The sequence below is a fragment of the Theropithecus gelada genome, chromosome 17 (assembly GCF_003255815.1).
Source record: "Theropithecus gelada isolate Dixy chromosome 17, Tgel_1.0, whole genome shotgun sequence".
In the NCBI taxonomy this organism is placed as follows: Eukaryota; Metazoa; Chordata; class Mammalia; order Primates; family Cercopithecidae; genus Theropithecus; species Theropithecus gelada.
The window spans coordinates 7,521,345-7,665,523 of NC_037685.1; positions in this window are offsets into that span (position 1 = coordinate 7,521,345).

The following is a 144,179-nucleotide window of genomic DNA, read 5'->3' on the forward strand; positions in this document are numbered from 1 at the left end:
AAAAGAAATGAAGACCTCTTTGATTTAAATAGACTAGAGACATGCCAGTATATGATGTTTTAAACTCTAGATGTTAATACAGAGAAGTAAATAGAGGTTATGTTACTTTAAGAAAACAAAACAAAAACACACAAAAAGCAATAGGGATTAGACCACAAAATATTTCTATGGAAAAACCAGTGATAGTTTCAGCTTCTATTTTAGCTGTTTCCTATAACCCTTAGAAGATACATTGCTGTTGTGTTAAAGACTCATTCTTATTCTAAATACCTTTATAGAGTAAGTATGGGTTGCCAGGCCTACGAGAAAATATACTGTCAGTCTGTTCTTTACATTAGTTGAGACAATGTAAAAAAAAAGTTCTAGAGAATAATTTGCCTCACACCAAGTTGTGTGTGATATTCTCTTGATCATCTCCATGGCTGTTTGATGTCACCATCTTTTTGGCATTATATATCTTAGTTCAAGATGGCTCTAGGCCTTTAAAAATAAGAAACTCACAGTCAGCAAGCCACACAGCAAAACTATTCAACTAAACAAGATGCACTTGAATACCGTAAATAGGTGTCATAGTTTTCATGCAGTACATGGCGAGACATGTGTACATTTCTAGACATTTATCCTGCATGATCTAAACTTTGGCTCTTTGACTTCCATCTCTTTCTTTCTTCAACCCCACTCCACCTTCTTTTGATTACCACTTGAATACTGTAAATAGGTACCATCTAGAATCCTGAAATGCAGGAAACTAATACATTTTACCTTCCTGTAGCAGTTTTAACTTAATTGCAAAGAGGGACCACTCTGTGGAATTTATGACTGTGAAGACCAGAACAGAGTCAGGAAAAACAGTGCAGAAATGGAGAACAAATAACCTCAGAAAAATGATAAGCACTGAATCCACTGATCTTATGACAAGAGGACTACTTATGCTATAGTTTGCTGTGGCCCAAAAGGAAGTTCTTCTTTCATTAAATATCTCTAACAGAGATATTGAATAACTATATTACCTGGAAAATATATAATTCAATAAATATAAAGGTAAAAATGTATACACAGCGTGAAAGGGTATAATAGAAAGAGACAATTCCTTGCATGTAACTAGGAAATCAGTAGTGTATGAAATATATTGATAATATATGAAATATAGATACAACCTCTTAAAATCAATAAGACAAATTATAATGAATTGACTAAAACAGGGGCAAAGAATATAAATTTAAAAATAACAGGATAGAAAACATGAATAACAAATGAACATATAACGAGATTCTCAATTTTCCTAGCAATAAGACAGTTAATATTTAAATGATCATCTGTATAGTTTGGACATCCCCTCCCAATCTCATGTTGAGGTGTAATCTCCAATATTGGAGGTAGGGCTGGTAGAATCATGGTGGCTGATTTTTCATGAATGTTTTAGTGCCATCTCCTTGATACTGTCCTCATGATAGTGAGGGTGTTAATGTGAGATCTGGCTGTTTAAAATTGAGTGGCATCTCCCTCTCGCTCTCTCCTGCCCCCACTCTTGTCATCCCTGCTTCACCTTCCACCATGAGTAAAAGCTCCCTGAGGCCTCCCCAGAAACCAAGCAAATACCAGTGCTATGACTCCTGTACAACCTGCAGAACTGTGAGCCAATTAAATGTCTTTTCTTTATAAATTACCCAGTCTTAGGTACTTCTTTACAGCAATGCAACAAGAGCCGAACACAAAAAATTGGTACCAGAAGTGTGGTATTGTTGTAAAGAAACCTGAATGTGGAAGCAACTTTGGAACTGAGTAATGGGCAGAGAGACTTTGAAACAGTTTGGAGGGATCAGAAGACGGAAGATGAAAGAAAGCTTGTAACTTCTTAGACACTAGTTAAGTGGCTCTTACCAAAATGCTGATAAAAATGTGGACAGTGAACTCCAGGCTGACCAGGTCTCAGATGGAAATGAAGACTCTATTGGAAACTGGAGTAAATGTCATCCTTGTTATGCCTTAGCAAAGAACGTGGCTGCATTATGTTCATGCCCTGGGGGGATCTGTGGAAGTCTGAATATGAAAGTGATGACTTAGGGTATCTGGTAGAAAAAAATTTCTGTTCAACAAAGCCTTCAAAAAATGACCTACCTGCTTCTAACAGCTTCTATATATACACATACACACATACACACACACACACACACACACATACATACACACACACACACACACACACACATATATGTTTTTGTTTTTGAGACAGAGTCTCACTCTATCACCTAGACTGGAGTGCAGTGGCATAACCTCGATTCATTTCAACCTCTGCCTCCCAGGTTCAAGCAATTCTCCTGTCTCAGCCCTCAAGTAGTTGGGACCACAGGTGCATGCCACTATGCCCACTAAATTTTTTTTTTTTTTTCATTTTTAGTAGAGATAGGGTTTCACCCTATTGGTCAGGCTGGTCTTGAACGCCTGACCTTGGGTGATCCACTCACCTCAGCCTTCCAAAGTGCTGGGATTATAGGTGTGAGCCACCGTGCCTGGCCGGAAGTTATATTTAAAGGGAAAGCAGAGTGTAATAGTTTGGAAAGTTTGCAGCCTTACCATGTGGAAAAAAAAAAAAAAAAAAAAAAACTTTTGGGGAGAGGATTCCAAGCAGACTTTGGAGTAATCCCTTGTTACAGAGATTATAATTACTAAAAAGGATCCAAGTGCAAATAGCCAAGACAATGGGAGAAAGACCTTGAAGGCATTTTAGAGATCTTCAAGGCAGCCCTTTTCATCACAGGGCCAGAGGCCTAAGAGGAAAAACTGGTTTCCTGGGCCAGTCCCACAGTCCGGCTGCCCTGTTCAGGCGTGGGACACTGCTCCCTGCATCCAGGGCACTATAGCTCCATCACTGGCTCAAAGGGCCCCAGATATAGCTGGGGCCACTGCTTCAGGGTATAAACCATAAACCTTGGCAGCCTCTACATGGTGTTAAGCCTGCAGGTACACAGAAAACAAGGGTGACGGAGACTTGGCAGCTAATACCTAGATTTCAGAGAATGGATAAGAAAACCTGAATGCCCAGGCAGAAGTCTGCTGCAGGGACAGAGACATAACAGAGATACTCTACTAGGGTAGTGCCGAGATGGAATGTGAGGTAGGAGGCCCCACACAGTGTCCCCACTGGGGCACTTCCTAGTGCACCTGTAGAAAGGAGGACCCTGTTCTTCAGATCCCAGAATGGCAGCTTGCACCCTTCACCTGGAAAAGCTACAGGCACTAAACTTCAATTCATTAGAGCAGCCAAGGGGACCATACTTTGCAAAGCCACAGGTCATGAGAGACCACCTCATGGAGCAGAGTGCTTGAATGTGGGACGTGGAGTCAAAGATTATTTTAGAGCTTTGAGATTTAGTGACTGTCCTGCTAGATTTCAGACTCTGTGGGGCCTGTACTGCCTTTCTGTTGGCTGATTTCTCCCTTGGAATGGAAATGTTTAACCAATGACTGTACTCCCATTTTACCTTGTAGGTAAATAATTTGTTTTGATTTTACAAGCTTATCGTGGAAGGAACAAATCTCTAGATGAGATTCGAGGCTTGGAGTTGGAAATTGGGGCTTTTGAGCTAATGCTAGAATCAGTTAAGACTCTGAGGCACTGTTAGGAAGAGATGATTGTATTTTTCAATGGAATAATAACATGAAATTTAGGAGGCTGGGGTGGAATGATATAGTTTGTACATCCCCTCCAAATATCATGTTGAGATGTAATCTTGTGGTGGAGGTGAGGCCCAGTGTGAGGTGATTGGATCATGGGGGCAAATTTCTCAGGAATGATTTAGTGCCATTCTCTTGGTGCTGTCCTCCTGATAGTAAGTGAGTTTTTGAGAGATATGGCTGTTTAAAAGTGTATGATATCTTCCCCTACACTCTCTCTTGCTCCCACTCTTGCCACCTGACATGCCTAGTCTTGTTTTGTCTTCCACTATGGGTGAAAGCTTCCCGAGGCCTCCCCAGAAACCAAGTAGATACTGGCACCATGCTTCCTGTATAGCCTACAGAACCATGAGCTAATTAAATCTCTTTTCTTTATAATTTACCCAGAGACATGTACTTCTTTATAGCAATGCAGAAATGGCCTAACACACCACCTCACAAATTTTGTCAAAAAACAATAAATTTGAAGATAACAGATGCTAAAATTGTAGCTAGGATATGGGACAACAGAAACTTTGTAAGTATGTAGTAGGTTTCAAATTGGTACAATATGCAAACTCATATATTTGGACATGTTTTTTCCATGTGCCTAATAATTACATTCTTAGATATATGCCCTTGAGAAACTCCTGCAGATATGCACATAAAAATATTTCATATAATTATAAATATTAATTGTAGTTTTATTTATAATGCTAAATATGAGAAGCAAGCTAGATATTAATAGGCTAAAGAATAGATATATTAATTATAACACAATGCAATAGCAAATGGTAACATAAATGAGCAACATAGAGAACATATGCCTACATGAATGACTCTCAAAAAACATATATGTACATTACATTACAAAATAATAAGAACATTACAGCCTATTATACATACTAAAACTTATAAAGCAATATGTTATACTTCTTTAATGCATAAATATTTAGTAGATTTATATGGTATGCATGGAAAAGATTTTGAAAAGCAGAGATACTAGTTATAATTTTCGGGAATGGAAGAGCAAGGAGAGGAAAAGTAAAAAGGATAGCTCTTAAAGTATATCTAAGATTGTACCTTAAAATAGCTTCCAAAACAAACATGGTAAAATGTTAAAATTGGCTAAAATAACAAATCCAGGTATTTGTTATTTTATTCACATTTTCCTATTATTTCATTAATATAAAAATGCTTATTTTTATATTATATTTAGAAAAATATCAAAATTATGTTTGTTTCATAAATAATCTGATATTTATTTATATTTCATTTCTTTTTTTTTTTTTTTTTTTTTTTGAGACAGAGTCTCGCTCTGTCGCCCAGGCTGGAGTGCAGTGGCGCAATCTCGGCTCACTGCAAGCTCCGCCTCCCGGGTTCACGCCATTCTCCTGCCTCAGCCTCCCGAGTAGCTGGGACTACAGGCGCCCACAACCGCGCCCGGCTAATTTTTTGTATTTTTAGTAGAGACGGGGTTTCACCGTGGTCTCGATCTCCTGACCTTGTGATCCGCCCGCCTCGGCCTCCCAAAGTGCTGGGATTACAGGCGTGAGCCACCGCGCCCGGCCTTATTTATATTTCATTTCTTATTACCATTTATTGATTACCTTCAAGGATTCTTGCTAATGGGTCACATTGGTCTTCTTTCTGTCCCTGTTATATTCTGAGGGTAAGCCTCAAGGCTCTAGCACTGGCCATTCCCTCTGTCTGATAACTTCTTCTCCAAGATTTCTTACAGATCAGGTCTTTTTTCACTTTTGGGTGTCAGGATAACATATCCCCATGTTGTAAGCTTCTGTTAAGCACCATTTCTTTAATTACATTACATAGAAACAGAGGGTCTTCTAAATCCTTGTGCACTCTTCACCAATGTGAGATTAAGCTGAACCCAATGTCTACTGAGCTGCTGTAGCTGTTAGGGCTCAGAGACAACTACATAGAAACAAAAATGGGCATAGTTGCTACACTTAGTGTACAGGACTCAATTTCCTGGGCTTTTTGAATAGATTGTTTGGTCTGCCAATTTGAACACTGTAGATGGGTAGGTTAAAGCCACCCTTTCTAAGGCTCTGAATTATGGAAACAAATCACCATTGGTGACTGATTTGTCTGAGCCACTCCTGTAGATGCCCACAGGAAGCGCTTTTTATTTAATGTGACCACCTGAAACTAAATTGATGTATGTGCCTGACGTTATGTTTCTGATGAGATGCTACTACAACACACCATACTTGTAACTCATGCTAAAGTTGGACTGCATATCTAGACCTAGATATGATCTTCTAGAAAAAGGAAGATCATATCACAAAGAGGCATTGTTTTATATGGAACCTGAAAGAATGACTAGATTAGACCTTTAACCTCCTCTTGAGGCTATTGATAATAGCTCCTTAATGTTGACACTTTTTCAGGTGACAGATCAGTGATTCCAGCTGCATCATTGTGAGTCTTGAATCCAATTTGTGTCATTTATTTGGCTTTCTGGAACATTTGAAGTCAGATGATGATATTACTTCTGTCACAAAACCTACCCAACAATGGCTGATAGTTGACCCTCCCTCCCTCTCTAATATCTTCCCTGTCCATGACAATTTGGTCATTATTCATTAAATATAGCATTTCCATAAAGAATCATACCTTCTCAACTTTTTATGAGTAATTATCAGGATTAAAGATTGAGAGGTTAAGTGTGTGTGTGTGTGTGTGTGTGTGTACTTTTATTCATTTTTTTGTTTTTTCTTAACTTACAATTTCAGAGGAACAACTGCAGTTTATTACATAGGTAAACTTGTGTCACGGGGTTTGTTGTACACTGATACTGTGATAATGTTGCATAAATAATTTTATAACCAACAAAGAGACAAAAGAAAAGGAGTAGAATATGCAAGAAAATGTGGTATATTAATGTAACTTTCTCCATAGTTCAGACTAAAAAGTTAATAGAAAAAATACATAGGAGTTGTTGGTGCTTTAAAATTTGGTGCAAGTATGTTTGATTGTATTTATGCTTCACATAGTATCAGTGTTAAAGTTTACAACATTTTATTCCCCTTGGTAGTCACTATTTTAATAGTTGATAAATCTTAATGATGTATTTAAGTGGACTAAACATTCACCAAATATTTATTTTTATTTTTTGATTCATAAATCTGTTTATCACATTTTATGAACCATTTTTTTCAAGACTGTCTCAGAATTTCTGTATTTCTAAATATTGTGAAGCATAAGATAACAATTTCACTAATCACAAATAACGAATTTAAAAAAAAAATCTTGAGATGATCTTATTATGCTAATGGGACTGCTCCTTAAAGAGTGAACATAATTATGGACCACAGTAAAGGAGCTGGAGATGCCAGAAAGGCCATAGCAGAAAATTAAAGAAGGAGATGGGAAGCTTAAGAGTTAGGCATCTTGGAAATAATTGATTATATGAGATCAGAAAATCTACCCTCTACCTACGTTCCCCAGGAGGATCCTAAAGACACTTCCTTCATTAATGCAATAAAGAATGTCATTATATTTTAAAAATATCACCTTTGAGAAACTCAGTAGTTCCCATGCTGTGTAAGTCATACTTGATAATACGAGAGACCACCATTGAGTTAAACTAAAATAGTAAGGCACTTTCCAAAAAGACATGAAAAGATATTTACCATATGATCCAGAAATTTTATGTCTGGGCATGTAATCCAAAACCTGAAAGCAGGGATTAACAGATATTTTTACATCCACGTATATAGCAGTATTATTCACAATAACTAAAACATGGAAGCAACCTGTGTTTATTGATGGATGAATGAACAAAATGTGGTGTATTCATTGATATGATTGGCTGTGTCCCCACCCAGATCTCATCTTGAATTGCAGCTCCCATAATTCCCACGTGTTGTTGGAAGGAGCTGGTGGGAGGTAATTGAATCACGTAGGTGAGTTTTTCCCTTGCTGCTGTCGTAATAGTGAATAAGTCTCACGAGATCTGATGGTTTTACATAGAGGAGTTCCCCTGCACAAGTTCATTCTCTTTGCCTGCTGCCATCTATGTAAGACATAACTTGCTCTTCCTTGCCTTCTGCCATGATTTTGAGGCCTCCCCAATCATGTGGAACTGTAAGTCCATTAAACCCCTTTCTTTTGTAAATTGCCCAGTCTTGGGTGTCTTTGTTAGCAGCATGAAAACATACCAATACATTCATAAAATGGTATACTGTTCAACTTTTTAAAAGGAAGAAAATTCTGATATATGCTACAGGACAGATGAAGCTTGAGAATGTTAGGCTAGTTAAAATAAGTCATTCACAGAAACACAGATACTGTCTTATTTTACTTACATGCAGTACCTAAAGTAGTCACATTTATATTAACAGAAGGTAGAATTGTGCTTGTCAGGTGCTGGAGGGAGTGGGGAAAAAGAATTATTGTTTAATGAGTACAGAGCTTTAGTTGCACAAGATGGAATGTGTTTTGGAGATGAATGGTGGTGATGATGGCACAACAATATGAATGTATTTAATATTACTGAGCTGTAGAGTTAATATAGTTAAGATAATAAATTTTATGCTATATTCATTTCACAACTATTAAACAGATGAAAATAAAAAAGTTGAAAATGTATTATTTGTTCATTATTTTACTATTTTAGTTGGTAACCGTTAAAAGAAATTGGGAGACAAGGATGATAATGACAAAATTCTCTTTGCATTGTAATTTCTTATATGGATAGCAAAAACAAGAAATAGGACTAGACCTTTTTTATTTTTAAAATTAAATTATAGAATGAGGTTCCAATTTCAATGTTTAGAATAAATTGTATTTTGTTTAACTAACAAAGCAAAAAATATATAGTTGAACTGAAATACAGTGTCAAAATAATGGATTTGAGTTTCTATAAGATTATTAAAAATATATGCAATTTCTGAAATATACATATATCTCTATTTGATGTATGCATGATGGTGTCTAGGAATAATAAAGCTAATTTTACTTCTTCATTGTGTAATGCATCACAATGCATTATTATTGGAATTAATTTTTCAAAACCGTAGGTGACAGCAAGTAATATTCTAAGTATTTTGGACATTTTGCTGCTGTGTACAAAGTTAAGGAAGATAACGTGAAAGAACAAACGGTTTGAGTAGTTTTGGCAACAAATGTGTGAGGATAAAGTAGCATAAAGTGATGAATAAACTATAATATTATAGCTTATAATTCGGCCTGAAAGAGAGAAAATAAACATTAAATTGCTATTCAGCTGGTTGTCAATCTGATTTCGCTCCTGCTATGGCTTTATCAGGTATATATTTCATATGAGATAAAATTTTTAAATTTCTTTCACAAGGTTTTTAAATTAAAATATATTTAGATATTGAACAATCTAATTTAAAAATATCATTAAAATAAAAATAATATAATACATATTGTTGTTTGAAGCATATATAACTACAATTAATCAAGAACTATTTAGCTAAAATTGATTTTATTTGGGTAAACATACAATTGCAGAAAACAAATAGTAATTTTTTTCTCTTTTGTAACATCTAGGTGCATTTAGACAAACAATCTTATTTAAGGAAATTGTTGGTTAAAATTAAGCTTATCATCTGGATGTCGTCTTTAAAAGTTTTCAATTCTTTTAACTTACAGTATGTTTTAAAATAAATGTAATAATTTGAAACAAGAACTTAATAAACACATGATTACTTTAATGATGTATTAGTTTTGTATAAATTTAGTATTTCTGAAAGGACTCATCTCAAAGACGGTAGGTTTAGAAATTTCATATTTTTGTGCTCTACAGTAATAAACTCTTTAACACATTTCTCACCAATGCCCTTGTTTGTGAACTCATTTCTAGAGGAAGATGGACCTTCACCTTTCCTGTAGGGCTGTTAATACTGTCATGAAGAACAAAGAACTTTTACCCTTTCAGACCTCAGGAGACCACTGCTCTCTCTTTGTTTCATCAAAGGTGAGAACTGTCGGAAGGCACATTTAATCACAGGCCATATCAGGAATATGTTCTGGGACCACAGTGAAACTAAAGCCTTACTCCAAGCTCTTAAGTAGGTTACTGGACTTTACTGGTTGGTAAAGAATTATGACATCTGTTCTTATCAGTTCTCATTGTGGGAGTATTGAGACATAATACAATATAGTTTTAAAATAGAATAGTATAGTTTTTAAAAAGCTACACCTTCAAAACTGAATATAACCACAAATCAATTACCTCACAGTTTAGAAACAATACTGCATTATTACTATAGTAAAATATTTACATATGTGAATTCATTTATTTATCACGATAGTCAATAAAGAACATTTTTTTTTACAAATGAGATCAAAGAAAAATTAAAGTCAGTTTTTAAAGATGATGAACAACCTAGAACTTAAAGTCAGGTAAGCTTAACTAGAAAATTGTTCCCTTTTTACTCTGTAGCATGGCATTCCTTATTTTCAGGATTTGGTAATAAACATAAATGTCATTCAGAAGTTCAATTGAACACAATTAATTTAAAATATTACTTAAAATTTTCAATTTTGGTGTATTAAAGAAGTTACAAATAGGAAGTCTAATTGTCTGAGTGTGATCTTGTTGTCACTTTGTGTTACAATTAATGTAAAGTATTTGCCCTTCAGGCTAATTTTGGTCCAAAATACTTTTCAGACTCACCCACCTCAGCTCTGTCAGAACTTTTTTTTTTTTCCCGTTATTTTGTTTTAATGGTGGCACCAGCACAGCGGCATTTAATTTCAACTAATGAAAATACTGCGATATTTGAATTATAAGTGTATTAGAACAAATAATGTGATGTGGGCATCACTACTAAATGAAAAGCTTTGTCTTACATTAAAGTGAATGAACCTGAGACATTTTGAAAACGAAAGTACAAATTAATCTTCAAGAGAGTCAATGTCTGGTTCTTGTTTTCCTAGAAGAGAGGCAGTCAATAGTGCTTTTGTGGTTAGGCGAGACATCTCACGATCATACCAATAAATGCTTCTTATTTATCTTGTTTGATTTGAGTTCAGTTTCTGTTATTTTTGACAGATATGTGTCTTAGTAACATAAGCTGGATACCAAAGTCCTGGTCTAAGTCCTCAAGCACAAATATCTGTTCTCTTTTACAGTATACACATATTATAATATTTAATATGCTGCAATAATAATATTTCAGACTTAATGAGCAGAAATAGTGCTTCAGCAAACAACTATTTGAACACATTACCAGTGATTTCAGGAATGCTGAAAATGACAAGTGACCATCAATATAATTATCTGCATTTATAAACTTTTGTGTTATAATAAAAGAAAAACATAAGCAACAAATTATGAATTAAAATAATTGGAATACTGAAGTTAAAAAAGTAATATCATTTTAGACAGAAAGAACACCTACTTAAATTAAAAATAATAATTAATGGGAAAAATCAAGGGTCTTATTTGGTAAGAACTGGGAACTTAAAGGCAGTAGATAAAAACACTGAGAGAAAATTTGACAGTGGGACTGTAGAAAACAATTACGTGTATATTAAATTATTTTATGTATAATAAACAGAAGAATAGAGAAAGAAGTAAAAGTATCATGTAAGTCACATCTCATCAGATGTGGCTCATATGAGTCACATCTCATCTCAGCAAAGTCCTTTGTCTCTAAAAATATAGGGCTTTCTAAATAAAAAGAAAAATAGTAAAAAATAGAATGAACTGATATTTGATCAAACTAACCAGGAGGAAAAATGTTTTATTAAAAAGCCCATACTATGAAATGAGACAAATGTATAATATACAGAAACAAAAAATCTCTGTAGATAGAATACTCAATTTTAAATACTTTGAATGAAGATGTGTTATAAAAGTGAGGTGGCTGGGAGCCAGGGACGGTGGCTCACACCTGTAATCCCAGCATTTTGGGAGGCCAGGGTGGGCAGTTTACCTGAGTTTGGGAGTTCGAGACTAGCCAGATCAACATGCAGAAAATCCGTCTCTAGTAAAAATACAAAATTATCTGGGCGTGGTGGTGCATGCCTGTAGTCCCAGCTACTTGGGAGGCTGGGGAAGGAGAATCGCTTGAACCTGGGAGGCAGAGATTGCAGTGAACCAAGATCGTGCCATTGCACTTCAGCCTGGGCAACGAGAGAGAAACTCCATCTCAAAAAAAAAAAAAAAAAAAAAAAAGTAAAAAAAGTGAGTGAGGCGGTTGGATTTATATAGGAGCTGCGATAGGAAATCCATTAAGATGGCCCCCAATTATCTGACAATATCCTGATATTGGCAACATTTAATACTTTTCTCTTGTTGAATGTAACTTTGCTTCTGACTAATGCGATATGCCCTTTGCTTCTGACTAATGCGATACTGCCAAAGTGATGAGATATCATCTTCCTGATTGCATTACATGTAACTTCTATCTCGCTAGCAACAGGCTGTCTCCATTGACTGTGTCCTTTGCAGGTTTGATGAAACAAGCCAAAATATGGGAAAGCCCACTTAGTAGGGATTAGGGAATAGACTCTGACAACTAGGCAGCAAAACCTGAGGCACTCAGCCTGTTATCATGCAAAGAATTGAAACTTAACATTTATGTGAGTTGGCAGTGGATCCTTCCCCAGTCAATATTCTGATAAAATGCATCCCACTTTGTGAAATGCAAAAGAACAGCAGATACAGAGAGATAATGCCTGGACTTATAACTCAGAGAAAAATGTGAGTTGATAATGCATGCATTTTTAGTTATTACATTTGTGTAATATTGTCACAAAAATGTCTTGGTAGAGAGAATGTATGAAAATTCTCTTGGGAAAACTTCAGAATTTTAAATGAAACAAAAAGCAAGATCATCAGATGAATCTGAAAAAAGAAACAAATTAATAATAACAAAATATTAACAACTTTTTAAAGCAGAGGTTTTATATGTCATATTATCTTATAACACCATTAAATCCAAATTTTAAGAATAATATAAATACTACACAGAAATAAAGAAATGTACTCAGAAAATCATTAGATAAAAATAGAAAATAAAATAGAGATAAAAATACATAAAATATAAAGTAAAAAACAAAACTGATTATAAAACTGACAGGAGAACATGGTCACTGGACATAGAAAAACTATGGTATTAAACACCTTGATTGAAAAGCAAAACATATCTAGCAAAAGAAAAATCAGAATGCACAAAATTGAAGATTTAATTAGTACATTTGAAAATAATAATTATGCAAAAATAAAATGATAGATAAATCTATTCTTTGAAATGACCACCAATATATATAAAACTCTCACAAGCTTGTTTAAGAAAATACAGAAATAGATAAAAATTGGATTTTAGCAATTGGAACAGAAACATGCTCACAGGTACGAGACAGTTTACTTAAAAATATAGCTATATACAGCAGTATACAAGAAATATTGTATGTAAATTTATAGATAAAATTGGAAAAATAAAAACATAATGCTTTTCAGAAAACTGTAAATAATCAAAATGACCTAAAAAAAAAAAACTAGGAAATATGAACACATGAAATCTATAACAAAATTCATTACATAAATATGTTAAAACAGAAAACAAAGCAAAAATGAAAGAAAAATGTTGGATATGGCTGCTGATAAAATTCTCAACTACACATGAAAGATGAAAAGTATAAAACTTAAGTTAGAACCAAAAAAATATATTGAAATTAACAATTTTTGCAGCTTCAATTTTTGTAAACAGAGTAACTTTATGGCTAGGTTCACATAAGACCATACATAAGCATAGATATTAATTAGTTCATACACACACAAACAATTCTACAATAATAGTTGGAGTTGGCAATAGCCATACACAATAACGGATAGAACAACCAAATGGAAAATCAACAAAGATATAGGAAACTTGAACAGCACTATTAACCAACTTTCTTTAACTCAAATCTGATGAATACATCACATATCAAGAGTAGAATGAACAATTTTCTAAAGAAAACATGGAAGACTCTTCATGATATACACTAAATAAAAAGCTTAATAAATTTAAAAGAATTTAAATAATACAAAGTATATTGTCTGACCATTAGGGTATTAGAATAAGAAAGCAGAGGGATATTAGTAATTCCTAAATATTTTTAAGTTACAAATATCACTATACATAGCCAGTGAGAGTAAGGAAAAATCCAAGATAAATTAGAAAATATGTTGAGATGAATGAAATAAAAGGACAATATCAGAATTTATGAGATGTGGCTAAAATCGTGTTTAGAAAGGCATTTATGTCTGTAAATTTCTATTTTAAAAGAGACAAAATCAAGGTATTAATCTGAGCTTCTACGTTAAACAACTAAATAAAGAGCAACCTAATCATAAAACAAACATGAAGAAAATAAAAATTCGATCAAAAATAAATTAAGCAGACAGCAGAACTTTTTTTTTTTTTTTTTTTTTGAGATGGAATCTCGCTCTGTCACCCAGGCTGGAGTGCAGTGGCGCGATCTCGGCTCACTGCAGTGTCCCTGTCCCGGGTTCACGTCATTCTCCTGCCTCAGCCTTCTGAGTAGCTGGGACTACAGGTGCCCGCCACCACGCCCAGCTCATTTTTTTTTGTATTTTTAGTAGAGACAGGGTTTCACCGTGTTAGCCAGGATGGTCTTGATCTCCTGACTTCGTGATCTGCCCACCTCAGCTTCCCAAGGTACTGGGATTACAGGCGTGAGCCACCGGGCCCGGCCACAGCAGAAAAGTTAAAAAGACATTAATAGAAGTTAAAGCTGGTTTTTGAATACATTTTTGAAAAGACAAACTTCTAGCTAGATTGGCCATATTGAAAAAGACAAAAGACTATAAGATAGAACATAATGAATGATCTTACAAAAATTAAAAATATTATTAAGGAAGACTATAAATAACTTTATTCAAACAAATTAGACCATGAAACATAACATTTTGAATTTAATATCATTTACAATCATACCAAAATAATAAAATACTTAGGAATACATTTAACAAAAGAAAAATAAATTTATACTGAAAACTACAATAAGTTGCTAAAAATATTAAAAAGGATCTAAATAAATGGTGAGACATTCCACATAATTCTACCGTAAGACCCAAAATTCTTAAAATCTATCCTGAGTTGATAGCAATTCTTATCATAATCTTGGAAGGGATAATTTCTTCATAAAAAAACTAAGCTCATTCTAAAATGTATATGGAAATGCAACACTTAGAATGCAAAAATTATTTTTTTAAAAAATGAAATAGGTTGAAGCACTTATTCTTTCTGATTTCAAACTTACTGTAATACTACAGTAAGATTTTGTTTAGCTGAATAAACATTAGGTAAGTGGAGCAGAATTCTGAGTGATAACTAAAGATGAGGAATCATCACGGCTTCAGTGTCTACTTATGCTGTTTTTGCTTTCATATTTTTTTTTTTTTTTTTTTTTGAGTCGGAGTCTCGCTCTGTTGCCCACGCTGGAGTGCAGTGGCGCAATCTCGGCTCACTGCAAGCTCCGCCTCCCGGGTTCACGCCATTCTCCTGCCTCAGCCTCCTGAGTAGCTGGGACTACAGGCGCCCGCCACCGCGCCCGGCTAATTTTTTTGTATTTTTAGTAGAAACGGGGTTTCACCGTGGTCTCGATCTCCTGACCTTGTGATCCGCCCACCTCGGCCTCCCAAAGTGCTGGGATTACAGGCGTGAGCCACCGCGCCCGGCCTGCTTTCATATTGTTAATGTACAGCACTTCAGTCTTTTTTTTTTTGTTTAACTTTTTGGAGGTTCTCTTCAGGTGTGTGGTCTAGTATTCGGCAAAGATATAAATAGTCCCTATGTAGACTTATGAAGCTCTTAATGTGAGATCATTTGTTTCCAGTATTCTTTCCTAGAACTTCCAGCTTCACCCATCTCTCTAAACTTGAAATATGATCTACTAAACTTAATTTGCCCATTAGCCTGTGTTGCAGGGAAGTCCAATTCTTTGGCTCCCCTGTGCCACATTAGAAGAAGAATTGTCTTGGGCCACATATATAATGGACTAATGCGAATAATAGTTGATGAACTAAAAAATAAAATCACAAAAAAACTCATAATATTTTAAGAAAGTATATAATTCGTGTGGAGGCTGCACTCAAAGCCGTTCGGGACCGCATGTGGCCCATGCGCCACAGGTTGGACAAGCTTGGTTGAAGATTCCATTTGTTACGTTCCCGTTGACAAAACATCCCTGGAGCGGAAGCCAGGACTCACTTCCAATTGCTTTGCTTGTCTCAAGTATCACACTGAATGTTGTCCAATATATGACCACAAACGCATTTTTTTCTTGTTTTCTACTTGCTTGAGTCAAGAGACTAATTTTGACACTTGTCACTTTCCTGATAGCCATATCTGGAAAACTGAGTAATATTTCCATATGCTCAGCATAACGCAGTCTTTCTATTCTGTAGTTACTACAAAGTAAACCAACTTCTGAAAAATATAGTGAAACAATATTACTTCGTGTTCAGCCTCATCACTTTATTTTTTGCAATGTAACTACAGCTATGAAGTTCTAATGGAGTACAGCCTGTATTGTTTCTTTTGTAGTAAAGAATAGCATGCTCAAAGGGCTAATACCCAGAACCTACAAAGAACTCAAACAAATTTACAAGAAAAAAACAAACAACCCCATCAAATAGTGGGCAAAGGATATGAACAGACATTTCTCAAAAGAAGACATTCATACAGCCAACAGACATATGAAAAAATGCTCATCATCACTGGCCATCAGAGAAATGCAAATCAAAACCACAATGAGATACCATCTCACACCAGTTAGAATGGCGATCATTCAAAAGTCAGGAAACAACAGGTGCTGGAGAGGATGTGGAGAAATAGGAACACTTTTACACTGTTGGTGGGATTGTAAACTAGCTCAACCATTATGGAAAACAGTATGGTGATTCCTCAAGGATCTAGAACTAGATGTACCATATGACCCAGCCATCCCATTACTGGGGATATACCCAAAGGATTATCAATCCTGCTGCTCTAAAGACACATGCACACGTATGTTTATTGCGGCACTATTCACAATAGCAAAGACTTGGAAGCAACCCAAATGTCCATGAGTGACAGACTGGATTAAGAAAATGTGGCACATATACACCATGGAATACTATGCAGCTATAAAAAAGGATGAGTTTGTGTCCTTTGTAGGGACATGGATGCAGCTGGAAACCATCATTCTTAGCAAACTATCACAAGAACAGAAAACCAAACACCGCATGTTCTCACTCATAGGTGGGAACTGAACAATGAGATCACTTGGATTCGGGAAGGGGAACATCACACACCGGGGCCTATCATGGGGAGGGGGGAGGGGGGAGGGATTGCATTGGGAGTTATACCTGATGTAAATGACGAGTTGATGGGTGCTGACGAGTTGATGGGTGCAGCACACCAACATGGCACAAGTATACATATGTAACAAACCTGCACGTTGTGCACATGTACCCTAGAACTTAAAGTATAATAATAATAATAATTAAAAAAAAAAAAGAAGTTAGCAGTCTCAGAACCTTTTGGCTAAATTACATGAGTCTCTTTCTCTTAGAAAGCTAACCAAGTCTCTATTAGCTTGGTCTAGTCCTGCTATAAAGAAAAGAGTAATGTCATATATCTGTCCTATCATTATAACAATGATATAGTGTTAACCTCTTATGGAAGGGGAAAGAGGCGTAGATGCCAGATCAAATCCCACTGGCCCTAAAATCTTGCTCTTTCTCTCATACACAATCCCTCCGCAAATGCAAACAGCATGGTTAACTTGCTGTGATCTTTCCCCACATTATTTCAAATGTCCAGAAAGACACTAAATAAAATCAGGAGTTGAACTATTAAAAAAAAAAAAAAAAAGAAAAGCATGCTCTTTTGGGTACGACCTTCTTTAAGTATTGTAATTTTCTGTCACCTTTTGATATTTGTAAGTGGTCATTCATTTGTCTCTTTCCACATAGACATTTTTTGCATAACTACTAAATTAATTTTTTTTTTTTTTAGGTTCGGGGGTACATGTGAAGATTTGTGATATAGGTAAACTCATGTCACAGGGGTTTGTTGTACAGATTATTTCATCATCCAGTACCCAATAGTTGTATTTTCTGATCCTCACCCTCCTCCCACATTCCACCCTCAAGTAGACCCCAATATCTGTTGTTTCCTTCGCTGTGTTCACAAGTTCTCATTATTGAGCTGCCACTTCTAAGTGAGAACATGAAGTGTTTGGTTTTCTGCTCCAGTATTAATTTGCTGAGGATAACAGCCTTTAGTTCCATCCATGTTCCCACCAAGCACATGCACAAAGCACATTTAGTCAAATAATCAGAACCTTCAGACTTAAGGTAGGTTACAAAAAATTTCAATGATTTTGTATTCTTTTATGTGTAAAGGCACAATAAAGATACGATCAAGGAACATAAAACCTCAGAAGGTTTACTACATTAAAATATTTGAAAATTCTGAGTAATATTAGTAAGAAGAAATATATATCATATTGGGAAAAATGTGTGTGCATATATAAAACAAACTTATTTTTTTCTTTTTTTTTCTTTTTCTTTTTTTTTTTTTTTTTGGTGAGATGAGTCTCGCTCTGTCGCCCAGGCTGGAGTGCAGTGGCGCGATCTCGGCTCACTGCAAGCTCCGCCTCCCGGATTCACGCCATTCTCCTGTCTCAGCTTCCTGACCAGCTGGGACTACAGGCGCTCACCACCACGCCCGACTAATTTTTTGTATTTTTAGTATAGTGTTAGCCAGGATGGTTTGGATCTCCTGACCTTGTGATCCGCCCGCCTTGGCCTCCCAAAGTGCTGGGATTACAGGCATGAGCCACCATGCCCGGACAAAGTCTACTTTTAATCTAAAATATTGATGAGTCTCCCTTCTCCAGTAAGGATATAAAAACATTATCAGAATCTAAATCTTTCACTATGAAAACCAAAACAAGCTATATAAGCTATGGAATCACATTGTTTTATTTATTTATTTTTACCCAGAAGAGATTTAGGCTTCAAAAGCTCATAAATCAACTAAATTGTAAAAGTGATAGTCCTTGATATGAGAGAACGTATCACAGTGTTCTTGTCCCTGGTGGAAAACCAGGTGGAGAAATCAGAAAAATCTAAATAGGAGAAAGTAAATGTAATCATGAGATGGCGTGAAAGAATAAAATTCTGATAAAATCTAACTGCAGAGCAAGTCACCACAAAATAAATTTTTCCCATGTGTTTTTACTGACGGTTTTTCTGTCCTCCTTAACATGAGAGCAGGATAATAGGACAGAGAGGGCCTCTCCCTCATAAAAATATCTTCAGGCTGAGGGGAATTATATCAAATATATCTTACATAAAGTATGCAGAATAGTTAAATGAAACCATAAATATGCACATATACTTATTTACATAAGTTTAAATTTAAAAGTAAAAATGAGGTTTTTTGTATTCAAAGCAAATATAAACATAATCAATTGCAGGGTGTATAACATATAAAATGCATATGTAGAAGCAAAATAAATAAAAGAACTCAACGGGTAGAAAATAATTTCTGAATTGTATTGAGTTGGCTAAATTTATTAGAGTTTTACAACTTTTTATTGTTTTTTCTCTTTTTTTTTTCTTTTTTTACTAAAAAAGTATGACCTATCCAAAAGAGGAAAAAAAAAAATAAGGTCAGAAGAACAAATGTCAAATAGGATAAAATGGCCAATGTGATAAACAAATACACTAGTCTAAAAATTACATTAATGCAAATAAGTAAAATCGATAAAAGCAAGAAACTGTCAAATGTAAAGAAATATAAGCACACATCTATCTGATCTTTACAATAAAAACACTTAAATTTAAAGACAGAGAAACTGAAAATAGTGGGTTGAGAAAAGATATTTCATGTAAATATTATGTACAAATATCTTGATGTGACATTAATGTCAGAAAGAAGGACTTCAAATAAAGAGCACTGTTAAAAAAATAAAAATCGGGCATTGTCCAATAGTGAATGATTTAATTCATCAAGGATATATAACAATCATAAATAGGCAGATAGATAGATATCCCTGATAATATAGCTTAAAAAGTCAGAAAAAATTGTTGACAGAAGTGAATGTAAGAAGTAGAGCCACAATCTTAATCTCTATGTATTTGCTGGAACAATTAGATAAAATAGTGAACATGCATATAAAACATGCAAACAACACTAATATCCATACCGACCTAACAATGACCTGATTGTGACAAAATAGAAATAAAACACCTACATACCCCACATCTATTAAAACTATTAAATAGTAAAACAAACAAACAAAACAACAAACACTTCAATCTTTGCCAGTGAACTTTTCAAACTTTTAAGGAAGAAATAAGACTAATAGTATGTAAAGTTTAAGAGAAGAAACAACTTCACAGTCACATTATGAGACAAGCATAAATGTGATTTCAACAACTGGCAAAGTAATTCCAAGACAAGAGACTTATGGAAGAATAAACCTCATAAACCATGACACAATAGTTTATTAGAAAATACTAGAAACTGGATTTGCCTATGTAAAAATAAATCATACATCATGAGAGGGCTTTACCTGAGAATTGCAAGTTCTCTTTACCATTTTTAAAACAATAAAAATAATTCCTGACATTTAAGCATGAAAACAAAACATACGATCATCTCTACTGATGCAAAAGGAAAATTACTAGGCAAAACATAGCGCCTGTTCATAAGAAAGAGAACTTCTTAAAAGAGCTTGTTTGAAAGAGTTACTGCTATTATGATACTCAAGTTTAGGAATTAAGGACTTTTTCACAAAGACTGAAAACAGAAAGATCTTACTTCAAAATTCCGCTCAATTACTTATTGGAAAACCTACCAACTGTGATAAGACAAGGAAAAAAAATTATGAAGATTGGAATGAAATAAATGAAACTATATTTTTCAAAGAAAATATGTTTATATAGAGATGTAATGAAATGTCTGCAGTATAGTAACATAAAACTCTTACAACAAATATATGCATAAATAATTACTGCTTTAACTAAGGAGCAAAAGTAAAATGTACAGAAATGTATTTAACAAAAGATTTCCAAGACCTGTAGCAATAAATACATTAATATTATAAGAAACTAAAAATCTAAACAATTGAAGAGTTATGTATTTCTTAATTAGTGGTTTAATAAATAGAAAAACTGTCTAAACACACAAAAAAGGAACTGCAAGATGAGTATACAAGATCCAACAAAATATCATATACAAAAATTATTAAAAATAAAGTTACACATAAGGAAGCAAAGAAATAAACTAGTATATCGTTTCACTAAAAAACAAGAATAATTTAATTTAAAAATAAAAAAATAAATTTTAGGACAAAATGCACAAGAAAATAATAACAGAATTTATACTAAGAAATAAACAATAGTTTAATGAAATGTAAAAACCAGAAGATGGCTGGCAAGATGGCCAAATAGGAACAGCCTGGTCTGCAGCTCCCAGCAAGATCAACACAGTAGGTGGGTGGTTTCTGCATTTTTCAACTGAGGTACCCAGCTCATCTCACTGGGACTGGTTAGACAATGGGTGCAGCCCACAGAGGGTGAGTCAAAGCAGGGTGGTTCATCGCCTCACCCAGGAAGCACAAGGGGTCAGGGAACTCCCTCCCCTAGCCAATAGACTGTGCCATGAGGAATGGTGCATTCTGGCCCAGATACTATGTTTTTTCCCCACGGTCTTCACAACCCACAGACCAGGAGATTCCCTCGGTTGCCTACACCGCCAGGGACCTGGGTTTCAAGCACAAAACTGGGCAACCATTTTGGAAGACACTGAGCTAGCTGCAGCAGATGTTTTTCATACCCTAGTGGCGCCTGGAACTCGAGTGAGACAGAACCTTTCACTCCTTTGGAAAGGGGGCTGAAGCTAGGGAACCAAGTGGTCTAGCTCAGCAGATCCCACTCCCACGGAGTCCAGCAAGCTAAGATCCACTGGCTTGAAATTCTGGCTGCCAGCACAACAGTCTGAAGTCGACCTGGGATGCTCCAGCTTAGTGAGGGAAGGGGTGTCTGCCATTAGTGAGACTTGAGAAGGCGGTTTTCCTCTTACAGTGTAAACAAAGCTGCCAGGAAGTTTGAATTGTAGCAAATTCACCACACTTCAGCAAGAAGAGAGTGAGGGCCAATATTCAACATTATTAAAGAAAAGAATTTTTGGCCGGGATCAGTGGCTCATGCCTGTAATCTCAGCACTTTGGGAGGCCAAGGCGGGTGGATCTTGAGGTCAAGAGATCGAGACTATCCTGGCCAACATGGTGAAATCCTGTCTCTACAAAAAATACAACAATTATCTGTGTGTGGTGGCACACACCTGTAGTCCCAGCTACTTAGGAGGCTGAGGCAGGAGAATCACTTGAACCCAGGAAGCAGAGGTTGCACTGAGCGAAGATCATGCCACTGCATTCCAGCCCGATGACAGAGTGAGACTCCATCTCAAAAAAATAAACAAAAAACAAACAAAAATTTTCAACTCATAATTTCATATCCAGCAAACTAAGCTTTATAAGTGAAGGATAAATAGAATCTTTTACAGACAAGCAAGTGCTGAGAGATTTTGTCACCACCAGGCCTGCCTTACAAGAGCTCTTGAAGGAAGCACTAAATATGTAAATGAAAAACCAGTACTAGCCTCTGCAAAAACACACCAAATTGTAAAATCCATTGACACTATGAAAAAACTGCATCAACTAATGGGCAAAATAATCAGTTAGCATCATAATAACAGAATCAAATGCACATATAACAATATTAACCTTAAATGTAAATGGGCTAAGTGCCCCAATTAAAAGATAGAGACTGGCAAATTGGATAAACAGTCAAGATCCATTGGTGTGCTGTATTCAGGAGACCTATCTCATGTGCAAAGACACACATAGGATCAAAAGAAAGGGATGAAGGAATATTTATCAAGCAAATGGAAAGCAAAAAACAAAACAAAACAAAACAAAACAAAACAAAGCAGGGATTGCATTCCTAGTCTCTGCTAAAGTAGACTTTAAACCAACGAAGATCAAAAAGGACAAAGAAGGGCATTACATAATGGTAAAGGGATCAAGGAAATAAGAAGAGCTAACTATCCTAAATATATATGCACCCAATACAGGAGCAAAGCATAAAGCAAGATTCATAAAGCAAGTTCTTAGAGACCTACAAAGAAGCTTAGACTCACACACAATAATGATGGCAGACTTTAACACCCCACTGTCAATATTACACAGATCAATGAGACAGAAAATTAACAAGGATATTTAGGACTTGATCTCAGCTCTGGACCAAGTGGATCTAGCAGACATCTAAGTAACTCTCCACCCCAAGTCAACAGAATATACATTCTTCTCAGCACCACATTACACTTATTCTAAAATTGACCACATAATTGGATGTAAAACACTACTCAGCAAATATAAAAGAATGGAAATCATAACAAACAGTCTCTCAGACCATAGTGCAATCAAATTAGAACTCAGGATTAAGAAACTCACTAAAAACCACACAACTACATGGAAACTGAACAACCTGCTCCTGAATGACAACTGGGTAAATAACAAAATTAAAGCAGAAATGGATAAGTTATTTGAAACCAATGGGAACAAAGACACAATGTACCAGGATCTTTAGCACACAGCTAAACAAGTGTTTAGGGGGAAATTTATGGCACTAAATGCCCACAGAAGAAAGTGGGAAAGATCTAAAATCAACACCACAGCATCACAATTAAAGAGCTAGAAAAGCAAGAGCAAACAAATTCAAAAGCTAGCAAAAGACAAGTAATAACTAAGATCAGAGCAGAATTTAAGGAGATAGAAACACGAAAAACCCTTCAAAAAATCAATGAATCCAGGAGCTGGTTTTCTGAAAAGATTAGCAAAATAGATAGACCACTAGCCAGACTATTAAAGAAGAAAAGAGAGAGGAATCAAATAAATACAATAAAAAATGATAAAAGAGAGATCACCACTGATTCCACAGAAATACAAACTACTATCAGAGAATACTATAAACACCTCTATGCATATAAATTAGACAATCTAGAAGAAATGGATAAATTCCTGGACACATACACCCCGCCCCCCAAGACCAAACCAGGAAGAAATCATATCCCTGAATAGATCAATTACGAGTTCTGAAACTGAGGCAGCAATTAATAGCCTTACAACCAAAAAAAGTCCAGGACCAGATAGATTCACAGCTGAATTCTACCAGAGGTACAAGGAGGAGCTGGTGCCATTCCTTCTGAAACTATTCCAATCAATAGAAAAATAGGGTATCCTCCCTAATTCATTTCATGAGGCCAGCATCATCCTGATACCAAAACCTGGCAGAGTCACAAAAAAAAAAAAAAAAGAAAAGAAAAGAAAAGAAAAGAAAAGAAAAGAAAAGAAAATTTCAAGCCAATATCCCTGATGAACATCGATGCAAAAATCCTCAATAAAATACTGGCAAACCAAATCCAGCAGCACATCAAAAAGCTTATCCACCACAATCAAGTTGGCTTCTGCCCTGGGATGCAAGGCTGTTTTAGCATATGCAAATCAATCAATGTAATCCATCACATCAACAGAACCAATGACAAAAACCACATGTTTAGCTCAATAGATGCACAAAAGGCCTTCGATATAATTCAACACCCCTTTATGCTAAAAACTCTCAATAAACTAGGTATTTATGGAACTTGTCTCAAAATAATAAGACCTACTTATGACAAACCCACAGTCAATATTATATTGAATGGGCAAAAGCTGGAAGCATTCCTTTTGAAAATCAGCACAAGAAAAAGATGCTCCCTCTCACCACTCCTATTCAATATAGTATTGGAAGTTCTGGCCAGGGCAATCAGGTAAGATAAAGAAATAAAGGTATTCAAATAGGAAGAGAGAAGTCAAATTGTTTCTGTTTGCAGATGACATGATTGTATATTTAGAAAACCACATGATCAAAATCTCTTTAAGCTGATAAGCAACTTCAGTAAAGTCTCAGGATACGAAATCAATGTGCAAAATTCACAAGCATTCCTATACAACAATAATAGACAAACAGAGAGCCAAATCATGAGTGAACTTGTGTTCACAATTGCTACAAAGAGAGTAAAATACCTAGGAATCCAACTTACAAGGGATGTGAAGAATCTCTTCAAGGAGAACTACAAACTACTGCTCAAGGAAATAAGAGAGGACACATACAAATGGAAAAACATTCCATGCTCATGGATAGGAAGAATCAATATTGTGAAAATGGCCATACTGCCCAAAGTAATTTATAGATTCAGTGCTCTACCCATCAAGCTACAACTGACTTTCTTCACAGAATTAGAAAAAAATACTTTAAATGTCACATGGAACAAAAAAAAAAGAGCCTGTATAGCCAAGACAATCCTAAGAAAAAAAAAAAAAAAAGCTCAAGGCATCATGCTACCTGACGTCAAACAATATTACAAGGCTACAGTAACCAAAACAGCATGATACTGGCACCAAAACAGATATACAGACCAAGGGAACAGAACAGAGGCCTCAGAAATAACACCACACATCTACAACCATCTGGTCTTTGACAAACTTAACAAAAACAAGCAATTGGGGAAAGGATTTATTATTTAATAAATGGTATTGGGAAAAATGGCTAGCCATATGCAGAAAACTGAAACTGGTCTCCTTCCTTACACCTTATACAAAAACTCAAGATGGATTATAGACTTAAATGTAAGACCTAAAACCAGGAAAACCCTAGAAGAAAACCTAGGCAATACCATTCAGGATATAGTCATGAGCAAAGACTTCATGAGTAAAACACCAAAAGCAATTGCAACAAAAGCCAAAATTGACAAATGGGATCTTATTAAACTAAAGAGCTTCTGCACAGCAAACAAACAAACAAACAAACAAACAAAAAAAACCCTACTATTAAAGTTAACAGGCAACCTACAGAATGGAAGAAACGTTTTACAATCTACACATCTGACAAAGGGCTAATATCCAGAATCTACAAGGAACCTAAACAAATTTACAAGAAAAAAACAAACAACCCCATCAAATAGTGGGCAAAGGATATGAACAGACACTTCTCAAAAGAAGACATTTATGCTGCCAGAAAACATATGAAAAAAACTCATCTTCACTGGTCACTAGAGAAATGCAAATCAAAACCACAATGAGATACCATTTCATGCCAGTTAGAATTGTGATCATTAAAAAGTCAGGAAACAACACATTCTGGAGAGGATGTGGAGAAATAGGAATGCTTTTATCCTGTTGGTGGGAGTGTAAATTAGTTCAACCATTTTGGAAGAGAGTGTGGTGATTCCTCAAAGATCTAGAACTAGAAATACCATCTGACCCAGCAATCCCATTACTGGGTATATAGTCAAAGGATTATAAATCATTCTACTATAAAGACACATGCACAAGTATATTTATCGCAGCACTATACATGATAGCAAAGACTTGGAACCAACCCAAATATCCATCAGTGATAGACTGGATGAAGAAAATGTGGCACATGTACACCATAGAATACTATGCAGCCATAAAAAAGAATGAGTTCATGTACTTTGCAGACACATCAATGAAACTGTAAACCATCATTCTCAGCATACTAACACAGGAACAGAAAACCAAACACCACATGTGCTCACTCATAAGTGGGAGATGAACAATGAGAACACATGGACACAGGGTGGGCAACATTGCACACTGGGGCCTGTTGAGCGTTGGGGGACTAGGGGAGGGATAGCATTAGGATAAATACCTAATGTAGATGACAGGTTGATGGGTGCAGTAAACCACCATAGCACATGTACAACCATGTAACAATCCTGCATGTTCTACAAGTGTCCCAGAACTGAAAGTATAATTTTAAAAAACCTGTAAAAAACATTTTTACATTTTATGATTCAAAACTATCTATTTGGAAATAGATTTTTTCTCTATTTTTTCCTCGGTTTTGTATTTAGTGTTTTGTGTACTTTAATTTTCTTCTCCTGCTTTGTTCCTTTTATTTCAATCATTTTTTAAAAATAACTAAGCAATTTTTTTCTTAGTTTCCACTAAACATCTTGATAGTAACACTTTTCAATCTTTGGATTTATTGCTGTGGACTCAGTAATGTTTGTGTTCCCCTACAATTCATATGCTGAATCTCTGATCCCCAATATAATGGTGTTTGGAGATAGAGTCTTTTATTAGTGCCCTTTTAGAGATCCCAGAGATTGCATTTCTTCCTCGGTGTCTCTCTGTTTACCACGGAGGTGGTTAACCAGTAAAATAAATTTTTAGATAAAATGCACAAGAAAATAAAAACAAATAATTTACACTGAGATGAACAAAAGTTTAATAACATATAAAAAGGAAAGTTTATACAATTTAGGAGATGGCTTTCTACAAACCAGAAAGAGAGCACTCACCAGGAACCAATTCCCCAGCACCCTCATCTTGGACTTCCCAGCCTCCAAAATTGTGAGTAATAAGTGTTTGTTTTCTAAGCCACCTAGTTTATGGTAATTTGTTATTGTAGCCCCAGATCACTAAAAAAATTATTAATATAACCAATTGCTTAATTTGTTTTGTTTATAAATAATTATTCAAATATCAACTCTAAAATTATTTATACATCTACAGATTTTCTTTTAACTTAATTCAGCACTTAAAAATATATATACACTTGACACCACTTTCTTCCTGGTTCACTTAATTTTATTGTATTGTATTTCTTTTCTAATCTATTTAAATATTTTTGTTTAAATGGCTCAAATGATCAACCAGTACAAGTTCCAAGTGCAAAACTATGTAGGGTTAAGTAAAAGCTAGTTCATGATGCATACAGGGTGTGAGTGAAAACAACATTTTGTTATTTTGAATTTAAAAATTTGGGAGTTATATTACTCCAAAGTTGAATACAGTTGAATATAGCTAATGATGGTGGAAATGTAGTTTCAATTGTAAATGCTTTTCTTCCTATTACTCTTACTCTTCTTTCTCTATCTCTTCATCATCTTTTTATTCTTTAATTTTTGCTATTTATATCTGTAGGCTTTTTTAATTTTATAGTCTGCATTTATTTCTTCTAATGATTTTACTCATATCCGTAAATTCTTATAATGTACTTCATCCTTGTTTTTGCTATGCATTATGTTTCACTGCCTCTCTCTCACACACACACACAAAATACAAAAGTTCTTTCTGAATTCTTTCTTCTTTTACATTTAATATATTTGAACCTCCACTCATGTCTGAATTTTCACTTATGGAAAATATACACTAACACACCAATATGAATAAGTAAGCAGCTCTTAGTTACTGCTGGTGGCAATGAAAACAGTATAGCCACTTAAGAATAGAGGTTGTCAGTTACAACACTAAATATATTCTTACGATATCCAGCAATAACTTTCCCTGGCATTTACTCAAATGAGTGGGAAACTTACATCTATGCAAAAAATGAACATGAATCCGTATAGTAGATTTATTCATAATGCCAAAACTCGGAAGTAATCAAAATGTCCTTCACTAACTGAATGGGCACATTAACTTAGATACATCCATAGTATAGGTTATTATACAGTAATTAGATAAAAATAAAATAAACCACAAAAAAGACGTGGAGGAACCTTAAATGCATACTGCTAAGTGGAGATGGTAAAAACATCAGTGGCTGCCCAGGGTTGGAGTGAGGGTATGAGAGAGAATGAGGAAGTGCTGGATAAGTGAAGCACGGGGAATTTTAAGGGCAATGAACTACTTTGTATAATTTGTAATGGTGGATACATGTCCTTAGAGTTTGTCAAACCCCATAAAATGTACAAAACAATGAACCATGGACTTTAGTTAACAATAATGTGTCAATATTGGCTCATCAATTGTAGCAAATTCACCACACTTCAGTAAGATCTAATAATAGAGGAAACCGAGGGAAGAGGTAAATGGTGTAAAGGAACATACTTTTGCTCATTGTCTTCTAAACATAAAATTGCTCAAAAAAATAAATTCTATTGATTACAAAAAATTCAGTGTCTTCTGTTGTTCCTTGTCTACCCACCCACTTTTAAAAATAAAAATGCATATGTATATGTTCATATATATATTATATGTATTTCTATATCATCATCGTTTAATTTGTTTCCATTAACATATTTCTTGAATTCTTTAAAGATGTTTAATTGCATTTTAAACTATTTGACAATTAACTTAGGATATGCTTCAATAGCTTCACAATCAATTATATATTTATACAAGGTTGTACTTACCTAAAGAGGTTGAAGTCATATTTATTAATAAAATAATTTTTAAAGAAAAAGAAATTTATGAAATATCTGGAATCTCCAGCATATGGTCTCTAGTACTTACATAGGTCAGACAACATCCAGGGGTTTTTCCAGCTATATGTGTATGGCCGTATCAAGGGCAAGACAATTATGTTTCCTTTAGATCCTTTTACTAAAATTTTAGAAATTAAGTTTTACGTATTTACCTTGCTTCCTGTTCTGTCTTCTTCTCAAAATACCTTTAGTTATATATGTATTGAATCTCGATTTTCCAATTTGTCTTTGTTCTATAATTTTCTTTTCAATCATTTATAATTCTTCATTGTTTTTCATTCATTTTTTTGTCCACATTCCCCAAGATTCTTTCACATGAATCTATGATTGCATTTTCAGATGTTCCTACCCTTCCTACTCCCTTTTTTCTGTGACTTCTAATAAGTTACTTTTTCTTATTCCCTGCTTTCCTTATAGATGCCAGTTGATGTTTTACCTAGTTCTGTAATTTACTTTCTTTCTTATATATTGTAAGTAAAATCAAAATTAAAATGCAATATTTATTTACTAGGCTTTTGATTTCAGAGAAATCCTTTGGTCATATTTTCACCAAATGTATGGTCATTTAAAAAATTATACTGTTTATTAACTTCTTGTTAATTTTCTTCTTTATTTTACACCTTCTTTTAAACTGTCCTACTTTTGTATTATTCATATTCCAAAGAGGATCTGTTTTCCTGAGTTATTTGTAAACTAATATATTCTGAGAGGAGCCAGCAGAATGCTCATGAATAGGCAGGTGATCTCCATAAACAAAAAGTGTGTTGATGGGTGTGTGTGTGTGCGCGTGTATGCGTGTGTGTGTGTGTGTTTTGATTTTGCCTCTACTATCTGCTGATGAAAAATATCAGCAAAATAGCTTCTCATACACTTGGATAACTCTTATTCCCCGTCTACAGATAGATCTGTTGTTTTTGTTCACTTTTTGTTTTTAGGGTGTGTCACCTACTTTGGAGAACTTACTACCCACACCCCCCTCCCGCCCAACATTTTATTATTTCTAAAACATAGGTGTCAACCCTTCATCACCTCTTATTACAAAGTGCATTTTTCTTCATTGAACTTGGCATTTTTCATTATATTCTAATGTTCAGAATAAGAGCGTGGCCTACTTTCCTTGAAGATGAAATTACTGTTCATATTCCTCTTATTTTTGATGAATTCAGAGAAAATGAGGCACTGCTATTGTTATGGCATTATTTTAAACTCAGAAATTTTATAACACTTAATTACATCTTGAAATGTTATTAGTTCTACACAGTTTTGGCCATATTTAAATACTCAAAATGTACTGGATCCCTTCGATACAAAAACTATTCTGTGTCATGAAAAATGAGTATGATACAATTCAATTCCTCAAGTTGCTAACAATTTTCTCAGTGAGAACACATATACATTTAATCACAATACGTGTCAGAGTGTGATAAGGTCTAAAATCATAATTGATTAAGACATAATGTGATTTAGTAAAATAAAAAGATGACTGTTAAAGCTATCATATTTCTTTTCTGAGTTATGAAATTATGACAGTCCACCATAAATATTCTTTTCAATTTTTCCACATCAGATCTTAAAACCTTTCACTGTAGATTTACAGTGGTCTGGAAAGACTTGCTTTGTATTACTCCGAATACTGTAAAATATACATGAATCAGCATTATTCATGTTAAACCAAAGTTTTAAAATTGTCTGAACTATGGCAATAATTAATATCTTACTACAAAAGCTATTTGTCTCTTTAAGTGTGATTACTTTGATGTTTCAGTCACATATTAGTAAGCAAAGATGGCATATCTTTCCAAGTAAAGGACCATAATCAGTATTCGTTAATATCTTTAGCTTGTCACATTATAGCTAAATGGGATTAACTTTAATGATTAAAATTTTAAGTAACTTTCTATTGTGTTAAAATGTTTACAAAAATACCCCACAATTCTATGTTCTCCTTCAGAGTCCTCATGAGCAAATGTCTAAGCATGAATTTTGTTTAGAGCCTTATTCTTTCATATAGTTACCTTACTGCCCAAAACATAGTGAACCATTTTTCTCTGAAGACATATACAAACGTTCATGTTTTCTTTTCTTAGCTAGTACACATTTTTCTCACATAGTTTTATATTTTTTCAAAGGTTTATAAGCATTGCAGAAGTATAGTTTATTGTTTTCTCAGTTCCCCCTACCCACATCAAGATATTGCGTACTTAATTTGCAAGATATTTTACATCATGTGTTTTAGGTTAAAGAACAGAGATAACTTTGTAAGTATATTTTTCTAGAAAACTAAGACTGATACATCTAAGTAATCTTAAATTAATGTAAAAAATGAGGTGACTATAAAGAACAATGAATTTAATTTAATAAATACAGTTGTCAAAGGTGAATAATTTAGAACTTCCAACTCACTTTTTCTCTTAATTAGTAACAAAAATATAAAAGACTGTTGAACATTTCCTACATACTGTACTTAATGCTGAGAATAGATTTTAAAAAGACAGAAACTTTCCATTTCTTATTAAACTGTAGAAAACAGACATAAAAACAAAAGTTTACATATAATTATTCACACATTTTCAATTGTGCAATGATGAACTGACTTTTTAATCTTAAACCAGAAGAATAAGCCGCGATTTAATGAAGAAAGATTTGGCATAAGTAGAAGGCAGATGCTTTCTAGAGAGAGGACATAACATACAGGAACATTGGGAAAGGATGAAACTATTGATTTCAAAGACCGCAAAGAGATTTTAAAATGGTGAATCATACAGAGAAAAAGGCAATAGTCAGAAAATGAGTTTATATAAGATAGGCAAGGACATACTACAAAAAGCATATATAATAATTTTGGACTGTATTTGAAGGGTTTTAAATTGGGAGGGTAACATTATTCACTGTTCATCATCCAAATTTAGAAACAAGGAGATATTGAAATTGTTACTTTTGAGTATTATCAACTTGGAGGAACTGCTACTCTTTACTGAACCAAAGAACACAAGCAGCAACAAATATATATGTGGGCATGAAGGAAAAGTTATTGCACTCAATTTTAGAACATGGCTATTCAAAGAAGCCAATGAAATACTTGAAAAGAGATTTAATAAATCAAATATTTAATGATTGGTTATTGAATTTTTGAGTTTTTTTTTTTTTTTTTTTTTTTTTTTTTTTTTTTTTTTTTTTTTTGAGACGGAGTCTCGCTCTGTCGCCCAGGCTGGAGTGCACTGGCCGGATCTCAGCTCACTGCACGCTCCGCCTCCTGGGTTTACGCCATTCTCCTGCCTCAGCCTCCCGAGTAGCTGGGACTACAGGTGCCCGCCACCTCGCCCGGCTAAGTTTTTGTATTTTTTAGTAGAGACGGGGTTTCACCGTGTCAGCCAGGATGGTCTCGATCTCCTGACCTCGTGATCCGCCCGTCTCGGCCTCCCAAAGTGCTGGGATTACAGGCTTGAGCCACCGCGCCCGGCCGAATTTTTGAGTTTTTAAGACAAAAATATATAAAATAGCTCTCATGAAGTTTATATTGAATTGAAGCTAATAAAACAATGGATAACAAACTGAATATGTAGAGTGAAATGGTTGACTTCAGAATAATGCTGATTTGACATTTATTGGCTCGTCTCTACAAGGTAAGGCCTGGGATCAGATAATATGATTCACTCAAGGATGAAGCTTTAAGACTGAGCTCTGTGCATTTTCCTATTTAATATCATAATCAGTCTCTTAAGATGTTAAAGTTCTTCAGGATAAAAATTTTAACCACTGCTTTATTTAGGGGCTTAGAAAGAAATGTTGACACAGTTTGGGGGCAAAAATAACTTTTTAGAATATTCCAAGGTAGATTTTAGAACCCACTTTTCCCAAGTCAGGTCATGCTAAGACTCAATGCTCATTATTGACTTCATTTTTGGCCGTGAGGGGAGGTGGTGTCTTGAGGCTGTTATATTTTAGTTTTAAGACCTGGGCTCAGTTTAAATTGGGCACATTCTTCAGGCATGAAAATGATCTTCCTACCCTCTACCAAGGTGAAGATGCCACCTCAATAGAGCCAAAGGATTCAATTGGTTCAGAGTTTAAATGTTTTTGAGCATATTCACTGGATACCACCATGTTAAGTCTTATAAACTCTATCTGGACATTACAGTGTAAAAGACTTTTCTAATGCTACTTTTTAAACTTTCTTTGAAATCTGGTTCTCGCATGTTTAGGTTCTGGTCTTGATTTCATTACGATCTGAATGTCCCATAGGCATTGTAATTATGTGACAGTCTTCCTGCTCCTTAACTCAGCTAGGTCCAAGTTCTTGTCTCATGACCAGGAAGAATTAGGCACACAGAAACTGGAGAGTCAGTGGAGTAGAATTTATTAAGCAAAAGGAAAACACTCAGTGGAAAGGGGGTGTGGGCAAGTGGTTCCCCTACCCAAAGGTGGGAAAGTCTCCTGTGTGGCTGGGTCCAGGGCCTCGTATGGGCTCAGAATGGGAAGTGTGTGCTTATTTGTTTGTGAGCATGCAAAAAAGATTAAAATAAAGATACCACTCAAAGGTGGGCACAACAGTGTAGAAAACCAATTAGGAAAGTGTAGATATACATAAAAATATGTGAAGGGTGGGGATCGATCAGAGGAAAGTGTGTGAAACAGGAAGACAAGTTCTCATTCTGGTCCCAGGACTTAACCTGTAGCTTGGCTTTTAAGCTTAAAACTGTCTTCAGCTTAGAGGTGGGGTTTCACCAGGGACCTGTCCCTATCTTCCTGGGCATTTGACTGGGCTGCCTCCTGCCACTCTCAATTACTATATCCTTTATATTCAGAGCTTGGGTTTTGTCTTTAGTCTTTTCATCCCTGAAATCCTAATAAATTTGACTCTTCTCCAAAACTGCCATTTACCAGGTTTCTCTGATTTTCCTATCTGAGAGTAAAACATTGGCAGGATTCTACCACCATCTCAAAATCCAGCTATAGGATTCAGGTCAGGGGACAGGACACAGATATAAACGTACTGTGTATGTGAATGCTCATTTCCTTTCAAAATCTGTGGCTCCTCCTGAGTAGTTTGGAAGGTATCATTTTGCGGGGCAGTAGGACTGTTGTGCAGGCAACAATTCAGATGATTTCATGTACTTTAAAATCTTAAATATTGGCTCCTGCTTTTAAAGTTTGTATTAAAACAAAAGAGAATATTATGGAATAATTACGTGACTTTTTTGCTCCCTCTTTATTATCTTCTTTAACTCTTCCCTAGAGTAAGTCAGTTATAAGTGTGGCATGTGGGATTGTAGTTTTTCCAAGATCGTTGTTGTCACAAAGTCCAGCAAGCAAAATGGTGCATATTTTAGATTCTAAGATCAAAAGTAACCATCTGTGTTTGAAACAGAAATGATTCAATGTGCATGTTAATATGCAGAATAAGATATTATGCCTAGTACTGTTAGTAAATAATACTCTCAAAGGTTAGAGAAATAGGCTAGGTGCAGGGGCTCATGCCTATGATCTTAGCACTTTGGGAGGCCAAGGTGGGTGGATCACCTGAGGTCAGAAGTTCGAGACCACCCTGGCCAACATGGTGGCAGGTGCCTGTAATCCCAGTTACTTAGGAGACTGAGGCAAGAGAATCGCTTGAACCCTGGTGGCAGAGACTGTAGTGAGCCAAGATCATGCCACTGCACTTTAGCCTGAGGGATAGAGCAAGACTCTTTCTCAAAAAAAAAAAAAAAAAAAAAAAGTTAGAGAAATAGAGTAAGGGTAAGAGACGAACATGAACATTTGCATACTATTTCCTGTTAATATTTCATCTGAGTATGAGAGTCAGAGACTACTAAGACCACTAATGAACTCTCCTACAGGCAATAAACTTGAGAATACATAGAGTTGGCACCCCAATTCCAGGTGAGGCCAGGATATGCAACAGGCATGTAGCAAATGCTCCCTAAATATGATGGTAGAGCAACCTATATTAAAATAGTAGTATGACATGAAAACATGGAGAACAGTAGAGGTCAGTTATGAGAAAACTCATCATTTTCAAGTTATTCTCTAGTTGTATCAGGCTTCAGAGTATCACAATAGAACATCCAGAATTTCCTGTGATTCGAACTGGAGTAAAAAAAAAAAAAAAAGGTCAGAATTTTAAAGGATGTCTTGTTAAGTATGCTGGGCGTCCTGAAGATAGGAGAAGATCCTGGGTGATTCAAATAAACTGTTCTCCTCAGGGGATCCATAGCATTACAAAGCTAAGAGGGACTGAGTTCCTGTCTGCAGGTAATCCATTCGTATTTATCCATTTTCTGTTGTCTATAACAGAATACTTGAGATAGGGAAATTTATAAAGAAAATGAATTTATTTCTTACAGTTATGGAGGATAGGAAGTCCAGGGTCAAGGGGCACTTCTTGTAGAGGCCTTCTTCTTGTTGGGGACTCTGAACAGAGTTCCAAAGTTGGCAAAGAGTATCACACGGCAAGGAATCTGAATATGCTAGCCCAGGTTTCTCTGCCTCTTGTTACACAGCTCCAAGTTCTACTCCCATAATAACCCATTAATCCATTAATCCAAGAATAAATTAAATCATTCATGAGGGCAGATGCCACATGATCCAATCATCTTTTGAAGTTCCCACTTTTCAATACTGCCACATTGGGAATTAAGTTTCCAACACTTGAAGTTTGGCAGACACATTTAAACTATAAGACTATTTTATTTATTTTAAATATAATAATTCATACTTATCTATACTAGGTTAGAAGAGATCATAGAACCTGGACAAAATAGGACAGAAAGTGGGCATTCCTGTTTTAATCACCAATATTTTGTATTTGCATAATATGTCATTGTCTTTCAGAAAAGAGAAACGAATCCTTCAGCTCGATCTTTCCAGGGACATTCTTAACACAAACCATGTGTTGTATTAGGTCATGGGAATTGCAATAATTCCAAAAACTAGAATTTAAATAGGCCTAATTTATAAAACATTAAACAGTTAAAACAGTTATTGCAAAACACAAGTAATGCAAAGTCTAGGAATTTGTGCAAAATAGGTAGTTATAAAAATACACACACATATATTTACTATATATACATATCAGTTGTATGTATACATATAAGTTGTATAATTTATACATATAAATTATATTTAAAATACTTTTGTACAAATTATAGTCATAATTTGTATTGTAGATTAATGAAAAATTATTATAAAATGAAACCTATATACTTCATAAACAGCTGTACTCATTGGAAACAAACAACAAAAATATTTGTTTGTTTAATAATAATGCTCTTTTTTTTGAGGTGGTGTCTCGTTCTGTCACACAGGCTGGATCATAACTCTCTGCAGCCTCAAACTCCTGGGCTCAAGCAATCCTCCTTCTTCAGACTCCTGAGTAACTGGTACTACAGGAGAAAGCCACTGTGGCCAGCTAAGTTTTTAACGTTTTGTAGAGACGGTGTCTTGCATTTTTAACCAGGCTGATCTCAAACTCCTGGTCTCAAGCTGTCCTCCCACCTCTGCCTCCCAAAGTGCAGAAATTATAATTGTCAGCCACCACACCAAGTCTAATAATAATACATTTTAATATTGATGGTAATGATGAAGTATTTGTCATTTAACAGAAAAAAAGTGAGAAAGAGAATAGTAAAATAATTATATAAAAATGAAATATGTTTTATATCATTGATTGCAGACAGAACATCCTCTTTACCACCTCATCAAATAATTTACCATAATAACAGATGCCTCAGCTATCTCTCTCCTCCTTAACTGTACATTCCAGAAAAACTGACTTCATTAACAACCTTAGTATTGGAATTACTATGAGGTATTTCTGTTTCTTTTGCCACTAATTTGTTGCTGAACGAATATGTGACATTTCTGGCCAATAAAATGCTAAGAAAGTCACAGGAAAGGATGACTTATTTACTATGTCAGAACGCTATTGATTCTATTTGCAGTGGTTGAAACTGTGCTTGCTTTCTTCATAGCATTTGAGCATGAACTGAACACTAATAATGGAGGATGAAAAGAACGATGCTTTGATGAAATTATTGAGGTAGTGAATCAACCTGAAGGTCACTAATTCTCAATAATTGTCAAGAGAGATTGTACATTTTTCTTAGTGTCTAAGCAATTTTGAGACATATATTTTTCATTTTCTGCTAAAAGCATTCTAATTATCAGCAAAAAGAACTGAATTAAGACCAAAGTAAAATTAGAGAACCAAAAAAAGGTGATGAACATGACAATAGTCAGACATATGTAATAAACAATACAAATAGACAACCAATTAAAATAACATAAAAATGAGAACAATATTATTTATAAATCCTCAAAATTGAGATGAAGGGAGAAAATAAAATCAGAAACCTGAGGAATATAAGAAATTGTAAGGGCATTCATGAATGCATACAGAGCTTAAAACATTTACCCACAAAAGACATCATGCATTGTATGAAAGGAACACCCGTCAAAAAGGAACATGGGACCTATTTCTCAACATAGTTTTCTTAAAATTGTCACAGAATAGAAAGTACTGGTCTTATTTGAATTGAGCATAACATAAAGTTTTTTTTTTTTCTGATATTTCATTCAGAATAACACAATGTATGATTAGCAATCTTAAAACGTGTTATCTGTGTTGGCAAGAACGAGCACCTTAAGAAAGGTGGCGAAAATACCACCAAGAGAAAAGCAGTTCATGCATGTTCTAAGAAAGATTGGTATGATATGAAAGCACCAATTATGGCAATTATAGGAAATATTGGATAAAACACTAGTCACAAGGACTCAAGGAGCCAAAATTGCATCTGACACCTGGAAATCATCGTGTTTTTGAAGTGAACTTTGCTGATCTGCAGAATGATGAATTTGCATTAGAAACTCAAACCAATTACTGAGAATGTTCAGGGCAAAAACTGGTCAACTTTCATGTTGCATTGCATATGTATATTTTATTTTCTATAAATTATGATGTTTTGACATGTTAAGAACCCTTTCTAGCTGGAGAAGAGACTGCCCCTCCTGGGGCTAGTCAAGTCTTAAGAAAGAGTAAAGAGCTAGTGAGCACATCTTTTTCATGCAAACCAATCACTTCAGACTGGATAGTTCCAAACAACTTAACTATCTCTCACATACCATGCCAATATTACCACTACTCTTAATTCTTTCCAGGACCAGGTACCTGGCAACTAGAGTCTACTGGAATTATTCAAACTAGTCAGTCCTAAACTGTCTGTTCTGCCCTGTTACATTTCCAGCAAAACCCTTCCAAAGCACTTTGGCCTAGATTTTCTTCTAACTTCTGTCTTTGTCTCCTGCCCATCCTGTTGTTTCCTGGGAGGCCCTATGTGGCCGCTTATCTTGGAAATGTGAGTAAGAAATAGAAGAGCCTTGGCAATCCTTGCATTTTCTCAAATTATTTGTAATATGGAGAAACATCAATATGTTACTAACATTTAAGAAAAAGATAACCAATATATGATAATTTCAGATATTGAAATTAATAGAAACATATTTAAGGAAGCTATTATATGAACAGCGAGGTAATGTAAAATATACTTATAATGAATGAACAAATTAGATATCATAGCAGAGCAATTAAAAAATCAAAAAGTACCAAAATAAATTTCTAGAATTGAGAAACACAATAACTGAAACAAATAATTCAGAGTATGAGTTTAATAGCACATTGGAGAAGAGTGAAGGAAATGTCAGTAATTTGTAGTAGACCAATAAGATTAATTCAAAATAGTCATCATGGAAAATAAAATTAAATAGGAAAATAAATGAAGCAAACCTTAGGGACCTAGAGAGTGATATAAAAATCTATTATAATTGAATTAAATGAAGTAGAAGGAAGAATGCAGTAAAGCAGAGAAAATATTTGAAGATATAGCAATGAAAATTATCCAATTGTTTGAAAGTATAATTCAGAAAACAATAGATTCATAAATGACTATATTAAAATTAAGAATTTAATTTTTCAGAAGAAAGCCTAAGGTGGAGAACACTCTTTAAATTGGTAAAATTTTGTTATGTAAACTTCTTTGAGACAAAGAAAAATAAAATAAAATAAAATAAAATTCCTTTCAAATGAGGGAAAACACAAGTTGCCCATAGTTTACGAAAATATATTCAAACTCATTGTTAATTAGAACCACACAATTGTAAATAAAAAACACAATGGCTCAATTTCATACCTAACAGAATAACAAAATCTGATGTCAGTTCAATGAATTTATTTATCAAGGAGATCTATTTACATTTGGTTATAATCTTTTTCCTTTTTTGAGACAAAGCCTCACTCTGTTGCCAGGCTGGAGTGCAGTGGTGCAATCTCGGTTCACTGCAACCTCTGCCTCCCAAGTTCAAGTGATTCTCCTGACTCAGCCTCTGGAGTAGCTGAGATTACAGGCACACATCATCACTTCCAGATAATCTTTGTACTTCTTGTAGAGATGGGGTTTCACCATTTTGGTCAGTCTCATCTCAAACTCTTGACCTCAGGTGATCTGCCCACCTCGGCCTCCCAAAGTGCTGGGATTGCAGGCATGAGCCACTGTGCCCGATTAATGATGTTTAAAGTAAAATTCAGGATTATAAATTTAGAAGAGAGAGGAATGTGACCAGGAAGGGCCATCTTTGGGGGTTTGTCACTGGTAAAATTAAGAGGGATGGTGTTATAAAATGGAGATATACAAAAATTAATATAAGAAAGCATATCATATAGCTCAATAAAAAGATAATTTAAATTCCTAGTATTTATAACTTTGAACAAAGTTTAAATGTTTGTATAATAAAATTTAAATCATGGCAGTAATATGTGCTTTTAAGCTATGTGGTAGATTTAAGAGAAAAAAATCAATTTTTTTATTTATTGTTGATATACCTAGGAGAATTTCATTAATTTTTTACAATGCTTAAGTAACAATTATTTGAAAAACAATGTAATGATTTTTAAATTTTTTATGTAATAATTTGCTGGGTAATATTTTAATAATTGAATTTTTAATTATTTAATACAGTCATAAAACCCTGCATTAACAAAGACTAAAATCAGTAATAATCCTCTGTGTCAAAAATAGCCCTTCAGTCATGTAAGGATTCTGTCACTCCCCAGATGTAGAAAATTCATCTCAAATACATCTGCTAGAAACTAGCTTCTGCCCCGAGTTTTTACAAACAGATTTTCCCTCCCAGGTTGTGCCATTCAAATGCTCTTACTTGTTTTTTCTTTCTTTCTTTCTTTCTTTCTTTCTTTCTTTCTTTCTTTCTTTCTTTCTTTCTTTCTTTCTTTCTTAATAGTCCTAACTGGTCAAGAGAATAATGCCTTTTTACTTTATTAGTGAATTTACTTCACTGAAACTCATACATTTATGTACAGAGAGCTAAGTTCAAAATACAGAAGTTTCAACCACGATCAACCTATGGATCACCAGACCCATTACTGGACCCTCATAGTGATGGTTCCTTTTCTAGCTCTTAATCTAACATGGCCAGGGAACCTGTCATAACGCTGGGCAGAGTAATCCTAAACTACCACTGATAACTTTGTAGTCTTTCAGTGCACAAAATACGTTGCATTGCTTTGAAGCTTGCTTGAATTTTGATTTCCTATTACTACAAACATTTGTCAGACTAGAAGACTTCAGATGTGATTCTGTCCACATTTTAGAGTTTTTAGAATAAACAAACAACCTAGGTTCATGTGGTGCAGCATCTCACAAGACAGGTTAAATTCTTCAGAAATTCAGTTACCTTAAAGTAAGTAACTTATTCATCAATTTATTTATAAATAATTACATGTTATCATCCAGAAATGGAATACTTATAAGTTTAAAAGAGACTGATAAAATATTAGATATTTCAAAAATTTTAAATATTTTTCTATGATCAAATAATTGCTTTAATGCTATTCTATACAAAAACTAATTTCAAAATTATATATTCTAAAATAAAAATTGTATGTATCTCTATATAAAGATAAAAATAATAATATCTGAGCATTAAGGTTAACATTGAAGTGGTAGTATACATTATTGCCACCACTTAGAAAACTGTATCTACTATATTCCACTAAAATTTGTGTTCATGTTTTCATCACAAAATAAATACTTCCTGTTTAATGTTAAATGTTTTATAAGACCTTAAAATAAAAACTAGAAGATTATTTGAAGTTCCAATTTTCAAATGAACGAATCTCTTGAAATTGTTATTTTGAAGGCACAGATTGAAGAAATAAGATTAATAGATTTTCTATATAAAAGTTTGATGAGGCTTATATGCAGTTGCTAGCCTTTAATTATAAGTAGAATTTTCCTTGTCATAAAGCAAACTCAATAAAATCTACTGCTTCATTTTTTTTGTATGCACAAGAAAAGATGGAATTTAAAATGAGGAAAATTAATTGGGAAGAAGCATCCAAAAGAAAACATATGCTTTATGTTTCAAATCATTGTTTATGGCACAATCTTGTTAAAATCACAAATTTATTTTGAAGTAGGTGTTGCTTCACGTTAAGCAGGTTCGTGTATTTACAAAGATAGTGGTATGACTATGACCTTAGGTTTGCATGGTGAATGTTCACCAATACTATGTGAAGTTTTATACTTATTATGACTTTGAGAAACATAAATTAAATACACAATTTTAAAATAAGTACATGTATTTGTGCTTTTTTGACTATTAATCCAAATATTGCAAAATTGCAAAGCCTTAACAATAAAGCAAAAACATCTTCAACCATATGATAAATGATAAAACCACTAAAACGAAAATCACTGGATGGACTACCTTCATTCTATGGTCAGGCTGCTCACTTCTATTTTCTCACATATGTATCCAGCACAGATAAGTAATAACTTCTCGTTTCCTGTTGACACACTTCCTGGTGACCTGGTTATTTCACTATCAGAAAGTCCATATAGCATGAAGCAAGGAATAAGTGGCTGTATGGCTATCAAGCATATTTGCAAAATGGAAAGGAGAGAGCTGTCTAATAGTATCTCTGTTTAATTAAAAAGCATCCTACTTGCTGTCCTTGAAGTGGATGGAGTACTACCTGCATCTGGAAAAGGACAAAGGATACAAGAAGGCAGACAATTCACCTCTGATCATCTATCAGGTGTGGCAACGTGCTAATAAACTCTTCTCACTGCAACTGTGTCTCACATACCATTAAATGAGTGCATGGCAGAAGTTAGAAGCCCAGTGAAAACGTTTTCCCAACTCCATTTATTGAAGAGACTGTCCTTTCTCCAATCTATGATCTTGGCACCATATCCGGGTTTATTTTATTCAAGTATTAGAAGAATTTCCCATTAATGTTTTAAAGTCTATAAAAAATACTACACAAGATAGGAGGCTTGGATCAGTAATAAGTGTGTCATTGTTCTTCTGGCTGAATTAAGAATTAAGTACTTTCATTTTTAAATTCCAAACTACATAATTCATCTATAAGTGTCAAGTATTCTATCTTTCATTGTAAACTATTTAAATCGAATTATCATTAAGCTTTATCATTAAAGCTTTCAGATATTTTTACCTTAGACATGTAAAATGCTAATAATTTTGAAGTAAACTAAGGCATAATTTCATCTGTATGATTATTGCTTAATAAAAATCTATATATCCAAATTGAAAATCAAACATAAAGACACATATTCAGAAATTAATACATTTACTATTTAAAGGCATCTTTTTAAAAATTTAGGACTACTATCTACAAACTAGTATCTAGATTTGTAGTTTCACTCTGACTTTTTATTCATCCTCTGTATAAAAAGAGATTTGTAAACTTAGGCATAATTTCTTCCTTCCTTGAGGTCTTTAGCAGAGGTTTGGTACTAGAAAGACATCAATGCATGAAAGCATAAGTACTTTAATTTTTTTTTTCCATGGCAGTGCCCAACTGAAGGAAAGCTAAGAGAAGACAATAATACCTACAGGTCATTGAACAGATGTACACACACACACACAAACACACACACACACACACACACACAGAGAATTGTTGCCCTTTAATTAATGTTAGAAATTTAATATATGAAGAAAACATGAAGAAAAGAAAAAGGATTGAACAAGAAAGAATCTGAAGCTATTCGTGTGTATCTTAGGACATATTTTGAAAAAAGTGGTTCAGCAATACCCACTATCAAATACAAAATGATTTTGAGTTGCAAGTAATGATAGAAAGAAAAACATATATTAGGTATAAGACTGACCACAATGGTTTGAGTAGCACAGCTAACTATGAAGTTGATTCATAGTAAGGAATCAAGTTCTGTGATATTAAGTAAACGAAACTTCAAAGGTTTAAGCTTCAAAATCCAATCCATTGAAGCTGTGAACATTGGGTAACATTTCACAAGAGCAGATTTTTTTACTAGAATGTTTTTCAGAACTTCAATCTTTTCTTCAGAACATTCAACATCTTTTGTAGTAAAGAAAACTAAAGAAAATAAGCATTCTGTTTTGTGTTTAATAATTTATATGCCAATTGTATGAATCTTTGAATATCATTCTTAAAAGGTAACAACAAAATATATTAGTAAAGATTATACATTTTCTGCATAAATTGTAAATTGTTATTTTGACATTTAATGCCTGCAACTATGTATTTCTTTATAAAATAACACTTTAAATATGATTTCCTAGAAATAGATTCATAAAAGGACAAATTTGAGCCTTAATAAATAATTGACCTAATGGTTTGTGAGATTAAAATCCTTTGAACTTGAGGAATATATATTTTACTTTAGTTTTATTATTTTATTTTTAATGATTACAATCTAGTATATATCATAGAATGTTAAGTCATTGAATAAATATTTGTTAAGCAGATTATTGAATCAACAAATGTATGTTACTTACTATGTAGCCCTTAACACCAAATGTTCAAAAATGCCAATATTAGTTTATGATAGAATTTTAATATTTAGAAAAAGAAAATGATTTGGCTGAGTTGACACAAGTAAGGGACTCATAATTATTTTGGAAATTGTATCTCATCCATTATTATTGTCAAGATAACTTTTCTCTTACAAGATTATGCTTAGTGAATTTTATTTTTATTTTTCTTACTTTCAAAAAATACTGTCAAATGTATGTCTGTCTCCACATTAAGTATATTATAATACTGATGGTATAAAACAAACACATACAAAACTGATAATCTACATGGCAACTTTACACATAATATAATTTCATAATAAACTTTTCAAAATGAAGCATAAGCAAATCATATTTAATTTAAATGAAATCTAATTTCATTCATAGTATAGTGAGTACATAGTATAGTGAGTACTTATATTACAGTAAAAAAGATATAATTTCACTATTCAGTTATATATTTCTATCCCTGAGACATTAAATTTGAGAACATTTCATTCACAGATGTTGGCCTCTAAGACTGAGGCTTTGGTAAATACTGATGAATATTTTCTCCATTAAGATGGAGAGCCATCAAGGCAAAAGTTTGTTTTATTTTACTATTCTTTAGTTTTCCACAGAGCGTATATTTGAGAAATATTTGTTAAGTGAATGAAAAATCAATAATTATCGTGAGCACTATACAGAAATGTCAGTGATGAAATGATCACAGGATTTGATCTTGGAAGTCCTCAGTGACAAAGATGAGAATAATTTCAATAGAGTTATGAGGATAGAAGCCTAGAAAGATTAGCTTCAAAAAAGGTTAGCCCAAGAAGACAAAAATAATAAATAAAAACTTTAATACATTTTCTTCTAAACTCACATAACCCAAAAATATTTCACGGCCGGGCGGTGGCTCACGCCTGTAATCCCAGCAATTTGGGAGACCGAGGCCAGCGGATCACGAGATAAGAGATAGAGATCATCCCGGCCAACATGGTGAAACTCCGTCTCTACTAAAAACACGAAACTTAGCTGGGCGTGGTGGCGGGCGCCTGTAGTCCCAGCTGCTCGGGAGACTGAGGCAGGAGAATCGCTTGAACCTGGGCGGCGGAGGTTGCAGTGAGCCGAGATTGAGCCACTGCACTCCAGCCTGGGTGACAGAGCGAGACTCCGTCTCAAAAAAATAAATAAATAAAATAAAAGTAAAAATAATATTTCACTCATCTAACTCCAAGAATTTTCCCTATTCCTTCTGCATAGTGTACATTTAAAATAAATGTTTGAAAACTATTAATTCATCAATATATAAAATTATGTTTTGGAGTGTTACTAGCTGTTCTCTTCAAATTATTGTAATTAATTATAAATGTATAATAGTATTCCCATTTCACTTCTAATGAAGTGGGAATTAATCTCCATTTTTGTTAATGGCATTGGCGGAACGAATCAAAAGAATTGCTTATTTTATGTCTTAAGCAACCTATTCCTAGTGATGCATATTGTATTCCTAGGGTTTTCAAATCCCTTCATTCATAATTATATTCTTATTCTCATACTTAGTAAAAAGTATTTATATTGTATCACACAGTTCTGTCTGTTGTAAACAGACATCATACAAAAATATTTACGTGTAATCTCGATGTATGTCTGCATTTTCTACTTCTATGTATTTATATTCTCTTATTATATTTACTAAGTCTATCTTTTCACTTTTTTCCTTTATTATGATGCACATTTTTGGTATCATATATTTAGACTAAAAAGAGAAAAGCAAAATTAAGTCTATGCATTCTTTTTTCGTGTATCTGGTGACATTTTCTAATAATTGTATTATGCAATACAATACATTTATTGGTAATTATAAGGGCTGTATAGTATTTTTATCCAGTAGCTTTTTATTTTTTAATCATTAAGAATTCATTTTTAATTATTTTACATTAAAATTGGGAAAAGTGAGCTGTAAAATATATCCATCAAAAAATATTGAGATTTCTTTGGTAGAGTTATGTATTATTTTTTACATATTCCATTATATGGATGTATATGTATTTATCTGGCTTTACACTGTCCAACATTACATTAAAAAATAGACATTTTAATTTTACACTCTTGAACTCCAGAGGCTTTATTATGTAACAAAAAATTGTGGCATTATAAAGCAATCAATTAATAGACTATTATCTGGAATCTATGAAAAGATTACTGACAGCGTAAGTAAACTATCATCTTTCCAGTAATATCATTCTCCTCTGGAAACACCTGGTGCACTAATATAATTACCATTAATGAATCTCAGGGAATATGCTAAGTTTAAATTGAAGTAATCAAATTTTCTTGATCAATTGATAATATGTGCTAGTCAGGCATCAAGTATGTAAAAATTTTGTTTTTCAAAATTGCAATAACCTCAAATGTACATACAGAAGAGCATAAGCAGGGGAATGCATGCATATTTTTGGTTTTGGTTTTGGAGCTTACATTTTTGCTATTTTATTGACTTAGTGGCAAAGGATATTCAGGTGATGATAATGAAAATTTTTAAATAACTAAAAGCTATTTTAATACCTTAATTCTCATCCCAAAAATTTAGTAGTCAGCAATGTACCTTGAGCACAAAATCAATAATGAACTAGCAAACCAAGTAATATTTATGTATATTCACAATACATCATTCCATTAACATTTGTTTCAAGGATATTTTAAGTAACATTGATTTGGTTTCTTATTGAATCACATTATCAAGTTTACCAAAATAAAGATATTGCACATTTCAGCTAATAAGAACAGTAGTCAAAGAATTATATGATGGCAGTATTTAAGCTCACTTATCAATGAAGTATTAATGTTCACCTTCAATTGTCCTGGATGGGTCAAGAATAATGAAAACTGAGACTTTGCCATTAGTCTAATAGTAGTGGATGTTACTGATGACCTTCCTAGGAGCAGTATCAGTGGAGTGCTGCAAGTGCCAGCTTCATGTGTATTGGTAGAAAAAAAAGATTAAGAGAAAAGATAAAGGAAGTGAGCTTAGATAGCACCTTTAAGATTTTTGTACTGTGGTTGTGGTTGTTGCTTTCTGTTTGCAAAGAGAAAGAGAAAAAAATAGAGTAAAGAAAGGTGAAGACTGTTCATGAGTTTATTTATTTTTAAAATTAAAAAAAACCCCTTTTTATTGAATATATGAAAGCTTCCAATAGAATGAAGAAAATGATGATACAAGAGAGGAACTGAAAAATTGTCAGAGTGCTTAAGTTACTTAAGGAGGGTAAAATTTTTACATACAAATGGCATTAAATATTCTTGTAGCAATATAGATAACATGGAGAAAATAGTAACAGGAGAAAAGTCAAAGTACAGGCTTAGGTGCAGGTGGGCAGATACTGTGAATGAAGCATGCAGAGGTTATCTTCTTGCTTTATTTCTAAGAGAAATGGAGAGCAATGTCAAAGTGGAAGCTCAGAATGTAAAACAGCTTGGTGGAGATTAAAGGAAAAAAGAAAATCCCTTAAACATATCCAGAAGAGTGGGATAATAAAAAGAAGTAGGGTAGTAAGGGGAAGTAGGGCAGTTAAGGGGCTAGAGACATTTTAGTAAAGCATTAAGGAGCACACTTAGGTCAGTTAGTATGAATTTAAATTGGCTCCATTACTATGGCTTTGTATTGTACTCTGGCTTTGTATTGTACTCTGGCTGTAATTAGCTATATGGGTTCAGACATGGAACAACCTGAGACTGGATTTTTGTTTGGTCAGAGTAGCAAAATGAAGTTAAAGGAAACAAGGGAATGAAGGATATGTGCAAGGTTCTGATAGGCTTCTAGATTCAGGTGTTGCTATATCAAATTAAGTGACTTGGAGCCATAGCATGTGATGTTCAGAGGCTGGAGTGAACAGGATCAAAATTATAGATGCCAAGATATTGCCAATATTATTTATATGACTACAATTAACAAGAGAATTTTGACAGGAATAGTGTTGAAGAGAATGGGAGTGGATCCAATGCTGAAATCTGTTGTAATATCTATATAAAAGGAATAAACTCATATTTCTTCCAGACTAATTTGCTGGTATTAATATTAGTAAGCTCAGTTCACTATGCTTTGACTGTATGTTACTATACTATTGACTGCCTGATTATTTCTAGTTCCCTTGTAGTAATGCAGTGAGATAAAAGAGGAAATAATGGTGTTTTTTTCCCCTTTTTCTTTGGAGCAACAAAGTCTATTTCCCTGTTTTTTTTGTTTGTTTGTTTGTTTTTTATTTTGTTTGTTTGTTTGTTTTAGAACTGAGACATGAGTTTTCCTTGGGATGTTTGAGGAGTGTTCTGCCATTGACATCCCAGAGTACAGTTCCTTCTTGACATCCCAGAATATAGTCTCTTCACTAGGATTGGTATACAAATGTTAAACAAACAAAAAGCAACACCTAACAAGCAGCTAATAGGGATTCCTCACGCACTCTCCAGCTGACAGGAGTTATTTTTGCCAGCTTTGTAGTTGGAAAAAATTGTCTTTTTCTGGAGGCTTTGCTGCTTGTGCCTATTAAGCAGTCCCAGGACTCAGGCCCATCCTTGGGCCGAAGGTTTAAAAAAGAAACAGAAGGGAGGCCGAGACGGGCGGATCACGAGGTCAGGAGATCGAGACCATCCTGGCTAACACGGTGAAACCCCGTCTCTACTAAAAAATACAAAAAACTAGCCGGGCGAAGTGGCGGGCGCCTGTAGTCCCAGCTACTCGGGAGGCTGAGGCAGGAGAATGGCGTGAACCCGGGAGGCGGAGCTTGCAGTGAGCTGAGATCCGGCCACCGCACTCCAGCCTGGGCGACAGAGCCAGACTCAGTCTCAAAAAAAAAAAATAAAATAAAATAAAAATAAAAATAAAAAGTGCTGGAGTCCATATCCAAGCCCACAGCCAATTGCGACATGTAGATCTTTTATTTTTATAATCTGCCTCTCTTGTCTAAGTGCCAAATGACACGTTCATTGTGTGCAACTACTTCCACTTTTGACTGGCTTCTCTTTCCTTATGTATTAAGAATCAGGTTGCATAGAGTTCTGAGAAAATAAAATAATAAATCAGCTGCGTGCCATGGCTCATGTCTATAATCTCAGCACTTTAGGAGGCTGACACAAGGATTGCTTGAGACCAGGAGTTTGAGACCGGCTTTGGCCACATAACGAGATCCTGTCTCTACAAAAAATAAAAATAAAACGTTAGCAGGACATGGTNGGCAGGAGAATGGCGTGAACTCGAGAGGCGGAGCTTGCAGTGAGCTGAGATTGCGCCACTGCACTCTGGCCGGGGCCACAGAGCAAGACTCTGTCTAAAAAAAAAAAAAAAAAAAAAAAAAAAAAAAAAAAAAAAAAAAGAAACAGAAGAAGACAAAATAAATCACCTCAGTGCTGTACAAGTCTTTCTTGAGGTTTTGAATCCTGTTTCAATCTGCGTGCTTTCATTTATTTTTCAGAGTCCTTAGATAGTTGTTTTTATATATTCTATCAAGAACATTCCATTGTAATATGTGGGAAAACTGGAATTGAATAGGTCCACCTTTACCAGCACTAGAGTTCCAAAATTGTACTATTTAATTAATAAAAATGAACTTATGTTCAAAGGAAAAAATAGTCGCAACCAATAGTAGAAGGGCAATTGAGATTTCTTTGAGGCCGGGCGCGGTGGCTCAAGCCTGTAATCCCAGCACTTTGGGAGGCCGAGGCGGGTGGATCACGAGGTCAGGAGATCGAGACCATCCTGGCTAACATGGTGAAACCCCGTCTCTACTAAAAATACAAAAAAAAAAAACTAGCCGGGCGTGGTGGCGGGCGCCTGTAGTCCCAGCTACTCGGAGGCTGAGGCAGGAGAATGGCGTGAACCCGGGAGGCGGAGCTTGCAGTGAGCCGAGATCGCGCCACTGCACTCCAGCCTGGGTGACACAGCGCGAGACTCTGTCTCAAAAAAAAAAAAAAAAAAAGAGATTTCTTTGAGAAAAAATTTGTTGATAAAATGAAAATGTATCATATAGATAGCATGTTAAAGAATTAAAATTTGTTTTTGACCTATAATTTCAGGTTAAATTATAAATATGTATTTTCATTATTGTGAGTTATTAAAAATAATATGTATAATAACCTCTGACATTTAGATAATCTAAAAGTTGTTTTTGTTAGTTTTGTGTAATTAGTTGTATGCAAGAATGGAATACTTTTTTCTGAAATATATTTTATTAGATAGTAAATGCGTGTTCTCTTTTGTTCATTGTAATATTTCATAAGATTAAAAACTAAGGTAAAGTAAAATTGAAATAGCTCACAATCATTCCTATGGAACAAAAAATAAAACACTCATGAGAAAAAACTTACCATGGGCCAAGTAAAATTCTATGACAGCCTCAGTAGGAAAGAAATGAACATCAAACTCTTTATGAAATAAAATCTCTTCTTATGTGATGTTCTGAAATTTATTTGTTTTGGCATCTAATAATGTTGTAATCTATTTCTTGATTGAAATATGGTAGCCATCTAATTAAATTAAAAAACTGCCAACAGTGAACACTGAGCATTTTAGTTTCTACTTGAAACCATGCCAGATAATGTGTATGTGGTGTGTATGTGTACCTGCACATACAAAAAGAGCATCATTTGATATTGCATCAGAAGTGTCCAACTGCACAAACCAAAGATAAACAGTACAGTGACAAAATTTCTGTATCATTCAATGTCATATGCCTTGGCTGCAGCATCCCATTAAAAGTCATATAAATTATTGTCCAGTTTTACTTCAATAGTTGGAAATAAATTACTGCACATCTCTTGTGGATTAAGTTATCTCTATGCCTACATATAAATCATGCTGAAAGAAACCAAATTACCCCCCAAATGCTCATAGACCCATATTCTTCATTCATAATAACACATTTCATCTACAGACATTTAATAGTGTAGTGCAGTTAATATGTTTTAAAGATGACCCTATAACACTCAGGATTATTAACTACAACAAATCTGAACGGCAATTCAAGGTTACTAGTTTCTTGTCAGTATAGTAGATCATTTTAATTCAAGATATACCTGATACATTTCAGCTGCTCTCTACTTTTAAAAGCAATTTCCTCTACTCCCTTCTTTCAGGACCAATAAAAGAAAAAGAGTCAGAATGTTAGGGTAACTTTAATTTCATTACGCCAACTCTAGAGTGTTTAAATCTGTCCTGGCTTAAATATATTTTTAGCTGCTTAAAACTTATCTTCTACTACATGTTCCAACTTTAAAACTCACAGTTAGTTTTGGGAAGGCATATAGGATTTTTTTTTGAAAAGTAACTCAGCCGTGACTTTACAAATGAATTTCAGTCAGAACTGCCATAATTGAACTAAATATTGCAGAGAAAATATTAAACAAAACCAAAAATTTTGAACATGATGCATTCATTTTAAGTTACATCAAAGACAAATAAATGTTTCTAAATATATTTGCATTTTTCAAAATTGGAATAAAAGAAACTATGGAAACACCATTTATAGAACTGCTTAAATAATAACACTAATAAAGATAAATAGAAATAATAATAAAAGTAAAAATAGGACCTTGATTGAGTATAGGCTATTACTAGTAGAAGGTTTGGTGAAGAGAAGACATATTGCAATCCAAACATAGTCCACCCTATACATAATGATACGCTTTTGCAAATCACATGCAATCAGAAGAATTCATAAAATCATAAGAAAAAGAATTGCGGGGTGGTTCCAAGATGGCAGAATAGGAACAGCTCAAGTCTACAGCTCCCAGCATGAGCAATGCAGATTGATTTCTGCAATACAGGTGATTTCTGCATTTCCAACTGAGGTACCAGATTCATCTCACTGGGGCTTGTCAGACAGAGGGTACAGGACAGTGGGTGTAGCCCACCGAGCATCAACCAAAGTAGGGTGAGTCATCACCTCAAGGGGTCAGGGAATTCCCTTTCCTAGCCAAGGGAAGCTGTGACAGACAGCACCTGGAAAATTGGGTCACTCCCACCCTAATACTGCACTTTTCCAATGGTCTCAGAAAACGACCAGGAGATTATATCCCACACCTGGCTTGGAGGGTTCCACACTTACGGGGCCTCGCTCATTGCTAGCACAGCAGTCTGAGATCGAACTGCAAGGTGGCAGCGAAGCTGTGGGAGGGGAACCCAGCATTGCTGAGGCTTGAGTAGGTAAACAAAGTGGCCTGAAAGCTTGAACTGCGTGGAGCCCACTACAGCTCAAGAAGGACTGCCTGCCTCTAGACTCCACCTCTGGGGGCAGGGCATAGCTGAACAAAAGGCAGCAGAAACTTCTGCAGACTTAAATGTCCCTGTCTGACAGCTTTGAAGAGAGTAGTAGTTCTCCCAGCATGGAGTTTGAGATCTGAGAATGGATAGACTGACTCCTAAAGTGGGTCCCTGACCCCTGAGTAGCCTAACTAGGAGCCATCCACCAGTAGGGGTAGACTGACACCTCACATGGCTGGGCACCCCTCTGAGATGAAGCTTCCAGAGGAATGATCAGGCAGCAACATTTGCTGTTCAGCAATATTCACTGTTCTGCAGCCTCTGCTGCTGATACCCAAGCAAACAGGGTCTAGACTGGACCTCCAGCAAACTCCAACTGACCTGCAGCTAAGAATCCTGACTGTTAGAAAACTAACAAACAGAAAGGACATCCACACCAAAACCCCATCTGTACATCACCATCATCAAAGACCAAAGGTAGATAAAACCACAAAGATGAGAAAAAAACAGAGCAGTAAAGCTGAAAATTCTAAAAATCAGAGCACCTCTCTCCAACCAAAGGAATGCAGCTCCTCACCAGTAATGGAACAAAGCTGGACGGAGAATGACTTTGACGATTTGGGAGAAGAAGGCTTCAGATGGTCAAACTTCTCCAAGCTAAAGGAGGAAGTTCGAATCCATCGCAAAGAAGCTAAAAACCTTGAAAAAAAGATTAGACGAATGGCTAACTACAATAAACAGTGTAGAAAGTCCTTAAATGACCTCATGGAGCTGAAAACCATGGCACAAGAATTACATCACTAATGAACAAGCTTCAGTAGCCGATTCGATCAACTGGAAGAAAGGGTATCAGTGATTGAAGATCAAATGAATGAAATGAAGCAAGAAGAGAAATTTAGAGAAAAAAGAGTAAAAAGAAATGAACAAAGCCTCCAAGAAATATGGGACTATGTGAAAAGACCAAATCTACATCTGATTGGTGTTCCTGAAAGTGACAGGGAGAATGGAACCAAGTTGGAAAACACTCTGTAGGATATTATCCAGGAGAATGTCCCCAACCTAGCAAGGCAGGCCAACATTCAAATTCAGGAAATACAGAGAAGACCACAAAGATACTCCTCGAGAAGAGAAACTCCAATACACATAATTGTCAGATTCACCAAAGTTGAAATGAAGGAAAAAATGTTAAGGGCAGCCAGAGAGAAAGGTCGGGTTACCCGTAAAAGGAAGCCCATCAGACTAACAGCAGATCTCTCAGCAGAAACTCTACAAGCCAGAAGAGAGTGGGGGCCAATATTCTACATTCTTAAAGAAAAGAATTTTAAACCCAGAATTTCATATCCAGCCAAACTAAGCTTCATAAGTGAAGGAGAAATAAAATCCTTTACAGACAAGCAAATGCTGAGAGATTTTGTCACCACCAGGCCTGCCCTACAAGAGATCCTGAAGGAAGCACTAAATATGGAAAGGAACAACCGGTACCAGCTATTGCAAAAACATGCCCAATTGTAAAGATCATTGATGCTAGGAAGAAACTGCATGAACTAGCAAGGAAAATAACCAGCTAACATCGTAATGACAGGATCAAAGTCACACATAACAATATTAACCTTAAATGTAAATGGTATAAAGGCTACAATGAAAAGACAGAGACTGGCAAATTGGATAAAGAGACAAGACCCATGAATGTGCTGTATTCAGGAGACCCATCTCACATGCAGAGACACACATAGGCTCAAACTAAAGGGATGGAGGAAGATCTACCAAGCAAATGGAAAACAAAAAAAGACAGGGATTGCAATCCTAGTCTCTGATAAAACAGACTTTAAACCAAGGAAGATCAAAAGACATAAAGAAAGTCGTTACATAATGGCAAAGGGATCAATTCAACAAGAAGAGCTAACTATCCTAAATATATATGCACCCAATACAGGAGCACCCAGATTCATAAGACAAGCCCTTAGAAACCTACAAAGAGACTTAGAGTCCCACACAATAATAATGGGAGACTTTAACACCCCACTGTCAACATTAGAGAGATCAATGAGACAGAAAGTGAACAAGGATATCCAGGAGTTGAACTCAGCTCTGCACCAAGCAGATCTAATAGACAACTACAGAACTCTCCACCCCAAATCAACAGAACACACATTTTTCTTAGCACCACATCACACTTATTCCAAAATTGACCACATAGTTGGAATTAAAGCACTCTTCAGCAAATGTAAAAGAACAGAAATTATAACAAACTGTTCCTCAGACCACAGTGGAATCAAACTTGAACTCAGGATTAAGAAACTCAATCAAAACCACTCAACTAGGAAATCGAACAACCTGCTCCTGAATGACTGCAGGGTACATAACGAAATGAAATCAGAAATAAAGATGTTCTTCGAAACCAAAGAGAACAAAGACACAACATACCAGAATCTCTGGGACACATTTAAAGCAGTGTGTAGAGAGAAATTTATAGCACTAAATGCCCACAAGAGAAAGCAGGAAAGATCTAAAATTGACACCCTAACATCACAATTAAAAGAACTAGAGAAGCAAGAGCAAACACATTCAAAAGCTAGCAGAAGGCAAGAAATAACTAAGATCAGAGCAGAACTGAAGGAGATAGAGACACAAAATATCCTTCAAAAAATCAATGAATCCAGGAGCTGGTTTTTTGAAAAGATCAACAAAATTGATAGACTGCTAGCAAGACTAATAAAGAAGAAAAGAGAGAAGAATCAAATAGACACAATAAAAAAATGATAAAGGGGATATCACCACTGATCCCGCAGAAATGCAAACTACCATCAGAGAATATTATAAACACCTCTATGCAAATAAACTAGAAAACCTAGAAGAAATGGATAAATTTCTGGACACTTATACCCTCCCAAGACTAAACCAGAAAGAAGTTGAATCCCTGAATACACTAATATCAGGCTCTGAAATTTAGGTAATAATTAATAGCCTACCAACCAGAAAAAGTCCAGGACCAGACGGATTCATAGCCGAATTCTACCAGAGGTACAAGGAGGAGCTGGTACCATTCCCTCTGAAACTATTCCATCAATAGAAAAAGAGGGAATCCTCTGTAACTCATTTTATGAGGCCAGCATCATCCTGATACCAAAGCCTGGCAGAGACACAACAAAAAAAAAAGTGTTTTAGACCAATATCCCTAATGAACATCGATGCAAAAATCCTCAATGAAATACTAGCAAACCGAATCCAGCAGCACATCAAAAAACTTATCCACCATGATCAAGTGGGCTTCATCCCTGGGATGCAAGGCTGGTTCAACATTCGCAAATCAATAAACATAATCCAGCATATAAACCGAACCAAAGACAAGAACCACATGATTATCTCAATAGATGCAGAAAAGGCCTTTGACAAAATTCAACAGTCCTTCATGCTAAAAACTCAATAAATTGCGTATTGATGGGTCGTATTTCAAAATAATAAGAGCTATTTATGACAAACCCACAGCCAATATCATACTGAATGGGAAGAAACTGGAAGCATTCCCTTTGAAAACTGGCATGAGACAGGGATGCCCCCTCTCACCACTCCTATTCAACATAGTATTGGAAATTCTGACCAGGGCAATCAGGCAGGAGAAAGAAATAAAGGGTATTCAATTAGGAAAAGAGGAAGTCAAATTGTCCTCTGCAGATGACATTCTTGTATATATAGAAAACCCCATCGTCTCACCCAAAATCTCCTTAAACTGATAAACATCTTCAGCAAAGTCTCAGGATACAAAATCAATGTGCAAAAATCACAAGCATTCTTATACACCAATAACAGACAAACAGAGAGCCAAATCGAGTGAACTCCCATTCACAACTGCTTCAAAGAGAATAAAATAGCTAGGAATCCAACTTACAAAGGATGTGAAGGACCTCTTCAAGGGGAACTACAAACCACTGCTCAATGAAATAAAAGAGGACACAAACAAAAGAAAGAACATTCCACGCTCATGGATTGGAAGAATCAATATCGTGAAAATGGCCATACTGCCCAAAGTAATTGATAGATTTAATGCCATCCCCATCAAGCTACCAGTGAGTTTCTTCACAGAATTGGAAAAAATGGCTTTAAAGTTCATATGGAACCAAAAAAGAGCCCGCATTGCCAAGACAATCCTGAATCAAAAGAACGAAGCTGGAGGCATCACGCTACCTGACTTCAAACTATACTACAAGTCTACAGTAACCAAAACAGCATGGTACTGGTAATAAAACAGAGATATAGACCAATGGAACAGAACAATGTCCTCAGAAATAATACCACACATCTACAAGCATCTGATCTTTGACAAACCTGACAAAAACAAGAAATGGGGAAAGGATTCCCTATTTAATAAATGGTGCTGGGAAAACTGACTAGCCATATGTAGAAAGCTGCAACTGAATCCTTTCCTTACACGTTATACAAAAATTAATTCAAGATGGATTAGAGAGTTAAATTTTAGACCTAAAACCATGAAAACCCTAGAAGAAAACCTAGGCAATACCATTCAGGACATAGGCCTGTGCAAGGATTTCATGTCTAAAACACAAAAAGCAATGGCAGTAAAAGCCAGAATTGAGAAATGGGATCTAATTAAACTAAAGAGCTTCTGCACAGCAAAAGAAACTACCATCAGAGTGAACAGGCAACCTACAGAATGGGAGAACATTTTTGCAATCTACTCATCTGACAAAGGGCTAATATCCAGAATCTACAAAGAACTCAAACAAATTTACAAGAAAAAAACAACCCCATCAAAAAGTAGGCAAAGGATATGAACAGACACTTCTCAAGAGAAGACATTTATGCAGCCAACAGACACATGAAAAAATGCTCATCATCACTGGCCATCAGAGAAATGCAAATCAAAACTACAATGAGATACCATCTCACCCCAGTTAGAATGGTGATCATTAAAAACTCAGGAAACAACAGGTGCTGGAGAGGATGTGAAAAAATAGGAACACTTTTACACTGTTGGTGGGACTGTAAACTAGTTTAACCATTCTGGAAGACAGTGTGGTGATTCCTCCAGGATCTAGAACTAGAAATACCATTTGACCCAGCCATCCCATTACTGGGTATATACCCAAAGGATTATAAATCATACTGCTACAAAGACACATGCACACGTATGTTCATTGTGGCACTATTCACAATAGCAAAGACTTGGAAGCAACCCAAATTTCCATCAATGACAGACTGAATTAAGAAAATGTGGCATGTATACACCATGGAATACTATGCAACCATAAAGAAGGATGAGTTTATGTCTTTGGTAGGGACATGGATGCAGCTGGAAACCATCATTCTCAGCAAACTATCGCAGGGACAAAAACCAAACACTGCGTGTTCTCATTCATAGGTGGGAATTGAACGATGAGAACACTTGGACACAGGAAGGGGAATGTCACATACTGGGGCCTGTCTTGGGGTTGGAGGAGGGACGAGGGAGGAGGGATAGCATTAGGAGATATACCTAATGTAAATGACGAGTTAATGGGTGCAGCACACCAATATGGCATATGCACGTTGTACACATGTGCCCTAGAACTTAGAGTATAATTTTTTAAAAAAGAAAAAGAATTGAAATGTTAATTTAGACTCATACACACTACAAAGCTCATCCAATATTAATGTTACTAAAAATTCATTTACTACAGAGAATCACCAGATAGAGGCAAAACATTCTTTTTTTAGAGAAGTCCAAGCATACCTGACTCTCATATTTCCCATATTTCCCACCAAAAAATGTAGCCTTTTGCTCCAGAATTCTGTTCCATTATTGTTTTGAATTCAATAGGCAAAAAGTTTTGAGCAGAAATACTACTAAAATCAATTTAAAATTTTATATATTTTTTACTTTCTGCTAAGAGATCAAGTTGGGGATCAATATCATGCTTAGAAGCAGATTTTTGGGGGTCATTCATTACATCATCATATGGAGGTTCCTGATAAAGGTGAACAGGCTACAACTTGGGTTTAACTCTTTATTGCCCAGTTTTGATATAAAATTAATATGACAACTACAATCTACATGTGGATTTAGTTAGGACAGAAGCACAGGAAAAGTGATGGGTTCAATAAAGTAGAATAAAAGTAATAAAAAGAAAGGTTATTCTCTGATAAAAGGGAGAGGAAAGTATATATTCTATTATATATATCAGTGTTACACTACATATGTAGTAGCACATTACAAATAGGAAGGATGCAACTATGAAAATCTGGTCATGTTCAAAAATGCATACATATATTTATGTGACAAGTAAAGCATATGTATATTATGTCACAACTTTCTTCCTCACAAATGTCCACATTTATTTTCTTAAGAAAGTCTTACTTCAATAAAGAAACAGTTTACCAAAAAAATCATAGAAGAAAGTATGGTATTGAAGATGGGAAATTGTAAATAAAAATACAGAATTGTCTATACTTAATACTCATCTCATAATACAAATAAGTGGCAATTTCAAAGACATAGAGTTAGGTTTGTGTGGAAAAATTCAGATTATTAAAAACCACAGTGCAAATAAAATAAGGAAATGATAATTTCCATAAGATTGCTGAATTCTTTATATTAATTATTGAGATGTTAATACAGATACTGTAATGTTATGGATAATACATGCTTTAGGAATTCATTATTGTTATTTATTGACTTACATATGCTAGCTACAGAAATTATACAAACTGTCGAAATTTGACTATTTATCCTGGTCATATATGAGGTTATTTAAATGAATCTTTTATTTATATGTTTGTGTGTGTGTGTATTCATGTATATAATATAGATATATATGATATACATTCTAACATACATTTTGTCTCTAATTATACACAGTCTATTTCACAAGTTCAAAGATGTGTCTTTTCACGTTTTAATAATTTTGAAGAATTTCCATACTGTAAAATATTAGAATATACTTACCAGCCATTACAAAGAAGAACAAGTTGTGAGGAAGAGTATGAGCTTGTTGGATTACTAGACACAATCTGTGCTCAAATGTAAGGAATAATTGTTCATGTTACATAGAGAGACTTTAAACCCATAATGATATTGACTAAAAGTGAGTCTGTTTCTTGTTATCATCATATACAGGTAATTCTAAACAGTCAGTGATAAAATATTACTTGCTGAAAAAATTTACAGTCTGGCAAAAATATTAAAACTACTTTTTAAAGTTTTATGGATGTATTTCTAATATTTATGTTATTTTAAAATTTAATGTCTTTTGTAAATCAATTTAATTATGAACGTTATTTCACCAAATTGGAAATGCAGATGAAATTATAATTTCCAGAAAAAATACTAATCATTGAGGTTGTAAGAGACAGAAATTATCAGTGTCCAACTGTTGATAATTAAGTAAACCAATGAAATCTCTGCAAGTGAAGAAAACTAAGATTCAAATTCTTATTTTGACATTTAGAAATAAGCGAGGTTCTTCAAAATAAGTGTGAGCTTGCACAAAGAGTAAAAACATGTTGTATTATATCACTTCTTATTCTTTTTCGTTATAAAAATAGCTGTTATAAATTCATGTATTTCTCCAATAGCTAAGGTGAAAATTTCTTGTATTGCTTAACAAGTTGTTCATAATAAATGTAATAATACGTAATTAAATTGTCTCTTGGTCTCACATCTCTCAGTTTCACATAGAGAAAAAACATAATATAAAGACTGACTATGAGAAGTTAATAGCTTTATGTCTCTAAGACACCTTTGTACATCAAATTAATTTTTGACCAAACAATATATTACAAAGCATGACAACATCATTATTTGTGGTGTTGTTGCAGTGGCTTATATAGGCAAACTTTGTTAAAAAATTATTGTGTATCTTCATATAATGACACTGTGTAATACATAATGCAACACCCCCCATATGAAGAAATACTTTCTTGTGATAGGAACAAAAGATATATATATATATATAACTTCAAAAGTAAGTCCTAAGATCTGAAAGAATAAATAATATTTCCAAGTGGACTAAAATGATAAAATCTAACATAGGTAATTGAACATTCAAGGACATTTCCACATATCTTCTGAGCAAGGAAATGCAGCCAAACACCACCATTTCCCCAGACCTTAACTCTAGATAAACTCCTTGATGCTAACTTGAGCAATCAGAATAAACAAGTAAACTGAAATGAAATAAAATAAAGAGCATAACAGTTAATGCTAAGGGTTTCATTTGTTTGTTTTAAATATTCAAATACTAACTTTTATGTAAAAAAAAAAATAAGGAAAAATTCCATAGATGGAACAAAATAAAGCATCAAATGATAAATAATATTCATATGTGGTTTTTAAATGTTTTATTATATTTGTTTATTGTTATTAATACATATTAGATGTCCATAGTTTGGGGGTACATGTGATAATCTGATACATTTATATAAGCAAAACAGGGTAACTGGGATATCCATTACCTTAAACATTCCTAATTTCTTTAGGAACATTCAAATTATTCTCTATTTTGAAGTGTACAAACAACTGTGTTAACTATAGTCACCCTACTAATCCTCAGGTTTTATTTCTTCCATATATTTGCCTATTAACTAACCTTTCTTTATCTCTTTCCTCCACTCTTCCTCACCCATCCTGGCCTCTGGAAACCACTAATTTCTCTCTTCAGGAGATCCACTTTTTAAATCTTCCACATATGAGTGAAAACATGCAATATTTGTCTTCTTGTGCTTGGCTTATTTCACTTACCATAATGACCTCCAGATCCATCCATGTTACTACAGATGATAGGATTTTATTATATGTTATGGCTGAATAATATTCCATTGTGTATATAGGCCACATTTTCTTTATCTATTCACTCACTGATGGACACAGGCTGATTCCATGTTTTGCCTCTCATGAATAGTGCTGCAAAAACATAGGCATACAGATATCTCTTTCATATTTAGATTTCCTTTTTGAATATACACCCAGTAGCAGAAGTGTTCTTAAAAAAAATTCAAATAAAATTGAGAAATTATAAAACTTTGAAAAAACTGTTATTGAATAAACTTGGAGTAAAATTGCCACTTTTTAAATAGTTTTCTAGTAATTCTTAGATTAGTGAAAGGTATGTGAAACAGAGGTCATGCCAGCATAAAAAAGAAAAAGCGAGAAAATCCATAAACTGAATTAAATCTTCAGCAGGAGAAAATCAGAGCTAGATACACGCTATTTCCCAACACATACATGTTATCAATAATATTTCATGGACATTATTCCCACTTTTTTTCTTAATAGCTCTAAACATTCCCCAGTATGACCTATATCTCTGTTACTTATATCTGTGTTAATGGTATTCTGATTCTGTTTTGTTTTGTTTTGTTTTGTTTCCTACAGGAAAAAATGTTGTGTTGATCTTGGCTGTTTACATGGTTTCTTCCTAGGGTAATTCTTGGAAGTAGAATAGCAGGGTTACATAGAATGCAGCATTTTAGTATTTTGGAACATATTACCAAAATCATACCCCAGCCAGCAGTGTGAATGAGTGGCCATTCTCCAACACTGGTGACAATGGTAGTTTTCATATATCAGACTGATAAATCCTGTGATGTAGTTTGTGATTGTAATTAACTGTACTGTTTTGCATACTCTAAAATACTTGGCTACTTTGATTTCTAATTTTATACATTCTCTAATTTTATAAAATTAATAAAGTGATTACTCATTTTCCAATATTACAATATTAGTCTTTTCTTTATTAATTTTATAAAACTTTTCTATCAATATCTTATAACTGTCATTTGTTCTGCTAATACATTTTCATATTTACTTATATATTGACTGTCTCCATGAAACTATTTTTAAATTATATGGTGTTGATTCTATTATTTTCTCCTTTATTTATTTATTGTTTTAGTTTCATTCATGTAAAGTTTTTCCAAAGTTGACACAATTTTGGTATTAAAATCTAGCAATCTGAAATTTTTTACCTTGAGCATTCGTATTAACTCTCATAAATTAATACCATATACAGACATACCTCACTTTATTTTGCTTCATTTTACTGCGCCTCACAGATACTGTGATTTTTATACAAATAGAAGGTTTGTGGCAAGCCTGAATCATACAATTCTATCAGAATTATTTTTCCAACAGCACATGCTTACTTCATGTTTCTGTGTAACATTTTGGTAATTCTCACAATATCTTAAACTTTATAAATTATTATTATAATTACTATTGTGATCTATGATCAATACTCTTTGCTGCTATTTTGTAATAGTTTTGGAGTGCCACGAATCATGCTCGTATGAAATGGCCGGCAAACTTGATCCATAAATGCTGTGTGTGTTCTGACTGCTTCCTCAATGGGCCATTTCCCCATTTCTCTCCCTCTCCTCAGGCCTCCTGTTTCCCTGAGATGCAACAGTTGAAATCAGACCAGTTAAGAACTCTTCACTGGCCTCTAAGTGTTCATATAAAAGAAAGAGTCACATGTCTCTCACTTTAAATAAAAAACTAGAAATAATTAAGCTTAGTGAGAAAGGCATGTTGAAAGCTGAGACAGGCCTGAAAGCTAGACCTCTTGTGCAAGTTAGCAAAGTTCTGAATTCAAAATAAAAGTTTTGAAGGAAATTACAAGTGCTACTTCAGTGAGCATATGAATGATGAGAAGCCAAAACAGCCTTGTTGATCATAAGGAGAAATTTCAGTGGTCTGAAGAGATCAAACCAGCCACCACATTCCCCTAAGCCGAAATCTAACCCAAGGCGAGTTCCTGACTCTTCAGTTCTCTGAAGGCTGAGTGAGGTGAGGAAGCTGCTGAAGCAAAATTGAAGCTAGTAGAGAGTTGGTTCACACAGTTTAACAAAGGGAGCTATTTCCGTAACATGACAGTGCAAGTTGAAGCAGCAAGTGCTGATGTAGCAGCTGCAGCAAATTATCCAGATCTAGCTAAGATAATTTTTGAAAGTGGCTACACCAAATGATACATTTTCAGTGTAGTAGAAACGACCTACTATTGGAAAAAGATGCCATTGAGGACTTCCATAGCTACAAAGGACAAATCAATTCCTAACTTCAAAGTTTTAAAAGACAGGTGGGCATGGTGGCACAGGCCCATTGTCCCAGAGGGTTGAGGTGGGAACACTGCTTGAGCACAAGGGTTCAAGTCCAGCCTGTGCACAATTGCAAGACCCCATCCATTAAAAAAAAATATATGTATATGCATATATATCTGTATATATATGTTTATATTTATATTCAAAGAACAGGCTTCAAAGGACAAATGACTCTTACAAGGGACTAATGCAGCTGGTGACTTTAAGGGAAGCCAGTGCTCATTTATCATTCTGAAAAGCCTAGGGTCCTTAACAGTTATCTTAAATTGACTCTGCCTATGCTCTAGAAATGGAACAATGAAGCCTGGATAATAGCATATCCAATCACAACATGTTTTTTTGAATATTTTAAGCTCACCGTAGAAACCTACTTCACAAGAAAAAAAAATTTCTTTCAGATTATTATTGCTCATTGACAATGGATTCAAGAGCTCTGACGAAGAGGTACAATGAGATGAATCTTGTTTCCTTGCCTGCTAACACAACACCTTCTCTGCAGCCCATGGATCAAGGAGTAATTTTGACATTGAAGTCTTATTAGTTAAGAAATATAGTTTGTAAGTCTATAACTGCTATAGATAGTGATTCCTCTGATGGATCTGGGAAAAGTAAATTGAAAACATTTTAGAAATCAGTGTGACTCACTTTCTTGCAATATTTGCTTTTTTGCAGTTATCTGGAAGTGCACCTGCAATATCTCTGAGGTATGACTCTATTCCCAAATCTGTTTAAGCTATCTTCTGTCTATCTGTCTATATCAGTTATTCTACCTTATATATATATAATATTTATGCATATGATAGCAATGTAAATATGAGTAGATTAATTCAACAAACCCTTTCTAGAAGGCTTTAATCTTCTTAGACTCTGTTCTGTTTTCCTAAAGACCAAAATGTATCTACTAAATTCCAGTTCTCTAACAATAAGAAGACATTTTTCACATTTTCTTTAGTAACACTTTCAGGAATCTGACAATAGGTAGTACATGATCTAGTAATATCTTCAATATTTTACTCTTACAGGAATCTGGTTCTTTCGACGCATAGTTTCAGAACATTATTTTAATGGCGTGTGCTAAAGATACATTTCAACCTCTGGTTTTTCTGTATTTACTGAATGATAGTTGAGAAAAATAAGTAAAAAAAAGAGAAAAGTATTAAAGTTGGAGTGGGTTGGTGAATCAGGCATATCACAGGCTATCCCAGAACAGAACCAACACTTTAGGAAAGTGGGTGATTTACACTGAAGAGAGTCGTAAGTGCTAAATCTGTTACTGTTTACCTCAGCTATCTGTCTCTTTTTAAAAAGTTTGCTTGAGTGTGAGGCATACTTATGTTGCCAATGGTTGTTCTCTATCCAGGTTAGTTGGCTTCTTTTTGGCTATATTTTTCTTTGAATTTAATTTTTTATTCTCTACATTCATAGATATTAAAATAGAAACTGTAATTAATAGAATTGTAATGCTTTATTATTTTTTTTCTCTGTGGTAGTGGTGTTGGTAGAGGTGTTTTTGCTTGCATGCACACATGATTTTCTAAAATGAGTTTACAATGATATATTTTGCCTATTAGTGACTGAGTTGCTGTCTTGGTTTTTAGATCAATGATCCCAATATCATAGTGCTTTTGTTCAAGTAACCTTCATTTTACTTAATAATGGCACCAGAGTGCAAGAGTAGTGATGCTGGAAATTTGGATATGCCAAGGACAACTTGCAAAGTGATTCCTTTAAGTGAGGAGGTGTAACTTACCGACTTAATATGGAAAGAAAAACAATTACATAGTCATGTTGCTAATATCTACAGTAAGAGTGAATTTTATATCTGTGAAATTGTGAATGTTAAGAATATATTTGTCCTCAGGATCTCCCATACATGCAGTGGATTTAACATACCATGTGATCCAGCAATCCCACTTTTGGATACATATTCAAAGGCAATGAAATCAGTCTGCAAATCCAAGTTTGTTGCAGCACTATTCACAATAGCCAATATATGGAGTCAACCTGAATGCCCATCTCATGATTAATGAATAAAGGAAACATCATATATATATGGAATGTGTGTGTGTATATATATATATAATACAGTGGATTATAATTCAACTGTAAAACAGTATATAATCTTGTAACTTGTGGCAACATGGATGGATGAACCTAGACCATATCATGGTACGTGAAATAAGCCAGATACAAAGAGACAAACAGTGCATGATCTCACTCATATGTGAAATCTTAAAAAGTCAATTTCATAAAAATAAAGAGTAGAATAGTAATTACCAGAGGCTGGGGAGAGTAGGGGAGTTGAGGGGACTGAATAAGGTTGACCAATGGATACAATGTTACAGCTAGACAGGAAGACTAAACTTTGGTGTTCTATTACACAGGAGGATGACTATAGCAAATAACAATGTATTGTATATTTCAAAATAGCTAGAAGAGATGTTGAATGTTTCCACCAAAGAAATAATAAACTTTTAAAGCAACGGATATGATATGACCTCAATTTCATCATTATACTATGTATGTGTGCATTATCACATCATATTGTACCCCATGAATATGTACAATTATTATGTGTTAATTATAAAAATATTAAATATATTTTATTAAAAAAGGCAATTAAGAATTGGCATGAACAGGCACTGACCTTTTTGTGGTGACTTTACACCTAGCTATCTGGACCCATACAAGAAGAATAATGAGATTTTCATTAGCATATCCTTATTTTAAAGAATCATCTGATATTAATCATATTCATGTCCTTGGAAATAAATTATAAAAATAAACTCTAAGTTTTAAATATGGATCTTTGTGAATTCCTAACAGAATTAACTAAAGTAAATTCATAAAATCAAGTAAATTTAGTAAAATTAATGCTTCCAAATACATACTAAAATTTGAAAAAAGTCATAATTTTAGCTTTCAGCCTTTGCATCAGAGAAGGCCAAGGTGCACCCTTCTTTGATTGCCCGGTATCTAGGTTCATGTGACACCTCCTGCCTCCACAATGTTGCCTAAATTCAACCACAATGAGTTCAAAGTCACATAACTGAGGTACACTGGTGACAAAGCTGGTGCAGCATCTGCCCTGGCCCCCAAGACCAGCCCCTGGGTCTACCTTCAGCAAAGATTGGCAATAATATCACCAACGCAACCGGTGACTGGGAGGGTCTGAGGATTACAACGAAACTGACCATTTAGAACAGACAAGCCCAGAATGAGGGGGTGCCTTTTACCTCTGGCCTGATCATCGAATCCCTGAAGGAACTGCTAGGAGAAAGAAACAAAACATCAAACAGAGTGAAAAGATCACTTTTGATGAGATTGTCAACATTTCCCAACAGATGCAGTGCTGATTTTAAGCCAGAGTGTCTTCTAAAACCATTAAAGATATTCTGGGGACTGGCAAGAATGTGGGTTACAACACTGTGGCCACCACCTTTATGGTATCATCGATTTCATAAACAGAGGTATGTGCAATGCCCAGGTATGTGCAATTCCCACTTAGTAAGATATAAGGGAAATATTTCAACAAAGGATCACTTGACAATCAAAATATAAAGAAAATTAATTGTATAATCATAATTTAAAATGGGAAAGAAATCTTAGTTAAAATATATCCAGTAGAGTTTTAATTAAAAATTATAAAGTTCATAATCTCAAGCATTAGTTGGCTTGATTTGCCTTACATATAACTGATATCCTCAGACCTTTCCACTCACTGGTTTCTTTGGTGATACTATCACCACCCTTTGCTAAAGGTAAACAGAGGGGGATGACCTTGGGGGCTCAAGCACTTGCTATACCAAGACCATATCATTTAGAAACAGATACAGTCTTCTTATGGAAATTTCACCACATACTGTAATTTTAGTGTCCAGTTTTGTTAGTTTATAATTATACATAAATATTTAAACATAATTGTATTGGTCTGTTCTCACATTGCTAATAAAGACACATCTGAGACTCAGTAATTTACAAAGGAAAGAGGTTTAATTGACTCACACCTAGCATGGCTGGAGAGGCCTCAGGAAACCTACGATCATGGTGGAGGAGAAGTGCAAAGTGAAGGCAGGAGGGGAAAGCCCCTTGTAAAACCATCAGATCTTGTGAGAAGTCACTAGAACAGCATGGAGGTAACTGCCCCCGTGATTCAATTACCTCCCACCAGGTCCCTCCCACTACACATGAGGATTATGGGAACTATAATTCAAAATGAAATCTAGGTGGGAACACAGCCAAACCATATCAATAATATTAGTTTATAAGTAAACACTCCTTATGTGAAGAAAAACGTTTTACCTGAAAATACTATTATTTTAGATGCTTTTAATGTCTTAAAATTTAGATGTGTACAAGTTTATTGTTATTTATGAATTATAATCTTGTTTCTACCTATTCAGTAAATTTAACAAATCTCTATATTAGTTCAAATATATTTTGACAAAAAATATATATAAATATATTTTGACAAAAAAAAATATATATATATTTACTTCCTCTCATATTTAAGTTATGATGGAGAAATTCAAACATTTGAAATTGAATCAATATTGCATCTGTAAAACATATATTTGAAAAAATCTGAGACATATATTTCGTATTTTTATATTATTTCCCATTTCTAGATTTTTTTTCTTGACGAAAATGGAATTTGTCACACAGTTTCCTTTTAAACCAATGATGTCCTTGCTAGGTTAGGAGGTTCCTTGAAAAATAGCAGTCATTATGTGGTCCATAAAATATACATCTCATTGATGCTCACATATTTGTTCCAAAGACAAGATAAAATGTATCTACTAATAGGTAGGCATGCTGATATTTCTTAAGTTCTGAAGAATAATTGGGATGTCTTCCACAATACAAAAAATGAGAGAAAGGGTGCCACTGACAAAAATAACTATATTCCAGTCAACTGGAGTAATTAGAGCTAAACAGAGAGACAAGGGAAGTAAGGCTCATAAGTAGGCAATGGACTAAGTCTTTAATGGAGTTTTAGAAAACATGAGTTTTGGCTTTTAAAGAAAGAGAAAAGGAAACTAATGAACTAAGTTAAAACTGAATGGGATATGATCATAGTTTCATAAAAGCACTGTTTTCCCACTCTATGGAAAATTTAAAAATGGGCGGACTAAAGAGATATGTAAGTCTGTTAGGAAGATTTTTTTTTTAATGCTCCAAGTGGGACATGAAGATAGACCCAATTGGAAGTATTGGGAGAGATCTCTAATTTTAGAGATCTACAAACCGGGGTAGATTTCTCGTAGTTACTCTTTAATTCATGTTTTAAATGCACAAATATTACTGAGTAGCACCTCTCAATTTGGCAACAACAGAGTATCAAAATATATTTTTACCAGGTTGTGCAGGGTGGTTCACACCTGTAATCCCAGTGCTATGGGGGGCTACGACTGGAGGATTGCTTGAGGCCAGTAGTTTGAGACTGATATGCATAACATAGCAAGGCCTATTTATACAAACAACAACAACAACAACAGCAACAACAACAAGCCAGGAATAGTGGCACACATCGGTAGTCCTAGCTACTGCGGAGACTCAGGGAGGAGGATCACTTGAGTCCAGGAGTTCAAGGCTGCAGTGAGCTATGCACTACATGTCACACCACTGCACTACAGTCTGGGTGACAAAGCAAGACACAGTTTTTAAACAAACAAGCAAATGACCTTAACATTTGAAAGCAAAAGCTAATAGATATGCCTTATAGTACTTTCATGTAAATTAAAGCATGTGAGGTAAAATTTGTGACAATAATCTTTTCCTTAAAAGATAAACTGAAAGTTGCAGTGATCTTTATCTCCAGGATTTATAATGGTACTCTGGAAAAATACAGCAAAGCAAATTAATAAATCAGGTATTGTTTAGTAGAATAGTCTTATATTCCAAGGATAAGTAAAAGGTATCATTGTCTTATATCAATATGTCTTATATGTCTTATATTCATATGTCTTATATCATAGTCTTATATTCCAATGATAAGTAAAAGCTATAATTACATCTACTTATGTATATAATTTTGCCAACTGTTTTAAACATTTGATTTAATCTTTTATTTTAAATAAAATAACTACAAGTTGTTTAGTATTCTAGTGCTGTACACTGGCTACTTTTTTTAAATACTCAAAAAAGCTTTTCACTCTGGAATCAATTTTTAAATTGCCATTAAAAATTTTCCTTCCTTTTTACCTAGTGCCTTCTCATGCTGAAAGTGTAGAGAGGGAAGAAGCATATCAAAGACCAAATGACCTTGATCATAGAATTGGATTTTCTAATCTCCAAGGTGTAACCCCTCGCTTAAACTCACAACTTTCTTCTTTCCCATATAAACAATTGATTTTTTTTTCTATAAAACACATCGAAAAACACATATTCAGTGATCAAAACCCCTCACTTTGAAAATATTCTTTGTTTTTATTCCAGGTTATCAAATATTTATGGTGATTTCTTACCTATATTATGATTACCTTTGGGGAAAATATCAGAATTTATTTGATGAACTAAAAGTTTACTGATGATAGATTATATGAAAATTTAGTAAAATTGTGGCATTTTATCAATTTTATGTACTGCCTCTAAGCAAAGTATTTATGTTTCTTGAAAATGAAAAAATCATAATTTTTAAAAGCACCTTCAGCATTGTTTTTGGCTTATAACACATTTAGTAATAATATTAATATTTTTTAAAGCATATTTATAAAATGTTATTTTTTAGAATGAATGTCAGGCTATATCCATATTCACTGTTTTGTTTGTATGTCAGGATATTTTAATTCTTATTACTTTGTGCCTATGTTTTTTCCGTAAGTCATAACTGGATACTTTAGAGTCTGATGGAAGGACTCTTTTGTTCATATTAATGCTTGTATTCCACAGGTAGATGTGATACTCTCTGACAATTTTACACTCACCTCTTCTTTCTTATTAAAAGTATCATACTTTATTACTATATTTGACCCAATTATTTAGTATTACATATTGCTTCACTGTGACAAAAATATTTTGCAAATTTTTATCCTTAAATTCATCAATATCTCATATCATAGACTATTTTACTCAACTTAAAAAACATTTTCAACTTTTCTTTCTGTTTGTTCTTATTCCTTTTTAAAGTGACTGTCAAAATTTTAAAGTGAGACACCAGTATTTCTTAAAGCACCTACAGGATATCCTTCTGATCTAAATGGAACTTTTGCAACTTTGAATGATAAACCTATTGATTGTTTTATCTTTAGAGTGTATTTCTTTGCATCATTTTACTTTCTTCCATTCTTCTCCCAACAAATACACTTAGAAAATTATAATTCAGTAAATAATGTTCCTTTCAGAATAATCAAGTAGTGTGATTGAATGTGTAAAGAAAGAGATGTAATCCTATCACAAAATCTTTGCCAGGATCTCCTCCTCTCCAGCTTTCTGTCTTACCATTCTGTTGCCACTTACAGTGCTGTTTTTCTGTTGTTTATTTTATTGTTATTCATACCAATCATCACTTTATCATGTAACTTAATTTACATATTTGTTGTGAATATTGCTTATTTCCTACCTGTATCAATGTGAGTGTAAGTGTCAAGTGGTTGCAATGCCTATGTTGCTTTATTCATTTGTCTAGCATACAGATTATGGTTGATGCTCAAAATTTATTGAATTAGTAAAAGCATTAGTGCTCCTTAAACCTTCATCAACTGTGCCCCTGATGATCAACCCCATAATGTTCCTGTCATACCCATTCACATATGAATTTAAAAATGAGCAATATTCAGGCTCAAGCTAGGGATCTATTAAACAATATTGAATTAGTTGTAGCTTAACTACCACACACATTAATTCAGTCAATTATAGATCAAATTGAAATAATAAAAATTTTCACACCCATAGATAAATGCTGATACTTCAAAATAAAATTAGAGAAGATAATGTTCTTGTTATTTATGGAGCTTATGTCAAATATTTAAACACATTAATAAAAGTAATTAAAATTTAACCAAAAACCACAGGGTTTTATGGAGTACTGTGCTGGAGAAAGGGGAGTCCACTTAGAGGAAAGGTTGACACTGAATACCTGTCAGAGAGGGACATGTAATCAGGCAATTAAAATGGCATAGTGTAACCATATGAGATCACTCATATAAATAGGGTCGAGTTTATAATCTGTTATAGAGCCTGGGAGGGAAAAAAAAAACGGTGATACCATTCTAAGGCTACAAGTAGCATAACCAGCACACTTAGCATCTGTTTTGTTTGTTTGTTTTTTCCACTCAAGAGAACTCTCTAGCGCTTTCTTTGATTTTCCTGTTATAGAATACTAAGTATCTCTCATTCTCTTCAAACAGAGGACTCTCAGCTTTGCTCTCAGTTTTACCAACTCTCAATTCACACACAAAAAAATAGACATCAAAAGAAAAAACACTGAAAATATTTCCACCTTCCTAGGTTTAACATCTGGGTGACAATCTATACAGCAAAACCTCATGACACAAATTTACTCATGTAACAAACCTGCATAGGTGCCTCTGAACTTAAAAATAAAACATAAAAAAAGAAAAAAAGTATTGCCACCCAAAATTACAAATAAAATGTGAATGTGCAGTTATTCATATAAAATAATATAGTTTACAATACTAACATAATGTTACAATAAATGCTATGCCTATCCTTCTTATTTAAAACACTCCTGGCCTCACAGAGACATGCACTATGAACTATTTATCCTTATTTTTCTACATGTCGTTTTTGGAAAAATCACATTATCACCTGTATGCTGAGCTACTTATCGGAATTTAATCAATGCATAAATTGTCATTTTCATTACAACCACTTTGAAGACTTTTAAATCAACCAATCATGAAAGCCTAACTCTCCCTTAGAAATCCTTTCAATTTTAGAATCCACGTTAGAACTTCCAATGCTGTATTTTAGGACCTATGTATTACAAAGGAAAGCATGTAAATGTAATTTGAATGAGCTCCATATATAGTTCAAGACTGCTACAATGGAAATTTTGCATATTTCCTGAAATATCCAGAGCTAATACTATTTTATTAGATGCTCAGGAGGTTCAGCTGAACAAACCACTTTCTGTGAGACGTTGCTCTTATATCTGTCTTTATCTCCATCTTAGAAGACACTTACCTTTTAAATATGTCACATATGGCGACAAATTGTGGGGGAAATACTTGCTTTTCTCCATTCCAATTAATCCTGAAGAAATATTCCTCTGTGTTTTGTTGTAAATTTTGAATATTTCTACTACTCTTCTTATATTATTATTCTGTAATGTATTTGCTGAGATACTTCTTACCACATTTTATTGTGAAATTATGGAATGTGGAAGCTGGTCTTACTCATCTCCATATTCGGAGTACCTATTGAGTGTTTGGTTCATGGTGAACAAGTAAATATTGAACAACGGCATTTTAAACACATTATCTGAAATTATATTGCACAGTGTTATGCCCACCTTGCTTGGTCTGTAATTACCCAGAAGTACTAAAAATGTCTTAATCCTCCAGTCTGTGAAATAATTGCTAATATTTTTGCATGTGTACGTTTTATTCCATACGCGCATCTGAGGAATTTTGTTAATTATATCTAACATGAATTGTGCATTTTATTGAAATATGTTGAATACATGTTTTTCATTTTGTTGAAATGTATTGAAGGAATTATTATCAGAATATTCAGATGCCAACCGATCACAATAAAGGTTGTTGAATTGACCCACGAACAATTCCTCAATCCATATCTTTGTGGAAATTGTTGAACATCAACGCTTCCATAAAGTATACATAATGATATAAAGAAAAAACTTATAGTTAATAGTATTTCTATTAATGTAAATATTTCAGCCTTAATGACATTATATAATTCTACATGATGTTGAAATTGGGGAAGTCATGAGTCTTTTCCAAAGTAATTATACTCTCTTGCTGTCCTTGCTTAATCCAATGTATGCTATTTTTTTTGTTGTGGTAAACACATAGCATGGAATTTAGCATTTAAACATTTTAAGTGTACAATGTAGTAGTGTTAACTATATGCGCATCATGTAAAACAGACCTCCTGAAATGTTTCAACTTAGAACACTGAGATTCTATACCCATTGAAGAGTGAGTGCTATTTATTTTTAAAGGAGAACAATGTCATGTCAAAGGTCTAAATAGAAAATTGTTTTCTCCAATATTCAATTATTATGCTAGCTATGGTTATTTTTCATCTGGTACTATTAACCACCCATATTATAACAACAGGAATTAAGAACTGTCATTCAACATCAAAATGTGATTTCTAGGACTGTTGCTACTTAATAATTATTATGCTAAATAACTATTAATACTATAAGGTAAATAATAACTAACTATATATAGAAAATAAAAAGAAATTATTGTTAATGACTAGCAATTAGTTAATAAATGTAAAAACACTTCAAATATATTTGCTATGAAGTTTTTTTAATTTGATATTTAATCAAAGATAGATGCCTCTGGATGTCCAACAAGATAGTAAGGTTTTAAAAAATTATTTAAGGTATTCCCATTAAATTTTTTTTTTTTTTTAAAAAAAAGAGAATGTTTGCAAAACTGTATAGTCAAAATGATACTTTTCTGCTAATTTAGGTTGATGTCAGAAGAGATTATAGAAGGCATGAGTTCCTTTTTAGGGGTAATCAGTAGATGGAATGAGCATTATTAAGCTTTCATTTTTGGTCCAGGGATCTTGCAGTATAAAACCTGTGAAGAAAATGATGATATTTAAAAAATCATTATGAAATAGTTACTGCCTGGAATAGTTGCCCTAAACAGATAAATGAATACCAGAAAATATGTTTTGCAGATCCCAAATATCAGGATTGACTTTCATTCCTAATATTAAATGTACTAGCAAAAACAATCTACTTATCTTGTATAAAATAATTTTTAATGGTGAGATCAAAAATAAAAGTAATTCTCAAAGCTAGGTCAACTGTCATTATTTTTTGTGTAATAAACAATGCATATTCATATATTTCTCCTTATTTCACATACTTATATATTTCCATTTCAGTTAAATTAATTTAACGAGCAAACTAATATACTTTTATGCCCATAAATCAAGACATGAATATAAATGCCTGTAAATTCATACACATAAGTGGAGCCCGCATCTCCAAGACAATCCTAAGTCAAAAGAACAAAGCTGGAGGCATCACGCTACCTGACTTCAAACTATACTACAAGGCTACAGTAACCAAAACAGCATGGTACTGGTACCAAAACAGAGATATAGACCAATGGAACAGAACAGAGTCCTCAGAAATAATACCACACATCTACAGCCATCTGATCTTTGACAAACCTGAGAGAAACAAGAAATGGGGAAAGGATTCCCTATTTAATAAATGGTGCTGGGAAAATTGGCTAGCCATAAGTAGAAAGCTGAAACTGGATCCTTTCCTTACTCCTTATACGAAAATTAANAAAAGTCAGGAAACAACAGGTGCTGGAGAGGATGTGGAGAAATAGGAACACTTTTACACTGTTGGTGGGATTGTAAACTAGTTCAACCATTATGGAAAACAGTATGGCGATTCCTCAAGGATCTAGAACTAGATGTACCATATGACCCAGCCATCCCATTACTGGGTATATACCCAAAGGATTATAAATTATGCTGCTATAAAGACACATGCACACGTATGTTTATTGCAGCACTATTCACAATAGCAAAGACTTGGAATCAACCCAAATGTCCATCAGTGACAGATTGGATTAAGAAAATGTGGCATATATACACCATGGAATACTATGCAGCCATAAAAAAGGATGAGTTTGTGTCCTTTGTAGGGACATGGATGCAGCTGGAATCCATCATTCTTAGCAAACTATCACAAGAACAGAAAACCAAACACCGCATGTTCTCACTCATAGGTGGGAACTGAACAATGAGATCACTTGGACTCGGGAAGGGGAACATCACACACCGGGGCCTATCATGGGGAGGGGGGCGGGGGGAGGGATTGCATTGGGAGTTATACCTGATGTAAATGACGAGTTGATGGGTGCAGCACACCAACAAGGCACAAGTATACATATGTAACAAACCTGCACGTTATGCACATGTACCCTACAACTTACAGTATAATAATAATAAATAAATTTAAAAAAAAAAAAACATACAAAGTTGCATTTGTGCATATGTATGTGTGTATAGTTGTTAATATATATGATTTATATTCATATTTTACATATATGCATATGCCACTATATAGCATCCAATAATATATACAATTATTATTTGTCAATTATCAATAAGGTAAAATAAATATTTGTCAAAAAAGATATTTACTGGGTGATGTGTGTGTGTTTGTTATTATTACAACAATAAAAGTATAGCATAAATAATAAAGGATACATTGTGATGCTTGATTCCTAACTTTGATACTTTCTGTAGGGCCTTGGACAAGGCATTATATCTATTTGTTGTCTCCATTTTCTCATCCAAAAAGATGAAGATGATAATAATGGCTTACCACAGTATTTGTTCTGAGAAGTAATTGAGCTATACCACATAAGTTCTTAGTAAACTGACTGCCAAATAAAACCTATTTAATACATATGATTTTAGTACTAGTTTAGTCTTTTTCATATGTTGAATGTAATCAGTAATATCAATATTTGGCTTACATGACGCCTTAACTAATTTCTGTTTATATAATAAATAAGAATTTTTTTGTTGCTTCCCATTATATGAAACAATAAAACCATCTATTTATAATTAGTTTATATTTTAAAAACTAAATAATATGTAGACAGTGTTAGAAATATTTATGTGTGCTAGTATATAGTAATTTCCAAATCCTAATATCTCTTAGCAATATATTCAAAACCTATACATTTTCTAAAATAGATAAGTATTTCTTTCTTCTTAAATAGCATGTTTACAAAATGTCATAATAGTCATTTATATTAATATTCTATTAATGTGTTCTGACATCATGTAATTTTAACTACGAAACTATTTAATTTAAGAATATAGAACTATATTTGCCTGTTTTTAAAATTTCTGCTTTTTTGTCTTAAAATTAATAAGATAAATATTTGAACTCTTTATAAGACATTTTATTATCTTCCAGATTTATAATATATTGTATAATATTACTTGTTATTAATTATTATATTATATAGCAACTTCAGGGAAATGCAATGGTAGTAATTAAACTTGTCATATATTTAAGTGCATTGAGATATTTCTATTTTTACTCCATCACATAGGTGTATAAATGACAGTAATTTTTCTTACATGTATTGTGACCGTAAGAATTACAGAACCCTACAAGTTATAGACTCAATGTGAAATTTTGGAACCAATGTCCCTTTGGGCCTAATTTTCCTTTCTACTTCTCTTTTTCCCTGACCGCATGCCTACCCTAGACTATGACATTTACAAGGAACTTGTGAAAAGTATCCAAACACTACAAACATAACACAAATAATGAGCTATATATAGAGAGAGTTTTTGCTTGTTTTGCAGGTGTCATGGGACTCTAGAAATGTGGTCACTTCAAAGTGAATATACCTAAACCACTAGTTCATCATCATCCTGCATTGCACGAAGACAAGCATTTTAAGTCCATTGCTTTTCATAATTTAGATGTGCAGTCATTATTGGTAGTATTGTCAAGAGATTAGCAGAAATAATTATGAGTGAGATCATTTTAATTTCTTCTGTATTTCCATTTTCAGCTTTTCTTTGTAAAAATGTGTTAGCTTTGTGAGAAAATTAGTAAGAACCAGTAATGTTGATGCTACTACAGATGTTACCATTTGGCACGAAGGCTGAGGAGAGGGATGGCCACAGGATTCATATGTGTGGGGTTGCCATAACAAAGTACCACAGACTGTGTGGCTCAGTCTACAGAAATGTATTTCCTCACTAATCTAGAGGGCATAAATCCCAGAACAAGTTGTCAGTGGAGGTGGTTCTTTCGGAAGCCTCTATTGCTGGCTTGCAAGATGATCATCTTTTCCATGTGCCTTCACACAGTCTTCCCTCTGCAAGTGTCTACATCCTATTCTCCTCTTCTTATAAGGACCCCAGTCATATTGGAGGAGGGCCCTAACCTAATGACCCCATTTTACCTTAATTAGTGGATTTCCGCACATGAATTTAGGGGGAGGCGGGTAGACACCTGTGAAAACCAACATTGGCTTATCATCCTGTATGTAAGGCTGAAATTAAATTACTTATTGAGCAAAACATTGCTACTTAGAGCAAAAAGATTTGAAAGAGTGCTTCACGCCTAACAACCTGTCAGAGTGAGAAAACTAAGACTGAGTTTAGAAAGTCAGAAAGGGAGAAACTTTTAGTTTAATTCTAGGAATAGGAGCAGAAGGTAAAAGCCCACTAGAAATTCTACTATAAATGAAAAATACAAATACTGCAAGACTGATAGAAGAGTCTAGAGAAAATTACAAATATTTCACATTTTCTGGGAAATTATAACTAATTTTCAATTATTGTAATAAGGTAAATATAATGTTAATAAATAAGGCTGAAATTTATATTTCATAACCTACAATTTAGGGTTTTAGAAAGGTTAATAAAGGACTTCTTTCAGAGTAGATAGAAAGTTCAGGATTGAGAGAATCCTTACAGAGGTCAAAAATACCTCAAGAACAGTGGCTCCGGCAGTCACGTAAGAGCCAAGAATACAGGGATAAGTAGTTTACACAATTGTTAGTTTATAAACTCCCCTCTGTTAAAACAAGCATAAGTCATCTGTCATACTTATCTTTAAATCTCCCGTTGAGAAACTTGAACACTTATAAGCAATTCTCAACGTGGATAAAACAATTTTTGAACAGCAAAATGCCACACAAGATTTATGATACAATGGATTGTTTCTGATCCATCCTTTTAAAATGAGTTGAAAATAACTAAAGGATTAAGCAATTTAATAGAATGTGAATATTTGTAATGAAAATGGTAATGAATATGAAAATTAAGTGTTATAATATTATGTATATATAACTTAGTTAGCATAATAGATGTGTTATGCTGTATCACTCTTCTTTTCTAGTGCTTTGTTGCAGTAGCTTGAAACTGGCAAAAAGTAAGGACTCCAGAATTCTATTGTCTAAGTTCCGCCCCCAGCCCATCACTTAAGAGCTATAAGAACTCAGTCATGTCACTCAGCCTCTGTGCTTTAGGTGTAAATGGAGGATATATTGGCAACAATCACTTCATAGTGTTTTATGAAAATTATCTTTCTGTGATCTCAACATATTCTGCTCAAAGACAGACTTGTTCATGTCCAAGTTTAGCTATTTCCTCCAAGAATGTTCTTCTGGACCTAAAGTGTGACCTCCACAGCTCAGTTAAGTGTACCCCTCTCTGTGGTCATCACAATATCATTTATCTTTTAAGGCACTTATCAGATTAAATTGCAATTCCCAAACAAACTGAGAGGTTGAGGAAAGCAAGTACTGTGGCTATGTGGAATGGTTTTGTATCTCCAGTGATTTGCACTGACACACGAACGATGGGCAGTCAATAAATACGTGTTGAATAATGTAATGAGTTTTTAAAATACATCTTTAAAGAATAACCTGGGAGCCTGAAGGAAACAATTCATTTTCCAGAATCAAATGATATATATGTATAAAGTTTCTGAGAAGCAAGTTTTATTATTGTCTTTCCCTCAAGCTGGAGATATTCTTAATAGCTATTTTATTATTCTACTAAAGAAAAAACTTCAAGGTCAGAGAAAATAATATCATTACAGAATTTGGTTCACTGGCCGTGACTTGAAGATAAATGTTACCTAACTCAAATACAAATGCATTGTAAAGAAATATACCTGTAATTATTTTCTAGAGATGCAATTTTCATTTATATTTATATGTTAAGGATAAGTAGGTTTAAAATAGAACTCTTGATTTTTGTCAATGTTGGTAACTATTGCAAATAATAATAATAATAATAATAATAATAATAAATCTGTCGTTTAACTAGAGTGTAAGAAATCCAGCCCCAAGAATCAGAAACCTAGGTTCTAGTTTTTAACCTACCACTTTGTTGCTGGTAGATGCTGATCATGATTACCTAGTGGTTTTAAAAATATTTTAATAGGGGAAATCATTTTTAAAAGGCAATTTTTGTATATTTTGGAGCAGTTTTAGAGTCAAAGCAAAACTGAGCAGGAAGTATGGAGAGATCTCATATACCTACTGCCCCCGTCATGCATGGATAGCCTCCCTGGCTAGCAACATCTCTCACCAGAGTGGTACATTTGTTATAATCAATGAAGCTACGGTTGACATCAGTATTATCCAAAGTTCATAGTTTACATTAGGATTCACCGTTGGTCTACATTCTCTGTTTTTTAAACAAACATATGATAATATGTATCTACCATTATAGTCTTACAGAATATTTTCTGTATGACTGCCCTAAAAATCCCCTGTGTTCAGCCTATTCATCTCTCCCTCCCACAAACTCCTGGCAACTACATAATTTTTTACTGTGTTCATATTTTTGACTTGACTGAGAGTCTTGTGTTTTTAACAGAATAAAAATATTTAATTTCAATGAAATTTAGCTTATCAATTATTATCATTTTTGAGACAACGTCTCAGTCTGTCACCCAGAATTAAGTGCAGTGGCATGATCTCCACTCATTGCAACCTCTGTTTCCTGGGTTCGAACCTCAAACTCCTGCATAGCAGGGATCACAGGCATGTGCCACCATGGCCAGTTAAATTCTGTGTTTTATTAGAGACAGAGTTGCTGGCCAGGCTGGTCTGAAACTCTGACCTCAAGTGATCCAGAGCCTCAACCTCCTAAAGTGCTGTGATTACAGACATGAGCCACTGTGCCTGGCCCTATTTCTTTCTGTTTAATTTTTTTAAAATTTTTATTTTTGTGGATTTATAATAAGTGTATGTATTTATGGGATACATGAGATGTTTTGACGCAGGCATGAAATGTGAAGTAAATACAGCATGAAGAATGGATTATCCTTCCCCTCAAGCATTTATCCATTGAGCTGCAAACAGTCCAATCACAATCTTTATTTTAAAATGTACAGTTATTATTGACTATAGTCACCCTGTTGTGCTATCAAATCATACGTCTTATGTATTATTCCTACTTTTTGTACCCATTAATCATCCCCACCTCCCCTCACTCTCACCCCTCTGTGACCAAATAAGTCTAATATGTCATTTTGGACTTTAGGGAACCTAATATCCTGCTAAATCTTAAACACTGACAGCAATTAAGGTCTCGTCTTCAGGCAGAGTAGAAGATGCCAATCAAAAGAAACTGCATTCCTGAGACACGGGGCCAGAAATGAAAGCTATTCAACTCAAGGCTCAAGCACTATGGCAGAAGAGGTGGGCGTGTGAGATTGTAAGAGTTGATATCGAGAGATAAAATAAGTTCAGTTTCTCTATAAATTAATCACTAATGTCAAAGGCATGCTGATATCAGCCAGCGTATCAGTTGCTGTGTCAGATTAACAAGGTTTTCTTGAAGAATTAACCAACTCCTTAACAGAGGTTATAAAGGTTATAAAGGGCTTATGGAAGTCATATCTTATGGTGGAAATTAAAATTCATAGATTATTTACAATTTAATTGGCTTCATGCTGTTTTTGTTAAGGCTTATTGTTTGGAAAATTAAGTCTCCTTTCTCAAAGAATAAAGGTTTTTGCCTTTTCTTTTTTTTAATCCTTGAGTTACCACTTTGGTTAAATGAATGACTTATTTTACCTGTGATCCTGTTTTGTGATAGCAAGTGTTTTAAACTTTTGATATTTGATAAACTTTCTAAAATCAAATTCTAAATTATGTCTTTTTCTGAACTAATTAATTATTTAAGATATTAGGTTCCCCAAACTCCAAAAATGACATATTTAATTTATTTTATATAAAAATTATGCAGGAAACATTGTCAAACAGGAATTTTTCTTTGTTTTGGGGGGGGCTGTATTTGTATAAATATGTTATTGGTATGTGTTTCAAAATTATGGAAAACTCCTGTAATTCTGATATGCCTTAGTGTACATTATCAGTAATAATTATGATTGCTATGTTAAATTATTGTGTGCTGCAGATGTAAAAAAATTCCTCGTCAATTGTGTCTTTGACTATGACTGCCCTAAAACTTTTTGACATTTATGTACAATTGTTGTATTGTTTTGGCCCTCTTCAGAAGGTGGTTTTATAATCAGCTGTGAATCTTACAGGTATTCTTGAATGCAGGTTTCTGATAACTTTGGAGATTGTGGCATCAGAATAGAGAAAATACTTTCAGGAATTATGGGAGCTGAAATGTTCTTGAATATCAAGCAGAATAAGAATTAACTGCATGAAATGAACAAATAGAAGACTGAAGGAATCTTTTGACTTTTTCTGTGTCTCAGGAATGCAGTTTCTTTTTGCTTAAAACCTTGCTGATCCTTTGTTTTGTTTTTCAGAGTCAATGAAACTTCTCTTTTGAGCTATTGACAGCTTTTAACAATTTAGTGTACTCCTGTGAACAAAATTTGGAGCATTTGTTTCTCTCTACCTGATTTCTCCAGAATTTGGAAACTACTGTGACTATTCTTAAATTATGGCTATACAGTTTTTGGCATAAGTGCAATAAGAATCTGTTTTCATTGTAATAGTACACAATTGGAGAAACTGGTTATTTTACCCAAGCTTTGACTAGAATGATATTCTTTCCTTTAAGGAATTTAACTTTACTTATGGAGACAATAAAAGCCCCTTGGGAAAACTGGCCTCATACTTTATTGACATAGTACCTGTACAGGGTTCCTCGCCTGTGGTCAATAAAGAATGTCACTTTCTGACAGGCCCAGGAGCCCCAAAATTATCTTGGGACCTCAAGAAGAGAGGAATTCTCCCAACTCATCGGTATTTGATGGTACAAATCTATGACTGGGCTTGGTTTTAAAAAAGTCGTTCCTGAGATTACTTCTATGGAACAAAGTTCCATCAAAGCCAATTTTAAAAGACTATGTGCAAAATAATTATTCTTGCTGTGCTTTATTTTATTTTTATTTATTATTTATTTATTTATTTATTTATTTATTATTATTATTATTATACTTTAAGTTCTAGGGTACATGTGCATAACGTGCAGGTTTGTTACATATGTATACTTGTGCCATGTTGGTGTGCTGCACCCATCAACTCGTCAGCACCCATCAACTCGTCATTTACATCAGGTATAACTCCCAATGCAATCCCTCCCCCCTCCCCCCTCCCCATGATAGGTCTTGCTGTGCTTTATACAAATAATCTAACCAGGTATAATAAAGCAAATCAGTCCTACCATAATTTGTCTTCATTAAAAATGGGAAACTGGAGAGAGAAAAATTACATTTCAAAAACTATAGTACACCTGTTGTTAGATTGTAGTCTTGTCTAATGTTTTTCAATTTTTATTATTTTCTACAGTTTTGACTGATTTCTATTTTTTCTTGGCTACAAGTCTTCAAAATAATATTTTCAACTTTTTTTTTCTTTCTTTTCCTTTTTTCCCTCATTTTTCCTGTTTTGAAATCACTGAAAACTAAGCTGTGCTTTCTTAAAGCCCTGTGAACTGAGACTCATTTTCTTCTAAAATGCTTTCTCCAAATGGATTTAAACAAGAAAAGGGGGAAATGTGAAAGAAAAATAAATCTTTGGGCCCCCTAATTGCTAAGCTAATGGAAAAAGTGAATCTGGGAACTGCTTAGTACAAACCTGCCTCCCATTCTATTCAAAGTCATCCCTCTGCTCACTAAGATAAATGTATATTGATTGCTTCCTTTGGAAAGGCTAATCAGAAACTCAAAAGAATGCCACCATTTGTCTCTCACCTCCCTGTGAACTGTAAGCCCCCTCTCTGCTTGGGTTGTACCACCTTTCAGGATGGAGCCAATGTACATCTTACATACATTTATTAATGTCTTGTGTATCCCTAAAATGTAAGCTGTGTCCCAAACACCTTGAGCACATGTGTGTCATCAGGATCTCCTGAGGCTCTGTTATGGGTGCACATCCTCAACTTTGGCAAAATAAACTTTCTAAATTAACTGAGACCTGTCTCCAATATTCAGGGTTCACAAGTCAAACAGGATTATTTTGGAGTTTTAAGATTAGAGACTGTCCTGCCGGAGTTGGACTTTCATGGGGCCTGTAGTCCCTTTGGCCAATTTCAGGCATTTATTCAATGTCTGTAGCACGACTGTATCTTGGAACTAACTTGCTTTAGATTTTATAGGCTCCTAGGCAGAAAGGACTTGCCATGTCTCAGATGATACTTTGGACTTGGACTTTTGGGTTAATGCTGGAATGAGTTAAGACTTTGGGAGGCCAGGCGCGGTGGCTCATGCCTGTAATCCCAGCACTTTGGGAGGTGGAGGCGGGTGGGTCACAAGGTCAGGAGATCAAGACCATCATGGATAACACTGTGAAAACCTGTCTTTCCTAAAAATACAAAAAAAAAAAAAAAAATTAGCCGGGCATGGTGGTTGGTGCCTGTAGTCCCAGCTAATCAGGAGGCTGAGGCAGGAGAATGGCATGAACCCAAGAGGCAGAGCTTGCAGTGAGCCGAGATGGCACCACTGTACTCCAACCTGGGTGACAGAGCAAGACTGTCTCAAAAAAAAAAAAGGCTTTGGGAGGCTGTTGTTGTGAAGGCATGATTGGTTTTGAAATGAGAAAAGACATATGATTTGGAGGGGCCAGTGACAGAATGATATGGCGTGGCTCTGTGTTCCCACCCAATCTCATCTCGAATTGTAAACCCCATAATCCTCACATGTTGAGGGCAGGACCTAGTGGGAGGTAATTGGGTCATGGAGGTTTTTTCCCCCATGCTGTTCTTGTGATAATGAGTTCTTTACAGTAGTGTGAAAACAAGTTAATACACTTGCTACCTTCGTAATCTTTTCTTTATTCTTGACTTTTGGAAGTTTGATTATTAAATACCTTGAGGTAGTCTTCTTTGGATTAAATCTGCTTGATATTCTATAACCTACTTGTACTTAGATATCTTTTACTGAACGTTCTCTCTTAGTATCCCTTTATATAAACTTTCTACCCCTATATCTTTCTCTACCTCCTCTTTAAAGCCAATAACATAGATTTGCCCTTTTGAGGCTATTTTCTATATACTGTAGGCATTGATTTTTATTCTTCATTTTTTTATTCTTATTTTCTTTTGTCTCTCTGTGTATTTTCAAATAGCCTGACTTTAAGTTCACCAATACTTTCTTCTGCTTTATCTGCTATTGAATGACTCTGATGCATTCTTTGGTACACCAACTGTATTTTTCAGGTCCCGAATTTCTGATAGATTTTTTAAAATTATTACAATCAAAATAATGTAGTATTCATGAAAGAATAGACAAATATTACATTGGTACAAAAGTAATTGTGATTCTTGCCTTTAAAAGATGTCAAGAACCACAATTACTTTTGCACCAACCTAATAGATCAATGGAACAGGATTGGAAGGCCAGAAATAGACCCACATAAAAATATTCAGCTGATCTTAGACAAAGGTGCAAAGGCAATATAATGGAGAAAAGGCACTCTTTCAAAAAACAGTACTGGAACAACTAGATAGCCACAAGCAAAAATTAGATGCATAAGATTATATGCCCCTTATAAAAATTAATCCAAAATCAATTATAGACCTAAGTATATAACACAAAACTATAACATGCTTAGAGGAAATACAGGAGAAAATCTAGGTGACTTTGGGGATGGTAATCACTTTTTAGATACAACACCAAAGGCATAATCCATGAAAGAGAGAATTGATAAGCTGAAAGAGGGAGAGCAAGTTGGTGGAACAGAGGGCTCCATCGATTGTCCTCCACCCTCACCCCCACAAGGACCCCAAGTTAACAACTATCTACACAAAAATAAAACACCATCATAAGAACCAAATACCAGGTGAGCACTCATAGTACCGGGTTTTAACTTCATATTGCTGAAAGAGACACGGAAGAGATAGAGAAAAACAGCCCTGAATCGCTAGCGCCTCCCCTCCCCACCCCTCACCGTGGACAGCAGCAGTGTGATGTGGAGAGCTTATCTGGGTGCTGCTGCACGGGGAACACAGCAATTGTGAATCATTGAACTCAGCACTGTTAGGTTAGAGCAGAGAGGAAAACCAGACCAAACTCAGATGTTGCCCACCCACAGAGGGAGCATTTAAACCACCCCTAGCAAGAGGGGAATTGCTGATCCCAGGGACCTGAACATGAGTACCCACAAAGTCCGCCACCAGGAAACAAAGTGCTCTCACTTTCTAGGAAAACTTGAAAGGCAGTCTAGGCCATAAAAACTGCTGACTCTTAGGCAAGATCTAGGGCAGAAGGGACATGCAGCATACTGAGACACCAGCTGGGGCAGCGGACCTAGTGCTAGCAACATTCCTCCCTTAATCTCAGGCCGTACAAATGAGACCCCTTTCTTTTGCTTGAGGAGAAGAGACAGGGTGGGGAGCACTTTGTCTTCTGTCTTGGATACCAGCTCAGTCACAGCAGGATAGGGTGCTGGTTAGTCATGAGGCCCCTATTGCAGGCCCTAGTTCCCAGATGGCACTTCTACACATATCCTGAGCCAGAAGGGAAGCTTCTGCCTTGAAGGAATGTTTAGAGATGAAGGCTTTTGAGATAAATTGGAATTGTGAAATAGTAGAAGCTTAGTAAATGGTCTTTGTTGCATTTCTCCTCTTTTGTTTTCACTACTGTAACCCTGGAGGAGCCAGAAACAGCTTCTATGAGTATGCAGACTTAATTGGGAGTTGGTACAACTCATCTATTCGATGAGAAGTCATTTATTGACTAATGTGAGCCAATCAATGTTAAAAGAACTATAATTATAGACATATATTTTTTTCATTATTCTTAAGCCAAGATATTATACTTTGCTTTCTATGATATAAAAGTTGTTACTTTAATTTGTTTGCTTGTTTTTACTTTCATGATATATTCCAATGGAATTTTCTTACTCTCTGTTGTATATTTTTCTATTGATTTTCTTTATCCATATTCAATTATATCATTTAAAAATAATCATTTTGTCTTAAAATATCAAAAATGATATCCTTATCATTCACTTAGGTTAATTTCATTGGCTATTACTTAAAAAGAAACAAAACATGATATATGAAAAGGAGCTTCTTGTGATTTATAGTATTTTTCTAATGTTTCTTATGTATCATGATGCAAAAATGTAATAGAAAATATAGTTTAGCATTCCTATTTTATGATTATTATCAGTAACATAAACTAAATGTCGTCAATTATGTAGCTTCTGTCTTTAGAAATGGTTGACTATATATTTTTTCTCTTTTAATCCATTTTAATTCCCACCCATAATATTAATGGTTATACTAATATAAAACAGTCCTGAATTGTTCACTTTTTGATTTTATACTTCAGGCTTACTTTAAGAATACTTTTGTTTGAGAAGAAGCCACATATTAATGTGATAAAATTGATGAAATAAAAAATGTTAAAATATATTGTACTCATAAAATAAACTACTAAAAATATTAAATAGCTTATACTCATAAAATAATTCTTATAAATTATTGCATCACGTGTTTTTTAAAATTTAAGATTTTCAGGATTATTATTTTTAGCTCTCACTTCTATATTCATGTGCTACTATGTCCTAGTACATTTAAAAAAACAATTAAGGTGTTTGGGTTTTGTCATTCAGTAGCATACATTTTATTGACTGTATCTGTAATGATGTTACTTGTATTACAATCTGTTTAGTCTGATATTAATATTGTTACTACAGGTTTATTTTATTTGATATTGGCCTGCATATGTTTTTCATTGCTTAATTTTAAAGTTTCTGTCTTTTTATACTTTAGGTTTCTCTTTGAAAACACAATTTAGCTGAATCTTTGTTTGCAATCAGAAGATCTTTGCTTTTTAATGGTTACACATTCATACATACTAAAATTGTGTATATAATGATTTATTTTACCATCTTCCTTTTGATTTCAAATTATTAATTTAAAAATTTTATTTTTATTTCTTAATGTATATTTGAATTTTTGTATTTCTTGCCCTATTTACTACCACGTTTTATATTTTTCTCCTTATTTCTACTTCCCACTCTCCATAGTGGTTACAAAAACAAATGTATTACGTATAATTAATTTAAAGCTTAAACAGTGGCTTGATAATTATTTTAAAATAATATACAAATTTTAGAACATATTAATCCAAGGACTACCCATCCAAACTGAATACCATTGCAGCTCAGTATTTAACTTTTTACATTATCTATAACCCTTCAGTTGTACAGCTGATCTTGAATTTACATTTATTTTACAATTTTTATAGGTTTCCCATTCTTTTTTATTAAAAATAAACTTTGTGATCATTCTTCATAAAGCACATCTTTCTTAGAATTACCTTAAGTTGGCTAAAATTTATTTTTAAGAAACATTATTAAAAAGGCAATTGAGCTATTAATATCTCTATTTCTAAAGTTAAAAGTTTGATAACTTTTCACACAGCTACAAAACCATCAACTCAATCAAGAGGATAAACTGTATTCATAATCGATAAATGTTTCCTAGTGCCATATTGTGATAATTTCCTTTACTGATCGGCCTTCTGACACTATAGCTTATATTTTTAGTATTATTTTATTTTATTTTATTTTAGTGACAGAGTCTTGCTCTGTCACCCAGGCTGGAGTGCAGTGGGGTGATCTTGTCACTACAACCTTCACCTCCCTGGTTCAAATGATTCTCCTGCGTCAGCCTCCTGAGTAGCTGGGAATACATTCGTGAGCCGCCACACCCAGCTAATTTTTGCATTATTAGTAGAGACAGGGTTTCGTCATGTTGACCAGGGTGGTCTCGAAACTCTGGACCTCAGATGATCCACTGGCCTCAGCCTCCTGAAGTGCTGAGATTACCAGTGTGAGCCACCGTGCCTGGCCCCCATTTTTAATATAAATTTATATAAATGATATCCTACAGTAGTAACTCTTTTTTTTGTCCAACTTCTGTCACCCATCATGAATATTTTCAAAAATATTTCAAAATTATCAAAATTATCCATGTCTAGTATTTCATTTTATGGATATATAATTGTTTCTTCATTATCCTGTTTATTGTCATTTTGGCTTTATTTCCAGTGGTTATTATTAAAAAGAGACATTAATATTCATGTGCAGGTCACTGTAGTTGCATTTATTTCTCTAATAGGAGTGGAAAGACTAGGATATATTAGAAGTAGGTGGTTCAGATTGTTAACAAAAAAAACTGTCAAAATGTTTTAAAAGTCTTTGGAATATTTTACATTCCCATCAGCTGTATATGAAAGCTCCAATTCCTCAACATCTTCACTAATGCCTGATATGGTATGCAAATCATTTATTTATGTTAATTTTGCCTCATGTAACCTTATTGAACACAGTTATTAGTTGGAGAAACTTATTTATAGATTCCATTCCATTCCTGTGTATTAGATAATCAGATATTTCTATGTATTAGATAATTTCTCTATATTAGATCATGTCAGTTGCATATAAAGATTCTTGTTACTTCCTTTGAAATCTGAAGGCAATTTAGTTTTTTTCTTCACCTATTGAATTGGCTAAAACTCAGTACAATATTAAACAGAAGTAGCAAAGAGAGATGTCCTTGCCATACTCTTTAACTTTAAGGAAAAACATTCTCTTTTATTAATTAAGTAAGCTATTAACTGTAAGATTTTTGTGTATTCCTTTTAACAGGGAGGTTAAGTTCCTTTTATATGCAGTTTGTTCAATTCTTTCTTTTCTTTTTAGCTTGTTGATATGATGAGTTATATAGATTGATTTCCAATGTTAAAGCAGGCTTACATTAGTGGAAGAAATACCACATATTCATTAAAAATTTTCAGTTTTTGTTAGATTTTATTTACTAAAATTTCATTTAAAATATTTACATATACATTCATGAGATAGATACTTTTTTGAAAATGGTGTCTTTGGCTTTCTTATAAACATAATTTTGATTTCATAGTAAGAAACCCCCAAATCCATCGTTTTAATATTCTGATGGAGTTGCACAGAATTGTTTTGTCTTTTATGTAGAATTTTAATTTTTAATAGACACAAAGCCACTTTATTTAATCGTAACTCTATGAATGTAGTTTGTATCTTTAAATAAATTTAATAATTTAATAATTTTATTTTATCTAAATGATAAAATGTATTTCCATAATTTTTTCCCAATATTTCTTCAATATCCTTTCAACATCTAGGGAAGTCTAATGATATAAAATTTTATTTCTGGTAAGTTATTTATTGCTAATAAATTTAAACAAAATTATAACACTTTGGATTTTTTCAAGGAAGTAACTTTGGTTTTAATAACTTTTCTTTATTGATTTCTGCTTTCTAGTACATTGATTTCCACTCATAGCTTTAAGTTATTTATTCCTAATAAATTTAAACAGAAAATTATAACACTTTGGATTTTTTCAAGGAAGTAACTTTTGGTTTTAATAACTTTTCTTTATTGATTCTTTGTTGATTTCTGCTTTCTAGTACATTGATTTCTGCTCATAGCTTTACTAACTTTGGAAGAGTATCTCTTCTTTGTTTCTCTATTGCTCATGAGAATTACTTTCTCCTAGTTTCTTAAACTGGACGCTATGTCTTTTATTTTCAGTCTTCTTTAATTCTTATACAGAAACTTAGGACACAAATTACTGCTTCAGCTGCATCCCACACAGTTTTTAATGTTGTGTTTTCATTTTTTATTCAGTTCAATACGCTATTTAAACTTCCTTTTGATTTCTTTATTTAATATATGTGTTATTTGGTTTCCAAATATTTGTTTCTGTTATCTATTTCCATTTAATTCTATTGTAGATTTGAATATTTTAAAAATGTAAAACATATTGTATGTACTACATATGGTCTGTGATTGTTAAGTTCTATGGGAACTTTACAGTATTCTGCTATTGTTATGTGTAATGATATAAATATAAATCAGGTCAATTTGGTTGTTAGTGTTGTTCAAGCCTTTTATATCTTTGCTGATTTTCTGTCTACTTGTTCTGTCAATTAATAAAATAGTAGTGTCAAAAACTAAAAGGCATTTATGGATACACCTAATTTCGGTACTATCCGCTTTTGCTTACTTTAGACAATTCTTACTTTACACATTTCCTCAAGGTTCAAATTATGATTTAGTTAAATAATGCCAATCACTTGACAACTAAGATTTAGATTAATTTTTACATATGTCATTGTATTCTGCTGTGTTAAATTTTTTTGCTAGCTCTGAATTATTTACAGCTATTATTTCTTAACACATTTTTTTATTCTCTTCATTCTCTTTTTCTGACATTCTGACCAGATGTATAAACATTTTATTGTTCTCAGTATGTTTTCTGTCTTTCAGAGTACCCATTTCCATTTCTTGATTTATCCATAATTTCTTAATACCTCCCCTTGAGTCCATAATTATTTTTTTCAAGACATATCTAACCTGCTGGTTAAAACATTTATTATGTTTTTCTTCAGTTTCAGTAAGTATATTTTTTCTTTTCTCAAAACTATATCATTACTGTTTTATCTCTTGGGAGTTTTTAAATTGTTTTTTAGATTGCATCATTATTTCTGAAAATATTTCTCACATACACTTTACTTCTTAAAACTAAATGCCTGTAGTTTGGAGTCTAAATCTGTTTTGTGCTGTATGGCTAACTGTCACTAATGTTGATGTATCTTCTTACAGTGTGTTTTTGAGCACGTTACTTTCTGTAGAGTTAGTCCTTCACTAGAGAAGGTTTACTCTAGAAAAGAGTTGCTTCTTCTAAATGAGTCAGTAGCTAGCAAATACCACCAATCTAGCGCCTTCTCCTTTAAAAACCTAGCCTGGAATATCAAGCTTGGCTGAAATTGTACCACATAAACATATAATCCAGTATTTAATGATAGTGTTGCAAAATTCTATCATCTGAACAATACTGATCCATCAAGAGGATGAAATTTAATTTTACTTCTTTTCACAGTTTCTTCGTATCCTTCTTTTTTTTTTTTATTTTAGAGGAGTATTTTCCAGTATTTTATGACAAAAGAAAAACCTCAAAAACCTCAAAGATGTGTCATATCCCAAATCTAGATTTATTCGTTTAGTCAGGTTGTCCCTTAGAGCATTTATCTTCCATAACGATAGAGGAAAAAACTCTCATTGATATATCTCAAGTCAAGTATTGGTTACCTTATTATTCAATTTTTATTAACTACAAGGAATAATAACTAGGAAGGGTATGTTGTCATGTAAAAACATTTTTATAATGCAAAAAGAGCGATATATTTGTTAATTTACGTTATGTATCCATTCCATGATAGTACTTTTTAAAATTTGTTTTGAACATAAGTTTATTGACTTTCAGTTTGGAAGTGGATCACATTAAAAACCCCTAGCATACTGTATAAAGAAATTCCACATAGTTCTTGTGGGCTTTATTATTTTAAATCAGTTTAATTAACACATTATAGTCACCATTAAGGTGTAAAAAATCACTTGTTATCTCAGTTTTAAATATCCACAAAATGTCATTGTGTCAAGACTTATAATTGTCTTTTGTATTCAATGACATCTTTCTCCATTAAAATTACATAACTTTTGTTGTTCAGATTTATCATTGTCCCTAATTATGCTGGACATAGTATTTTTATACTAAAATAGATTACAATTTACATTATAAATCTGAAAAATACCTTTGTTAGAAAACAGATATGTTTCCATTTTATGAAGTATAATTATTCTTATTGACATGACAGAGCTTTGAAAATTTAATTACATTAACTTACACGTAAGTTTATCTTTCTCAGAAAATAGGGAAAAGTTTTATGGTACAGGTGTTTCTTTTGTTTTTCTGTGACCTAAAGAACCAAAAACAGCAACATATCTTAATTGACTACAATCAGTATTTTATGAAGCACCACTATAATTATCTCAGTGTGCTAAGCTTAATATCTTCTTGAAACATAGACCATGTTAAAACTGGAGTCAGGGATATGCTTCATTGTTATTGATTTTGAGATAGCATAAAACTGGTTGAAATCCTTTATTTTAGTGACTCCAACTCAGTGGTTCTTAAACTGAATGTACATATGAATCAAAAGTGCTTAGCAAAGGTGTAGATCCCACAATACCACTATCACAAAACCTTTATTCAATGACTGGGTGGAGGTATGGAATGTATATTTTTAAATGGGAGATTATTATAAAGATAATCTTTCAGACGACTACTCATTTCTAGTTTGTCAATATACTTTTAGTTTAACAATCAGCACTAGAAATTCTCTACTTTAGACATTGCATTAGAATTTTTTTGATGCAGTATAAATCATGCAAGGTAAATGTTTTGTCCTTATGAAGAAACATATTTATTTTTGGAGAGATAGAAATTTCTGAACAGCAATGCAGATACTAACTGATATTACAGAGTAAAGAAGGTATCTCTAGAATTTCCTTTCTTCTGGTTAGGGTTATACATTCAATGTTACAATATACATATAACTCTTCTTTTTTTGATGCAAGGATGAAAGTATTAGAAGTAATCACATGCCTAACATTACCCAACAAATAAATTTTAATATGGGGGTTTAAATATTAATTTACTGAATACCTTAAATATAAGGATTTTTTTTTCTCTCTAATATCCAAGTATTTGTTAACAAAGTCTACATTCGCAAAGACTACTGTGGTAAGGCCACTCTATGTCCTGTTCTTAAACATTCAAGTAGAAAAGTTGTTGATACATGTTTGTTTATCACAGAATGCCCTTCAGAATCAGAGAAAGAATAATTATTTTTCATGTGGAATATACGATTTTTGTTTACATTTGCTGGTTGGCTAATACTGTTTGATTAGGACAGTACTTTACCTGGGACAAAATACAGCTCATCCTACCAAATCTTTGTGAAGGCAAAAGCTTTGAGGAGAACTAATAACTAAGCTTTGAGGAGAACTAATAACTATGACTGGTTATTACTAATAGTTAGACATAAAAGGAAGTCGGGCCGGGCGCGGTGGCTCACGCCTGTAATCCCAGCACTTTGGGAGGCCGAGGCGGGCGGATCACAAGGTCAGGAGATCGAGACCACGGTGAAACCTCGTCTCTACTAAAAATACAAAAAATTAGCCGGGCGCGGTTGTGGGCGCCTGTAGTCCCAGCTACTCGGGAGGCTGAGGCAGGAGAATGGCGGGAACCCGGGAGGCGGAGCTTGCAGTGAGCTGAGATCCGGCCACTGCACTCCAGCCTGGGCGACAGAGCGAGACTCCGTCTCAAAAAAAAAAAAAAAAAAAAAAAAAAAAAAAAGGAAGTCGGATGTCGGTATGTATAAACATCTTCAAAGGACATCTTTATCATATTATTACAATATGTTATATGTTAGAAGCTCGATTAAATCAGATCTCTATGAAAATCTCTAATATTTTTTGACAGATAAAATATGGATTAGGAATCTCAGACATTGAAAGCAATCTACTAGCAGGCAACATATTTCTATCTCTTGGATTCTATAAATTAATCAGTTTTATATACAGTTACAGTTTGAAAATGTGGGCACAAAGCACATGGCAATTACTAGTTCCCCTCTCACAGTCTTCCAATAAACATCTATGTCTCCATTGTTTTAAGGCCTTGACCAAGAATTACTAGTAAGGCATCTCAAGACCAATATAGGCTGTAGGGCTGGAGCAGAATATTCCCAAAGTTGACAGGTATGTAAATACACCCCAAGACAAAATGAAAAATTACCATATATGTTCATTATTTTAAAATACCATTTGCTTTAATATAGCCTGGAAATCATGCCAATTAAATGATGATTCTGATCCAGTAGTTCGTTGTTGGATTTAGGAATTTGCATTTTTAAACAGTATTTAAATCCAGGTGGCCTTAACAGTAGTTAAAAAAAAAAAAAATGAACCTTGTTTTTAAATTTGGATACATATTGGACTCATCTGAGGTACCTAAAAAATGCAAATGCTAAACCTACTCTCAAAAATTTAACTTTATTATTCTGTTGGAGGATTATGCTACAGTGTATTTTAAATACACTAAAGCATATTTAAAAGCATATTTAGGGGAGCCTAAAGTGCAAGCTGTTTGGAGAATTTGACACTTTCTTAACCAGCAAATGCTGCACCTACCCTTGTTTCGTAGCTCTGATAGCAGTTACAAGCCTTACAGATTTCTGCTGTTATCTCATTTTCTTTGAAAAACAGGATTATAAATCACACACACTGACATGTAAGGGTACTTTGAAATAAATCAGGAAAATTGGCTTGTAATCAGAGTTCCGCACTTTGTAGAAGTCAGCCTTTCAGAGTCTCATGTTCTTCATATGTAAAAAAAATTAGCAGTGGGATGAAATGGTTCCTGTTATGCTTGGAAAAAATATATCTGTAATGAAAGGCCATTAAACCAATTGAGTTGTCTTTTATCCTTGAAATATATCATTATCTCATTATTATATTAAATATATAGACAGTGCCAAATGACTATTGTTAAAAATCAAAGTAGACCTATATCATTCAAGAAAGTAAATTTTAACAAACACTTTAAATACGCTTCCCTGGAGTCTCGATACCCACATTAATCTTTTTATAAAAGAATTTGGCTCATATGCTTTATATAGTTTCCTAAAGTGGATGAATGCTAAAGGATAAATAAAGCTAGAAATCACAAAAGGTAATATTACAAATCTCGGAACAGAAAAAGCTTAAAGAAATTTACAAGGAAGGACTGGTTTAAATAAGTTAATAACTTGGAATACTTCTATAATGTAAAATACCTTCCTTTATATCATCCAAATTTCCAGACATTTCGTGATAAATAATTATACTACAGCAATATGATTGTTATTATAGTACACAATTTATTCAATCAAATCATCAGGCAAATCTTTTATAAAGTAATTAAGTGCTGTTTTTGATTATTTCTCTTTGAAAGGTGAGGAATGGTGAAAATATCTCAACACATTTGAAGAGAGCAAAAGAATACCTCTTCAGAAGAGAACAGTGTTTCTGGTTTTTTTATTTAGATACAATAAGAAACAGAAGTAATAAAGCAAATTAGACTCCAGCCCAGGCTACTGGTGGAACAAACAAGTCAGGAGGGAGCTGGGATGCTAGCAGAAAAAGCAGGCTAGAAATCATTAGAAAAGAGGAGCATTAACCTATTCCTTGATTTTCTTTTTGAAGTTTCTGGAATGGAACAGATAGAACCATTGTGTTTACCATAATCAGAGAAGTACTTTACCTGGGACAAAACACAGCTCATCCTACCAAATCTTTGTGAAGAAAAAGTCCTAAGCTTTGAGGAGAGCTAATAACTATGTCTGGTTATTATTAATGGTTAGTCATAAAAGGAAGTCGACCATTTTCAGCAGATGTGGTGTTAACTGAAGAAATCAACTTACACTAGCAAAGTGAGACATTCGTTTAATAGTTGTCTGCATTTTCTATTGTGTATTGGGGTAGAGAACTGTGGTTTTATTCATGTTAAAGAAAAAAAAATAAAGTCATCATATCTGTGGAGTATTTTTCCCCCTCCTCTCCCCTCTCCTCCCCTCTCCTCCCCTCACCTCCTCTCTCTTCTCCTCTCCTCTCCTCTCCTCTCTTTTCCTTTCTCTCTTCATAAAGTTATATTTTGGCCTGATTTCCTATGACCCTAGGCTTCTGTGACTCATGCAGTTGCTATCCTCCATGTATTAGAACTTCCCCTGAAATTACTCATACACACATGCTAACAAAATACCCTTCATAACAATCAACTGAATGAAAATAAGTGTTTACTTTCACAAAGAACTGATTTTATTAGTTAGTGAATATTGTTAAAGGAATTGCAGGTTAGCATTTGAGAAATTCATGTCATATCACATGTAGCAAAGGTAACACCAGAACAAGCCAAAACAAAAGTAAAAAGTAAAACATGGTCTCTCTTCCCCAGTAATGTTTACAATGATGACTGATATGGTTTGGCTGTTTCCCCACTCAAATCTCAACTTGAATTGTAGTTCCCATAATGCCCACATATCATGAAGGGACCCTGTGGGAGGTAATTGAATCATGCAGGCGGTTACCTTCATGCTGTTCATGTGGTACTGAGTGAGTTTTTACGAGATCTGATGTTTTTATAAGGGGCTTTACCCCCATTTCGCTCTGCACTTCTCCTTGCTGTTGTCATGTGAAGAAGGATGTGTTTGCTTCCCCTTCTGCCATAATTGTAAGTTTCCTGAGGCTTCCCCACCCCTGCAGAACTGTGACTCAACTAAACCTCTTTCCTTTATAAATTACACAGTCTTGGGAATATCCTTATAGCAGCGTGAAAATGGACTAATACAATGACTTTAGAAACTGAACTTGGAACTTGTTTTGGCTACTTTCTACTTTTTAATTCAGTGCCTGGTTTTACTTTTCCCTGGACACGTCTTCCTGGATAAAACAAATTCTTTTCTGTTTTTTATGCTAAGTGATTTGGTTATTCTCAAGGACTATGCAAAATGCGTATAAGTGAAGCCTCTAATACACTGGGAAAAAAAGGGAGTAATATGGAGAGCATTCCATATAACATGATTCTTCCTACTTAACGTACATTTTGTTCCTGTTACATTTAGAAATAATAGTAAATGTAAAAAACTACTACATACTAGCATTAACAGACTCCTGTTCTAGCACTCATTCTAAAATAAAAGAGGCTTTAACCTAAGGAGTTAATCCCTACCGGGACACAATTGCACAATTCTCCACAGTGCATGTTGTGTGAAACTGGATTATAACTCATTAACTCATTCAAGCAGAGAAACTCATAGATGATACCTAAGATGACTGTGTCCCACCAAATAATTCAAGAAACTAAATGTGGTATAAAATTATTATTGTGATAACTGAAACCTAGACTCAAAAATAATTACTTGTTACAAAATGTTAAATTTAGTATTGAAATTAAGTTGTCTATAAAATAGTATCCAACATATTTTACAATTTGGGTGTTTCGATTAATCAGACAAAATGATGGTTGGCATGGAGTTAAAATACAATTTCTCATCAGTTTCAATATGTGTACAATAGGAACCACTAAAAAATAAAATTTACTGATCATAATACAAACATCTTTTGATGATTCAGTGTATCTAAAACCTTCAATGTAAGAAGACGTTTATCAATATTACAGCACTAATGAAATATCCATATTTATAAACCTTTTTATATGAAGAAAATTGGCAAAAGATATATTTAAAATTTATTTTGATTATTATTATTCAAGGAGAGTTTGCAATAATGAGATAAATATTAAAATATAATTGAAATTCTGGATTTTTAAAATTATTCAGAAATTAATACTACATTTATTTTTACCATATATTTTAATATTGAATCTTCCTTGAATTAAATTAATTAGTGATATTACCATAATACATTTGATAGTTATTGGAATAATTTCCCTTTAATTCTTATGTCTACCACATACTCATGATTATGATAGTACACTGGGGTTGCTCTCAAGAAAATTAATATCTGGCAATAATTTAGTTGAATTTGCAATACTATCAGTGAGATACATTATTTGATGAAAATAAGAGCAGAGGGATGTTCCCATTTCCCTCGCTCTGTCAGTTTGGTAGTTGTTGCAGAGTTGGACCAGCTGCAATATTCATCACTTTTGCTACCAGTAAAAAATGGCTTGATTTGGAACAGAGAGTGGAAAAACCAGATGCCCCTGGGCTTTGTGAGAAACAGTTGCAATATCAGTGTCAAATTAATTTGGAAGGTTAAAGTCTAAGAAAGCTTGAGGTTGCAATTTTGGTTGGGGCAAGCAATAGGCTGACAGACTTATCAGAAATTTAGCAGGAAAATGAGGGCAATGAAACAACCACGGCAGCCTTGTTGAACTTATGCGTACACTAGCTGTCTGTATGCAAACTCAGAAGAGAACCAAAAATAACCTAGCAATTAACACATGCTTTCAAATACGAGGTTTTATGCACAGGCACATGAGGGATGGAGTGAACCCGGGAGAAAGTGAATCGAGGGCAGAACTGTAAACCACCTAAAGTTGTTTGATTTTTGGAGTTTTTGTAGTCATCAACTACTACACAGATACATGGACAAAAGATAGAGGCCTTACTCAAAATGATCCCTAGGTGATGCAGACCAGAAGCTATGCTTAGGAAAGAGGAGGATTAAAATAGACACATAGGCCGTGTGCAATGGCTCACGCCTGTAATCCCAGCAATTTGGGAGGCCGAGGCAGGCGGATGACGAGGTCAGGAGATTGAGATCATCCTGACTAACATGGTGAAACCCCGTCTCTACTAAATATATTTTAAAAATTAGCAGGGTGTGGTGACAGGCGCCTGTAGTCCCAGCTACTTGGGAGGCAGAGGCAGGAGAATGGCGAACCGGGAGGTGGAGCTTGCAGTGAGCCGAGATAGCGCCACTGCACTCCAGCCTGGGCGACAGAGCCAGACTCCATCTCAAAAAAAAAAAAAAAAAAAAAAATTAGACACACACAGACACACACCAAAACTAAAATAAGTATCAGTGGCTATCACAGTGCAGACAGCCTCTACAGAATTGTTCTGACAAATTGCTAAATAAGGAAGCAAACAAAATAGGAACAGCAACAGCAGCATCACCTACTGGGAATCAGAATCCATAGTTTTAATATACGTTATCAAAAATACTCACTTTTCAACAAGAACAAAGATATTGGATGTGCAAAGAAACAGGAGATTTGTAACATACTCAAAGAAAAAAAAAAGAGAATGGAAACTGCCAAGGCAGGGAGGACATAGGTGGCTATTATAAATATGCCTGAGGAAATAAGGGATATAATGGATTTAAATATAATATAATATAATATAATAACAATGAAAATGGGAATTTTTAAGAAAAGAAATTTTTTTAAATGAACCAATGAAAGTTACATCGTTGAAAAGCAAAATATATTTAAAAAGTTAAAGCATTTTTGAAATGACAGAAAAATCAGTGAGCCTAATGATTGATGAATATAATTTTTTCTATCTGAAGAACAGAAAAATAAAACCAAGATGCCTAGAGAATTGAGACTAGAGAATTGTATGCCAACATAAAAGTAATGAGATAATCAGGAGATGAGAAAAAGAGAAAAAATATTTTAATAAACAATGGCCCCAAATTCCGAAATTTGACGAAAAACATTAGTCCATAAGTCCAAGAAACTCTAAGTAGGATAAACAGAAAGTAATACACATCAAGACTAGACACATCAGAGTCAAATTTCTGAAAACTCTAAACAAAATAATATTTTATAATATGAAAGAAAAAAATGGACACATCTAGCAACACAACATAACAATAAGATTGATAAGTGATTTTTTTATTTTTAAAATAATGAAGGTCAAAAGGTATAATAAGATATATTCAAAATGTGACTATGAATATTTCACTCACAAGACAGAGAGAACCATACTAAATTATGCAAAAACAGAAACAAGTTCCAAGTTTTTGAGATCTAGAAGAGATATAATTTAGATTAAAAGACACAAATAGGCCAGGCATGGTTGCTCACACCTGTAATCCCAGCACTTTGGGAGGCCGAGGTGGGTGGATCACCAAAGGTCAGGAGTTCGAGCCCAGGCTGGCCAACATAGTGAAACCCCATCTCTACTGAAAATACAAAAATTAGCCAAGTGTGATGGTGGGTGCCTGTAGTCCCAGGCTTAAGAGGTTGAGGCAGGAGAATCTCTGAAACCCAGGAGGTGGAGATTGCAGTGAGCCGAGATCATGCCACTGTACTCCAGCCTGGGTGACATAGCAAGACTTCATCTCAAAAATAAATAATAAATAAAATAAAAGACACAAATAGATTAAAATCAAAAGGATAGAGAAATATATACATGCAAACAATAGAAGAGCTACAATGACTGTACTATGCTCAGGAAAAAAAATAGATTTTAAGAAAAGAATATTATTACGGACAAAGAAGGATGCTTTATAATGATAAAATCATAAGTTTATCAGAAAGTTATAGCAAGTATAAACATTTACTCAATGTACAGCAGAGTCACAAAGCACATGAAGTAATACTAACAGAATTAAAGGGACAAAGAGACAATTTAACCATAAACATTTCAATATTCCATTCTCAGTAATGGATAGGACGGCTAGACAGAAATTTAGCAAGGGTCTCGGAGACTTAAGCAACACTATTAGCCAACCTGATTTAACAGACATGTGAAGAAAACTCAACATATTAAAAACTGACTAAACAATTTTCTGAGCACACATGGGAGACTCTCCAGTATCGGTTATATACTGGACCATAAAACAAGTCTTTATACATTTTAAAAGTTTGAAATAATACAAAACATACTGTCTGGCATATATGGAATTAGAAATCAACAATGGAAGGGATCAAAATCATGATTAGTCCTGAACCCTATATATATTTGGATTTTTTCCTATACACATACCTATGATAAAGTTTAAGTGATACTTAGGCACAGTAAGAGATTAACAAAAATAATTTATAATAAAATAGAACAATTGTAAGAGCATACTATAATAAAATTTATGTGAATGTGATTTATCTCTCTCTTCCTCTCTCTCTTTCTCTGAAAATCATATTTCAGACCAACAACTGTGGAAAGCATAACCATAGATGGGGGAACTACTATTCCATATAATCCAGCAATTCCACTATCAAATATATATTCAAAGGAAATTAAATCAGTAAGTTGAAGAGATATCTGCACTGCTATCTTCATTACAGCACTATTTACAATAGCCAAGGTGTAGAAACAACATTAGTGTCCATCAAGGGATGAATGAGTTTTTAAAAATGTAGTATACAGACACAATGTAATACTATTTATCCCTAAAAAAGAAGAGATGCCTGTCATTTGGAGCAACATAAATTAACCTGGAGGAATTTATGCCATGTGAAATAAGGCAAAGAGTCAAACCTATACAAGTAGAGAATAGAACGGTGATTTTCAGGGGTCAGTAGTGGGTACAGGAATATTAGGGAGGTGTTGATTAAGGAATAATGAATTGACATTAGATAGGAGGAATAAGTCCAAGTGATCTATTATAAAAGATACTACATATAGTTAATAAGATTGGATTGTACATTTGAAAATTGATAAGACATTAAATTTTAAATATTCTCCTCTTAAAATAGTGATAAATATGTGAGGTAATGCATATGTAAATTAGCCATCTCACAGTGTATACATATTTAATAACATCATATTATACAGAATAAAAATATATCATTTCTCTTTGCCAATTAAAAAATAAATAAAAGAAATCTGAAAAGGGGCAAACTAACACAAAATAAGCAGAAGTAGTAACAAAAATTAGAACAAAAACTAATAAAGTAGAAAACAGAAAATATAAGGAGAAAACAGTGAATGCAAATATAGTTCTTTGAAATTATTTTTTAAAAACAGATAAATCTTTAGCTAAACTGACCATGTAGATAAAGAAAGAAAACAAAAATTCAAAAATTACCAAAATCAGAAATGTAAAGAGAAGATACACAAAAATTTAAAAGGCTAATAAAGGAACATTGTTAATTACTAGTTTCAGCCATTAATACAGTACAAATATTTAAATGTCAAAAATTAAAATTTGTATAATACAAATAATGTATATGTGAATAATTATGTTTTGTTTTTTAGACATTTTATCTGTTTTGTTGATTGCGTGCACTTTGGGTTTTGCAATTTTTCTATGTTGGCCTCATGTATATGTATCTGTATTAATATATTATTTCTATTGGGCATAGTATCTTTATGGACATGCATATAAATATTCATAAATGACTTCACTATATTTTAAGGAAGTAAACTCTTGGCAATTTGTTGCAACATTTTTTCTCAGACTGATTATTATTGGCTTTATAAACACATTTGTGCTTTATTAGACACACATATTTTCCGGATTTACTTGCATTCCATTTTACCAATCTTTTTGTTTAAAATATCTGTATTTTATGTCAAGTACCAAAGACTTTCCTAGGTCACACTTGAAAGTATACATTATCTTTTTTTCTTAACATTAATATGTTTGTATTTAACACATTACATTTTTACTAGATTTGGAATTTACAGACATATTAATATTTTCAAGATTTACTGTTTTGCTTTTGGTTTTCATTCCTTGCTTGTCTCTCTCCTCTGTCCCCCTGCTTTTTTTATTCCTAGTGTAATTTATTGACTGACTCTGGTCAATTCACTTTTCTGCCTATTCTAGTATAGTACTTAAATTAGTTAAATCATTAAATTTACCTGGGTGGGCAAATACAGTACATCTAAAATGTGGATTTATAATGTTCAGACACATTGAACAAAAATACATAGACTGATTTCTTCCTTAGATATTTTTTCAATTTATTCTTTGATCAAAATTATGTTCTGCATCTAAGATGTTTCATATTTCCCTAGGTTTTTCATTAAAAAATTAACATATATGTATATAGATATGTACATATGCAGATTGATATATTTTCACATAAGAAATCATCTTTCTTATTTTTAAGACCAATTCATGCATAATTAAAATTTACCATTAGGAAAATTATTATAAATTTACTAATCTAAACATAATTAAAGTCATTATGAATGTTAGCAGTATCCTATGCCATGTAACGAGAAGCAATTTTGGTTTTCCTTTCCATTTGGTGACTAATGTTAATAATTCATTTATTTTTAATTTGTACAGCTTTTCCCATTTGGCTCTGACATTTTTAGTTACTAATTAGGAATTAATGTAAGGTGTGTGGGGAATTAATAAGGAATTTTATAATGCTGATGAATACATATTTGCTAGGGAATTAGTTAATATTATTCTAGCCACAGTGTGAATACAATCTGCGTAATCCACAGATTGCCATCATGCAGACACAGTCCTGATATTTGTTTCCATTTTTTCTTTAAAACTCAGTGAATTCGTGTTATCAAAGATAATTTATTTTCAAGTTAAACACAATACCACACTTCAGAAATTAAATAGATGAGTGCGCATCACTGTTCAGGTATTTCTTCAGATGGCAATTTTTAAATTTTTTGTGGGTACACAGTAGGTGTATATATTTTGGGGGTACATGAGATGTTTTGATACAGTCATGAAATATGAAATAAGAACATCATGGAGAATGGGTTATCCATCCCCTTAAGCATTTATCCTTTGATTGCAGATGGCAATATTTTAAAGAATTGAATCAATATTTTTTAGGGTACAGTATATTTTTCAAAATAGCATTTTATGACTAATATGGTCTGCACAAACATCAACTTATCACCTTTAAATGTATGGCCTCTAATTAGCTATCTTTTTAGCATAAATGTGATTTTCTTCTGTTTTAATACAAATTGATTTTTTTAAAACAGAACCTTATGTTACTACTTTATTTTAAAATTAAGCAATACAAAAATTGTTCATGTTTTAATACAATTTCTGAATACTTATGAGTAATTTAATTTGATAGTGATTTAATAAAGTTTGAAACAAGCCATTTCATATTTGCACTTTATACATTTATGAATTCTTACTAATTTAAAATACAGTGTTGTTTTATTGCTCTTAAAAAGTTTTAGATCACTGAAGATCATCTACATAAAAAGAAATGTATGTTTATTAAATTACATTTTATTGTCCTACTTGATTTGTAAACAGAAAATGAAACATGAGAGTATGTTTCAGTATAAGATTTGGATTCGTCATGATGGTGATTGGTATGCTTCAACAAACAAAATCTAACTCCTACTTATTGGGAAGTAGGGCAACCATACTTCAAGAATTAATCATTTTAATTATAATATTATTTTAGCAATGTTTGTTCACTTGAAAAAATGGATAATTATCATATGTTTGGAGATATTAATGCATATTCAGGGGTTTGTGTTTTATATCAGTTTACGTATATAAATCAATATATTAGAATATCTCTATTTGAGTGCCTATGTGTGTGTGCTGCGTGCAAACTTATATTTACATTAGCTAGCTACAGTCATCTGGGAAGCCACTCAGAAGACATATTAAATATTCCTTAATAAATAAATATGAGAAAAACCTTTGAGAGGATCTTTATATTCCTTCAAACTTCTTGAAAGAAAGGAAGAATCCACTGAAAATTGTGCCAATTAGAATAATAATTAAAGTGACTGGAATTTCTCTTTTTCTTACTTTCATTTAGAATGATACAAACTATTATTAAAAGTAGCCATTTTATTCAGTACCATATGATCTTGTACATAAGATATGTTGTTATGCACAGTGACTCCCATGCTATACTATAAAGTATTAACATTACTACACTTTGAAAATATATAAGATTTCTTTTTTTAAAAAAAGAAGCAAATGTAATAGGTACAGTGAAACAACACTGATAATCTCAGTACAAATGTCATTGGCCAAGAAAATGCAGAGCAAATGATATGTCAACAAATCTACTGAAAATGATTTTCTTTTAAGAAAATTCAGAGACTTTACTCAGATGAATAGTTACAAGCTAGGGAGAAGCAGCCTCTATACAAGACAAAGATGCATCCTGAGAAAACAAAGAGAGTGGTTACAAGAGAGGTGTTACCTTTTACAGAGAAACGTTCCACCCTGGTTTTCACTCTGGTTCACTTATGTAAATACAGGATGCAACCTGCTTAATTATCATTGGTTAAAACTTTCTGCGTTCTGATTGGTCAAAACTTGCTGATTTCTGAGTGGTTGATTCAGGTCAAAGTCTATTGGCTAATTCAGGGACATCAACAGAAAAGGACAGTTGTAAAAATCCCCAAGTGAACCAAGTGGCGGGGGGGGGGGGGGTTTCCAGAAATGCAGAATAGTGTGTGACCTCTAGTCAACAAATGATTGCTCTGTTCATTTAGGCTCAGTTAATCACTTAGGATCTATCTTGAAAAAATTGCTCTTTGAGGGTTCACAGGGACAACAATTAAATCTAGAAAGAAATTTAAATTGGCTACGTATGTAGAATGATCATGCTTCATAGTGTTAACCTTTTCTCTTTTTTTTGTCTAGGCATAATTATTAGAAGAGTCTCTTTTACTTTCAAAAATGTGCTAGTTTGAAAGACATGTTCTGTGATTCTCCTACATACTCTGTGAACCCAAAATATCTGAGACGGGTCTCAGTCAATTTATAAAGTTTAGTTTGCCAAGGTTAATGATGTGCCCGTGATACATCCTTAGAAGGTCCTGATGGCATGTGCTGAAGGTGGTCAGGGTACAACTTGCTTTTATACAGTTTAGGGTGACATGAGGCATCAATCTATATGTATAAAAAGTGTATTGGTTTGGTCTGGTAGGGCAGGACAAATCAAACTGGGGGCTTCCAGTTAGAAGTATATGAAAGACAAAAGGTTGCATTCTTTTGAGTTATTGATCAGCCTTCCACTGAATACACAATTTCGTGTGACTCAGGGAGTCTACATTTTTACATAAACCATAGGACAGAGGAAGGAATCAGCTACGCATTTGTCTGAGGTGAGCCTCAGAGGGATGAATTTGAGTTCCGTCTGTCCTTTGTCCACAAAGAATTTCCTTGTCGGTGAATTGTGAGGGACGTATGTAGCTTACCTTTGTAGCTATCTTGTTTAGGAATAAAATAGGAGCCAGGTTTGCCTGACAGAGCTGGCAGCTTGACTTTTCCTTGGCTTAGTGATTTGAAGGTCAAAGGTTTATTTTCCTTTCACAGCTGTTATCACCAATTTCTGGATAACAAAATGAATAGTAGTTAGCCTCATAATGTACTATGTCTACTGTTCTAATATTCAGACACTTATTTCAGATATTAAGTTTTTCTGTATTTAGAGAGTCATTTTCATTCTACAATTATAATTTTTTTTTCTTCTTACTTGAAGGATCTATATTAAAGGAGATTATAGTAGGAGAGACAAGAGTTGGATAAAAACAGTCAGTGAAAATGACCTATGACCTCTGGTTAAAATGAATGTTGGAATTTTTTAAAAAATCATTTTGATAAACTTTTAATTCACCTTTATATTTAGTAAAATTGAGGAGTCCACAAGTGGTTACAAAGCTTTCCAAAGAATGTTTAAGGAAGGACTAGAAATTATATTGTATTATGTGAAGTAAAGTTTTTTTTGTTTTGTTTTGTTTTTTTTTTTTTGAGATGGAGTGTCGCTCTGTCGCCCAGGCTGGAGTGCAGTGGCGCGATCTCAGCTCACTGCAAGCTCTGCCTCCCGGGTTAACGCCATTCTCCTGCCTCAGCCTCTCGAGTAGCTGGGACGACAGGCACCCGCCACCACACTGGGGTAATTTTTTGTATTTTAGTAGAGATGGGGTTTCACCGTGTTAGCCAGGATGGTCTCCAGCTCCTGGTCTCGTGATCCATCCGCCTCGGCCTCCCAAAGTGCTGGGATTACAGGCGTGAGCCACCGCGCCCTGCCTATGTGAAGTAAATTTAACATTGTTAGGGAAAAGAAAAAAAATCTGGGGCATGCATCTTTCTTCAGGGACTTAGTAGAAAACATCTTATTAGAAATGTGGTTGATAAAATAACATACAGGTGGAAAAATAAAGTTAGACGGTATTAAAATTAAATACGATAGAGTAAAATAGATTTGAACGTATCTATAGCCTTCTGAGAAAAAAAGAATTAATACAATTAGGTGTAAAGATTACCTCCAAACAGAAGGAGAGAGGCTTCCTATTGTGACATGGAGAAAAGGATGAGAGAATAGACATAGTTATATAAATTGTGTAATTGCAATGCAGTGGGTTTTAGGAAATTTACGTAGGTAATGTTTTCTATTTTGTCTAGAAAATGAGAAGCCAGGCATTCTGTTTTTATGAAAGGACGTAAATTTAATAAGATAGTGGCAAAAATAGGAATAATTGTTCAAGGGTACAAAAGGAAACTGGCAGTTGAGAACAAGTAAACCAATTTATGGGTGGATTGAAAGAAACTTTTATGTTGGTTTTAGACAACTACAGTAAATGTTAACATGCTTTCAGACTGGCTACATAGAGTTGATTATTTTCCTAAAAGCAGAAATTATTTTTCTTGATTAGTCAATAAAACCTCATGCTCCTGAAGTAATATGTGAATAAATTTTCTATCAATCTGTGTTATACGGCAATAGTTAAAAAGTTGTAAAAACATGAATACAATTTTAAAATTATTTTTATCCTTTTGTTATGTTGGAATGGTCCTCTATAATACTTGTACATTTTTAATATAGGTATTAATTGTTTTGCATTCAGATCTGGGAAAAAATAGTTATTTTAAAAAAATTGTCTACTGTTAGAATATAATATATTAAATCCAATTTAAGCTGCATCTGCCTTTAAACATAGCATCTTTATTTGAAAGCGTTTTCTTTACTGCTGTCATTTTGTATTAGGAGGGGAGGTGCATTAATTTAAGAGCAAATCCTTTTGTTCTGTCCATTTCATGCTCCACATCCAAAATCTCAACCTGTGGATTACAGCGATTTTCCCCTCCCTGAGAATGTTTTCTTATAACACAGAAAAGGAAATGAAAATGAAATTCAAAATGTCTAGCTGTTTAAAAACCAAAAAGAAACAGTTTGCTTCAGATCAAAATATATGTGTTGTCCTTGAGTGAGGATTAGGACAATTAATTTTGGTTGTTTCCCTTACCTGAAAAATCAATCAAGCAGTGATGATATCATCAGATACATCAAAGTTTTTAAAGAAAACACAGTAAGCAAGACTTAATTACTGCACTCACACACGGAGGGTGCACTCCTGGAGCCTAAACTATAAGGCAGATTAATTTTCTTTCCCTGTAGCAATTGCTATAGCAACAAAATTAAATTGTATGTGAGGACAAAATCTACAAACTTTTAAGGCAAACAGTTGATACATTGCACTTGCAATTTTTAGCATGAAAGGACAGCCACCCAAAATGTTGAATGATTAGTTCCACAAAAGGTCTAGTTTAATGTACACAGAATAGATCTCTGATTGTTTTAAAAGTGGATGATCTTGGAAATATCTTTGATAATGTGCATCATGCAAGTCATTGCTGGGGATAGTATTTCTTCCATATAACTGAGTATAATAAAATCTTCTCTCCAGAGTCAATGAGATTTTGTAGACAGGACTTTTTAAGTAAGGAATTCTCTTATAAAAAGTTTATTGTAGCAAAATAGAGTAATTCAACTTTTATTTTATGATGATTTTGGCTTTTTAAATTTTTAGGTATGCAATATATAAAATTAATTGAAGCAAGAATGTCTGTTATATGATTCATTTTATGTGATGCAGTTATACATATAAATAATAGTCTATTGTAATATGACACAATAGAAATTCTCTAGCATATTTGTAGAGAAGAAAAATTAGTATTATTGCCATTTTATGTAATATAATATTTCTAATTTCTTTTACTTTTATACATAATTGTGGTTAAAATGTTAAATATATAATTTTTATATTGATACTTTTTAGGAGAAAAAAATCCAACTTTGTAGTAATAAGCAGTCTTGGTGAGTGTCTGTGCTGTTGAGTCAAAACTAATGGACTTTGGAAACCAACTATGTTTGAATAATATAGTTTCTCTTAATGAAAGCTCTTTTTGCTGACAATAAGCATCTGCATCTATAAAAAAGTTATTATTAAACATAAATAAATAAGAATTTTACATGCAATATTTTATTAGATAATTGATAAAATTTTCAAATAATTGCATGTAATTTATTATAGGTAGCCAGATATGACTTTCAAACATTTATAAAATATTTCTTTCATCCTTCTTATAGACTTCAAATTTTCTTTCTTTGAGATAACCTTCACATTGTATAGCACTTACATAGTCTGAATTAAATTCATCCCATTTCAGATCTAAGGGGTGCCCTCATTAGCCTATGATAATACATGTTAATCCACAATCCTCATCACCCAGGCAGTCCACGGTTTGTTCCTGAACAGAGCAACTGGATCAGATAAGAATGCCTGTACCTATTTGATGCCATTTCAGCAAATACCAGGACTTCTGGTATTCATTATTTTTAAAAATTACTGATTGGATAAAATTATTGTCCCTCATATCCTGACCCCTGTTTTCATGGATGAGCAAAGAAGTAATGCCACTCTCTTGGTAATATCTTTTAATAAGTATGGGCTCTCTGCTGAATAAAGCTGCCATATTTAGAAAGTTCAGATAGAATATAGTAACAGCCTGGAAAATGAAAACATTGAATCATTCAGAACATTTCAGAAGCCTGGAAAGTTTTTAAGCTTGTCAAATATCTTAATTCTAAGTGTTTTAACAACATGTGCCATTAAATTCTACTTATTTAATGTTAGGTTTTGTGTTATTTAAAATGTATAATCCTCACTAATATATGACTCTTCTTAACTATTGATTAAATTCTCCAATTTAAAATTTAAAAAATCCCTTAGACTATTTGTATACCATATGTCATCATGACATGCTGTATACAAACAAACCAAGAATACATATAATTGAACACTTGACTAACATTATTTCAAAATGACTACCTTCTAAGAATATTTTTAGATTATAATGCAGTTAGATTATTTTATTTAAATAAACTGCAGGCACAAAACATTTTACTCATTGCAAATTGGTATGGCCACTCAGCAATTCTACTATTGGCAAGAGTATTAACACAATTAAATGTATGCTTTAATTTATGGATACAATCAGCTTGTCAACGAAATTACATTAAGTAAATGCCAAACTGTACCCCCATCCAATTTGCCATTCTCAGAGAAACACGCTATTAATAATCTGAACAAAAAGAGCCAGATATTTTAAGACGGACATATGAATTGTTATTAATACTAGAGCTTATTATATGCAGGTAGTTTTAGGCACTGTGACCACCTATGAGTAAAACAGACATTAGTTCTTGTCTTATTGGAACTCACTAGCCACTAGTAATTCAGATATTTAAAACCAGCAACATTGCAAGTAATTATGTAATGTCATAGTGCTTTAAAGGAAAGACTGGTAACATAAAGAACATAATTAGTTGCTTCTCTGGAAGATGGGAATCAAGGCTTTTTCCTGAAGATATATTCTAGGCAACAATCTGTGTGATAAATAGTCATTAGAGTCATGGGGTAGGTGTGGAGGAGTATCATGGGCAGAGATCAACATGGTAGGGACACTTGGGTTAATAAAGAGAGAGTAAGAGTTTCCCTTAATCAGGAAAATGAAAGAAGGTAATTAAAGAGAGAGTGTAGTAAGTAGTTACCAAGAGAGTTGCGCAAAATGAGACCTGAGAAGTGGGCAGGAGTCAGATCATATAAAGGCTCACAGCTTCCTGTGTTATTTTTGCATTTTCTTACAAATCCACTATAAATTTATTAAAAGACTTTAAGCAGTTAGGCGCTGAGAGCCAAGTAAAAACATGAAGTCATTCATCAGCCTATTGGTTACTTATTTAAAGAGATTAGCAGATAAAGAAAAAAAAAAAATCCCAAACCCAACCCAAACAAAAATCTGTTAAAACGCTTCTTACAAGGCATTAGTCAAGTGTCATAGTTTAAAATAAGTACTGGTGGTTGAACAGAAATTAAATGTCTCTCTCTCTCTCTCTGTGTCTCTGTCTCTGTGTGTGTGTGTGTGAGATGAAAACACAGCTAATGTGATGTGGTGATTGGTTCAATGTTAGATGAGAGAAAGATTTGAAGATGAAATTACTGTTTCTGCAATGTAACTTTGGGTAGTAGATAGTGTTCTTTTCTGAATGAGAGAAGAGAGGAGCAAGTTCATAAATGGGGAGTGTAGATTGAAAATTGGGAGTTCATATGTTCTATTTGAATGATTATGAGACACCTCAGTCCTGTAACACCCAGAGATGTTAAACAGGTAATTTGCTATTCAGGTATGGAATTTAGAAACTGTACATCGGAGGAATTTGGAGACAGACAGCCTTTATGTTACTTAAGTAATAAAATCATATTACTACTTAGTACACTATAGTTAATATTATTTTTCTAATTAACATACGGTAAAATTGACTTTATGATATAATTTTATAAATTTTTACATATGTGTAATTTCATTAAGCACCACCATAATCAAGATAGAGAAAGAACAGTTTACTCATCTGAAAGGTATTCTCTTGTTATCCTTTAGTAGCCACGCACTTGCCTTATTCCTAATTCCTGACAGGCACTGATCTGCTATGTCATTATAGTTTTCTCTGTTTGAGAAAGTCATATAAATGTTACAACAATAAGTAACCTTTTGGAACTAGCTTCTTAGACGTAGCCTTTAAGGTCCATCCAAGCTATTGTCTACATCAACAGAACCTGTCTTAGGGCAGGTGTCTTGGTGCATACCTTTTTTGACTCTATTATTTAATTGTATGAATTCACTCATCTGAGGGACACTTAAGTTGTTTCCAACTTTTCAATCTTGTAAACAGAACTTCTGAAAACATTTGTGTACAAGTTTTTCTGTAAACACAACTTTTCACTTCTCTAGGGTGAACCTAACAAGTAGAATTGCTGAGTCACACGATATGTGTATGTATAACTTTATTAAAAATTGACAAACCATTTTCCTGAGTGGCTGTAAATGTTGCCACTCAGTAAGCTCTGTGTGTAAGTTTCATTTCCTGTGCATCCTCATTAGCACTTGTTATTATCACAGTTCTTACTTTTAAGCCCTTCTAATAACTGTGTTGTAGAATCGCACTGTGAATTTACTTCCCTAGTGGAGAAATGCATTTCTTTACCTTCCACATATACACACACTTTCTTTGATAAAAGTCTGTTCACGTGCTTTTCCTCGACTCTTCCCAGCATTTTCCTATTGGATTGCTAGTTAGTTCTTCAGCATTTATTTTTGAGTCATCCCAATTTTTGGCAAGTGCAAGTTCCTTTTCAGATATGTAACAGAAAAATACTTTTATCTACTCTAAAGCTTATCTCTTCATTCTTTTAATAGATTCTTCACATAAAAAGGTTTAAATTTTTGGTGAATTTTAATTTATATGGTTTTCATGATTTGCCTATTAGTGTCATGTTTATGAATTCTTTGCCTAACCTCTGATTATAAAAAATGTTTCCTCTGATTTCTTCTAATATTTTTATAATTTTATGTTTTATCTTTGTAGCTATTATTTTTGTGGTTGATTTTTGTAAAAAGTATGAGAGTGCTATTAAGTTTCAAATGCATACACATAGATATCCACTTGTTCCAACATCATGCTGTTATAAAGGTGACCACCTCGGTAGTCTTTTGTTTTCAAACCTTGGTCATAAATCAATTAGTCATCTTTGAGTGGCAGTCTCAGAAATCTTTGTTTTGTTCTATTGATCTATGTGTCTCTCCCTTCATCAATACCATGCTATCTTGTTTAGTGTAACATTATATTGCAATATAAATTCAAATAGTTCTAAATTCTTGTATTTTAAAACTACTTTGCTATTTTAGTATCTCTGCTTTTCTATTAAATAAATTAGAATCAGCTTGCCTGTACTTACAATGTAGTCCTGCTTGGATTTTGGTTGATATTGTATTTAAGTCTGTAGACCAATTTGAGAGGACTGACCTCTTTACTGTGTTGAATGTTTGAATCAAATCAATAAGCTCAGACTCTCTACTAATTTATACCATTTGTTTATTTATTTTATTATTTTAAAAACGTACTTAAGTATGTTTAACATTAAAACTTTTTAAACTAAGCTGGCTGGCTCAAATGATATTTTTAGGCTGGATTCTCATTGGTCACTGTTAGTATATAGGAATATGATGATATAGGTACGTTAAACTGTTCAACTGGTTTTCTATAAGTTTAATGAACTTATTAGTTCCAGGAGTTTCTTTGTATATTTCTAGTGTTTTCTTTGTAGATAATATTTTCTATAAATAGAGACAGTTTTTTTCTTCCATTCCAACTGTTACATGTTTTACTTATTTTTCTTTTTATTTTATACACCTGAAGTTTCAGTATATCAGTATAACATTGAGTAGTATTGATGTGAGGAATTGGTTCATTTAATCTAAGTCATCAAATAAATTTGCATAGAGTTGTCTGTAACATTCCTTCTATTCTATGTTTTTTAAGATGGGTTCTCACTATGTTGCCCAGGCTGAAGTGCAGTGGCTCTTCACAGGAACAATACCACTACGGATCATTATGAGAGTTTTGACTTGCGCTGCTTTCAATCTGAGCCTTCACTCCTTCTTAGGCAACCTGGTGGTATATTAATGTCAAATTTAGCACAGACATTAGATCAGCATGCAGCATTACAGGCCAGAATTCCTGGACTCAAGCAATTCTCCTCCTGCCTCAGTCCCCCAAATAGTTGGGATTACAGGCATGCGTTGCCACTCCCGTTTCCTTATAATGCTTTTAATTCTTGTGATGTCTGTAGTGGCATCCCCACTATCATTCTTGATACTGGTTATGTGTATATTTCTTTTTCAGTCAGCTTTCCTAAAAGTTTATCTAATTTATCCATTAAATAAGCATTTAGTTTCATTCATTTTTCTCTATTGCTTTCTGTTTTCAATTTAATCATTGCCACATCTTGTTTATCTTCCTCTTTTCTTTCTTGGTATTTATTTAGATTGAATATAACATAACTCTTAGAAGACCTTCTAGTTTTTCTTTTATAGTCACTTAATGGTACATATTTTCCTCAAAATCATAGTTTAGCAACATTCTACAGTTTAATATGCTGAGTTTTTATTTTCATCCAATCCAAAATATTTTCTAATTTGCCTTAGAAATGTTCCTTTTTGAACAATTCAGAAGTGTGTTATATCATTCCAACTAATTAGCTTATTTTCGTCTTTCCTGAATGTCATTTATGAATAAGTTTGTGTCTCTCACCAAATATGGGGTGTTTTTAGCCCTTAATTTCTTAACCTTTCTTTTGCAACACATTTTTTTTCTCCTTTCCTTCTTGGAGTTCAGTGACACTAAAGTTAGATATTTTGTTATTGCGCCACAGGTCTCTAATGCTCTAATTATTTTTCAATATATTCAATAAATATATATATGTATTTCTTTGTGTTGAGATCATTTTCCTCTGTATTTACTTCAAGAGTCTTCTCCGGTAATATATGGACATTTTTATAAATAGCTATGTTTAAGCTATTTATAAAATTCCAACATCAGTGTCATCTTGTCATTCATGTCTGCTGATTGTCTTTTGTGATATTTGTAAAGATTGGTTCTTGTTTTGGTATGCATTTTTGGTTTTACCATGTCCACTTAGAATACTGTGATATAAGATTCTGATCCTTGTTTAGTTTCTGTGGAAAATGTTAACTTTTTTGTTTTATCAGGCAGTCTACATGGTTAAATTTAGCTGGCACTTTCTTTCCAGGGTTTTCTGATGTTTGGTTTCGATGTTTAAGTTTCAAATACTTTGAAGCGCTATTCTGGCCTATTTCACATGTGCATCAGTCAGTAGCTACCTTGGGGACTGAGCACTGGTTTGTCTCTTAAGTACGTTTGTGCTTTTTTAGAAGTAGATTTACACATGCTCCGTTGGGAGTGAATCCAAGAGTTTATTCTCCCTAGGTCCTCTCTGTCTGTCATCTCCCTGATACTATTTAAATCCTTTTTTAGGTCCTTCAGCTAAAAAGGTGTGGCCCTATTCAGCCTCTCCTCAATTAACACACAATTTTCTTTATCACACCTTCATCCTGGAGCAAACGGCAGGAAGACACAAAGAGGAAAACTTCAATAGGTTTTGTACTAATTTCAGGCAGTACAGCATTTTCAGCTGAGGAGGATTTTCCCTCTAACTCACAGTTTTCTGTTCTACACATTCTTATTGCCACTTTCACCATTGCCAGAAGAATCCTATTCTCCAACCAAGAGCCTAAACCACAGGTTACTTCTGGCACTCTCTCTGACTGCTGTGATGTCCAATTCCAAGGTTTTGGATTGCCTTGACATCATGTTCAGAAATACTGGTGAGGGTGGTTGGCTGGGGAGGAAACTCACTGCTACACAGTGATAGTGATATTTCTTTTTTTTTTCTTTTTGAGACGGAGTTTTACTCTTATTGCCCAAGCTGGAGTGCAATGGCATGATCTCACCTCATTACAACCTCTGCCTCCTGGGTTCAAGCAGTTCTCCTGCCTCAGCCTCCCGAGTAGCTGGGATTACAGGCAGGTGCCACCATGCCTGGCTAATTTTGTGTTCTTAGTAGAGACGGCATTTCTCCATGTTGGTCAGACTGGTCTCGAACTCCTGACCTCAGGTGATCCACCTGCCTTCGCCGCCCAAAGTGCTGGGATTACAGGTATGAGCCACGGTGCCCGGCCCATGATATTTCAAATTCTGATCTTTTCAAACAGCCTGCCACTCTGCTTTTCAGTCCTTACGTAGCTCCCCAACATGCTGTGTTTAGGATTTTTCTCTGCATTCAGTGGGAGAGAAGGGATGTACTGTGTTTACTTGATCTTAAAGGTTCCTTAACTTAGAACCTACCTAATTAGTATATTTTTACAGCATCACTAAGCATGCTAGTTTGATACGGGAGTCTCTGTGCCAGGGATTAAAACAAAACAGCCTTAATTGTAAATATGCCAACCCATGGACTTATTCTACATATTCTACATTACACAAAGCACTAAAGATAACTGAGTACTTGTTCGTGAGAGAATATAGATTTAATGGGGGTCTGAACAATGCAGCACCCAGGCTCACTCAGGTATGTCCTAGCATCATCAATGTGGAATTATTTGGAAATGAGTTTTTAATAGCAGCTATTTCTAATCCTGAATATATGCACTGCCTAAGGATTTATCCTGAACATAATTCTCCAAATAAATTTCAACCTTAACATCCTGAAGTTCAAGGAAAACATAGCCACCTGGGCGAGTGTATAGGCTAACAAAAATGCCCCTGTAATGCTCAATTTATGAAAAGCATAGTAGTAATGCAGAAATAAACGGCTTAGGAATCATTCTAAAATGTTTGAATAGCTAGAATTCTCCAATGTGGAAATTTCAACCTACAATACAACAGTATTAAAATACTATACTAATAATATATTTTAAAAAGAAATGATGAGGGCTATGTTTGTCATAATATAACCCCATCCCTAAGGCAGGAAGAGATACTAAACTTAACCGAGTATCTATAATTCCCATGAGTGGTTATTATCTTATGACAACTATGTACTCGATTCACTTTGCTTCTATAATAGATGTCTGTATTGTGATAGAAAATGTAGCATAATTTTCTAGAAGATAAAATCAGTTTGACAGCAGTCTCAGTTTGTTTCGCACGAAATAATCTAACATGTAAAATATTTTCTAGCCAACTAGGGTTCTGCTTTTAACTTTTGTCATTTATAAGTCAGCATCACTTTGGAGACATAAAAGCCTGCCACTGGGCTTAATTCATGGGACTCTGTGAACTATCAACCCATAGTCGACAAGACGCTCACATTAATACTTTATGATATGTGTCATTTCACAAAATTGTATAGTACAATGTGAAGCTAAAATAAGCAAAGCATCAATTAGTTATTTGTCTTTGGAGAATAAAATAGGTGTTTCATTCTAAAGGTCATACAATTTTGCCTTCATAGTAATATTCTGTAAAGTTTTTCATTATTTTTGGATTATGTGAGGATTCCTATTTCTAAATTCTAATTTATTTTATAAAGTTTGAGGGGATGTGTATTTGGTTTAGGAAAACTGATAAGGTTTTAGGTATTTCAAACTGCCAGGGATGTAATATAGGGAATTACAGTCTTAAAATAATGTCAGAAACATTGGGGTAAGAAGGTCAAGGAATCCATAACCACTGTTCAAGTAATCAGGAAGTGCAGATATCACCAGGAGTCGCTGAGTAAGATGAGCTGCCTGCAGTCTCCAGCTGGGGGATTTGAAGAAGATGCCCATAAGCTACCAGCAAAACCTCACATCTGTCATCTGTCAAAGCCAATGTGCTTACTCACTACGGCTGCAGGGGCAAACCTGGCTTCTATTTCACTTTCCAATTCTTTACACAAGTGTCTTTTAACGGCAGAATTTAAACTGGAAACTTTCAGGCAAAAGAGCTTTCCAGCTCCTGTAATATAGTGAAGTGCTTATAAGGGAGGAAATTGTCATGAGCACCAAGAGGCAATAACCTGCCACTCAGCATTTCTAAATACCCTTCCACTCATAATTAAATGTAAAAGAAGATTAGTAGTGCCTCAAATCTTTGCTTATTGTACTGGTTTCCTGGGGCTCCTGTAACATAGTATCACAAACTGGGTTGCTTAAACAACAGAAATTCATTGTTTCCTAGTTCTGGAGGCTAAAATTTCAAGATCGAGGCTCATCACACTTGTTTCCTTCTGAAAGCTATGAAGGAGAATTTGTTCCATGCCTCTCCCTATGGTCTCCATATAAATAAAGCTTTCATAAGTCAGCAGAAGGAAGGGTTATCAGACCACTTTCACAAAGGACACACATCTATGTCCAATGTAAGTGTCTTTTACAGTGAAACAAAATCATCTATGATGAAAGCCATCTACAGTAAGTCAGTGCCACCTATATGACTGCTCCTCTGAGAAATGACTCCTTTTTGGACCTTTAGCATTGATCTCTGCTTTTGGATACTGGGATCACTTCAGGCTTTGAGAAGAAAAATGTATTCAGTTGAATCTATACAAATATTTCCACTCCTAACAACATATTGACTTTGGTTTTGAGTTTACCGAGCATATGTTAGGTTACGGAGAAAGAGGCTAACTGACTTCCACAGAATAAGTCATCTTTCTCACCTGATTATCAATGGCCTCATCATTGTTGAGTGAACACCCAGATGGGACACTGATCACTTACGTATTTGATTTACCAAGATGCACGCTTATGCAACCCTCTAGTCTTGTTTTCTCTAAACCTCCAGTCATTTAGCCAAATTACTAGCCACTTCAAATGAAGCAATTCAAGCCACCTTCTTGAACCGTTCCTCTTTAGGAAAAATAGACATCAGATATACATTTTAGAATCTCCCTTTGGAAGATTTCAATTTCTCACTGCCTTTTACACCAATTATAGATCAAAGACTTTCTAGTTTAGTGCAGCAGTTCACTTCTAGATGCTAATAGTTTAAGCGGATTCAAAAAAATCCCTGAAAATAGAGGTATCTCTTTTCTTTGGTATTTCTTTTGGTAATTTTATTGTTGTAATTGTCCTAGTGGTAAATTTTATGCTAATAATATAATAAAATAAATGTTTTCTATACTATAATAAAATAAGTCTTTATATATTACATGCTGCCACAAATGTGACTGCTTCCCTGAGAAATGTATATAACATATTCATATTCATATATATATATCTCTTCTGTCAATTTCTTTAATTTTTAGATATAAAAGTAAATTTAATCTTAAGATTTTCTCCATTTCTTGAAAGTGTGTTTTTTTAAAAAAAACTTTTATTTTAGTTTCAGGGACACATGTGTAGGTTTGTTATATATGTAAATAGTATGTTGCAGGGATTTGGTGTACAAATTATTTCATAACTCAGGTAATAAAAAATCATCCATTGTCAATTAGATTTTGTCAATAAATTGGAACCCATTAGAAGATTTCTTCCTCATCTTTTTTTGCTTTAGTAATATCTGAATGCAGAATTATTTGGACAACGTGTTCTGTTTATTCTTAGTCTTCTGTGTTTCTTTTTATTTTTTATTTTTTATTATTTTTATTTTTTTATTTTTTTTGAGACGGAGTCTCGCTCTGTCGCCCAGGCTGGAGTGCAGTGGCCCCATCTCAGCTCACTGCAAGCTCCGCCTCCCGGGTTCACGCCATTCTCCTGCCTCAGCCTCCCGAGTAGCTGGGACTACAGGCGCCCGCCACCGCGCCCGGCTGATTTTTTGTATTTTTTAGTAGAGACGGGGTTTCACCGTGTTAGCCAGGATGGTCTCGATTTCCTGACCTCGTGATCCGCCTGCCTCGGCCTCCCAAAGTGCTGGGATTACAGGTGTGAACCACCACGCCCGGCCAATCTTCTGTGTTTCAAACAACTCTTTACTCAGGCACATCCAAGTTTATAATTCCTATTTTCATTTCCCATACATCGAAGTGTCAGCCTATTTCCAAATCGTTCCTGAGTTTCTCAAATGTTTGCATATATATGAAGAATGTTTAAAAAGATGCCCAAGTTCTCTTAAAGAATCACAAAAGCCTTCTTTCATAAATAGCTGTATGTAGGTTATAGTAGGCATTTCCTTTTATGTATAGACATTTGAATATGTTGAATAAAGTTTTTATAAGCCACTACATTCCCAGAAGTCCCAGTCCTATGGGTATCAATTAAATTGTATTGAAATTTGGGATATTCACATTGTGTATTGAATTGCATGTAGAAAGTAGACACAGCAACACTAAAAAGAAAATATGATGAGTAAAAAGCACAAAATTAGATGTAGCAACAAATGCAAATATATCACTAATCCAGAAAAATGGATAGAGATGAATATGTTAGGTTAAATGAAGAGGGTGTAATCTTGCATTAGATAAAATATTATTTATATCTGTTTACAAGAAACAAATTCAAAACTTGAAGAAAGTTTATGGGATGGAATAACTTTGACAAATACTTAATTATTGGCATACACAAAAATTTTTAAACAAAGTTTAAAAAGTGAACTCATAGAAATAATATTTTAGGCCAATAGTGAATTATTTTTAAAGAGAAAAAATTTAACAAAAGATTAAAAGAATGCCAAAGCACAGTACAATCAATGAATTTTTCTTATAGCATATAAAGCAAAAATTTCAGAATTTCAGCCCAGGCAACAATTGTTTATTATACATCATTTTCTATTACCAACAAATAAAAAATATTTTATGCAATAGCTCACAAAATCTGCCTATATATTAGAAAGGCAAAAGTCTGCCTTCTAATATTATTTGCAGTCAATATTAATATGATCAAAACCCTATAAATGTAAAAAAATTATTAAATCACAATAAAATTGATTGGCTAAAAATGTAAATGGCATAAATACAAAAATATTTACATTTGAAAACAATCTTTGTATATTTAATCATTTGAATTTCTAATCAGTTACAGTTTTTAGGCTAAACATTTCTATTGGTGATCTTGAAAATTGAAATCATTCCCCCAGAGGCAAGCATGCTAACTTGGGTCCAACTATGGAGCTGGAGCTTGAAGCAGCCCTATAACCCACAACAAGCCCTTTGAGCTATGAGCCAGGAGCAGTCTTTTCTGCTCAGGAACCAGTACTAGGCATGCCTGTCCATGCAACAGAGACAGGCATGCAGACTGCTGTCTTGGCTGAGGGACCTGAAGCAGCCCTGTGACTTAGTTCCAACCCTTCTCATTTGCATTCTAGGGTCAGTCAGCCTTCTCACAGCCCTATCTAGTGACACAACAGGAGTCCTTCTATGGTCGCAGCAGAAGCCAGACCCATTCATGCACCTAGTAACAAGCATGCAGTCTGCAAACCTAACTAGAGACTCTGAAACAGAACATTGTCCTGTTGTCAACCCTAGTGACCAGAGTTCTAGAGTCAATTTTGTGTGCTCAGGGACAAAAATAATTCATGCTGGCCTAAGCCCATGATAACAGGCTATCCCATGTGTGGATCTCACTGTGGACCCAACAGCAACCATGTAATCAATCTCCAACCCTGCTTAACTGTAATGCTGGAGACAAGTCCATAAGCCTTTGGACTCAGCAAAAGAAGACCTTTACCTGTTGAAATTACTATTTAAAGGCTGAAAGAAGTGTTAGCTCCTTCCAATGCACAGATGCACAGGTCTCAACAAAAGCCTCCATGTATCACTCAGAATCAGGGAAACACAATACCATGAATGGACACCAATAAAGTCACAGTAACCACCCCCTCCAAAAAATGGAGATCTATGGATTGTCTGAATAAGAATTCAAAATAAACCTTAAAGAAGCTCAATGAAACACAGAAAATTAGATGAAATATTTTTAAAAAGCTACAAACAAAATGAATAATTTACCAAGAAAATTAAAACCATGAAAAAGAAACAGTTATCTTGGAGCTGAAGAATACAATAAATGAAAAATTCAATAGAGAGCTTACCTGCAAAGTTAATAAAACAGAAGAAATAATAAGTCAACTTAAAGACAGATATATTTAAAAGTAGCCCGTTAGAAGGACAAACTAAGCCCAAAGTTAATAATAAGAAAATAATAATAATAATAATCAGAGCAGTAACGTGTAATAGATACTACAAAGACAATAGAAAAGATAAAAAAGCAAGTTTTTAAAAAAATGAACAAAACTAAAAAAAAAAAAAATTTAGTGTAACGAAGAAAACAAAGGAGCACTCAGATAAATAAAAATAGATCTGAAAGATGAGATATTACAAATGATACCACAGAAATGCAAAGAATCTCAAGACTAGTGTGAACAATTACAGATCATCAAATTGAATAACTTAACAGAAATGAATAAATTCCTAGAAACAAACAACCTACCAAAACTGAATCTTGAAGAAGTTGAAAATATAAGCAGTCCAATAATAAGAATATCCAAGTAGTAATCAAAATATCTCCAAAGAAAAACGTAGAACCAGTTGGCTTCAGAGATTGATTGTACCAAACATTGAGAGAATTCATGCTAATCCTTCTAGGACTTTTCTTTAAAAATTGTGAGAAAGAAACACTTCCAAACTAATTTAATGAGGTCGGTATTATCCTTATGCTAAAACCAGACAAGAACACTACAAGAAAATAAAATACACCCGAATATCTTTGATGAGCATAGATGCAAAAATCTTTAACAAAATATTAGCAAACTGAATTCAACAGCATTTTTAAAGTATCATACACCAGGATTTGTTCCTGAAGTGAAAGAATGGTTCGGCATATGCAAATCAATAAATGTGATCCACTATGTTAACAGGATAAAGAATAAAAAAGTCATACAATAATCTCAACAGATGCAGAAAAATCATCTAATATCTTCTCATGGTGAAACACTGAAAAAATTAAGTATTGAAAGAATGTACCTCAACACAATAAAGGCCATACATGTCAATCTCGCAGCTTACCTCTTGCTCAAGCTGAAAGCTTTTCCTCTAAGATAATGCACAAGAAAAATGTGCACACTCTCATGATTTCTATTCAACATAGTACTGGAAGTAGCAGCAAGAATAATTAAACAAGAGAAAGAAATAAAGGCATCCAAATTGGAAAGAAAAAATGAAATTGTCCCTGTTTGCATACAACATAATCCCATGTATAGAAAAATTGAAAGACTGCACCAAAAAACAACTGTAAACACTAATAAAATATTCATTAAAGTTGCAAGATGAAAAATCAATCTTTAAGAAAACAGTTTCATTTAGGACAGGCTATTGAAAACACAATATTATAAATATATCATTTACAATTGCACCAGAAACAACAGATAATGAGGAATAAATTTAATCAAGGAAATTAATGATTGGCACACTGAAAACTGTAAAGCATTGATGAAAAAATGGCACAAATGAAAAGATATCACATGTTCATGAATTAAAACAATTATACTTATTAAAATGTTTATACTACCCAAAGCAATCTACAGATTCAATACAATTCCTACAAAATTCCAATGGCATCTTTTACAGAAAAAAAAAAAAAAAAAAAACTTCTTAAAATTTGTATGGAACCAAAATAGACCCTAAATAACTACAGCAATCTTGTTTAAGAACAAAACTGGAGATATCAAACTTCCTGATTTCAAACTATATTGTAAAACTGCAGTAATCAAAACAATATGTTATTTGCATAAAACAGACCATAGACCAATGAAACAAAATACAGAGTGCAGAAAAAAATCCACGCCTATATGGTCGACTAACTTTTGAAAATGGCACCAAGTATGAATAATGGGAAAAAAGATAGTCTCTTCAGTAAATTGCATTAAGGGAAATGCATACCACATGCAAGAGAATAAAAACGGATTCTTATCTTGCATCACATACAAAAATTAACTCACAATGGATTAAAGACTTAAATGTAAACAAGTGGGACTACATGAAACTAAAAAGCATCCACACAGCAGATGAAACAATGAACAAGATTAAAAGGGAATCTAGAGGATACAAGAAAATACTGGCAAACCATACAGCTGATAAAAGGTTATATGCAAAATGTATTTTACAAAGTCAAATAATTCAATAGCTAGAAAATAAATAACCCGATTTTTAAATGGGCAAAATATCTGAATAGATATTTTTGCAAAGTAGACATACAATTAGCCAGTAGGTACATGGAAAGTTTTCATATTCATTAATCATCAGTTAAATGCAAATCAAAACCACTGTGAGATAATACCTCATAGAGTAAGAAATGATATTATTTATTTAAAAGACAACAAGTCTTGGCCAGAGTGTAGAAAAAAAAAAAAATAGGAAATCTTTGCACACTGTTGGCAGGAATGTTGATTGATAATCTATTATGAAAAACAGTATGGAGGACATTTATCAAAAATATAGATCTACCATATGATCCAACAATTCCATTACTGGATATATATCTAAAGAAATAAAATCCCTATGTCAAAGACACAGCTGTATCCCTGACTTCACTGCAGAATTTATTCACAATAGTCAAGATATGAAAAAAAAAAAATCTATGGGTGCATCAATAGAGGAATAGATAACAAAAATGTGGCATTCACATACAATGGAATATTATTCAGTCATAAAAAAGAGGGAAGTCTTGCCATTTACACAACTTTGAAGAACCCAAAGGACATTATGCTAAATGAAATAAGTGAGATACGCAGAGAAAAATACTGTATGATATCATTATATGAAGAATCTAAAAAAATTGAACTCATAGAAATAGAGTATACAATGGTTTTTGCCATGGCTAGAGACAGGAGGAGAAGGTGGTTAAAGTTAAATTTTTAGTTATGAGATGAATAACTTGTGGGGATCTAATAAACAGCAAGGTAACTATAGTTAATAATATTGTATTATGTACTTGAAATTTGCCAAAAGAGTTACACTAATTTACCATGTGAGGTAATAGGTATAGTAACTTGATAGTGGTATTCTATATATATATATAGAGAGAGAGAGAGAGAGAATAATCAAGTTGTACACCTTAGATACATACAGTTTATTTTTGTCAATTATACCTCAATAAAGCTGAAAATAAATAAAATATGAATGCACTAAAAATAAAATCATTTTCAGTTGTACAACTCTAAGTTTTCACAAGATTAAACAAAAAAATTATTGAGGACCTAGTGAATTTAACAAAAATCAGAGTCACAATTCTCTTGGGGTTTCTCTTGAATTCCACACAGGATTTAGGAAATAAGAAAATGAAGATAATTTATCATCAATACAAAAACAAATTCAGTAAGACATAAGTTAAGTAAGTAGTTGTGACCGACAGTGAGGAGAGTAGTCTAGTTGTGTTCTTGAGCCCAAGAAAATATTTACGGTGAAAGGAAATGTGCAAAGAAATTACGGTATTCTTATATTATTTTTTACTTCTCATATATCATTTACATAAACATTACCACTTTTTAGAGCAAATGTTGGCTATATTGTTTATCATTACTAACCATTTTTTTTTCTTTACTTGCACACATCCTTCTGATGTTAACCTGAACCAAGAGCTAATACATAACTTGAAATAACACACAGATACAGTAGGATGTGCCTGTACATCCCTCTGCTTTTATAGACACCCTTCAACCTCCACTTCCATATAGCTTGGAAGGAAGACATTGAACAGCACAGCCCTACCAATATTTGTCGAGTTATATGAAGAAATAGAATCAAAATTAAGTTTATCCAAACACGTTAGATTACCATGGATGGACTCATTCCATCTTGTTTGCAATTTAATTTCTTGCTATAAAATCTTTTTTAGAAAACTTTTATTTTAAGTTCAGGGGTACATGTGCAGGTTAGTTATATAGATAAACTTGTGTAATGGGGACTTGTTGTACAGGTTATTTCATCACCCAAGTGTTAAGCCTAGTATCCATTAGTTATTTTCCTGATACTCTTCCTCCTCTAACCCTCCATCCTCTGGTAGGGCCCAGTGTGTGTTTTTCCCTTCTATGTGTCCATGAGCTCTCATCATTTAGCTCCCACTTACAAAAACATGTGGTATTTGGTTTTCTGTTCCTATGTTAGTTTGCTAATGATAATTGCTTCCAGTTCCATTCAAGTTGCTGTGAAGGACATGATCTTGTTCTTTTTTATGGCTGCATAGTATTCCATGGTATAGATGTACTGCATTTTCTTTATCCAGTCTATCACTGATGAGCATTTAGGTTGATTCTATGTCTTTGCTATTGTGAATAGCACTACAATAAACATGCATGCATGTGTCTTCATAATAGAATGATTTATATTCCTTTGGATATATACAGTAATGGGATTGCTAGATTGAATGGTAGTTCTGCTTTTAGCTCTTTGAGGAATTGCTACACCGTCTTCCACAATAGTTGGGACTAATTTACACTCCCACTGACAACATATTAGCATCTTGTTTCTCCACAACTTCCCCAGCATCTGTTATTTTTGGACTTTTAAAGAATATTAGCTATTCTGACTGGTGTGAGATGGTACATCATTGTGGTTTTGATTTGCATTTCTCTAATGATCAGTGATGTTGAGATTTTTTTTTAATGTGATTGTTGGCTGCATGTACATCTTCTCTTGCTATAAAATCTTAAAGAAGTGTGAAATGTATTGTTTTCCTGTCTGACTCAAATTTTCACCTTTTCAGGCCACACTATTTTTTAAGATGGTTGAAGTTTATTCTTAGACAACAGACATATTTGCTAAAATCAAACATATTATGGACCTTTTAACAATCTCAAAGTCAATTATTAAATCAAGCATTAATTAATTATTGGTTCCCTAATGTCATGAAAGAATTAATTCCATTTGTTTAAATAGCTCATACCTTTACAGAGTACCTTATTGACTGAGAAGACTTTCCTAAATATATCACAGCGATGTTATTTAGATACTTTGTTTTCAAATTAATTTTTTCAGTTCAATTTCAAATTAATTTTTTCTTTAGCAGTTTGAAAAGGGTGATCGTAAGGGAATGTTAGCAGATGTTACCATTTAAAAATCAACCATCAAAAATTAGACATATATTTTATTCTAAAACTTCTTTGTACTATCTAGAAAACATATGATAATTAATTGTATGTAAAAATACAAAATCACATGTTTTGTATCCCATTCCTATTAATGGTTTTATTACTTTAATACTTACCTGTCTAAAAAAAAAAAAAAAAAACCTTATTTTACTTGGGAAGCTATCTGAAATGATATGCACATATAAAGACATGGTTTAGATCAGTCACTTACATTTCATCATTTATTTCTTCAGAACTTATCACTCCTGTATATTTTAGCACTGGTCCTTTAGTGAGGAAAAATTTTTCTTCATGACTATTTAGTGTAGAATCAAACCATCTCCTCGTATTTTTTGTGTTTGATTACAATGCAGTTTAAACAGTGTGCTCAACTACTAGTAGCTTAGTTACAGCTTGTCCATCTGTAATTCAATATTCCCAGTAAAATTTATTAGAAAATGTAGTTACCTTTGTGATAAAACAAGATAAAAATGGCCTACTACTAATAATCAAAACGGTTTGAAACGTGGCTCAGAAAACCAGCAATTAATTATCACTAATTAAGGGTTCAGAACCAGACGAATCATGTAATTGTTGCAGTCACAACAATAGCATATTTCAAATGAAGTGATTGAAACTGATTTCCCTTCAAAAGAAAAGTTACAGTTTTCTGTAAGTGTGAAATTCTGAAAACTTCATTTCTTTAATTCTGGAATTTCATTTCACTGTACTCTTTTCTTTAAAAAAATAAATATTAGAATTTTATTTTCCTCACAAGATAACTTCCATAATGGTACAAAGGACATTATTAACAAACAGTTGTCTTTATGTTATATCACATAAATACACATATACGTATTTGTCTATCTAGCTGTTGAAAGATGTTGACACAAATATATGTGTAGATATTTGTACAGATGTGTGTATTTTACAAATGAGCTAAAAACACGCTTTCCATAATCAAGCTTTATAGATTTGAATCCCAGATCCACAGCTTTTTATTTGTGTAAAGGTGGACAACACATTTATTTCCTCCAAGACTCAGTTTCTTCCTTTCTGTGTGTCTACTAATACCCATTTCCTAGGTTTGGTGTGAAGAATAAACCACATAATTCACGCAAAGTTCTTAGCACTGAGCATGGGACATATTATAGGTTAACTATACTTTAGCAATCATTATAATTATGTTGCCATGAGAGAATTTCTGTACTGGTTTTGTTAACATTCTCCCTGAGAAAGATGTACAGTCACAGTAAAATTGAGGCAATCCATACCTTGTTGTTTGCTAGTGAAAGGAGTTAGCCAGCTTGCTTTAGGCAGACAGTAAGGGAAGGGTCCCCTGGAAAACCCTGGACCTACCCCACAAGCGCTTACACCAGATGTTTTGTGCAGATAAGGGAACTTGCACAGCGGGGGTTGCCTAAACGTGTCCGCAGCTGACTAAGGGCTCCCATGCGCGCTGGCAGATGAGGTCACGCCACCAGGAATTCACGCATTGTGCAAAAATGGAAACCAGCCCCATCGGCCTTGTATGTAAAAGCCCTTGAATTCAACTGTGAAGGGGGCAACCGGGAACCTGCTTTCAGGACCCCTCTCTCCGCTGAGAGCTTCTCCACTCACTCTTCGATGTCTGCCTTCCTGTTTCTTCCAGGTCATGAGACAAGAACCCTGACCTAGCTAAAAAGTAAAAAATACTCCATCACTAGGATACGAGTAGTTAATCTGTATCTCGTAGAGTAACAAAGTGAGTTAAATGAAACAAAATGAATCAGGACAAATGGCCTCTTTGTCATATTTTCACTGGTTCCATTGTCCCTTCTAGAACCTCTGATTGCAATAATAGTAATAATAACAATACTTCCCATAACTCAAGGAAAAATACTGTTTTTCCCCACAAGACAGAACTGGCCTACTTACAAAAACCATGTCCTTCTTTCTTATTTGAAAGCTGCTAGATTGAAGGAGAGTTGGCAGCCGGGCGAGGTGGCGGGCCCCTGTAGTCCCAGCTACTCGGGAGGCTGAGGCAGGAGAATGGCGTGAACCCGGGAAGCGGAGCTTGCAGTGAGCTGAGATGGGGCCACTGCACTCCAGCCTGGGCGACAGAGCGAGACGAGACTCCATCTCAAAAAAATAAATAAATAAAAAATAAAGGAGAGTTGGGAGAAGGACCTGGACATATGTTTTGACATCATCCACATGGCAGATAGGAGAGAAAAGAAAAGAGTCCTGGACAAGATAACAAGTTACAACAAAAGATAACAGTCTCTATTTAAATGCCATTCTTAGAACCTGATGAAATTGTGGGCACCAGAAAGAAAACGTATAATACAGAACGCTTTATGTAGTGTGGATAGTAGTATTTTTGTAAACATTGTTAATAGTTACAGCAATTGGTTAGATTAAAATGACCAGTGACATTACGATAGATGAAAATAATAAATTCATTATTGTTATTTGGAATTGCACCCAATTTTTTGGCTCCTAAGGCCAATAGTTTTCTTCCATTCTATAAAAGTTGGCAAAAGCATATTGCTCATTTGGAGACTTGAGTTAGCAATTCCTAGATAGTTTCTCACAATAATAGAAGTTTCTAAAGTTATATTATTAGATTCACAATCTAATGTTTATTTATTTAAACTATATTTACAATATATGGGCCCTTTGATAATTTGGGGTTTAAGTGATATTAGGAGTAGAATCTGAATAAATATAAGAGCATTTTCTTGTGTAAATGGTGGTCTTATATTATTAATGTCATATGCAAATTTTCCTCATTGTGTTATTTATATATAGAGGTTCTATAAGGCTGTAATTAGTACATTAAGTCCTATTAGGAGAAAGGTAAAATTAGATCATGAAAAGAATTCTGTAACTACCAATAGTTTTCAAATCAGGTTGATAGTTAGTGGTAAGGCAAGATTTAGTTTGGCTAGCCAGTACTCATCATGTTGCTGTGAGAGGAAGTAATGTCTGTAGTCCATGAGCTAATTTATAATTTGAAGATGAATTTGAGTTTAATATCTATATATTATATATGCCATGTATCATATATATATATGTAACAAAAAAGAAACTAAAATAACTCTCTTAATTTCAGACAAAGTGACATCAGAACACAGAATATTCTCATATTTAAAGGGGGATATATATAATGATTTTCAAAAGGACATAAATATCCTAAATGCATATACATCTAACAACTGAGCTTAAAAATAAGTAAAGTAAAAACTGTAATATCTAAAAATAAATAGAAAAAAAATCACAGTGATAGCTGGATACATCAAAATTCCTTTCTCAGAAGGAATATTTATTTAAACTTGTTCTGGATCACTGATTATATGTATGTGTACATATACAGGCACACTCATATATATACACACTTACATTTTGATGTACATACATTTTATTTAAGAAGCTTAATCTCTAGCAGTTTTAAGCAAGACAATCATAATAGCAGTGCCATAATTATCATGTAATCATAGATAAATAGAGGAAATGCTTATTTCTCCTGCCGGGGCTATGAAGTATAATGTTTCATAGGTTGCTTTGGAAAGATCAAAGTGTGTAATCTGACTACATGTTTCAGTAAAAAGTTTCCTATTTGCTGAAACTCACAGGTCAGTTAGTTAACCTCTCTGGATTTTATAATTTCAGCTTAAGTGTAATTATAAATAACACAGTTCTTTTAATGAAAGTAAAGATATAAAACACTAAAATTTCTAATCATCTTTTGGATAATTAATATTATCAATGTCAATATTATGAAATTTTCTAAAAAATGGGTAGATAGTGGAGATGAAGACAAATGGAATTTCTGACAAATCATGCTTTATTTTCTTTAAACACCATGTATATGCTACTAATACCAAATACATCTCCCCGGCCAGGAGGTCTTTCCTAAGCTTTTGAGTCATAGTCTACTATCTACTTACTGTCTCTGATTAGATTTTGATAAGGTATCCAAACCTAATACATATGAAACCTCTTTCAAATCTTCTCTTCCCAGAGATTTTCCCATCTCAGTAAGTATAAATTCCTTCTTTCTAGATTCAGAAGTCCAAGTCGTTTGAGCCATTTTGGAATTTTTCTCGCCTTGTATCTTCTGTTCCAAATCCAGAATCCTGCCACTTCCTACTGCCGTGATCAATATGAGAAAGCCACTCTCCTTTCCCACCTGAATTATTGAAAAAATACTGTAAAACCAGTACCTAATTTCTTACTTTCCTGTTTACAGAGTCACCAGAATGTTCCTTTTGGTATATATTTTATCTCAGGTCAAAACTCTGCCCTCATGGCCCATCTCAGTCAAATCAAAAGTTTCCCCATGCCAAACATAGGCTTATATATTCCTGTTTGCTGTTATCATCAGAACATCATTCCCTTTTTTTTCTTCTCCTCCACCTCACCCGGCACCACACTTTCTTTTTATGCATCTGGGTCTCTTACTTCAGATTTTTTGTACTTGTTGCTTCTTTGTCTGGAGCTCTCATCCTTCAGATAACCATGTGGCTTACACCAAATTTTAATTATCAGCAAGATCTTCCCACGAAACTGTTTAAAATGTCAATATTTCCTTTCAGCTGCCCTGTAATAATTTCTCATAATTTTATGTTGCCTCATCATCCACTTTCAATGCAAGTTTAATTTTTTACACCAGAAGCAGGACTCAGTCACCCATGACAGATTATCCATTTCCACAACACACCTAAATGGCTCAAGCCTGTGGCCAGATCTCAGAATTTAGAGTGATCTCTCGGCCTAGGAGACTGGGTTCCCACTTTTTCAATGCTTCCTTTAAATGAACCATTTTGGCTCAAGCCTGTAATCCCAGCACTTTGGGAGGCCGAGACGGGCGGATCACGAGGTCAGGAGATCGAGACCATCCTGGCTAACACGGTGAAACCCCGTCTCTACTAAAAAATACAAAAACTAGCCGGGCGAAGTGGCGGGCGCCTGTGGTCCCAGCTACTCGGGAGGCTGAGGCAGGAGAATGGCGTGAACCCGGGAGGCGGAGCTTGCAGTGAGCTGAGATCCGGCCACCGCACTCCAGCCTGGGCGACAGAGCCAGACTCAGTCTCAAAAAAAAAAAAAATAAAAAAAATAAATGAACCATTTAGGCACTTGCCCTCAAACTGAAAGTGACCCACACTCTAATTCACCATATACTCTGCTATTTGCTAGGCAATACTGTCTCTTTCTGCCTGATATGTCATTCCTTCCTCCTTTGACTTGGAAACAGACAATTACCCTCCTGACTCATCATCTCCTCCTTGCCTAGAATCTGTAAGTAGAAATCTTTGACCTCATTTCCTATTGCGGTGGTGTACTGAATTTGTACTCTCTATATAAAGAGCCAAGGGCTACCTTGGGACAGGTTTGCCGTGGGATGCCTGGGGGAATGCTAGGTCAGGCTCCAGTACCAGGGCAATAGTTAGACAAACATAAAGTGGACGCTGGTCAGACAAGAACCACAAGTTCAAATAAGATATTTGTATAAAGGTGTTTCCCCTGTGACAGACACTCCCTTACCACTCCCACCCCTGACCGGTTGGTCATAAGTTTGACAGGTAGGCATTAGGCCATCTACCAGGTGAAAGAAGTATCCCAGCCAAGTACGGTGGCTCAGATCTGTAATCCCAGCACTTTGGGAGGTTGAAGTGGATAGATCATTTGAGGTCAGGAGTTCGAGACCAGCCTGGCCAACATGGTGAAACTCCATCTGTACTAAAAACACAAAAATTAGCCAGGCGGTGGTGGCGTACGCCTATAATCCCAAATACTCAGGAAGCTGAGGCGGGAGAATCCCTTGAGTCTGAGAGGCAGAGGTTGCGGTGAGCAGCGATCAGAGATTGGGCCACTACATGTCTGGGCGAGAGAGTGAGATCCTGTATCAAAAAAAAAAAAAAAAAAAAGTGTCCCGTAAAAGGCATTGTAAACACCGTCCATCTCCCCTTTATTTCCTATTAGGACAGAGTTGCTAACTGCTAGCCGCTGTGGTACTAGAATCCCAGTTTAGCTGGGGGCTCCTAGAACATATACCTTCTCATTCTTTCCATTATCTTTTTCCATAGCACATACTACCGAACTTGCTATGTTTTCCTAATAAATTATATTTTATTGAATGAGTAGTTTATTTACTTATTTATCTCATTTATGCCTTAGCTTGTTTTTATTCCTGCTAAAATAGATACCCATTATTATAGCAGTGACTGACACATACGAAGTTATTGGTAAACACCTGTTGAATAATTTAATGAGGCAAAGTTCTCTTCTATATGAATAAACTTGATTTTAATAAAGATATTAAAATTCTCTAATCCTGCATTCCTGACCAGGGATTTGGGTCATAAAAACTTTTGCTTTCTATATTTTGTTCCTAATGTGTTAAAATTATTGAAGATGGACGTTACTTGCAATGTTTACTTCGTTTTAAAAATAATGCAAATACAAGCAGTCATAATTTTTACAAAATTTGTGACTCACATGACTGATTATTATAACAATAAGAAAAATAGTTATGAAATTAGAACCCAAATTAATATACCTGGACCAGTTAGTGAAGAAAAAGATACTTATAGGAAAACATTGTCAACAAAAATTAAAGTCTTAACTGGAAAAATTTTGACTGGAATTTAAAAATATATATAGAAATAGGACCCTGAGAATAAGGGTGTTCTGACTGGAGGATGATCAAGGTCAAACAAAACTTAGAGCTAAACAGTGAAATTGTATTGCAATATTATTCACTTCATACTTTACTCTATTCAATGACTAACCAAGATGGCCTTAATGATCCCCTCGACTTGATTAAATTTTATAAAAGTTTCTTTCTGACTACAGGTCTTGACCTTCCTTTTCTTAGAGCATTTGCTTTAGAAAACTTGCAATTGTAAATTATTTCTTTGGGCCTTTGAAATGTAAATTTTCTACAAGCCAGGAATGTCTTTCTCCAGGACCTGGGAGCCATTCCTTTGAAATGTAATCATTTAGTAAAATAGCACCTCTATCTCCCAGTTTCTGTGGGATGGCAGGAGCCTAACTTTCAAAAAGTACCAATTAGCAAACACAGATGGCCTAATCATATTGACTAACATCCCTCTAATTTCCGCCAGTACTTTTCTGCTAGTTTACCCCAGTGTTTAATAATTTTCTTTCTTTTATTCAATAGAGTTGGAAAAAACCTTCCTTTCCTATTGCAGTAGTCTTGAATAAAGTTTTCCTTGACTATTTAATTGATCTGGTCCAAATACCGTCATATTTTACTTTCTATTTATGCATTCATTTTTAGTAATATGAATGTGGAAGTAGAGAGACTTCACTATGTATGTGGTAAAAAACAGACAATGCAAACCTATATAAACTTATAATAATTTTCATGCTACTTTAAAAACATATTTTTATTTCTTCATAACTACTGAACTTCCTTTTAAAACTGAACTGATTTTTTATCATACAGAATGTAATTTCAGACCATGATAATAATAGGGCTATTTGACTTACTTTTTTTTTTTTTTTTTGTACTAGCATTACATATCTTATATTTTGTGAATACTACTTATAATTTTTAGGGTATTTTTTTTCTTTTTGTAGTGTGTTTGTGTTTACATTACTTAAAATTGCTGAGTGCCTCACATGTGATTGAGCCACAGTAAATATTTGACAATTATTTTCTAATACTTTAAATACATTTTACTTTGAATACTTTTTTAACTGTAGAGTTTTACAACTAATGTATTTCAAATCAAAGTGTTTTTATGTTTTTAAAAAAGGCAAAAATTCTTAACATTTTTTCCCACTCATGGCAAAAACAGTAGTTGCCATTTTAAAAAAGGGCACGATGAATAGAATTTCCCAGATCACAGGTTGTTGCAGAGATTAAATCAACTGAGAGTAACAACCTTTCATAGCTAGAACACATTCTGTCCCTCACAAAATAGCAATGGAATGCATTTGAGTGAAAGGGATGTCTTTATAAGAATAGCTAACATTCATTCTAATGCTATATTAAAAATAAAAGCAATGGCACATATTTTAAGTATTTTAGGGAAAACATATTTGTGCTGTTCCTCAAAACTGGTGTTTGTATACCAGGACAATTTATCTAACAACAATGGGCTTTCATGTAATTTTTCTAACTGTCAAAATTATATGAAGCAAGAAATTCTCTCTCTTTTTCTTATCTCCTTTCTAACTCATGCTTCCTGTTAGTCAATGGAAGCATTGAAATAGTGTGAGGAAAATAACAGAACGGAAAATGGCAAGATATCAGTTATAATTCTGTATCATATTCCGTATCAATTTGGCTTAAAATGCTAGAAACTTCAACATGCTGTCTATTGAAAAAGAAACAATTAGATCCAGCTATGGGAGAACTTATTATGCCTTTAACAGCAAGGGCTAAATATTCAATTTCAAATATTAAATAGTTATGACAATCTTTGCAGCAGTAAGTCAAGCACGTTTACTTAAAAGGTTAAAAATCTGCTGAGTGACAATAATGGGCATTTCCAAAAGAACTCTTGAAAACACGTGAATAGCAGTGTTGTGGTCTCTGGTGTTCTAAAATATTGAACATATCTAATCCAATGGCTGAGAAAATGAGGGACTGGATGCTGTAACAAACTCTGCTCCTAAAACCAAAGAAAAGAGGTTTACAAGAGCAAAGCATATGGTTAGGGAGTAAGCTCAGAGCCAAATTTCTATACAGGGCTAGTCTGCAGTGCCAGCAGTAAATGTAGAATGTAGTCAGGAGAACACTAATCATTTGGTTTGACAAGGAATTATAACAAAGGCTCATGGTTTCGACAAAGGATTTTGACAAAATCACAGTAAATATTGCCTAATTCAATAATTTGCATTTGATTATAAGCACTGAAAATTTAGACATTGAGAGTAAAATGAATTTCCTTTCAAACGTGTTTAGACACTGTTAGAAAGAATTTACAATTGAGGAGAATCATGACAATAACACAGGAAACACCTATGTGGAAAAGCATGAGGTGACTGCAAGGGAAAAGCCAATGCAAATTAAAACATAGATCACTTTCTTCTCTTTAATATTTTTATACTTCCAATTCATTGTTCAATATGTCTGAGATAAAACTCCCAATCAATATATATTACACCCCGGTATTTCCATTAATATTCCACCTAACATTTAAAGATTAGTCACAATGACTTAGTGGGCACAGGCACTCAGAGAGAGGTAGGTGTTGGAGAAGGCAGAACTGCTTTCCAGTGAGCAGGTGGGGGTGGCTGCTGGCTTCCGTCCCAAAGGGAGGGGCATCAAACCATAATGGACTGTTCTCAGGCATTGATATTTGATTCAGCTTGTCCTGCTGGCTTAGGGACTTGCTTAGGACTGACAACCTTTTATTTTTTATTAAATTTCTTCCTGTGGGAATAAGAATGTCTTTCTTATTCCTGTTCCACCATTGTATTTTTATTTAAAATCAGGTAACTTGTTTTTTTTTTTTTCTACAGGTCCACAAATGGAGAAGAAATTTTCGCCTTGATGGGCTCATCCATAATTGATTTAGATGATGAGGCCTGGGATATTTTCAGATGATTATATTCAGGTGAGATTTTAGATTATATTTAATGATGAGTAAAGATTCAGGGGGATGTTGGGATTGGGTGAATCCATATTGTGTGTGAGAAATGCATGAATTTGGGGAGCCAGAGGACAGACTGTTATGGGTTGAAGTTTGCCCCCCAAAATATATTTTAAAACACTAGCCCATAGTACTTGTGAATTTGACCTTATTTGAAATAGGGTTTTTGCAGATGTAATTAGGTAATGATATCAAGATGAAATCACCCCAGATTTAGGAGATTCCTAAATCCAATGAATGTCTTTATATGCTAGCACCAACTGTTAAGCCATTATTTTCCAACTAAATTGAAATGCCACTTCTGTCATGTATTAAGTTTTCATACATACTTGGATATATTAATGGATTATTTAGTCTACTGATTGACTTCTCTGTTATGTAGTCAAAATCATAGTGTTTTAAAATGACTATATTTGTCATAATATGTAATACCTGAGCAGGCAAATTCTCCCCAGATAATCTCTGCTATTGCATTAGTCTTGACTATTTCAGATACTTCTTCATCATATTAGTATAAAATTTATTTTTCCAAAATCCAAAAGTAAACCTCAATGAGGTTTACATTTAAGTTAAATAAATTAGTACATTAGTTTGGAAAAGATTGACGTTTTATGACATCTGTTTTTTTAATTCAAAAGAGGGTACTTTTAATTTATTCATGCCTTACATCGAATGTAATTTTTTGTATGTCATGTGTACTATTTTAAACTTTTTACGGTATTTTTATAGTTTTCATATCTATTTTAAATTATATACCTATATTATATGTGTTTATATATAAAAGTACACAAATATATAGAAATGCTATATTGGTATTATATTAACTTTCTATATATAACTGGTAAAGGCAAGCGATCAGAGTCATTTTTGAAACTTTATATTTATTTTATTAAACTGTTATTAATTAGTAGTTCATTTTACTACTAATCACAAAAATTATTAAAAATCATCTTGGATTCAGCTACACAATGAAAATATCAATTAAAAGGAATGTAATTGTGCCATTTCATTTTCCAGTTGATAATGTTTTCTGCAATATTTTATGTTCCAAAACCTCTAAAATTTTTAATAATTCTCAAAGCAAAAGTCATCCTTGTTTATTACATTATTTTAATAAAAATGCTTTAGCAATATATTATTTAATAATTAATTTGGTGGAGAAAGATTTTGTAAGTATGTGGCATCATATTTGCATTTGTAGTAAGCTACATGTTTTAATGTATTCATAATTTTCCTTTTATTTTTCTGAATATAATAAGAAGATTTCCTAATGTTGAATTTATGAATTCCTAAAATAAGCACTATTTGAACTGCTAATTGTTAGATCTTTTGTTATATGTGCTAATAAGATGTTTGAATCATTGTATATAAGATATATCCTTCATATTTTTATTTTAGTACTATCTTTAAAAGGTTTCAATGTGAAGGTTGTGCTGGATGTATTTATTATCTTAAGATAAATAAGAAAATGAAGAAATCCTGCTTAACCATCCTCTAAATGTGGCTTCAAGGTCGTGGTTCAAAATGGACATTAAAACTGCAGCCATTGATACTAACCATATCAGAAAAAAAAATGGAAATGTAAGAAAGCGACTTCTCTGGTTAAGATCTCCACTCTCATATAATTACACAATATATTTACATATACCTATGTTGACCAGAATTTAACGACACGGTGATAACAAATACTAAAGAATCTGCATAATGTACTACCTATTGAGTGATCATATAGCCACTAGGAAATTAGGGCTCCCATCACTAAGAAATTAGCCAACATTCTCTGTCATAGTGCTTTTCTTTAACCTCCAAATATCCGTATGTACCTTTCTTCCCACATTTAAAACACACCCAGCCATCTCTCAAGGAAGATGATGACAAAATTCTGTACAAATTCTGCAGCCTGGTCAAATCTTAGGATCTCTAGGGGATGTGCAGCTCCCACTGCTGCCTAGATATAGATCTTTGTGTCATTAGAAACCTGTAACTAAAAGACATGCCATCTAACATAGCCACTAATGTACTTCCTATAAAGTGAAGTTGGATTTAGAAGGTTCATCAGATTCAAGTTTAATCTTGTCCTGGCAACACAATTCCATAAATGTTATGTGTATGCATCAAGAGAGTATAATATTATGATACCTTGTTGCTTATAATTTTATAATGATGTTAGCTACTGGAGAGTATTTCTTAAATTCTTGAACTCACTAGGAGTTTAAAACGGTAATATTATTAGTTAACCCTTTTTTTTCCACTAGAGTTATGTGCCACATGCACATATTTTAGTCAATGACAAACCACATATACAACAGTGGTCATATAAGGTTATAATGGAGCTGAAAAATTCCATTTACCCAGTGATGCTGCAGCAGTCTTAATGGTAGAATTCAACTCATTACTCACATACTTCTGGTGATGCTGGTATAAATAAACCGAAGCCATCGCCAGTCTTATAAAAGTATATACTATTATGTACAGTACATAATACTTGATAATAACTATGATCCCAGTGTATGCAACTACTATACTATACTTTTTATTGTTACATTAGAGCATACTCCTTTTTTAAAAAAGAAACTGAATTGGAAAACAGACTCAGGCAGGTCCTTCAGAAGGTAGCCTGGAAGAAGATGCTGTTATAACAAGAGAAGAGAGCTCCATGTGTGTGTTATTGCTCCTGAAAACCTTCCAGTGGGATAAGATGTGGAGGTGGAAGACAATGATATTGAAGATTCTAACCCTGTGTAGGTCTAGGTGAACAAGGAGTGTATTTGTGACTTAATTTGTAACAAAAATGTTTAAAAGGTAAACAATAAAAACGAAAAAAATTAAAAGTAGAAACTTATAGAATAAGTATATGAAGAAAATATTTTTCTATAGCTATAAACTGTTCATGTTTTAAGCTGAGTGTTATTGCCAGAGGCGTGTGAACCAGAGCAACTCCGTCTTAAACAGGAGCTGGGTAAAATGAGACTGAAACCTACTGGGTTGTATTCCCAGATGGTTAAGGCTTTCTAAGTCACTGGATGAGATAGGAGGTCAGCACAAAATACAGGTCATAAAGACCTTGCTGATAAAACAGGTTGCGGTAAAGGAGCTGGCCAAAACCCACCAAAACCAAAATGGTGACAAAGAGTGATCTCTGGTTGTCCTCACGTCTACACTCCCACCAGTGCCATGAGAGTTTATAAATGCCATGGCAACCTTAGGATGTACCTATATGGTCTAAAAAGGAGAGGCCTGAATAATTCACCCCTTGTTTTGCATGTAATCAAGAAATAACCATAAAAATGGGCAATCAGCAGCCCTCGGGGCTGCTCTGTCTATGGAGTAGCCATTTTTTTATTCCTTTATGTTGTTAATAAACTTGCTTTCACTTTGCATTGTGATCTTTCCTTGAATCTTTCTTGTGTGAGATCCAAGAACTCTCTTTTGGAGTCTGGGTTGGGACCCCTTTACTGTAAGATTATTACCAAAGAATAAAAAAGTTAAAAAAATAAAAATAAAAAGAGATCCAGGCATAGTGACTTGTGCCTATAGTCTCAGCTACTTGGGAGGCAGAGGTGGGATACCACTTGAGGCCAGGAGTTTGAGACCAGCCCAGGAACACAGTGAAATCCCTATCTCAAAAAAAATAAAAGTCAAAATTTAGCCAGACATAGTTGAAAAGTTATAGAGTAAAAATTATGGTAAGCTAAGATTAATTTATCAGTGAAAAAAGAAATTTGAAAGCATACATTTAGTGTAGACAATGTGTACGGTGTTCATAAAATCTACAGCAGCGTACAGTGATTTCCTAGTCTTTCTCATTCACTCACCACTTCCTGATTCACCCAGAGCAACTTCCTGTCCTTCAAGCTCCATTTCTGGTATATGCTCTAGACAGGTCTTCCATTTTCTATATTTTATACCATATTTTACTGTACCTTATCTATGTTTAGATACATAAATACTTATTGTGTTATAATTGCTTACATTATTCAGTACATTAACATGTTGTACAGGTTTGTAGCCTAGGAGAAATAGCCTACATCATATAGCCTAGAAGTGTCGTAGGCTATATCATCTAGCTTTGTGTAAGCACACTCTATGATATTCACACAATGACAAAAATGTTTAACAAGGTATTTTCAGTTTGTAATCTTGTCATTAAGTGAAGCATGACTGTATTTGAACCACTTCAGTAAAGAAAGAGTTTAATTCTGTTAACACTTTGGTTACTCTGGAGTACAGATCACTTGGGAAAAGTAGAAAAACAAATTCATTTTTAAAAAATTTTTTACTAAGAAGTTAACAAAAAGTCAGTTATCTTGCATTATCCAAAGATGACTAAAGTATCCCTCTGAAATATGAAATTCTATATGCCATTATAGAACTTTTAAAAGGGAAACAATTTATCCTCTGTTGTATCTATTTATTTTTTTTATTTTTAACTATTTTATTTATATGTTTTTAGGTTTTGATACATGATTATATTTTTTTCTTCTGTTTTGATATTATATAGATATTTTTTGATATTTCCTCTTATACATTAAAATTTAAATAGTATATATGTTCCATTTGAGCTGTATAATTTGAAAGAATAATTCTATTTTAAAAATAAGACTATTCTAAATAATAATGGGAGACTTTAACACTCCACTGTCAACATTAGACAGATCAACGAGACAGAAAGTGAACAAGGATATCCAGGAATTGAACTCATCTCTGCAGCAAGCAGACCTAATAGACATCTATAGAACTCTCCACCCCAAATCAACAGAATATACATTCTTCTCAGCACCACATCGCACTTATTCCAAAATTGACCACATAATTGGAAGTAAAGCACTCCTCAGCAAATGTACAAGAACAGAAATTATAACAAACTGTCTCTCAGACCACAGTGCAATCAAACTACAACTCAGGACTAAGAAACTCAATCAAAACCGCTCAACTACATGGAAACTGAACAACCTGCTCCTGAATGACTACTGGGTACATCACGAAATGAAGGCAGAAATAAAGATGTTCTTTGAAACCAATGAGAACAAAGATACAACATACCAGAATCTCTGGGACACATTTAAAGCAGTGTGTAGAGGGAAATTTATAGCACTAAATGCCCACAAGAGAAAGCAGGAAAGATCAAAAATTGACACTCTAACATCGCAATTAAAAGAACTAGAGAAGCAAGAGCAAACACATTCGAAAGCTAGCAGAAGGCAAGAAATAACTAAGATCAGAGCAGAACTGAAGGAGATAGAGACACAAAAAACCCTCCAAAAAATCAATGAATCCAGAAGTTGGTTTTTTGAAAAGATCAACAAAATTGACAGACTGCTAGCAAGACTAATAAAGAAGAAAAGAGAGAAGAATCAAATTGACACAATAAAAAATGATAAAGGGGATATCACCACCAACCCCACAGAAATACAAACTACCATCAGAGAATACTATAAACACCTCTACGCAAATAAACTAGAAAATCTAGGAGAAATGGATAATTTCCTGGACACTTACACTCTTCCAAGACTAAACCAGGAAGAAGTGGAATCCCTGAATAGACCAATAGCAGGCTCTGAAATTGAGGCAATAATTAATAGCCTACCAATGAAAAAAAGTCCAGGACCAGATGGATTCACAGCTGAATTCTACCAGAGGTACAAGGAGGAGCTGGTACCATTCCTTCTGAAACTATTCCAATCAATAGAAAAAGAGGGAATCCTCCCTAACTCATTTTATGAGGCCAACATCATCTTGATACCAAAGCCTGGCAGGGACACCACAAAAAAAGAGAATTTTAGACCAATATCCCTGATGAACATCGATGCAAAAATCCTCAATAAAATACTGGCAAACCGGATTCAGCAGCACAACAAAAAGCTTATCCACCATGATCAAGTGGGCTTCATCCCTGGGATGCAAGGCTGGTTCAACATTCGCAAATCAATAAACATAATCCAGCATATAAGCAGAACCAAAGACAAGAACCACATGATTATCTCAATAGATGCAGAAAAGGCTTTTGACAAAATTCAACAGCCCTTCATGCTAAAAGCGCTCAATAAATTCGGTATTGATGGAACGTACCTCAAAATAATAAGAGCTATTTATGACAAACCCACAGCCAATATCATACTGAATGGGCAAAAACTGGAAAAATTCCCTTTGAAAACTGGCACAAGACAGGGATGCCCTCTCTCACCACTCCTATTCAACATAGTGTTGGAAGTTCTGGCTAGGGCAATCAGGCAAGAGAAAGAAATCAAGGGTATTCAGTTAGGAAAAGAAGAAGTCAAATTGTCCCTCTTTGCAGATGACATGATGGTATATTTAGAAAACCCCATTGTCTCAGCCCAAAATCTCCTTAAGCTGATAAGCAACTTCAGCAAAGTCTCAGGACACAAAATTAATGTGCAAAGATCACAAGCATTCTTATACACCAGTAACAGACAAACAGAGAGCCAAATCATGAATGAACTTCCATTCACAATCGCTTCAAAGAGAATAAAATATCTAGGAATCCAACTTACAAGGGATGTCAAGGACCTCTTCAGGGAGAACTACAAACCACTGCTCAGTGAAATAAAAGAGGACACAAAGAAATGGAAGAACATACCATGCTCATGGATTGGAAGAATCAATATCGTGAAAATGGCCATACTGCCTAAGGTTATTTATAGATTCAATGCCATCCCCATCAAGCTACCAATGAGTTTCTTTCACAGCATTGGAAAAAACTGCTTTAAAGTTCATATGGATCTAAAAAAGAGCCCACATCTCCAAGACAATCCTAAGTCAAAAGAACAAAGCTGGAGGCATCACGCTACCTGACTTCAAATATACTACAAGGCTACAGTAACCAAAACAGCATGGTACTGGTACCAAAACAGAGATATAGACCAATGGAACAGAACAGAGTCCTCAGAAATAATACCACACATCTACAGCCATCTGATCTTTGACAAACCTGAGAGAAACAAGAAGTGGGGAAAGGATTCCCTATTTAACAAATGGTGCTGGGAAAATTCGCTAGCCATAAGTAGAAAGCTGAAACTGGATCCTTTCCTTTCTCCTTATATGAAAATTAATTCAAGATGGATTAGAGACTTAAATGTTAGACCTAAAACCATAAAAACCCTAGAGGAAAACCTAGGTAGTACCATTCAGGACATAGGCATGGGCAAAGACTTCATGTCTAAAACACCAAAAGCAACGGCCACAAAAGCCAAAATTGACAAATGGGATCTAATTAAACTAAAGAGCTTCTTCACAGCAAAAGAAACTACCATCAGAGTGAACAGGCAACCTACAGAATGGGAGAACATTTTTGCAATCTACTCATCTGACAAAGGGCTAATATCCAGAACCTACAAAGAACCCAAACAAATTTACAAGAAAAAAACAAACAACCCCATCAAAAAGTGGGCAAAGGATATGAACAGACATTTCTCAAAAGAAGACATTCATACAGCCAACAGACACATGAAAAAATGCTCATCATCACTGGCCTTCAGAGAAATGCAAATCAAAACCACAATGAGATACCATCTCACACCAGTTAGAATGGCGATCATTAAAAAGTCAGGAAACAACAGGTGCTGGAGAGGATGTGGAGAAATAGGAACACTTTTACACTGTTGGTGGGATTGTAAACTAGTTCAACCATTATGGAAAACAGTATGGCGATTCCTCAAGGATCTAGAACTAGATGTACCATATGACCCAGCCATCCCATTACTGGGCATATACCCAAAGGATTATAAATCATGCTGCTCTAAAGACACATGCACACGTATGTTTATTGCAGCACTATTCACAATAGCAAAGACTTGGAATCAACCCAAATGTCCATCAGTGACAGACTGGATTAAGAAAATGTGGCACATATACACCATGGAATACTATGCAGCCATAAAAAAGGATGAGTTTGTGTCCTTTGTAGGGTAATGGATGCAGCTGGGAACCATCATTCTTAGCAAACTATCACAAGAACAGAAAACCAAACACCGCATGTTCTCACTCATAGGTGGGAACTGAACAATGAGATCACTTGGACTCGGGAAGGGGAACATCATACACCAGGGCCTATCACGGGGAGGGGGGAGGGGGGAGGGATTGCATTGGGAGTTATACCTGATGTAAATGACAAGTTGATGGGTGCTGACGAGTTGATGGGTGCAACACACCAACATGGCAGAAGTATACATATGTAACAAACCTGCACGTTATGCATATGTACCCTAGAACTTAAAGTATAATAATAA